The sequence below is a fragment of the Lycium barbarum genome, chromosome 2 (genome assembly GCF_019175385.1).
Source record: "Lycium barbarum isolate Lr01 chromosome 2, ASM1917538v2, whole genome shotgun sequence".
Lineage (NCBI taxonomy): Eukaryota > Viridiplantae > Streptophyta > Magnoliopsida > Solanales > Solanaceae > Lycium > Lycium barbarum.
In genome coordinates, this window is record NC_083338.1 from 91,699,696 (window position 1) to 91,843,874 (window position 144,179).

Consider the following 144,179-nt stretch of genomic DNA (forward strand, 5'->3'; position numbering starts at 1 on the left):
AAGGTTTCTCTTAATTATCATACGGAAGTAGGGCAAATAAAACAATACAAATAGGTCTCGTGGTGGTGGGCCCACCTTGGGTCAAGTCGAGGTGACATACGTCAGACTATAATTGTTTGGTCTTAACAGGTCATCCACAAAAGTTTCAAAGCGATTCTCTCACATTTGCGCAATTTATAGATGTTTGAATAGTTTCCAACAAAATGTAGCAATTGTGCTTCAATGCCATTGAATGAATAGTACCTAAAATCCAACTCGGATTTCTACGAGTAGAGTAACCCCCGAGGCTTCAAATCCAAACCTAACATACCTAGGACATGCCAAAAGAAGGAGGGGTACAGCTTTACATACCTTTCTTGCCTTGTACGCTCGCCAAATTCAATTCCCGTTTCGTCAAAAATCTGCAATTGGTCATCTTTGCCAAATGTTGACTATAGGGCTTTGGCATTCAATCTTGAATTAGTACTTGTCTACCGAAATTTTGGCAGCACCTCCCCCGTAAATACAACGCCCCGAGAATTTAACTCGGCTCAAAACAATCAACAACAACCCAACACAACATAAACAGTAACAACAACCACTATAAAACACAACATAACACAACTAGTCCCATTTTGTTTTCCAACATAATGTAGTAACTTCCATTCCGACTTCCCATTTCCAAACCAAACTCAATGTTTTCATATTCCTTACTAATCTAAATCATTGCAATACCATTTTGAAACATTTCATACCATTTACAAAATAGTCACAAAATATACAAAATGTACAAACTTTCCGCCAAAGCCATAATGCCTCCAAAACTTCTGATCTTTAACATTCATATTCATAGTATGTCTCCATATTCCAATTTCATCAACAACTACCAAAGTCCACATTTAAATTCTTATTTTCACAATTATACAAAAATCATATAAAAATCACATAAATTCCCCATAACGACATACGACTTATTTCAACCAAATTCCTTCACCTTTCACTTCCAATATAGATTTCACCATAGCCACAACTATATTACAACATAAAATTCAACTCATATTATCAATACAACTTTGCACCTACACGGCTCATGCACACATACATACCTACCATGCAAACTTCCATATTTTCATGAATTCTATCCATTTCTACACACCATAACATAAACAAAACCTTCACAACATATAAAAGGGAATGAAATCTTACCTTTCTTCACAACTTCTTCACTTAACTAGGGTTAGAATTTTGTTCCAAAGAGTAGTTCTCTCCCTCCATCAATCATACCATGTTGAAGACGGCCTTCAAAATAGTGGAATACTAGAAGAAAATAATTTTTTTGGATCAAATTTGGAGGCTCCAATTTTTTCTCTCCATGGCCGAAATTGGAGTGGTCTTTCTTTCTCTTCAAGGTTCTTGAAAATTCTAAGGATAGAGATGAAATATATAGTCCTCTTTATCATATTTGGCACATGGAAAATTAATTAAAATCCATGGGCTTGGGCCATTGCATGGCCGGCCACCCCTCTCTCTTTTGGGCCTCGTTTTTTTATATATTTTTTTTAGCCCAATTGGCTGCAAATCTTGTTTTGTAATTCCTAAAACAAATTTCCGAAATTCCAATTTTGTCCCTAGCCTTCCTCGGTATTTCCGCACCAATGTTATCATAGCCGGCACGTTCATACTAAGTAAGGTCTAAATATAGCCTCATTCATTACAAGTCAAGTTATCTCAAAACAAAAATTCGAATAGGCAAAAATGCCGGATGTAACATCCTCCCCCCTTTAGAACATTCGTCCTCGAATGTTCAATTGACATTAGGGGGTCTCATGACACTTCAGGGAGGTTCCTTTCTTTCCTTCAAAATTCTTTTCAATGTTACATTTGCCATCAACGTCATTCACCTCTCGTCGCACTTCTCGGTTCCTTACAACGTTATCATAATCCCACGTCATACCAAACAGATTCATAACTAGAGCCAGACACACAGAAGCATATCGGACAGATTCATAATCAGGGTCAGATGTATTGGACTATGGCGGACAGATTCGTAGTCAGAGTCAGACGTATGGAAGTATGTCAGACAGATCCGTGATCAGAATCAGGCGTACAGAGATGTATCAGACAGAAATGTAATCAGGGTTCGTCTATTCTTTTACAACTTTTGTATCCTAACCTCCGCTTCGTCCCATGCATTCCGTTTAATAAAACCTTTCGTCTATCGCAACATTAGTCGCTGGAACTCGGCTCTTGATCAATATGGTCACCAGAGGAGAATCATACACATACATATACGTTTACTACTATCTTACCTGTAAACGTATCCAACCACTTTTCAAATTCGCCAAATTCCCGAGCGGTATTGCACCTTTCTATTTTTTTTTCTTTTTGGCCATTTAGTTCGCCTTGGTCTGCGCGACTCCTGCAAGGGTACTAGCTGCCCCACACATTCTCTTTTCCTTTAAGTTACTCCAAATTTCTATTTATATGTAATACTTATACTCGTGAAAAATTTCGTATCCCTCCCAGGGGGGGGCACCCATCCTGAAATTGCTCCCAGCTTAGCACGCTTAACCGCGAAACGTTGGAGGAATTTGATGCCTTAATGCCGATATAAATGCGTCCTTTTTCTCATATGGCCTTTATTACATGACCCAGGGCGAGTCGAGGTTTCACAGATCCCGAGACATTGTCGGAGCACGTCCTTCCTTATACATTTACTATTTTGCCCTTTTTGTTTCCTAATGTGCACTTTTCACTTATGTATATAATTATTACCTGTTCTGGGCTTCTAGATTCCCGATGGTGGCGAACATACCTTCGTCGCCGTTACTTACGAATATTTCGGATATCGGCCCGTCCGGGCTCTTACTCACTATCCTTACATAACAATCTCCATTTACCATTCCTGCTATTCAGAATCTGCACATGGCAAATATCAACATTATCTCACAGAACATACAGTCATATATCACATTCCAACCATTCGGAACTTCCAATTTCCAGATAACGGGGCAAACATGGCTTTTCATACCATTTCCCCTCTTATGCCGTCGTATATAGGGCTCACATAAGGAATTCCATTTCCTATGACTTGGCCTTATCGCACGATCTGAGACAGAAAGAAGGTCAACAATCCCTAAATGCCCCGTAGCCTCCTGTTTATGAATGTGGCACGCTACACACCATAAGCAGGACTCTACCGGACACGACTTTGCAGACAACCCCTAGGACAAACCTGCTCTGATACTACTTTGTCACACCCTAATTCCGCTAGGGTGTGATGGGCACCCGACCCTTACTTAGGGTCGAGCGAACCCTCAGAGTCTTGCTGCACATAAAAGTCACGTCAAACTTTTTAAATCAAACAAGATAAAGTACGTAGTAAATTTTTTTTTCCAGAGATATTCTTTCTCGTAGCTTCCTAGCAGAACAAATCTACAGTCATACAAAATTCAATACATAACACAGGCTGGCATATCGGCTGACGGGGCCGCTGACAGACTGACAAACAATACCCACGACGCTGTCTGCAAAGTCTCTAACATAAGTCCAGAAGCATAACATACAAACTCTAACTCGGCGGCACTCCGGAAACAAAAGGAGCTTGCCATCTGCACTGGAATATCTTCTATATTGTGTTCAACTCAGCTGGGAGTACCTGCGCGGCATGAAACGCAGCCCCCGAAGAAAGGGGGTCAGTACGACATATGTACTGAGTATGTAAAGCGTAAATGTAACAAATATAATCATAAACTGAACCATAAGTATAGAGATATAGCGGACAGAATCAAACCCGAATCCGAATCAGAAAAATAAAATATAAATATATATATAGTGAGTACAGGATATGACAGACATAGTGGTAATCTGAATCAGAGGTATAGAGTATGACAGACCGAATTCATATCCGAATCAGACTTTCAGAAATGCAACAAACAGAGTCATGCATGCAGAGTCATAAGCATATACAGAAAGTAAGGGTATTAACCAAAGTACCAAAATACTTATTCTACAATTACAGATCGCATGTCCGAAGAGGTGCCGAAGATACAAAATACAGAACGGAGTACGGAACGTACAGAGGTGATGTCACACGCCAGACGAGGTACAGAACGTACAGAATACTCAGACGATGTCATATATCGGACGGAATGCAAAACGTACAGAATGCTCAGATGATGTCATGTATCGGACGAAATACAGAACGTACAGAATGCTCAGACGATGTCATATATCGGACGGAATGCAGAACGTACAGAATGCTCAGATGATGTCATGTATCGGACGGAATACAGAGCGTAGAGAATACCAGAATGCTTATTTTCCGGACAAAATTATACATATCAAAAACATATAATTTTTTTCACAGATGAAAGATCCCGGCCCTGTGATAAGGGACGTGGTAACAGAATCATCATATGTCAAAATCATATGTCAAAGTATACATATACAGATAGCAGATAACAGATCCCGGCCCTGTGATAAGGGACGCGGTAACAGAGCCCGGCCCTCTGGGAAGAGACGCGGTGAACAGAATCATATGCCATCCTGGCCGCCATCCCCATATCATCATATACAGATAACAGAACCCGGCTCTCCCACCGAGGGGCGCGGTGAACAATGCAGAGGAAACGCACGGTAACAGAACCTGGCCCGGGACGCAGTGAAAGAGGCATTAAGTCATGCATGAAGCAGAAGAAGGGCACGATAACAGAACCTGGCCCGGGACGCAGTGAAAGAGACATTAAGTCATGCACGAGTAGAGTCATGAGAAACCATATGCACATAAATCCAGACTCAATGAATAGGCACACTTGCCGACATTCGAAGACTCAGAAACGAGTTTCGGGCTCTTCCTAGTTAGTATCAGGAAGTTATGAGCATTTGGAATACAGAAACCTCTTCGGACTTTTAAGCGATCCGAGATCGTACATAATGAACGTTAAGGCTTACAGAGAATACTCATATCAGAATACTCGGACCAGAAAACTCATATCCAGATATTCATAGCCGAATACTTATATCGGAATACGTATATCGGAATACCCGTATCAGAACACTTATACCAGACACTCGTACCAGTATACCTAACTCAGAATACTTATATCAGAATATTCATATCGAATTATTTATATATATATATCGGGTACTTATATCAAAATACTTATATCTGAATATTTACATCAGAATGCTTATATCAAAATATTCGAATCGGATCGTTCGTATCGGGATGTTTATATCAAAATAGTCGAGTCAGAATACTTATAACTGAGTTACTAAATACTTATAACAACTCGGACCAATAGCCAAGGTTTCTCTTAATTATCGTACGGAAGTAGGGCAAATAAAACAATACAAATAGGTCTCGGGGTGGTGGGCCCACCTTGGGTCAAGTCGAGGTGACATACGTCAGACTATAATTGTTTGGTCTTAACAGGTCATCAACAAAAGTTTCAAAGCGATTCTCTCACATTTGCGCAATTTATAGATGTTTGAATAGTTTCCAACAAAATGTAGCAATTGTGCTTTAATGCCATTGAATGAATAGTACCTAAAATCCAACTCGGATTTCTACGAGTAGAGTAACCCCCGAGGCTTCAAATCCAAACCTAACATACCTAGGACATGCCAAAAGAAGGAGGGGTACAGCTTTACATACCTTTCTTGCCTTGTACGCTCGGCAAATTCAATTCCCGTTTCGTCAAAAATATGCAATTGGTCATCTTTGCCAATTGTTGACTATAGGGCTTTGGCATTCAATCTTGAATTAGTACTTGTCTACCGAAATTTAGGCAGCACCTCCCCTGTAAATACAACGCCCCGAGAATTTAACTCGGCTCAAAACAATCAACAACAACCCAACACAACATCAACAGTAACAACAACCACTATAAAACACAACATAACACAACTAGTCCCCTTTTTTTCCCAACATAATGTAGTAACTTCCATTCCGACTTCCCATTTCCAAACCAAACTCAATGTTTTCATATTCCTTACTAATCTAAATCATTGAAATACCATTTTGAAACATTTCATACCATTTCTACAAAATAGTCACAAAATATACAAAATGTACAAACTTTCCGCCAAAGCCATAATGCCTCCAAAACTTCTAATCTTTAACATTCATATTCATAGTATGTCTCCATCTTCCAATTTCATCAACAACTACCAAAGTCCACATTTAAATTCTTATTTTCACAATTATACAAAAATCATATAAAAATCACATAAATTCCCCATAACGACATACAACTTATTTCAACCAAATTCCTTCAACTTTCACTTCCAATATAGATTTCACCATAGCCACAACTATATTACAACATAAAATTCAACTCATATTATCAATACAACTTTGCACCTACACGGCTCATGCACACATACATACCTACCATGCAAACTTCCATATTTTCATGAATTCTATCCATTTCTACACACCATAACATAAACAAAACCTTCACAACATATAAAAGGGAATGAAATCTTACCTTTCTTCACAACTTCTTCACTTAACTAGGGTTAGAATTTTGTTCCAAAGAGTAGTTCTCTCCTTCCATCAATCATACCATGTGGAAGAGGGCCTTAAAATTAGTGGAATACTAAAAGAAAATAATTTTTTTGGATCAAATTTGGAGGCTCCATTTTTTTCTCTCCATGGCCGAAATTGGAGTGGTCTTTCTTTCTCTTCAAGGTTCTTGAAATTCTAAGGATAGAGATGAAATATATAGCCCTCTTTATCATATTTGGCACATTGAAAATTAATTAAAATCCATGGGCTTGGGCCATTGCATGGCCGGCCACCCCTCTCTCTTTTGGGCCTCATTTTCTTATATTTTGTTTGAGCCCAATTGGCTACAAATCTTATTTTGTAATTCCCAAAACAAATTTCCGAAATTCCAATTTTGTCTCTAGCCTTCCTCGGTATTTCCGTACCAATGTTATCATAGCCGGCACGTTCATACTAAGTAAGGTCTAAATATAGCCTCATTCATTACAAGTCAAGTTATCTCAAAAAAAAATTTCGAATATGCAAAAATGCCGGATGTAACACAGAAAGTCAAGCTGAGAAGATGGTGATTTACGACCTGAGTTTACGGACCGTATTTCAGTTTACGGTCCGTATTCCATCACGTATTTAGTCATTCAAGCGTCTGGCAGAAAGTCTGAGATTAGCAAAGTGAAAGACGACCAAGCAGTTTACGGACCGTAAACCACTTTACGGTCCGTATTTTGGAAGGTTAGTTGCACACAGCTGAGAAGACGACGTGGGCGTAAACCATTTTTACGGTCCGTAAAGTGATTTACGGACCGTATTTCATCATGACGGGACTGAAGTGCAAAATCTGTAACTTATGTAATTTCGAAACGTATAAATAGTCATTGTAGGGTTTTAATATTCATCATTCATTATATTTTTGTCTCTTGACTTAGAACAAAAACTTCTCTCTAGTTTTTGAAGATTCAAACATCAATTCAAGTATTACCAATTCCTTTTTTATTCCAAAGTAAGCATTTATGAATTCTTCAATTTCTTATTTCTTGTTCTTTGTCATGAGTAGCTAAATTCCCTTACTAGGGTTGTGAACCCAATGATGGGTGTTTTGTGATTGGGTGTTGTGATTGATATACACATAATGGATTATTAGGGTTTGATTATTCTTCATTCTTCATTCATAATTAATGGTTGCAAACATTGATTAAAGTCATAAACCTTAATTTATTTGGGAAAGTAATTAGGATTGGTAAGAATAATTAACAAGGACTCAAAGCTTTAACCTTTGTTTAATAAATTCACTTAGGAATAAGATGAATTTACTTGGCATGATTAATCGTTCTTCATGGTAACTTTCTTATATTTGGGAAAATAATAGAAAGACATAATCTTTATTTATTGGAAAATAGTAGAGATTCACATAGAGATTAAGTGCATTCATATAATAATCCATTAGAAGTATATCAAGATCAATACCCATGATCATGCACCCTATCTAACGGGGACATAACCTTAGTTTCTTTAACATAAATTTCCACCAAAACAATAGTTTAGAAATTAGTCATAGACAAAACCCAACTTTTACCAACATTATCGGATTAAGATATTAGACCTAGAACTTAGCATTAAGAATTTAGTAACCTTTTCACACCATATTCCCTGTGGGATTCGACCCCAACCTTGTTGGGTTACTATATTTGACAACGTCCGCGTTATACCAATAATAGGTGTAATTTGAGCGTATCAAATTTTGGCACCGTTGCCGGGGAATACGGTTTTGAAATTACTAAATAGTGTTTGCTTTGATTAAAGTCTTTTGCTTATTCCATCACACCTTGTTTGCTACTTTGTGTAAACCAGGTGATCATGAATCTAAATCAGCAAAACAATCGTGTTGGTAATCAGCAGAATCGTTTGAACAATCAAGCGAACGAATCTGATGATGAGAATATTTTTGCTGAACTTGCTCAAGAGGAAGACTATGCATCTGCTATTGTTCAACCTCGAGTTGGAGCTGCTACTGTGAAAATTGACTCATCTCTGTACCAGCTGCTGAAACTTGAGGGATACTTTCGGAACTCTACCGAGAATGACCCTCAACGTCATTTGCAGAATTTTGTGGATGTGTGTGCTAATCACATCCAGAATAATGTTCCACAAGATGCTATTCGGTTGAGGTTATTCAAATATTCCTTAGCTGGAGAGGCTAGAACATGGTTCGAGAAACTGCCCCGAAATTCAATTACTTCCTGGGCAGAGATGGTTGCGGATTTTCTGACAAAGTGGTACCCCCCTAGCAAGAAGGCTGAGATTCGCGACAAGATATATGAGTTTAAGCAGCGACCGGGGGAACAACTGTATGAAGCTTGGGATAGATTCAAGGAGTATTTGCAGAAGAGCCCGAATCATGGTTTTCCGGAAAATATCTTGATGGAGAAGTTCTACCGACGGTTGGATCCAGTGACACAGTCAGTAGTTAACAATGCAGCTTATGGGTGTTTTATGAACAAGACGTTCCGACGAGTGACCACGATACTTAACAAGATGACAACTCATAATCAGGTTTGGCACTCGAACAATGCTGATGTGGTCCCGTATGGTAGTGCTGTCACACCCCAATCCCGACAGGGTGTGATGGGCACCCGACCCCATATCTGGAGCCGAGCGAACCCACTGACTCTTATTACATACATAAACTCTTGAATCACTTAAGAATAAAATACATAGTAAGCTCTCCAATTTTTTTTCATAAGTAAAGTCTATCATCATATAAGACCCGTGACATGAACATAATAACATATTGACTGGCGAAGCCGTCTACAAAGCTGACACTCTATACCCACGACTCTGTCTGCAAAGTCTCTAACATCGAACAAAACATCATGGCTCATATACTATGACTCGGCAGCACTCCAGAACAAGTGGAGTCTACCGACCCCGCTGGAACGTCTTCTATGCTAGCTTCACTCGTCTGGGTGTACCTGCGCGGCATGAACGCAGCCCCCGAAGAAGAGGGGTCAGTACGAACAATGTACTGAGTATGTAAGGCAAGAGTAATAACATAAGATCATGGTAGAAGACATAGAGAATAGTATATAGTAAGAACATAACTTGTACCTCTGCTTGCCTCTTAGGGCAGATATCAAGTAAGCTAACTTTCCCTTTTTGCAACAACATATACACATTTACATGTAAACTGCCCAACCATATAGGTATGGGGTACTTCTGTCTGAGCATATCATGGAACAAAAGAGTAACCTGAACATATGAGTGCCCTGGGGGCGGATGCCATGCATGCTTTATCTGGTCATGTCATATCATGTCGTATCATATCATATCATGTCATGTCATGTTATATCATATCATGTCATATCATAGCGTGTCACATCATATCATGTCATATCATATCGTGTCATATCATGTCGGGTCATAGCATAGCACCGAACAATGTCGGCTCGCCCACATAGCACCGAAATACATCGGCTCGCCCATATATCCCGCGTCCGGGCATCCCGCGTCCGGGATGGTAAGCCAACTGACCAGGTGGCAATGAAACATGTTTCCCTTCCAATCCCCATGTATCCTTTCCCCCCACCCCATGTAAATATTCATATCTCATATACATATGTCATATAAGCATGCAGGAGAGCCCAAAGAAAATCATGTATCCATCGGAGTGACGTAAGGTCGGTGACCTCCGATTACATTATGGAATAACCGTGATCGCTTTGTCTCACCTGGAAGGAACGAGTATTTTAAGGCGAGACTATCAACGGAGAATGGCATTAGAAGAAAACATAGTATGAAATCATGGGCATCATACACATCAATTCATGTGCTTTGAAATCTTTAGAGAATAACGTCATGACCAAGGAATAGAATTAAAGATCATTAACTAGTTGGGCACTTTCATACTCACATTGAATTCTTGACTTAAGACACTTGGTCATGGAATCATTCTTGTCATACTTACCATGGACATATTCTCTTCCTTACATCATCATTATCATTATTATCATAGAAATATTCTCATTGGAATAGTTACAGTACTTGTCACTTGATAAACGGAACAATAAGGAAAATCCGGGAACAATGGGCCCTCCTCCGGTCAAATGAGGTGGCGTACCAAATTTACGTACATTACATTTCATGACGTCACTCGTGGGGGTTTTAAGGTAGTCAGGTCATATTTATGCAAGTTCTAGATGCTTCGGAGGTTTTTTCCAACATTTCGCACACTTTCTAATTCAATTCCATTGAATGAAATAGGAGAAACTTTAGGTGCGGATTCCGGAGAATAGAGTTGTCCCCGAGGCTCGTATCCAACCTAGTATGCCTAAGACATGCCAAGCAAGAAAGGATAAAACCTTACATACCTTTTTCCGCTCCTTATGCTACTCCAAATTCAAGTTGCAAATCCGCCAAAATCTACAAATTGGTCATATTTACCAAACCTTAATTAGCGCATCTAGAAGTTGAATCTTAAGGTAACATTTGTCTACCGAAATTTCGGCAGCACTTCCCCTATAAATACACCATCTCCAAAACTTCAACTTAGCTAATTTAATCAACAAAAATCCGGGAATTCAACCCGGCCAAATTATCAACAACAATGCCAACAATCATAATAACAATTTCAATTAACATACTACTTCATTCAAGACCTTCCAACTCCAACAAAATCAATAACAACCTTATAATTTATATTCCAACAACACCATACTAACAACCTTATATGCCATACATGCAAGAACATCATATTAAATCTTCATAAACTTCTAGAACAATTTTCCAACAATTACCACCTAAACTAAAATTATTAAGCTTCCATTTTCCATCATAGATTTCACTACAACAACAACCAACATACAAGATAAAATTTGCTCACTCTTCTAGCACCACACGACCACACATGCACACTACATATTTTCATGAGTTTCATTCACTTCAACATTACCACAACAATCATGATACTAAGTAAAATTAATTCATCATTTCTCCACAAATGCAACTAAATTCAGCCAACACCATACTCACACGGCCACACTTCAACATTCATGTTTTCATGTTTCTCATTCATTTACACATCCTACAATATACACAAGCATCCATAACATATAAAGAAGATTTGTTCTTACCTCTTTTTTCCTTCAACTTTCCTCTTGGTTAAGATGATGAATTTGTACAAATGGATGATTTTCTTGTTCCAACAACTCTTCCATGTTGTAGAGGGCCTTCCAATTGGTGGGATTGCTAGGAGAAAATATTTTTTTGTGATCAATTTCCATGGCATGAATTTTTGGGGTCTTGGCCGAAATGGCCCTTCCCCTTTCTTTCTTCTTTGTTCTTTAAAATTCTAGAAATTTCTAGGAAATGTTATGAAATAATGATGACTTAGTCATCTTTTAAGCTTATTCATTAAGCTTCTAATTGGGCCTAAGCCCACCCCCTTTGAATGGCCCAAATGGCCTCTTTAATTGCAAGCCCACCTTTTTTTTTTGTCCTACAATTTATGAAAAATTATTTTCCAAATTCCAAATTTGCCCTTCGTCTTCCTCCATATTTCCACGAGTCATATTGCGAATTTCCCTTCATGCCCTTGACCTTTCTTAATATTCCCACTTCAAAATTTTCATAAACAACTTGTACACCAAACAAGATCAAAATTATAGTCTTGTTCTTAATCTTCTGCAATTATCTTAAATTATCCGAATGCGCAAAAATGCGGGATATAACAAGTGCTATGCTCCAGAATATAGTGAAGGAGAATCAGGACACCCAACAGACATTGTCAGAGCTTGCAACAAATATTTCCTTGCTGACAAAGAAGTTTGATGAATCTCAAATCAAAAAGGTAAATGTTTGTGAGGATGATGCAATTCTGCCAAAAGGGATGTACCATGCTCAAGATGCTCCATTCCTTGATGGGCCACCTATGCAGGTTGAAGATGCTAATTATGTTAATAACTCTCAATGGGGTTATCAGAGACAGAATTACCAGGGTGGCTATCAGAATCAGAATCAGAACCAATGGAGACCTCAGCAAGGTCAAGGTGCTTACAACAACTCTGGGAACTACAACAATAATTATGGTGGTGCGAACCAAGGGAGCTACAACAACAACAACAATTTTGGGAACAAGAGTTCCAATCCTTATATACCACCAAAAGGGCAGTCGATAGAGCAGGGTAGTTCAAAAGTTAAAGCAATGCTTGAGAAGATTCTGGCTAATCAATCGAAGTCTGAAAGGACTTTATCTGGGCTGACAGAAACAGTGAGTTCTCATACAGCGGCTATTCAGAAGCTTGAGTCGCAGATGAGGGATATATCTAGAGAGCAGCACCCTCCTAAAAAGGGAGGACTTCCGAGTGACACTATTCTAAATCCCAAGAATGGGGGAGGCGGTATAGACCGCGCATTTTCCATCAGTACTAGAAGTGGCAAAATAATACAGGGGGCTGCTGAGGAGGTGACTGATCTTGAGCAGATAAATGAAGAGAATGAGGTGCAGTCTGAAACACCCATTATTGCTGATGAGAGGCCTACTGACAAGAAGGTTGCTGATATTCCAAAGATGGTGAGAGAAGCTGATGACACAAGTAAGCAGGCTGTAAAAGGGGCTCTCCGCCCTTTGACACAGCTTTTCAAAGCTAAACCTCCTTTTCCTCAGAGGTTGGTAAAGAAGAATGATGATGCGAAGTTTGAAAAGTTTTATGATCAGCTGAAGCAGTTATCTCTGAATTTTCCCTTCTTGGAAGTTGTCAAAGAGATGCCCGGTTTTGCGAAATATCTGAAGGAGTTGCTGACTAAGAAGAAGACGGTTCAACATGAAACCGTGAGTTTGACTCACACTGTGAGTTCTATTATCTCAACCACAACTGTTCAGAAAAAGGGAGATCCTGGGGCGTTCACCATTCCTTGTTCTTTTGGGTACCATGACTTTGCTCGCGCTTTGTGTGATAATGGGGCGAGTATTAATTTGATGCCCCATGCTATATATAAGCAATCAGGTTTAGGAATGCCACGGCCGACTACGATGAGGTTGCAGATGGATGATAGGTCTATCAAAAGACCTGTTGGGGTGGTTGATGATGTGATTGTGCGGGTTGGTGAGTTTTTGTTGCCCGCTGACTTCGTCATTCTTGACTGTGCTGTTGAGCAGGACATTTCTATCATTCTGGGGAGGCCTTTCCTTGCTACAGGGAGGGCTTTGATGTATTCTGAAAAAAATGAAATCCAATTTCGAGTCAACAATGAAGAAGTGACTTTTCAGGCTAGCAAAGGGATGAAGTTACCAAGTGCTTATGAGAGCATTTCGGTAATTGATTCATTTGATGTAGTTGATGATGCAGTGGAGTTCAAAATGGAAGAAGAGAGCTTGGGTGAGGCTTTGGCTGGCATTCTAATGAATTTCGATGCTGAAGACATGGAAGGCTATGAGGAGACAGTTAACTCACTTGTTGGGTTGGGCTCATACACATACCACCCAAAGAAGCTGAGTCTTGATCTGGGAAATAGAACAACTCCTCCAGCAAAGCCTTCGATCATTAAGCCACCTAAGTTGGAGCTTAAGTAGCTCCCGTCACACCTGAAATATGAGTTCCTTGGTCCCAACAGCACATTACCGGTGATTGTTTCAGCAACATTGACTGAGGAGCAGATTGTGCAGATTGTGCAGATTTTGGAGGTATTGAGGGAGTATAGGCGTGCTATTGGTTGGACCATAGCAGATATTCGAGGTATCCCATCTGGGATCTGTGAGCACAAAATTCAGTTGGAGGAGGGCAGCAAACCAAGTGTAGAGCATCAGAGGCGACTAAATGAGAATATGCAAGAGTTCGTCAAGAAAGAAATCATCAAATGGCTAGATGCAGGCGTGGTTTTCCCGATCGCTGATCGTGAATGGGTGAGCCCGGTCCAATGTGTTCCTAAGAAGGGCGGCATCACTGTTGTACCGAATGCTAAGAATGAGTTGATCCCGACCAGAACTGTCACCAGTTGGAGATTTGCATGGATTATCGCAAGCTCAACACAGCCACGAGCAAGGACCACTTCCCTATGCCCTTCATTGATCAGATGTTGGATAGACTAGCAGGGCGTTCTTATTATTGTTTCCTTGATGGTTATTCGGGTTACAATCAGATCGACATTGCTCTGGAAGATCAGGAGAAGACCACGTTCACTTGTCCTTATGGGACATTTGCATTTAGTCGGATGCCTTTTGGTTTGTGTAATGCACCAGCGACCTTTCAGAGGTGCATGATGTCAATCTTCTCCGACATGGTGGAGGATTTCTTGGATGTGTTCATGGATGATTTTTCCGTGGTGGGTGACTCATTTGATTATTGTCTTGGCCATCTGGGTCAAGTGCTAAAAAGGTGTGAAGAGACTAATCTGGTGCTGAACTGGGAGAAATGCCATTTTATGGTAAAGGAAGGAATCGTCCTCGGTCACAAAATCTCTGAAAAGGGAATCGAGGTCGATCAAGCAAAAATTGATGTGATCTCCAAACTTCCTCCACCTATCTCAGTCAAAGGTGTCCGAAGTTTCTTGGGGCATGCTGGGTTCTACAGGCGCTTCATCAAAGATTTCTCTAAAGTTGCCAATCCTTTGTGCAAGCTTCTTGAAAAGGAGGCTAAATTTGTGTTTGATGAGAATTGCCAGAAGGCGTTTGAGGAGTTAAAAGTGCGTCTCACTACTGCTCATATTATTGTTGCTCCTGACTGGTCCCTACCATTTGAACTGATGTGTGATGCTAGTGGTTTTGCGATTGGTGCTGTGCTTGGGCAGAGGCAAAATAAAATTATGCACCCGATCTATTATGCTAGTAGAACACTGAATGCTGCACAGATGAATCACACAGTGACAGAGCAAGAGCTGCCTGCCATTGTGTTTGCCATCGACCAATTTCGGGCCTACTTGTTGAGGTCCAAAGTTGTGGTTTATACGGATCATGCAGCCTTGAGATACCTCATGGCAAAGAAGGAAGCAAAGCCGCGACTGATCAGATGGGTGCTACTGCTGCAAGAGTTCGATTTTGAGGTAAAAGACCGAAAGGGCACTGAAAACCAGGTGGCTGACCATCTCTCTCGGCTTGAAGAAGCTGGGAGACCGTCTGATGAGCTTGATATAGATGATGCTTTTCCAGACGAGACGGTGTTGGCGGTGTCAAATGAGGTAGCACCATGGTATGCTGATTTTGCCATTTATTTGGTAACAGGTATAGTTCCCGATGACATCAAAACTTACCAAAAGAAGAAATTCTTGCGGGATGCTCGGTAGTACTATTGGGACGAGCCTTATTTGTTCCGCACATGCGCTGATAACATCATTCGGCGTTGTGTTCCGGAAAGTGAAGTGATGGCAATTCTAAAGGCATGTCATGACTCTCCTGTTGGGGGTCATCATAGCGGAAACCGGACTGCAGCCAAGGTACTTGAGTGCGGCTATTACTGGCTGACTATTTTTCATGATGCTAATCTTTTGGTGCGGTCCTGTGATCAATGTCAAAGGCAAGGGAATATCGGCAGAAGGCAAGAGATGCCTATGAATTTTGTTATGGAGGTGGAAGTGTTCGATGTCTGGGGATCAACTTTATGGGACCTTTTGTGAGTTCTGGTGGAATGAAATACATCTTGGTAACTTTGGATTATGTGTCAAAATGGGTTGAGGCGGTGGCTTTACCCAATAATGAGGCCAAGAGTGTTATGGGGTTCCTTAAGAAGAACATATTTACTCGTTTTGGTACTTCGAGGGCGATAATCAGCGATGGTGGATCCCACTTTTGCAATAAAGCGTTCGCGGGACTGATGGAAAAATATGGTGTAAAGCATAGGGTGGCAACGCCTTATCACTCTCAGACAAGTGGATAGGTTGAAGTGTCCAATAGGGAGATCAAAAGTATTCTAGCAAAGACAGTGAATGCCAATAGAACTGATTGGGCCCGCAAGCTCGATGACGCTCTATGGGCATACCGGACTGCTTTCAAGACTACAATTGGGACTTCACCCTTCAAGCTTGTATTCGGGAAAGCTTGTCACTTGCCAGTTGAACTTGAACACAAAGCTATGTTGGTGCTGAAGAAGCTGAACATGGATTGGGAGGAAGCAACAAAGCTGCAGTTGTTTCAATTAAATGAGATGGATGAATTTCGGTACAAGGCATATGAGAGTGCAGCCCTTTATAAAGAAAGGATGAAGCAATACCATGACAAGAAGATTCTGAAGCGAGAGTTCTACAAGGGCGACTCTGTATTACTGTTTAACTCTCGGCTGAAGTTGCTACCGGGTAAGCTTAAATCCAGGTGGTCGGGTCCGTTTGAGGTGTTAGGTGCTTCACCCCATGGCGCGGTTGAATTGAAGTCCGAAGATGGTACCCGGACATTTAAGGTGAATGGGCAGAGATTGAAGCACTATCACGGAATGGTGTCGGAGGATACGGTTGTCGATCGCTACAGGTTGAAACACCTCGGAACGAACAATGATCTGGTGTACCAAGACAAGGAGTGATTGGTCACCACCGTCGTGCCGCGACGTTAAATTAAGCGCTTCTTGGGAGGCAACCCAAGTGTAATGTTTATTTTTCTTTGTTGTTCTTCGTACATATAGGGTAATGGTTGTTTTGGTGCAGGAATATATGATAGGAAAAAAAAATTCTGTTGAAATGCAGGTAAGTTCAGTTGTCAAACACTGTTCCGCTACATTGAAAAAAGACGCCTGAAGTTTATGGACCGTATTTCACAATACGGCTCGTAAACCAGGGCGTATTTAACAATGCTGCAAAACAGTGAGCACTGTAATGTAACATGCTGGTTTACGACCACGTAGGACGGACCATATTTCACAATACGGTCCGTAAACCTGAACGTAAACTAACATGAGCCAATATAGTACACTGCCAACAATAACATCTCTAAATACGAGCCGTAAATCAATTTACGGACTGTATTTAGAATAATAAAAAAAAAAGAATAACACAGCGATTTAAATATAACGAGCAGTTTATATCAACGGCAGAAGAACTCAAACACCACCAACTTAATATCACCCCCACGATTTTCCCACCATTAATATTCTCCCTCCATTTTTTTCAACTGAAACGATCCCTCTTTAACTTCTCTTTCATCCCCACGACTTCCCACAATAAACCCATCACTTTCCATCTTCCTCACCACCATAAATACACCAACCCTACTTACCAACTGACCCAGCTCACCACAAATTCGTATCCCCTTCTGCCCTAGGTTTAAATTCGATTGTGATTCAAGTGTGTTCTCTCAAAATCTGTGCCTACAGTGGTCAGTTAGTTCTTCACCAAAAAGGTATGATTGGATTTCCTTATTCTTCTACATCTGTGAGTTTGAACTTGGTGGTAAGTGATTGTTTAGACTGGGTTTGTGAAGTTATGCATTTGATACCTTGGTTAATGATCTTGTGGGGGATAAATATGTTTAACTCTTTCAAATTCTTATGGGTAATTGTTAATTAAACCCAAATGGGTTGGAGGGCATTCCATACTTCAAATTCAAAATTTGATGTTTTGGTCTGCCCACCAATGGCTTGACTCTGCGGGAATTATGAAAATTGGTAGAAAATGGGTGAAGTCTGAGTAACCTAGGCCCCGAACACAATGTGAAACCACGATGTGCAATGAAATTTTGAAATAAAAAAAAGTTTGTCTGTCTGTGGTGCGTAATACGACTTCACTTTACGGACCGTATTTCACTTTACGGTCCGTATTTAAGCATGTATGATTGAGCAGATTGTTATCCAAAAAGGAATCCCAGTTTATGATCTCACTTTTATGGACTGTATGTAACTTTACGGTCCGTATTTAAGCTTATAGAATGGGATAGCATGTTATCCACTACAAAAGCTCAGTTTAAGGATGATAGATGAATCTTCCACTCCGGAAGGGGAACAATCAGGATCCGAGTACGCCGAGGTCATACCGCCACCAAAAGTCCGGGGGGCCCCCACCCAAGACACAATGGCAACCACATCAACCCAGCCCTCACCCATGACTCCATCAAAGTCTGCGTCGGAAGCCTCCCAGTCTGAAGAGGGGGATTCTGACGCGGAAGCATCAAGCAGGGGGGCTGCCACCCAGACTCCACCAAGGAGTGACTCAGTAGGGCCTAGTCAGTGCAGTGATCCGGTTGATGGTATGCCGCCTAAGGGTCGTAAGCTTGTCGTCAGGACCAAACATTTGGATGAAGAAAAGTTGCGGTTCTCGGTAAAGGGGTCAAAGGAGTTGTATGACCAATGGATGGCAGGGTCTGAGACTGGTGGGCAGCCGTCGAGGAAAATATTTGAAGAACGGCGGCTGATTTTCGATGGTATTTCAGCTTATCCACAGCTGGATGATACCATCAAAGGGTACAAGTTAGATGCATTCACTCATGGGCCGGGAGAGTATGCTCCACATATTGTGCGGGAGTTCTATGCATCATATGGGGCCGTCCTGAAGTCGATGAAGAAGCCGAGTCTTGCTTTGCATCAGATCCCCATGCTGGAAAATGTGACGGTCCGGAACTCCCTGGTTGATATTTCCTCCAAAGCCATCAACAGGGTCTTGTTTGGAGATGATTTTGTGCCTCCTACTGATCTGCGCTTGTTCCTAGAGAAACGAGACAGAAAGCACGACAAATCCGTCAGGAAATGGACCGCAGCAGCTATCACATCTGAGCCACATGAGCAAAAATGGGTTAATGATTGGATAGCAAAGATCACTAAAAGCTGTTTGTCCACAGATGCTAAATTCTGGTGGACGTTGCTGCGATACAGGATCACGCCAACCCAGGCAGATAATACTCTGTCCACCAGTCAGGCAGTGACCATTGTCTCCTTCATGTCACGGTACCCGATGGATGTTGGCGGGTTAATAGCTGAGGAGCTGCACATGCGGGCACACAAGCCCAGCCAAAACATGGTCTTTCCGTGCCTTATCACGGCATTGTGTCGGTGGGCAAGGATAATTCCGCTTCCAGATTGGGACGGTACCATTACAGCTGCACATATAGGGGATTGGCGTAAAAATAAGGTGATAAGCAAAAAGGACCGGGAGGCGGAGCAGTCTGGCGATGACGACGACACTCAGTTAGAGATGAGTCTGAGCCGTGCCTATAGGACTGATCTAGTAGGTTCCGAGTTTGGTGCTGCCACGACAGGCCCGGAGGCTCCCACGACAGGTGTCCCAGCTACGGTCGATACACAGGGTGATGCAGCCACACTAGCTATTTCGGAGGCAAGACCTCCACCACCACATCCGGGCACACAGGGTCCTCCTTCAGGGTCTGCCACTGCTGCTGCGACAGCCGAGCCTGCTGATCCAGAGGTGGGGTTGCTACACTTCAGCCCTGCTAACTACAGCCAAATCGCAATCAAAGCGGTGCGGACTGAATGGCAAGTAGACAAAATCTTGCAACAATTCAGGCCGAAGGTGGCGAGGATAGTGCAGCAACTGGTCACTGAGGCAACCACAGAGATCCGTTCGGAGTTTGAGAAAAAGCACGAGGTGTATCAGGCTCGACTAGACAGCTTTGAGGCGAGACTGGTGACTTGAGAGCAGACCGCACCCGGTGGGGAGTATAGTTCTTTGAGGAGTGAGTTGGAGAAGCTGAAAAAGGAGCTTGACACACTCAAGATGCACGGGATGGTAGCCGCACCAGCACCAGCACCACGGGCCATTTTGCCTAGTACGTTTAAGGTGCTGGATTTGCTTGATTCTGAGGAGGAGACGGAGGATGTGGAACCTTTTGTTCGCGGTACTGGAAAGAGGGTCAGTGAGTCATCTGAGGACCCGGAGGAGTTGGCCAGGAGATTAAAAAAGACTAAAAAGAAGGATCTGCAGCAGGCGATCTTTCAATCATTGGTTGAGCCGCAGCGCCAACCTGGAGAGTCCTCAAGTCAGCCGCCGGATGCGGCGGGCCAGCCATGAGATGTTCACAGCATTCAGGTATTTTCTCGCTCCCTTGTTCTTATATTTGAAGCACTGAGACAGTACTTGATTTTTGTTGGGGGTGGGACTTATTGATAGTAGGGTAGCGTAAATATGTGTTTAGGAACCCCCTCGGCTTTTCTTTGCCAGAATTATTTTCCTGAGGGGGGTTTATTTTGTTGAAACTGGCATGTTTAGGATGTTGCTTAGGTTGAGTAGAATAATTTTGACTTATTTGGTGTTACTTTGTAACTGATGGCATGTTTGTGGTTTGTTGAAAATTTTGGACCCCTCAGAAAATTTGAAAAATGCATACTTAGAACAGTTATTGTCTGACATGATTGATTCTTTATATGAAATTGTGATTATTGGGGTATTGTGTGTGATGAATGACTACTTAGGAGGCCACAAGTGTAAAAATGATTATCCTTATGCCGATGTGTATGTGAGTTGTTAGTTTTGTTCTGTTTACGCATGTATAATCTAGAACTTTCCCGGTTAGTCTTGTTTGAAATCCGAAAGTTAGTTTGGTTGTGAAATGATCTTAGGCTTTCTTTGTGTTAATAAAGTCACTTTGCCTAAATAAGCCTCACCAAAAGCTGAAAATATCACTAGTCTTCCCCTTTTGAGCCTTTTTGACCCTTTTCTTGGCTAGCCGAATGAAACCTCACCCGTTGTGAAAATTATCCATCTTCGCACCCGTTCCCTCCTTGATGCTACTAGATAGACGAGGCAAAACGCCTAAGTTGAGGGTACATTAAATGTGAAGTAGATGTGAGAACAAAGGTTGGGGGTGGTGAAATTTGCTAGTAGAGAGTCGATGTGGTAGTTGATACTATATAAAAAAATATATATAATAATAATAATAATAATAATATATTCAATCAGAAAATTGAAACACAAAAAGAATTGCTAGTTGAATAGGAATAAAACCACATCGAGGTCGAAAACGTTAAAGAAAAGAAAGGGGCTGGAAAGAAAAGAGGCGAATCAGGGTAAAGAGATGTTGTAGTGTCAAGGAGGGTGAGTCACAAAAAAAAAAAAGTATCCTACCCGTCCCTAAGCCTACATTACAAGCCGAAACAAGTCCTAATGTGATCACAACCGAACGAGCCTAGGCTGAGAACATGGAAAATAAGGGCAAGCCTATGGTATTTGCATATGTGAATATGAATTATTTGTGAGTGTTGAGTGTCTTTCTCTTCTCGTTCATCTTCGTCCCATTCTTGTCGTATATATGTGTGTTGGGACATTCTTTGGTCTATGTGAGGGCATAAGGATGAGAATTGATCAAACTAAAGTGACCGCCGAAAGTAGCGTTTGTGTGCATGATAATATGTTCGATAATGTAATCTCATGTATTGAAGCGTCATGGTTAGTCATAACATTCTTAAAGTGTGTAATATTGTTGTACAATAGACAGATGGGGTGGTCAGTTAAAGGAAAACATGCATGCTAGAAGTTCCGAGCCAAAACCGATGTAGACATTTTTATTCTGTGATATCTAGGTGTTAGATTGAGTCGTTGCGTGGTATGTCTTTCTTGAGGACAAGCAAATACTTTAAGTTGGGGGTGTTGATGTGGCGTGATTTTTACGCCACAATCGATACTTTTCGGCTATAAGTTTTACTTGTTGTTAAGAAAGTCGATGTGATTTTACGTGTTTCTTAGTGTTTTTCAAGTAGGAACAGATTTGGCACAATCACAGTTGAAGTGCAGAACCAGGTCGTAAATTGAGGTTTACGGCTCGTATTCTACAATACGGGCCATATTCCGTGGTCGTATTAAAGGATTTCAGAAACAGAAAGTCAAGCTGAGAAGATGGTGATTTACGAGCTGAGTTTACGGACCGTATTTCAGTTTACGGTCCGTATTCCATCACGTATTTAGTCATTGAAGCGTCTGGCAGAAAGTCTGAGATTAGCAAAGTGAAAGACGACCAAGCAGTTTACGGACCGTAAACCACTTTACGGTCCGTATTTTGGAAGGTTTGTTGCACACAGCTGAGAAGACGACGTGGGCGTAAACCATTTTTACGGTCCGTAAAGTGATTTACGGATCGTATTTCATCATGACGGGACTGAAGTGCAAAATCTGTAACTTATGTAATTTCGAAACGTATAAATAGTCATTGTAGGGTTTTAATATTCATTATTCATTATATTTTTGTCTCTTGACTTAGAACAAAAACTTCTCTCTAGTTTTTGAAGATTCAAACATCAATTCAAGTATTACCAATTCCTTTTTTATTCCAAATTAAGCATTTATGAATTCTTCAATTTCTTATTTCTTGTTCTTTGTCATGAGTAGCTAAATTCCCTTGCTAGGGTTGTGAACCCAATGATGGGTGTTTTGTGATTTGGTGTTGTGATTGATATACACATAATGGATTATTAGGGTTTGATTATTCTTCATTCTTCATTCATAATTAATGGTTGCAAACATTGATTAAAGCCATAAACCTTAATTTATTTGGGAAAGTAATTAGGGTTGGTAAGAATAATTAACAAGGACTCAAAGCTTTAACCTTTGTTTAATAAATTCACTTAGGAATAAGATGAATTTACTTGGCATGATTAATCGTTCTTCATGGTAACTTTCTTATATTTGGTAAAATCATAGAAAGACATAATCTTTATTTATTGGAAAATAGTAGAGATTCACATAGAGATTAAGTGCATTCATATAATGATCCATTAGAAGTATATCAAGATCAATACGCATGATCATGCACCCTATCTAACGGGGACACAACCTTAGTTTCTTTTTTACCATAAATTTCCACCAAAACAATAGTTTAGAAATTAGTCATAGACAAAACCCAACTTTTACCAACATTATCGGATTAAGATATTAGACCTATAACTTAGCATTTACGACTTTAGTAACCTTTTCACACCATATTCCCTGTGGGATTCGACCCCAACCTTGTTGGGTTACTATATTTGACAACGTCCGCGTTATACCAATAATAGGTGTAATTTGAGTGTATCAGAGGCTCGTAGATACGTATGTGTGGGTAGTATGGTCTCACGATTTCCCACGTGTATATATGTATTATTTTGATAGCCAAAGGGCTTATGTATATAAAGGTAAATATGTTTCAAATGAAAATGGTTTTCCTACGATTATGAGCATAAGAAATACGACTGTACGCAGAATGAGTAATAGGACGAGTGGTGCTTGGTGGTTAGCCCCGGTTGCCCGTCATGGCCCTAGCCGAGTCGTGACATTGATGTTGATACGAAGATAGTGTTCGGTATGACTTATGTAGTGTATCATTATATTGTTGGCGTACCCATGTTGGTACGTGTAATATTGATCTTATTATTGGTGTTGACATATACATTGCATGCACTCTCATCCTTCATGTTATACTGTTGATACACTGTTGGTACTTGATAAAACCTGTGATGAGCTTGGCTCGATTTTTAAATGCGAGTGATGTGAGAGTCCGATTTTTGATGTTAGTCCCGAAATCGTCAATTGAGTGAATGCATGGACTCCGCGGGTCCCCCAGGGTGGTGCCGGTGAGAACCCCAGTGGGAAAAGATCAGTGTCTCGTCTGTCTGTTGGGAAAAGATTTGGGACAAGTGGCACTTAGACTTAGCGATTCACCTTGGGTTGTGCTACCGAGACGTCGATACTTCCGTCCAGAGTACGTGTGTACACAGCATTGCATAGCATTTGCATTCATAAATCATTGGATTTCATTGCATTATGGCTTATATTGTGATGATCTATTGATTTACTTGTGTTGTTTAGGTTCAAATTGGATATATTGAGACTTGGCACACTTGGGTTTAAATTCCTCAACTTAGGTGATGACGTGTACTTGGTTTTGGCTTGTGTTTGACTTATTCTTGTTGATTTACCTGCTTATCTTGCTTTATTGTCTGAATTATGTTAGCTATACTTAGTCGGCCTATGATGTCTACCAGTATTGTGGTTTTGTACCGACCTGCACTTGCTGCATTATTTTATGAATGCAAAATTCCATGTTGGATCTACTTCTGCTTCTCGTGGTTGATAGTTACCCCGAGAGTTGCTTAGAGTCTACGGGGTGAGCACGAGACGTCCGCCACCTTAAAGATTCTTCTAATTTATGTCTTATTTCCTATTCCAAGACATATTCGGACTTGATGTATAATTAATATTCCCGACTTGTAGATTTTAGTTAGATGCTCTTCTATGACCAAACCAGATACTGGGGCGGATTTCATTTACTTCGCATTTTCTTATTTATATTATAATTGTGAGACTTTCGCTATTTTACTTTTTCCGTTATTTTCTGTTATTTGTGAATGTTGAGTTAAGGGTTCGCCTACCGAGGTGGGAAAGGTAGGTGTCCGCACGACTTAGAGAAATTGGGTCGTGACTACATACCTCAAGTCGTTCAAGTAATCCAACAAGAAGTTTATCATCACTAGAGCGCCAATCCTATAACACAAGAATACATATACAACTTAGATGGTGCTAGTATATCAAATATATTAATGATTACTTGATTCAAAAGTGAAATGTCCAACATTTCCCCTATTTCTTAATCATCACCACAAACTCCACAACCAACAATTAAAATAGCAACCTCATATGATCTTCTTTAAGCTCATATTAACAACATTTAAAGTTATACAATTGAGCAGCTCCGTATACACTTGTATACGACACTTCCTTCTTTCAAATACACCAAGTACAACAACCTCAACACACCCTCAACATTAACTATTATCCCCTATAACAATATTTTTCTCAAAACACACTATCAATCTTAGCTCAAGTTGGATTACAACTCAAAATAGCATCAAGTTCATGTTTGAACCCTTACTCCAATTTATTTCCCTCAAACCTTAGCATAACTACCATATAAACTCATAAACATGAAAATAAGATTAAATCTCACCTCATGGACTCAAGAACACTTCAATTCTAAGATCACTTAACCTTGAAGTATCCTCCAAAGCTTCTACAAGAAGAGGAGACAAGCTTCAACGAGACTTAGAAAACCCTAGGCACTTGATTCTCACTTTGATCTTTGATCTTTGATTCTCAATTTGATTTTTGCTTGGGGGAGTGAACTTGGGTTTGGGTTAAAGTGACTTAAGAATGAGGAGTTTGTAATATATAAAATCAGCAAAATCCACTGCCATAAAGATACGGTCTGTATATTCTGGACGTATAAAATTTATACGACCAACTTACTCGCCATATAATTTTATACGGACCGTATAATGGTCCGTATTTCACCACCTCACAAACTACCTTCTCGGTTAAATTTTCAAATTATTAAATACGGTCCATATCACAAAACAAGAAACCTTATCTTATAAATAAGGTCCATATTTAACATTTGCAAAACCAACTTTTGACAAAACCTTACGCATCGATTCATTTATTCTCTAATCCATCCATGGCTTACTAAACATGAACTTATACTCTTATAAACATAAGATAGGCATGTTGATCCTCGTATAACCTCGAAGATAACCCTCGGTGTCAACATGTAAAACAACGAGGTGTAACAATAACATCTTAGTATATCAACTCTATACCCTGAGTATAACAAAAGGGGCAAAGTCCAAAAGTAGAAATGCCAAGCAGAACACAAAACTAGTCATATACAGTACCATCTTTGCACCTCTAAACCCCATCTTCCTTATTTAACAAGCTATATTTATGCAATATACCTCCTTCCCTTTTAACTAGAAACATAGAGGATCTCATAGGAGTGTGATTCAACAGAGAGGAACCCTAGCTGCCTGGGATCAATAGTACTAACATGAGTAAACTTAACTCAAAGCCTTTTCTTTTCCTAGCCCTAGGTAAGTCACTCTTTTCATATCACACCCAAGTGACAACCTCTTAGGCCTATTTTACTTAGCATGATCACAAACAATCCATTTTTTATTTCTAGTGATTTTATTTGTTCCCACCATTTTCACATTAGGCTAAGTTTAGACAGGCAATCCAACATGAACAAATATATAGTTAACATGATTCATTCACAATCCTACAGTGTGACATCCTTTAGATCTAGTTAAGGGCAAAATGGGTATTTAAACTAGATGATTTATCCTCGGTAGTAGTTTTAACATAAGTAATGAGAGACAAAGTAAGTAAGGCTGCTCTATAATGAGGTAGCAAAGGTCTAACATTAATTTATGTTTTTTAAGGTCAGCAATGATCATTTCAGAGCAATATGCAAGTTTTTTCATGCTTAAACAAATAGAAACTCAGAGTATAGTATTATCACAGGATCCTCAGGGTATTTAAGGAAACACACAAGCTATCAAATAGAAAAGATGGATAAGTGCATAGCAAAGGTAGCATCAGACACATGCATTAGTTATTTTAAGCTTAAACAGTCAACAAGAAGATCTCAGGAAAGCATCTACACTTATTCAAACATACACATTATCACTGACAGTCCCAACCAATATATGTGTATAGACATGGAATATAAGAGGATGCCAAAGACCATACAAGCTATCCAGGACTGAGGCTAGAATCTAAACATGCATTAAGACAATATTGAGGCTATGTCAAACTGTAATTTTCGAAAGTAAATATTGGACAGGCATGAATGACCCTATCAGACTCATAACATTAAGACACATACCCAAACAAAGCAATCTAGTTCAAATTTAACCGACATCAATCTCAGGTAAAATACATATATGCTTGAATAAAGCTAGGCTAAATAGATATGAGGCATGCTGATAACCTAGGACTAACTTGAACGAACACATAGTTAAAGTAGGAATTTGAGGTCAACATAGCATACTTGTAATCATTTAAATATACATACCATTGACTATAAATTAAACAAAATTAAAACTAATAGATATTAATCACACACAAGTTTAATTAGTACAGAAACCATAGGCATGATAACCAAATTGATCTAACAACCAACTAGACTAAAATATATAAACAATTACTGCTACCTAAACAAAGATCAAGATTAAACTAAGCTAAAACTAAAACTAATCTACACTAGACATACAATACAAACTTTGAGTAACATATAAACACAAACAAACTAACTAAATACGCAAATGCTAAGGACATCAAAATAAATGAAATGAAAGGGATTTGTCTTTTTTGTGTGTAGCCTTTGATTGAGAATGGACTTCAAAAACCTCGTTCCTCCACTCTAACGCTCAGACACAAAAAAGAAAGGAAAAATTTAGACTAAACTAACTTGATTAAGTAAAGTTTTCAGCAATTAAATGCTAAACCCTAAGTAAATCAAGTTTTTGTGCTAAAAAATGAGACTTGTGTGTGTATTTCGTTGAATAATGGATGTGTTGAAGTGAGATATGGGGTTCCTTATATAGAACCCCAAATCTGAAAATCTAAACCCTAATTTTCGATGTGGGACTAAGAGATTTCGGGGGGAATTCCATTTCAAACCGATACTAACCAATGAAAATAGAGGATTCAAATTGAAGTACAAACAACAACAATTAAGGAATTCATTCTCTTGACCATGTATTGCAGAAAAAGCAAATTAAAATTCAAAGATATACCTTGTTTGGGTTGAATCTTAGTGGACAGAGGAGCTAAGTATTAATTGCTTGCCTCAAATGGTGGTACATCCTCTATCAAATGCATTGGTACACTGAGATATTGTCGTCTACGGCAAAGATGATGCATTAGGAGTGAGAAGGGAGCGGCGACGCTAGGGTTTTCTCCGAGAAAACAATTGTCTCATAGAAATGAGTCTTGAAAGGGTCGTTTGGTTTGTGTTTCGTAGACTTAAGGGGTCAGCTCAGGTTTGGGCCAGGTCTGTCCATTTGGGCTGGACTCGGTCTAAACTTAAAAGAAAACAAAGGGGCTCGATATTCCTATATATGCATGGTGTACATGTATATACACGTATATTTGTGTATATTCATCGATACATGTGCATATATGGAGCGATAAAGTATGTCAATTTAACACATAGAGAAAATTAAAAGCTTGACAATTAATAACATTTCGATTATGACCAAATTAAAACTAACTAACCAATTAAACCCTTTTTAAAACACGGCCATATACATAGAGTGACTAGTTCTGCAATTATAAACTAATTGAATCAAATCATTCAATTGGCTATTTCAAATATAGCCATAACTACCACATAGCAAATTAATTTGATTGTTTTAATTGTAACCACAATTAATATATTACTAATTGTAGTTAATTTTGAATAAAAGCAAATCTAGTCGTGCACGTTGTCAAATTGAGATGTAATTGATTATTTTATTTAATTAATCAATTTCTTGAATTAATAGAGTAAAATAATCGTCAATTTGGCATTTAATAATTTAAATAATTAATTTAATTGTTTTGAACTATTTTGAATTAATTTTGACAAACACTTTAATATTAATGGTAAAACATGCAAAATACTTTTAAATGACTTACAATATGTATATTTGAATTTATTTTTCCAAATGAAATGGAAAAATGTTATCAAAATAATATTTGTAAAGAAAATCATTTTTATGTATAAAATACATATTTCACTATGTTAGAGATCCAAGAATTTCAGATAATTAAATAAAAATTATTGGAGGGCCAAAATTAGGTTTCAATAGTAATATCATAAAATAGGATTGATTTAGAAGCACTCCATCAAAGACAAAACCCTAGTAGTTTGTTGTATAATACCCTCCAACCAGTCATATTTCAATGGTGTTTCCCGCTAATTTAACAATTAGATCGAGCCAAAATTTTAACTGAGTGGTCACAACATATAGTTCTTAAATATGAATGGTGGAGATCTTATTTGGAGGCCCCGAGCAGTACGTGTCAAGCTATGAACAGTAGCTTCGAATTTGCTGAATACCTATTGCTTATTGATCATACAAACTTCAATTTGATGTGGAGTGATTCTTTGAAGCGTGGAGCTTACATTTGGAATAATTTATTTGTATTTGAGGCATGTCTATGTTTTTGAAATATTCTTTTGAAGTATCTCTATTTTTTGAAAAATCCTCTATATATATATATATATTGCTACACCTCAAAAATTTCACGTCGTTTGCGTCGTGAGTAAATTAACGTAAGCTTGGAGAGGTTATGGAACCCTTATAAAGTTAAGAAATACTCTTAACAAGTGCTAAGCAAGTGTCTAAAGGTTCTGGGATCAAGCAAATCGAAGAAAGTAAGTTGTAAAAAATTTAGGCAAAATTAGGCAGAATTTTGGACAGAAATTTTTTGTCAACTTCAGATAGGTATATATCCTAGGATATCAAAAGTTTTGAGGTGTTTCAAGAGCCTAAAATGAAGTTCGTCGAGTGTAGTTTCCAACACAATAAACTGTTCATCAATACGACATCAGAGTAGGGAGGTATGGGCATTTTAAAATGGACTGTCAGAAGCCTGCGAACCAATGCGAAAATTCTAGAACTACTTAAAAGGCCCACCAATTTCAGCCCATCAGCTCAACCCGATTTGGACTACTATATATACCCCCTTAAGTAACCTAAATCACTTAATTTTTCACCATTTCTGATCTCCACACCTCTCTAGAACCTCCCACAACATTCATCCAATATCCTTACACCAAATCATAGCAAATTTAGGAGTTTCAACATTAAATTAGGCTCAGGTTTGTAAGATTAACAACGAATCTCGACGAATCAAAGAAGGGCCACGACTTTGGGGCTCATATTTTCACCAAAACCGAACCTTAAAGACCCTATGAGCTCTGTCCAACACTCCAAACCATTCCAAATCAAATCAAGAGAAGATCGAGCCGTACAATTCTTAACTAGTTTATGGAAGGAGCTTGTTCGTTCTTCTAATTGAAGTTGTGGTGGATACGTTTTAAGGGGAATTGTGTGAGGTAAAGTTATTCAAGTTATAAGGTATGTTTTTCATCTTGACTTTGATATTAAGTTGTTTCTTTTTAGGATTTTAATGGTTTAAAGTAAAGGAAAACATTGCATAAAGGTCGTAGATAGATATGTTGATGTTGTTGGCTTATGGACTTAATTTCGAAGGAAGTTTCAGACGAATTTGTATATGGTTGTCATGTAGTAGCTTGATTACGTTATGGTTGATGTTGTTAATGATGTTTGGAAGTTGTTCTGGAATATGGAGGAAGTAGATAATATAGGGGAAATGCTATCTGATTTTCGTTGACTCAATTATTAGTCTAGTTTGATCTTATGAGAGTTTCAATGGCTTGACCTTGGTAAGAATTATATTGAATGTAGATTTGCGAGTTCAAAAGGATAAGCGTTATGTAGTTAAGGAAATGACAAAGTATGCTAAGGCTAGTCTGTTTCTTTCTAAAGGCATGATCCTTTTCTTATGAACCCATACATGCTTTCCATAACATTCTTATTCCCAAAAAGCTAGAGGTTCATGATTCTCAAAGTTCTTATGATGCAAAAGATAGATGTTTTCTATGATGATATTGGTGATCCCATTCTAGATATTCTAAGCTTACGGATTTGATGTTATTATTAGATTATTGAGCTTATTTCATGATTTTCTTGATTTTATTCATTGTTGTTGATATCACCTAAGGATAGTTGTCCCTTCAAGGTGAGATATAGCGATGATGATTGTTCCATAATATAAATCGGAGGTTACTGACCTTACGCCACTCTGATAAAATGGTAACTTTTAATTGGGCTCTCATGCATGCTATTTATATTATATATGTATATATGATATAAGAAAAGATGGTGGCGTTATATACGCATATATTATATGTATATGGGGTATGGGAAAAGGGTGACGACATTATATACGCACAACCATCTGATCAGTTGGTATACTAGATATCTTCCCGGACGCGGGATGCCCGAACGCGGGATATATGGGTATATAATGATATATAATATATTTATGGATCGGGCAGCACGTTCCGCAGCACTATTATGTTATATATGTATGAGAAATGTTTTTGTGAAAAGGCTAAGCATGCATGGTATCTGCCTAAGAGGCACTTAGGGGCACTGGTTATCTCTTTATTTCATGTTATGTTCCCTGTTGCTATTCATGCCTTACATACTCAGTACACTATTCATATTGACGTCCTTTCTTGTGGACACTACGTTCATGCCCACAGGTAGATAGGTAGACGGATCTGACCCCTAGGAACTTCATCAGCGAAGTTTAAAAAATGCTCCAGTTGCTTCGGAGCTGCACTTTATTGGTACTACTCTTATGTGTGTGTATATATATATATATATATATACTATGGCATGGGGGAGTCATGCCCCGTCTTGATGGATTCCTGTATTCTATATAGAGGCTTGTAGATAGATGTGTGTAGCCAGAAGTCCCATATCATTATCAGTTCATATTGTTGTATTATATTTTGGCAGCCTTGTTGGCTTATGTTTATGGGCTTAGTTATTGATGATTATATAGCGATGTGCCATTATCCTGTGATATATGCCCTTACAGAGTATGATACCCATGAGCTAGTTTTGTGGCCCACCAAGAATTAAGTATGAGATATATGTTCAGTGGTGCTCGGTAGGTTAGCTCCGGGCACCCGTCATGGCCCTCCGGTTGGAGTCGTGACAAAAGTAGTATCGGAACAGTTCATCATAGGGTATGTCTACGAGGCATGTCCAGTAGAGTCCTGTTTATGGGTGTGAAGCATGCCACACTTATAATCAGGAGGCTGCGAGGCATTTAGGAATGATTTACCTTACTTTCTCATATTAGATCATGTGATAGAGCTATATTATCACGATTCCCTTTTTCCTAATCATGTGTTATGATTTCAGCGATGCCTATGAAGAGAAAAGCAACCGCGGCCCAAACGGGCAAGACAGTGGCCGGAAGGTAGACTGAGCGGGAGTCGCTGGTAGATATAGAGGAGGGTGAGTCTCAGAATGAGGTTCCATTCCGGACCTCTCATACTCCACCCGTTTCAGAGCAGCATGAAGGGGCTTAAGCTCCAGCTCCAATACCCCCAGTTCCTCCACCAGATGCCTCTGGTCAGGAGATGAGAGAAGCTATCCAATTGCTGACCCAATTAGTTACCGCTCAGGCCCAGCGACAGGGTACGGGCCAGGGTGATAGAGTAGTCAGTGTAAGAGCCCATGCTTTTATTAGTCTGAAACCTCCAGAATTCTATGGGTAAAAACTGGATGAAGACCCACAGAGTTTCATAAATGGGATGCGAAGGACGTTTCGGATAATACATGCTTCTGATATTGAGTCAGTAGAATTGGCTTCCTATAGATTACGGGATGTGGCCATCCATTAGTACAACACTTGGATGACTCGAGAGGGGTAAATGAACCTCCCTGGTATGGCAAGAGTTTACGGATAGCTTCCTCCGGTATTATTTGCCGCCTGAGGTTCGACGGGCTAGAGACGACAAGTTTTTGAATCTTAGGCAAAGGAATATGAGTGCTCGAGAATGCAATCTTCGTTTTAATTCCTTAGCATGGTATGCTCCAGTCATGGTAGCCGATATGGGGGACTGCGTACACCGATTCGTGAGTGGTTTGGGGCCACATTTGATTAAGGCGTGCTTGATGGACTCACTCCAGGAAGGAATGGATATCGTTCGTATTCAGGCCCACACTCAGAATTTGGAGGAACAGCAACAACTGCAAAGGGGTGAGCGTGATTCTGATAAAAGGCATAGTAAGAGGGCCAAAACTTCCGGTGCTGCTAGTGAGTTCAGAGGGGGTCAAAGGCAGCAGTATTCCGGGCATTCAGGCCAATCAGTGGCCAGTGCATCTCCTAGATTTACGGGCAAGAGATTTGATCGCCCTATTTATTCTGGACCGAGCCAGAGCTCTAGGATTTCTGGTTCCCAGTATAGGGGTGATTCCAGCAAGGCGAGACCATATTCAGCGCGATTTACTTAGTGCGATAAGTTGCATGTAGGACAGCGTCGCTTGGGTTTAAATGTTTGATATACTTGTGGGTGGCCAGGCCACGTTATGAGAAATTGTCCTTTGACAGTAGGTGGAGGTGTGGCTCAACTGACGGGGTCTGCAGTTGGTTCTTCATCATCTGTGCGACCTCCTGGGCAGACCTCTCACACTCCAATAGGCCGTGGCAGAGGCATAGGGGGAGCATCCAGCTTGAACAGTCCCCAGAATCGTATTTAAGCATTGACTAGTCGACATAACTTGAAGTCTTCACCCGATATGGTTGCAGGTACATTGTTCGTAGTTTTTTTCATGATGTGTATGCATTAGTTGATCAGGTTCTATATTGTTATTGCCACGACCCAACCCCGTAGGCCGTGACTAGTGCCCGAGTTGGACACTCATATTATCTGTTAACTGTAGTCATTTGCAATTAGCATGTCATGATCTCATTTGTACATAAAACGGGTAGGCCATTATTTTAAAGCTGTCAAGTTTTGTATGGCTTAGACACCTGTCTTCTGAGGAGTTGCACTTTTGAAACAACAACATATATATATATATATATTCCTACGCAAGCCGACAAGGCTGCCACGATATACAAAATAATAAACATACATATATATATGCAAGCCGACAAGGCTGCCATTACGAATGGGTACGCCCCAAACATAAGTCATAGACATAAAACGCATCAACAACTACAAACAGACCCACACCGATGTCCACAGACCTCTAAGAGTAATTACCGTATCATATGGCGGGACAGGGCCCCACCGTACCCAAACAAACACATATGAATACAACATAAGGGAGTTATACCACAGGCTAGGCTCCGGAACAAGGTAGCAGTCCAAAATAGCTGAATAGGTATCCTAAGCTGGCGGATCTCCGAAACGAGCGCCTGTACCTGCGGGCATGAACGCAGCTCCTCGAAGAAAGGGGGTCAGTACGGAATATGTACTGAGCATGTAAAGCTTGAAACATAGTAATAGACTTATGTTGAGACAAGGTATGTAGGACTCAATGCAACAACCAGAATTTCATAAGACTTGCCTTTGAACATATTTCATCTGTGTTATTCTCATATCAGTGTCATTATAGCGTTTCGTAATCAAAGCTGCATAATTATTCTGTATATAACATATATAACGTGTCCCAGCCCTTTAATGAGGGGCTCGGTATTTATAATCATAGCATCATAAAACATAAACATGTACGTGTCCCGGCCCTTTAATGAGGGACTCGGTAATAAGGAATATATATATATATGCCCTCCTGGCCACCATCTCCATATCATCATATCATCATATCATCATGTCATTATATCATCATATCATCATATCATTATCATATATATATAACGTGTCCCGGCCCTCTAGTGAGGGACTCGGTGAATAATATAATAAATATGCGCACGAAAACGTGTCCTGGCCCGGGACTCAGTGAAGGATATAGTGATAAGCACGAGCAGAATAATAAGCAACCACATATAAGCCATTCATCTTTTGAGACTCAATAGATAAGCAACTAACCAGCTCTAAAGTATTGGGAAAAAAATCATATTCAATTCTTTTCAACTCTCATTACAAGCCATAGCAAGGAACGTTTTAGCTTTCATGTACATGTATCAATTTCCATGATGTAGTTTTTGGAAGTCAAGTATGCTTCTATTCATGCCAATCTTATAAGAGTAGGAACTTCTATACATCATTCATTAGTCAATCATATGGTAGGCTCGTGACAATAGCATTAAGGAAATATAGAATCATAAGTCATGCATGGAACTAGAGAATAGAATTTACCCCAAGGTTCATATCATTTCATACTTACGTCTAGGACATGCCAAAAGAAGGAAGGAATAGGTTTTACATACCTTTAGCGTTTAGTTGTATTCTAACTTGTACTTGCTGCCCAAAAATACTTATCCTATATCAAGATATGAAGAACTACAATTAGTCTACAAGGGAATTCAATACGTATTTTGACGCTCACAATTCCTTTCTAACATTTAAACGACGTTTCGTTCGCACTCAAACAACTAGCGTTACAAGCTAACATTGCTAATCGTTCTTTCATATATTAATCAAAACTTGTTTAAACATGACTTAGGGAGCTTGGGCAGTCCATACACCATTCAAAATTGTTTCATACACACGGCTAAACAACACACATAGCATTTCCATTCTCACTTAGCAATTTTCCAGTTTTAACATGCAACAACAACAACACGTTTAATGACATTATTTTCATGATTCTTGGAACTGTTTTAACATCATTTTCATTCTTACAACAGCCCACCATCATTTCAGTTTCAACTTGAATCAATGCACTTTACTTTCACTAAACGTTTGCAACAAGAATCAACATTCAACACCCACAAATTCACTTCTAACATCAAAACTGTCCACGGTTTTGGACTGCCTATACACTTCAACATATTTCATTTCTTTAACACCTCAATTCACATATTCAACATGCATACAATATACCACAATGTCCATAACAATAACAATCCAAATGTGACACAAAACAGTCCCTAAATCACCCCTAAAACAGTCCCTTTTTCACGGCTACAACCCCCTTCCCACGATTTCATGATTTTTATCCGTTTATCCAACTACAATACATTCAATCCATTTCCAATACATGTTCAAGAAGATAAAGCATGACTTCATTAAAACCTTCAACACACGGCTCATTTTCATTTCAACAAAAACAGTCCAATATCCAACATGCAACATCACAACCAAACTTCTACAATCTTTGTTCATTTACCCATGTTGGTACATATTCAATTCATCAACAATACATGCAAAATGAATTCAATCATGACTTCACCTCACTCACGGCTCACTCTCTACTTCAACTACAACAGCAATCCAACAACAACATGCATGAACTACACATTCAAATCATCATACAATACAAGAACACTAAGCATTCTTACCTTACAATCTTGCTCTTCACTTTGGCCGAATTTTCCACTCTATTGAGGTGCTACACCTTCTTGTTTCTTTTCAACAACCAATACACATTCTTGTACACTAGAGGAGGAGTAAAATTTGGTGGAGAAAACCGAAATTTGGAGCAAGTTTTTGACCCCTCTCTCTCGGCTAGCTCTAGCCGAGAGACTCTCCCTCTCTATCACTATATCTCGCTCTTGAAGTGTTGAAATGATTTTGTTAAGGTGGAGTGAATCAGATTTTTTTGTATATGTATTCACTCCATACTTTGGACAAGTGTGCCACACTAACTTGGGTCAATAATTCTTTGACTATCCCACTATAGTGCACGGCCAAACATGGCTTAAAAGTGGACTGATTTTTGTCTTTCCAATCCCACTTATTAATCCAATTATGGTTAGTTTAATCCCAATTTTTCCATTAATACTTCCATGCCAAACGAAATTGTAGGTAAATTGTGACTTGAAACTAAACCGGAAGTTAAAATCTCTACTTCGTATCTTAAGATAGTCTTGTCTTTAACTTGTCGCATTTATTTTAATACGTCTCAATGTATGAAAATATGGGATATAACATCCTCCCCCCCTTTAGAACATTCGTCCTCGAATGTTGATTTTTATCCCGTTGGGTTCTATAAGAGTTTTGGGGAGGGTTTTCCTTATCGCTAACATATAAATTGAGCAGACGATTAACACAATCAAGCAAGGGAGTTTAAATTACCTGTAGATGTGGAAAACAAGTGAGGATATTTCTTTTCCATCTCCTATTCATCCTCCCAAGTTATCTCCTCCCTATTATTGTTCCGCCACAACACTTTAACCGACGCCACATCTTTTGTTCGTAACCTCCTGATTTGTCGATCAAGTATTGCAATAGGTTGTTCTTCGTATGATAGCTCCTCAGTTACCTGAATATCATCTGTAGGGAACACCCTGGAAGGATCGCCTATATACTTCCGAAGCATTGACACATGGAAGACCGGATGTACTGCTTCTAAATCTGCTGGTAGATCTAACTCGTAGGCAACTTGGCCTACCTTACGGATAACCTGGTAAGGTCCAATGTATCTCGGGCTCAACTTCCCTTTCTTGCCGAATCTCATAACACCCTTCATGGGTGACACTTTCAAGAACACCCAATCGCCAACCTGAAATTCCAAGTGTCGACGTCGATTATCTGCATATCCCTTCTGCCGACTCTGTGCTGCCAGTAATCTTTCCTGAATAAGTTTCACCTTATCAACAGCCTGCTGAACCATATATGGTCCTATCAGCTTAGTCTCGCCAACATCAAACCAGCCTATAGGGGATCTGCATTTCCTGCCATACAGGGCTTCGTACGGTGCCATCTGAATGCTAGAGTGGTAACTGTTATTATAAGAAAACTCGATAAGTGGCAAGTGATCATCCCAGCTGCCCCTAAAATCAATGACACAGGCCCGTAACATATCCTGTAGCGTCTGGATGGTACGCTCGGCCTGCCCGTCAGTCTGAGGATGAAATACGGTGCTGAGACTCACCTGCGTCACCAATCCCTCCTGGAAGGATCTCCAGAAGTTAGCTGTAAACTGGGCCCCTCTATCCGAGATAATCGCTGTGGGAACTCCATGAAGTCTCACTATCTCCTTAAGATACAATCGGGCATAATCCTCAGCTGAGTACGTAGTCCTGACTGGAAGAAAGTGGGATGATTTTGTCAATCTATCAACAATAACCCAGATAGAGTCATACTTCCGCGGGGTGCGAGGGAAACCTGTGACGAAATCCATATTAATTACCTCCCATTTCCAGGTTGGAATTTCCATCTCCTGCAATAGCCCTCCAGGTTTCTGGTGCTCTATCTTGACCTGCTGGCAATTCGGACACTGAGCCACGAATTCTGCTATGTCCTTTTTTATACCATCCCACCAGTACAAACACCTAAGATCATGATACATTTTTGTCGATCCCGGGTGAATAGAATAACGAGCACAGTGTGCTTCCCTCATTACCTGCTGCCGTAACCCTGCAACTTCAGGTACACATAATCTGTCTCTGTATCGTAGTACTCCATCGGCTGACATCTTAAATGGGGTCTCCTCCTTCTGAAGTGTTGTATCTCTATAATGTACCAGAACAGGGTCCTCATATTGACGCTTCTTTACCTATTCTACAATAGAGGGCTCAGCAACACCTCGCACCAAAACGCTACCATTATCAGAATCAGCCAAACGAACTCCAAGACTAGCTAGCTGATGAATCTCACAGACTACCCCTTTCATTCCTGGCTGTATGCTTGCTAAACTAGCCATAGATTTACGGCTGAGTGCATCTGCTACAACATTAGCCTTCCCTGGGTGATACTGAATATCGACATCATAATCTTTCAGCAACTCCAGCCATCTCCTTTGCCGCAAATTCAGCTCCTTCTGCTTAAAGATATACTGGAGACTTTTATGATCTGTATAAATATCAACATGCACGCCATATAGGTAATGTCTCCATATCTTCAAGGCATGTATCACTGCTGCCAACTCCAGGTCATGTGTAGGATAATTTCTTTCATGTTTCCTGAGTTGTCAGAAAGCATAGGCTATAACTCTGTCGTGCTGCATCAACACGCAACCCAACCCAACACCGGAAGCATCACAATAAACAACATAGCCATTTGGCCCTTCAGGAAGAGTTAGGACTGGAGCTGTAGTCAACTTATCTTTCAATAATTGGAAACTCTGTTCACAAGCATCGGTCCACTGGAATTTAGCTGCTTTCTGTGTTAGCCTTGTTAAAGGCGCTGAAATAGAAGCAAACTTTTCTACAAATCTCCTGTAATACCCTGCCAGCCCCAGAAAGCTACGTACCTTAGTAGGCGTCGTCGGTCTAGGCCAAGTTTTGACCGCCTCAATTTTCTGCGAGTCTACCCGAATACCATCTGCTCCAACAATATGCCCCAAAAATGCTACTGAAGTCAACCAGAATTCACATTTACAAAACTTAGCATATAATTTCTGGTGATGGAGTATCCTGAGTACTGTCCTCAAGTGATCTGCATGCTCTTCCTCCGATCGTGAATAGACCAGAATATCATCAATGAATACAATCACGAACAAGTCAAGGAATGGCTTAAACACCCTGTTCATCAAGTCCATAAATACTGCTGGAGCATTGGTCAGTCCAAAGGACATCACTTTAAACACGTAATGCCCGTATCGGGTCCTGAATGCAGTCTTCGGAATATCTGTTTCCCTTACCCGCACCTGGTGATAACCTGACCGCAAGTCTATCTTTGAAAAACATTTAGCACCCTGCAACTGGTCAAATAAATTATCAATCCTGGGGAGGGGATATCTGTTCTTTATGGTGACTTTGTTCAGCTGCCTATAATCAATGCACATCCGCAGCGACCCATCCTTCTTTCGTACAAATAATACCAGTGCGCCCCATGGTGACGTACTGGGCCTAATAAAGCCTTTTTCTAGCAAGTCTCTCAGTTGCTCCTTCAATTCTTTTAATTCTGCGGGTGCCATTCGGTAAGGAGGAATATATATGGGCCGAGTGTCTGGCAATACATCTATAGTGAACTCTATCTCACGTTCAGGAGGAAGGCCTGGAAGTTCATCTGGGAATACACCTGGAAATTCATTACTACTGGGACAGATTGAAGAGTCGATGCTTCTACTTTTAAGTCATGCACACGAACCAGATGATAAATATAGCCCTTCCTAACCATTTTTCTTGCCTTGAGGTATGAAATAAACTTACCCCTCGGCGATGATGTATTCCCTCTCCATTCTATAATTGGTTCCCCTGGGAACTGAAACCGAACTACCTTGCCTCTGCAATCAACGTTAGCATAGCAGGAAGCCAACCAATCCATCCCCATAATAGCATCAAACTCAGTCATATCTAGCTCTATCAAATCTGCTTTGGTACAACGATTACATATGACTACCGAACAATCTTTATATACTAGCTTTGCTAAGACAAAATCCCCTACTGGTGTAGCCACTTCAAATGGTTCTATAGATTCAGATTTTATCCCAATTTTATCTGTGACCACATTTGGCGACGCTTCCTGATCCTGCCTGCTGGATAAAGCATATAGGCGATTTGAAGGACCTCCAGAACTGGAAGCCCCTCGACGGCCTCTGCCACGGCCTGCTGGTGTCGGAATACGTTGCCCCATAGGGCGCATAGCAACTGAAGAAGAAGAAGAAGAAGAACCCGCAATAGACCCCGTAGGCTGAGCTGGGCCACCTGCACCACTTCCAAATCGACACTCCCTCATAGTATGGCCCTGACGGCCACAAGTGAAACAAGCACCAGTCATGAAACGGCATTCCCCTGGATGGCGTCTGCCACATCGAGGACACGGGGGTATAGGTGGTCTCATCTGGCCTGAATTCCTGTGCATCTGGAACCCTGAAGTCATGGAGCTTTGATCGGCTCCCGAATACCCCGTGCTATCAAACCTCCTACCAGTAAATCGTGAAGGTGCACTCCGTGCCGGCTGGGAAGGATATCTACTATACTGCTGTTGGGGCTGTCTGCCCCGAAAGTCGCCAGAAGAGTACCCCGTTGATCTATCCCTCTTATGTTGACCCCTTTCATGCTCCCTATCAAATCGGCGCCCTCTCTGTCGATCCTCAACCCCCTGTGCATATGCCTGCACTCGGGCGATATCTATACCGGGCTGGGAAGCCATTGCCATACAACTATCAATCAAGTAATTATCCAGCCCCATTACGTAATGATGTACCCTATCTGCCATGTCAGCTACCATAGCGGGCGCGCACATAGCCAGTGAATCAAACTCAAGGCTATAATCTCGAACACTTCTATCATTCTGCTTCAGGTGTATAAATTTGTCAACTCTGGCTCGCCTCATCTCTGGAGGTAGGAAATGACCCAGGAAAGCCTCTACGAACTCGTCCCATACTGCTGGTGGAGCATCCTCACCCCTGGCCAACTCCCAGGACTCATACCAATTTACTGCTATATCACGCAACTGATATGAAGCCAATTCAACCGACTCAGTTTCGGAAGCCTTGGTCACCCGCAACGTACGCAGCATCTGTCGAATAAACTCCTGTGGATCCTCGGCGGGCTTTGACCCATAGAACTCTGGGGTTTACAAGTCAGAAAATCACGGACCCTCAAACTGTCGTGTCTATCCGCATAACCACCTTCTAACCCGCGTCTGCGAGCCTGTCCCGATACCAACCTGGTCAATAACTGTACTGCGTCACGCATAGCCCTATCTTCCGTCCCTTGCCGGGGCGCTGGAGGCTCGGGTGCTGGAGCCTCAGGAGCTGGAGGTAATTTTGTTTCCTAATCCGCAGTTGCTGCTGCCCTAGGATCCTCTGATAATGATGGTGTAGCGGAGCTCGCTGACTGAAGCCTAATCTCAGACACATATTGGAAATAAGCTTTAGTGACCCTCCGGGTCCCACTGGTCTCTCCAACTACCGCCTTGCCCTTCTGGGCGGCCGTCGCCTTCTTTGGAGGCATCGCTGTAAACATAACAATTTGTTAGGGAAAGATTTATCCTGATAATACAGCTCTATCGCACGATCTAGAATGAGAAGGAAAGATGACATCCTAAATGTCCTGTAGCTTCCTGTTTATAAATGTGGTGCACAACACATCGATAAACAAGACTCTACTCGACACAGTCTGTAGACACTCCGAGGACTGAACCGCTCTGATACCACTTTTGTCACGACCCAACCCCGTAGGCCGTGACTAGTGCCCGAGTTGGACACTTATATTATCTGTTAACTGTAGTCATTTGCAATTAGCATGTCATGATCTCATTTGTCCATAAAACGGGTAGGACATTATTTTAAAGCTGTCAAGTTTTGTATGGCTTAGACACCTGTCTTCTGAGGAGTTGCACTTTTGAAACAACAACATATATATATATATATATATATATATATATATATATATATATATATATATATATATATATATATTCCTACGCAAGCCGACAAGGCTGCCACGATATACAAAATAATAAACATACATATATATGCAAGCCGACAAGGCTGCCATTACGAATGGGTACGCCCCAAACGTAAGTCATAGACATAAAACGCATCAACAACTACAAACAGACCCACACCGATGTCTACAGACCTCTAAGAGTAATGACCGTATCATATGGCGGGACAGGGCCCCGCCGTACCCAAACAAACACATATGAATACAACATAAGGGAGTTATACCACAGGCTAGGCTCCGGAACAAGGGAGCAGTCCAAAATAGCTGAATAGGTATCCTAAGCTGGCAGATCTCCGAAACGAGCGCCTGTACCTGCGGGCATGAACGCAGCCCCCCGAAGAAAGGGGGTCAGTACGGAATATGTACTGAGCATGTAAAGCTTGAAACATAGTAATAGACTTATGTTGAGACAAGGTATGTAGGACTCAATGCAACAACCAGAATTTCATAAGACTTGCCTTTGAACATATTTCATCTGTGTCATTCTCATATCAGTGTCATTATAGCATTTCGTAATCAAAGCTGCATAATTATTCTGTATATAACATATATAACGTGTCCCGGCCCTTTAATGAGGGGCTCGGTATTTATAATCATAGCATCATAAAACATAAACATGTACGTGTCCCGGCCCTTTAATGAGGGACTCGGTAATAAGGAATATATATATATATGCCCTCCTGGCCACCATCTCCATATCATCATATCATCATATCATCATGTCATCATATCATCATATCATCATATCATTATCATATATATAATGTGTCCCGGCCCTCTAGTGAGGGACTCGGTGAATAATATAATAAACATGCGCACGAAAACGTGTCCTGGCCCGGGACTCAGTGAAGGATATAGTGATAAGCACGAGCAGAATAATAAGCAACCACATATAAGCCATTCATCTTTTGAGACTCAATAGATAAGCAACTAACCAGCTCTAAAGTATTGGGATATAAATCATATTCAATTCTTTTCAACTCTCATTACAAGCCATAGCAAGGAACGTTTCAGCTTTCATGTACATGTATCAATTTCCATGATGTAGTTTTTGGAAGTCAAGTATGCTTCTATTCATGCCAATCTTATAAGAGTAGGAACTTCTATACATCATTCATTAGTCAATCATATGGTAGGCTCGTGACAATAGCATTAAGGAAATATAGAATCATAAGTCATGCATGGAACTAGAGAATAGAATTTACCCCAAGGTTCATATCATTTCATACTTACGTCTAGGACATGCCAAAAGAAGGAAGGAATAGGCTTTACATACCTTTAGCGTTTAGTTGTATTCTAACTTGTACTTTCTGCCCAAAAATACTTATCCTATATCAAGATATGAAGAACTACAATTAGTCTACAAGGGAATTCAATACGTATTTTGACGCTCACAATTCCTTTCTAACATTTAAACGACGTTTCGTTCGCACTCAAACCAACTAGCGTTACAAGCTAACATTGCTAATCGTTCTTTCATATATTAATCAAAACTTGTTTAAACATGACTTAGGGAGCTTGGGCAGTCCATACACCATTCAAAATTGTTTCATACACACGGCTAAAAAACACACATAGCATTTCCATTCTCACTTAGCAATTTTTCCAGTTTTAACATGCAACAACAACAACACGTTTAATGACATTACTTTCATGATTCTTGGAACTGTTTTAACATCATTTTCATTCTTACAACAGCCCACCATCATTTCAGTTTCAACTTGAATCAATGCACTTTACTTTCACTAAACGTTTGCAACAAGAATCAACATTCAACACCCACAAATTCACTTCTAACATCAAACCTGTCCACGGTTTTGGACTGCCTATACACTTCAACATATTTCATTTCTTTAATACCTCAATTCACATATTCAACATCCATACAATACACCACAATGTCCATAACAACAACAATTCAAATGTGACACAAAACAGTCCCTAAATCTCCCCTAAAACAGTCCCTTTTTCACGGCTACAACCCCCTTCCCACGATTTCATGATTTTTATCCGTTTATGCAACTACAATACATTCAATCCATTTCCAATACATGTTCAAGAAGATAAAGCATGACTTCATTAAAACCTTCAACACACGGCTCATTTTCATTTCAACAAAAACAGTCCAATATCCAACATGCAACATCACAACCAAACTTCTACAATCTTTGTTCATTTACCCATGTTGGTACATATTCAATTCATCAACAATACATGCAAAATGAATTCAATCATGAATTCACCTCACTCACGGCTCACTCTCTACTTCAACTACAACAGCAATCCATCAACAACATGCATGAACTACACATTCAAATCATCATACAATACAAGAACACTAAGCATTCTTACCTTACAATCTTGCTCTTCACTTTGGCCGACTTTTCCACTCTATTGAGGTGCTACACCTTCTTGTTTCTTTTCAACAACCAATACACATTCTTGTACACTAGATGAGGAGTAAAATTTGGTGGAGAAAACCGAAATTTGGAGCAAGTTTTTGACCCCTCTCTCTCGGCTAGCTCTAGCCGAGAGACTCTCCCTCTCTATCACTATATCTCTCTCTCTTGAAGTGTTGAAATGATTTTGTTAAGGTGGAGTGAATCAGATTTTTTTTGTATATGTATTCACTCCATGCTTTGGAAAAGTGTACCACACTAACTTGGGTCAATAATTCTTTGATTATCCCACTATAGTGCACGGCCAAACATGGCTTAAAAGTGGACTGATTTTTGTCTTTCCAATCCCACTTATTAATCCAATTATGGTTAGTTTAATCCCAATTTTTCCATTAATACTTCCATGCCAAACGAAATTGTAGGTAAATTGTGACTTGAAACGAAACCGGAAGTTAAAATCTCTACTTCGTATCTTAAGATAGTCTTGTCTTTAACTTGTCGCGTTTATTTTAATACGTCTCAATGTATGAAAATATGGGATATAATAGTTATATGTTATTCCTTATATTGCTGGTCGAATTGGGGCAAAAATTGAGTCTATTAAACCTTTCAAAGTGTTTCATTAATGAGATGTCAGTATGATTAAATGGGGGTTGCAACCTTTTCTTGAAGCAAGAAATGGAAGGGATAAGTATATGCTTAAATATAACCCTTGAATATAAATATACTGATTATTTATGAGTACAAAGGGGTAGAATAGGTAAGAGAACGATGTACGTTACTAATAGAGCCAGATATCAATAAGAGCTTTTCTATCGTATAAAGTATATTAGCAAGGATGTTGTACGGAGGTACGAGTATAAGGATATGTCGATATAAGACAAATTTAGGACTAAGGTACAGAAAGATGCTTTTTTAGAAGTCCTCTTGTCACAAGATTATCGAGTTAGTAATGCAAGGCTGAATAGCTAAATGAGGATGTGAAAGATGCTTTGAAGGAGTTAGTTATATGATGGTAGATGAATGAGTTGGAAGTCGCGAGTTTATATAAGTTGTGCCCTTCATTAAGGTGATGAATTTGTAGTTTAAAAGAGGCTTGTCTAAAGACTTAGTGTTTATGCGGCAAAGAGAAGGAGGAACAATAACAATCAGGGCAGATTTTTAGAATAAAATTGGCGCTAGATACCATCACTGTGATGAAATGGGAAAGCGAATAATAGGAGAAAGGTGATCTTGGGAGAACAGTAAAGAAACTATAAAGATCCTTTTGATGAAAGCTTAGGCCCATCCAGGATCAGTACGTCTACGAGAATATGTGACTTGTTACAAATATGTGCAACCAACCGGATAAATTTAGATGACGAATATTCATGACTAAGATTAGTTACGGATTTGGTGAGAGCATGTTCTTGCAAGGAAAAAGAGAACTAATGGGATGTTATGTATAGAATAATGGGCTAACACCTTAAAGGGGGAAGATGAGACAAACAAGTATTGGATCAGGAGTATGCTTTGTTAGAAGTTTGAAAGATAGCAACCAAAAAGGATCAGAACTACCACAAAAGGGATAAGGTTGGGAGATAAAATTCCAAGGAGAGTCTTACCTCTCACACCCTAATCTTACTAGGGTGTGATGGGCACCCGACCCTTACCTAGGGCCGAGCGAACCCGCTGACTCTTACTACACACATAACCGCTTTGGGCTCTTTAAATCAAATAAGAATGAAATACATAATAAGGGCTTGCAGAATCATTTTTTTCCATTGTTCTCAAGGCAAGTAAATCTGTAATCATAAAGAATCTGTAACATAATACATAATGACACATCGGCTGGTGGAGCCGCTTACAAGACTGACATTCTATACCCATGACTCTGTCTGTAAAGTCTCTAACATCGACCAAGATACCATAGCATGAATACTCTGACTCGGCAACACTCCAGGAGCAAATGGAGCTTGCCAATTCCACTAGAACATCTTCTATAATGGCTTCTACTCATCTGGGTGTACCTGCGCGGCATGAAACACAGCCCCCGAAGAAAGGGGGTCAGTACGGAATATGTACTGAGCATGTAAGGCATGAAATACAGTAAAGAGGATCATAACTGAAATGGAGATTTACCAGAAACCAGTATGACTTTTAAAAACATCAATGCACTGCCTTTTTGAATGAAAGTCATGTATGTCATCATCATATATCATATATATGTATAACGTGCCCCGGTACTCTAGTGAGGGACGCGGTGTATAAAATCATGTATGTCAATATCATGTATCATATATGCATGTAACATGCCCCGGCCCTCTAGTGAGGGACGCGGTGAATAGAATCATCATATGCCATCCTGGCCGCCACCCCGTCATCATATCATCATGTCATCATATCATATACATATATATATATAACGTGCCCCGACCCTCTAGTGAACAATGCAGCGGAATACGCACGAGAACGTGTCCTGGCCCGGGACTCAGTGAAAGATGCATTGAGGCATGCACGAGCAGAGTAGTGAAAAACTATATGCACATAAATAATTTTTTAACACTCGATGGAGGAGTACACAAAACGACACTTGAAATATCACAAACACATTTCGGGTCAATCCGAGTTAGTATAAGAAAGTTATGAATATTTTAGTACAGAAACCTCTACGAACGTTTCAGAAGCTATCTTTGGAAAATCAAATTAATAGTCATACCAAGTACCTTTCAAATATCGCTGTGGATCAAATCAAAATAGAACTTTTGGAACTACACAAATGTATCAAGGCATAGCAAAACAGTTTTCGGAAGTCAAGCACATTAGCCATCCTAGTGGCTCTAAGAATAGGAGTTTCTTTGAAATCAGACATATATTTTGTCTGTTTATTTCACAAGGATCATGCAAAAAGAAAGAAAGGGTAATCCTTACATACCTGGAAGATGATTCTCGACTTTTAACTTACTTCCCGTCTTGCAACTCGCGTAAGAATTATTCGTAGCCTCGTACTCTACATATGGAATCATTCATAATATCATTAGGATCATCGTCGTACGTTCGTCTCGAAACTTTAATTAAAACCCTTTTAAATTCTGCCGAAATTCGGGCAGCATTTCCCCTGTTTATATGCCTAGCCCGAAATTCTAATTCAACAACCAACAACATCAACAACAATACCAATAGTATTAACATCATTTCCAATACCGACGTATGCCATAAAAAAGCCCGCACACTGTTTTCTAAATTTCTCAACCAACCAAATTTGCGATATAACTATTTAATAATTTTATTTCCATAAAGAAGCTGAAATTAACACTAACAACATCAATAACCACATCCTCCACATTTTACAAGTTAAATACATTTATTTTCATCCAAAGTTTTCTTCAAATCTCGTTCCATAATTTACAGCACCAACAAACGAATTTATCAGGCTATTCTCTCCGTTCTAATCCGTTAAAACTCTAAATAAACTCGTTAACAATGAAAAGGAACATTATTCATACCTTAAACATGCAGCCACCACATTATCACTCTTCTCCTTGGTTGATTTTTTAGCTCAAATTGAAGACAACGCAGCATACAACACTTTTCTCTTCATGGGCTTCGGGATTCGGGGCACAGATTTTGGTCAAAATTGGTTTTTCTTCTCTCCAAGGCTCTTCTCTCCCTCATTCCAGAATTTTTTGGTGTTCTTGGTCTGAAAACTGAGGAGAAAGGGCTGAAATGTTGTCACACCCCGATCTTACTAGGGTGTGATGGGCACCCGACCTCATATTCGTAGCCGAGCGAACCCGCTGACTCTTAATACATACATAATCCTTTGGACTTTTTAAATCAAATAAGGATGAAATGCATAGTAAAATTTTCAGAAATATTCTTTTTCGTTACTTTCAAATCAAACAAAATCTGTGATCATAAGAAACATAGATCATAATACGAATGACGCATCGGCTGATGGAGCCGCTTACTGAACTGACAACCACTACCCACAACTCTGTTTGCAAAGTCTCTATCTTCGAACAAAACTTCATAGCACATATACTCTGACTCGGCAGCACTCCAGGTACAAGTAGAGCCTACCAACTTCGCTGGAACATCTTCTATACTAGCTTCAACTCATCCGGGTGTACCTGCGCGGCATGAAACGCAGTCCCCAAAGAAAAGGGGTCCGTACGAGTAATGTACTGAGTATGTAAGGCATGAATAGTAACATAGTAAGGGATATAAATATGAATAATAACAGAACGGAGATATAGGGCATATCATGAGATAAAAGAGTAATATGTACATCTGAGTGCCTCTTAGGGCGGATGCCATGCATGCTTAGCTTTCTTTGAAAACACTTCTTTCTAAAAATACATAAATATCTGCAAATAAACTGCCCGACCGTATAGGTACGGTGTAATGTTGCCCGGCCATTTAGGCACGGTGTGATCATCATTAGCCCGCGTCCAGGCCTCCCGCGTCCGGGGTATAAGCTACCTACTGCAGTGGTGTGTCTGCCCGGCCGCCTATTGGACGGCGTGGTGTTTTACTGCCCGGCCATGTAGGCACGGTGTTATTATAAAAAAAAACATACATATTTATAAAGCATGCATGAGAGCCCAAGTGAAATCTACAACTCTATCGGAGTGACGTAAGGTCGGTAACCTCTGATTTATATTATGGAATAATCATCATCGATATATCTCACCTCGAAAGAACAATTTATGAGATGAGACCAACAACAATGAGCAATTCAAGGAAATCATGAAATAAACTCGATAATCTTGTAATAGCATTAAAATCATAAGCTTTGGAACTTCTAGAATCAAAATCATTGTCATCATGCGCATCATAGAAAATATCTCATCATAGAAAACATCTCATCTTCTTTATCCATATAAAGCTCACTCATCCTTAGTGTCATAAGGAATTCTTGAACTCATGAAACTTTAACTTTTGAGGGTAAAACATTATGGGAAAATATCTCATCTTTAACATCATAGGAAGAAGAATCATAAGTTTCTAACTCTTGGAAATAGGAAGGTTATGGAAACATATGTGGAATCACAACATAAGAATCGTACCTTGAAATCATAAACATCTAACTTTTGACAATAAGGAAAATGTGGAAGCAATTATGAAATCATAGCATCAGAGTCATGCCTTGGAAGAATGGGATAAGCCTTAACATACATGTTTCGCGCCCTATTAGCTACGCTTAATTGTCCAAGCTCTCTATCGCTAGTCTACATTCAAGAAGATTGACACTCGTTAGATTCATCGACATATACTTGTCTTAATCCTTCAAATAAATTCACTTATGATCTGCCGAAATTTCGGCAGCATCTCCCCTGCAAATATACTATCCCCGAGAATCTAACTCGGTTAAATCATCAACAACAAACCCGAGAATGGAACTCGGCCACATTATCAACAACAATACCAACAATTATTCTAACAATACTACAATATTCATAATGGTCCAATGCTACCCGAATCCTCCAACTTCAACAAAAGTATTAACCACACAGTTTTCTCATTCTAGATTCATAAACCATGTCAACAATCATGCATTAACAACATCATTCATACAATGTAAGAATCCAAGCTAGTGTCGCATTAACTTTCTTCAACAATCCTATAACGATTACAACTTCATTTCCAAGTCATTAAACCTTCATTTTCTTATGGATTCCACAACAAGAACAACTAATATATCACATAGAATCAATTCACCATAACTTGCCAAACAAACCCCTATTCGGCCACAATAACATCATACATGTTTTCATGCATTTTTGTCCATTTCTATATATTACAACAACAACCAAAAGACTAAGTAAAATTAATTCATTCTTTCTACACAACACCATTCCATTCGGTTACAACACCAACACACATATATGCCATGAATTCCATCCATTTCTATATACTTCAACATACATAAATCATCTATAACATATGTAAAAGAGAATTGAACACATACCTTCCTTTCAACTCATCTTCTTTTCGGCTAGACTTGTAATTGCAAGAATGAATGATTTTCTTGCTTCAACAACTACAACACGTTATAGAGGACCTTCAAATTAGTGGGATACTTGGAGAAAATATTTTTTGAATCAAAGTTGAAGGCTCTATTTTTTTCTTGCCTTGGCCGAATATGGCCCTTTCTCTCCTCTTTTTTTTTTTCTACAAGCTTCTTGATTTAAAATGATGAATTAGTCATCTTTCTCCATATATATACTTGCCCCCCTTTTAAATATGAAATGGCCACATGCCCCCCTTCCTTATTTTTCTAGAGTTTTCTTCCTTTTTCTTGAAATTTTCTTAAATAGTCAAAGAAGACTAATTGTCTTATAATAACCAAATGTGGCCACTTGTCTTATTATATACACTTTGGTCCATATCCACATTAAATAAAATGTGGACATATACCTATATGTCACACGGCCAACATGGCCTCTTTCAAGAACCTACTTGAATTTTGTGAAATTCCCATTTTGCCCCTAGACTTTCGCAATATTACCATGAGCCATTTTGTGAATTTCCCTTTTTACCCTTAACCTTTCTCAATATTTCCATACTAATAATATTCATAAATAATATTCATGACAACTTGTACATTAAAATAATTCTTGAAAATGGTCTTGTCCTTAATTTGTCACGAATATCTCGAAATATTCGAATGTATAAAATACGGGATATAACAAATGTCACTTAAATAGGCATGGGTCATGGGCCTAACCCGGTTGGACTCGGATTGGGCCTAGCCGACTGACCTTTCTGCCTTAAAATGGTCATATCTCCTTATTTCGATGTCACCTGTGAACCCAGAACCTATGGTTGGAAAGCTAATTCAATTATATACAACTTATATTTCTTGGTATTTTTCCAAATTCCAAACTTATAATACCGTTTTTGCCCCTCGAATTTAGATCACCCGAAAACGTTACTTAAAAATACTTGTTTGGAGGACTTCCACTTTGATTCAGCTCAAGGGTCCTTCTTGAGTTGTGTTCAACTTCACATATGTGCTTCATATAACTTGTCATGTGTCCTAAAAAAATCTCGACATGTGGGCCCCACCTCACCTTATGAATAATCCGACGTACAAAAGTCCGGAATACAAAATTATCAACGTGAGTTTAAATTATGTGGCAACAACATGATTGTCAATTTTTAGGAAGCGCGTGTCATGCTCATGCTCTGAAAATGCGGGGTATAACATTACCTAAGGTTCCAAGACAAAGATGCTACGAAAGGTCAAGTAATGAAGAAACAAAGAAGGATTGGGTATGACAACATGGGAGCAAAAGCTTATAAATGATATGAGAATCTTAGGTACAGAAGATCCAAGAGGTAAAGGAAATTAAAGTCATGTTGCAAGTAAGGTGGAACCAGATAGATTTACATGAGGAATTAAAGGCTGGTAGTGGAAATAGAGAAGGATAACGACGAGTAACTTCGCGTAAAATGGCTTGGTTGTACTAAGAAGAATAAGGATAAATCTACCGCTAAGATTGATATGTTCATTCTGGGAAGTAATAGAACGGTATAGAATTATGTATCCCAAAGATGATACAAATATATGACAAGCTTGTCAAGATTATTATACGGCTTCAAATGGTGAAGCGCAGCGTAGTCGAGGATAGCAATGAAAAATAATATGATATAAGTCAAAAAACTTGAGTAAAGATATAGTATTCTAGATATGGCATATCTCTAAAAATCGAAGCTTGAAAGGGTAGTTAGGAAAGAGTATCTCAGTAAGATGGATTCATAAGATATAAACGTTGAACCTACATCAAATGTAGCAAAGGTAGATGATCTATTCAGAGGCAACAAAGATGTATCATGACCTTGATGGATTAAAAGAAGAAATATTGTAGAGTTCATAGTCTGCCAATAAATAAACAGGAAACCTGAAAGACCGAGGAACATATAGATATGTCGTTGAGAAATGAAGGAATGATCAGTATGGATATTATAAATATCAGGAAGTCGGGATAAACAGTTAGTGTTTTCAGGTCACCATTCAAATATTCAGATGGCCCCGTATGAAGCTCTATATGGAAGGAAATGTAGATCGCCAATTGGATGGTTCGATGTAGGGGAAAAAACTTTAGTGGGGCCAAACTTGATCTATCAAGCGGCGGAGAAAATCAAGGTTATTCAAGATCAGTTATTAATAGCTCAAAGCCGCCAGAAATCCTATGCAGAAAACCATCGATGAGACTTGAAATTCAAAGTTGATGATTGGGCGTTCTTGAAAGTGTCGCCGAGGAAAGGTGTGATGAGATTTGGCAAGAAGGGCAAGCTTAGTCCCCGGTATATTGGGCCTTACAAGATTGTGCGCAAGGTAGGCCAAGTAGCTTATGAGTTAGATCTGCCTTCAGATTTGGAGTTAGTCTACCCAGTCTTTCATGTGTCAATGCTTTGTAAGTGCGTTGGAGATCCTTCCAGAATTGTTAGATGATGTCCAAGTTACAAAGAAATTGTCTTATGAAGAAGTACCCATTGCCATTCTAGATAGGCAAGTTCGGAGACTCAGAACCAAAGACGTAGCCTCAGTTAAAGTCCTATGGAGAAATAATAGCAGAGAGGAGATGACCTGAGAAGTTAAGAATGATATGAGATCCAAGTATCCGCATTTGTCTCCATTACTAAAGGAGATCTAGATTGAGACACTATAACCTTCAGGTTCGTAGTACTATAGCTACAGAGGAAACTTTACCGAAACATCCATAAGATCTCTGAGAGTTTAACATTTGAGGACGAATGTTTTTTAGGGGGGGTGGGGGGAGGGGAAGAATGTTACACCTTGAAAATTTTCGCGTCGTTTGCATAGTGATTAAGCTAACGTAAGCTTGGAGAGGTCATGGAACAATTATAAGGTTAATAAATACTCTTAAAAAGGTTAAGCAAGTGTCTAAAAGTTCTGGGATCAAGCAAATCAAAGAAAATAAGTTGTCAAACATTTGGGAAAAATTTGGCAGAATTTTGGACAGAAGTTTTGGGTCAAATTCATAGAGGTATATCTCATAGGATATCAAGAGTTTTGAGGTGTTTCAAGAGCCTAAAATGAATTTCTTCGAGTGTAGTTTCCAACACAACAAACTGTTCATCAATGCGACATCGGAGTAAGGGGTTATAGGTATTTTAAAATGGACTGTCAAAAGCCTGCGAACCTACCCAGAAAATCTAGAAACTACTTAAAAGGCCCACCAATTTCGGCCCATCAACCCAACCCCATTTGGACTACTATATATACCCCCTTAAGTCACCTAAATCACTTAATTCTTCACCATTTCTCATCTCCACACCTCTCAAGAACCTCCCACAACATTTATCCAATATCCTTACACCAAAAAATAGCAAATTTAGGAGTTTCTACATTAAATAAGGCTCGGGTTTGTAAGATTAACAACGAATCTCGACGAATCAAAGAAGGGGTACGACTTTGGGGCTCATATTTTCACCAAAAACGAACCTTATAGACCTGATGAGCTCTCTCCAACACTCCAAACCATTGCAAATCAAATCAAGAGAAGATCAAGCCATAAAATTCTTAACTAGTTTATGGAAGGAGCTTGTTTGTACTTCTAATTGAAGTTGTGGTGGATAGGTTTTAGGGGGAATTGTGTGAGGTGAAGTTCCTCAAGTTATAAGGTATGTTTTTCATCTTGACTTTGATATTAAGTCGTTTCTTTTGAGAATTTTAATGGTTTAAAGTAAAGGAAAACATGGCATAAAGGTCGTAGATAGATATGTTGATGTTTTTGGCTTATGGACTGATTTTCTAAGGAAGTTTCAGATGAATATTTATATGTTTGTCATGTCGTATCTTGATTACGTTATGGTTGATGTTGTTAATGGGGTTTTGGAGTTGTTCTGGAATATAGAGGAAGTAGATAATATAGGAAAAATGTTGTCCGATTTTCGTTGACTCAATTATTAGTCTACTTTGATCTTATGAGAGTTTCAATGGCTTGACCATGGTATGAATTATCTTGAATGTTGATTTTCGAGTTCGGAAGGATAAGGTTTAAGTAGTTAAGGAAACGACAAGGTATGTTAAGGTTAGTCTCTTTCTTTCTAAAGGCATGACTCTTTTCTTATGAACCCATCATGTTTTGCATAACATTCTTATTCCCAAAAAGCTAGTGGTTCATGATTCTCAAAGTTCTTATGATGCCAAAGATATATGTTTTCTATGATGATAATGATGATGATGATGATCCCATTCTAGAGATTCCAAGCTTATGGATTTGATGCTTTTATGAGATTATTGAGCTTATTTCATGATTTTCTTTATTTTATTCATTGTTATTGATCTCACCTTATGATAGTTGTCTATTCAAGGAGAGATGGAGTGATGATGATTGTTCCATAATATAAGTCAGAGGTTACCGACCTTATGTAACTCCAATAAAATAGTAACTTTTAATTTGGCTTCCATGCATGTTATGTATATTATATATGTATATATGATATGATAAAAGATGATGGCATTATATACGCACATCTTATATGTATATGTGGTATGGCAAAAGGGTGATGGCATTATATACGCATAACCATCTGATCAGTTGGTATACTATGATATCGTCCCGGACGTGGGATGCCTGGACGCGGGATATATTGGTATATAATTATGATATAATGTATTTATAGATCGGGATGCACGTTCCGCAGCACTATTATGTTATATATGTATGAGAAATGTTTTTGCGAAAACGCTAAGTATGCATGGTATCCGCCTAAGAGGCACTCAGATGTACAAGTTATCTCTTTATTTCATTTTATTTTCCCTATATCTTGTTATGTTATCATTCATGCCTTACATACTTAGTACACTGTTCGTACTGACATCCTTTCTTATGGACGTTATGTTCATGCCTGCAGGTCGACTGGTAGACGGATCAGACCCCTAGGAGCTTTATCACTGGAGTTTAAAAAACGCTCCAGTTGCTTCGGAGCTAAAGTTTATTGGTACTACTTTTGTGTGTATACATATATATATATATATATATATATATATATACTTGGGTATAGCTAGAAGTCCTATATTGTTATTAGTTCATATTGTTGTATTATATTTTGGCAGCCCTGTGGGCTTATGTTTATGGGCATAGTTATTGATGATTATATAGCGATGTGCCATTATCCTATGATATATGCCCTTGCAGAGTATTACGCCCATGGGCTAGCTTTTTTGCCCACCTAGAAATAAGTATGAGATGTATGTTCAGTTGTGCTCGGTAGGTTAGCTCTGGGTATCCGTCATGGCCCACCGGTTGTGGTTTTGACATATTTAGTTTGAAACGAAATCCAACAAAGAACGACCACCAAACAAGGGTTTAACTTGTACAAACAATCAAAGAAAGTTATCATAACAAATCATGTTTTTAAGACATTCTTAAGAGTATATATATTTCAGACGAAATATATATATTTATATATATATTCCGGGTATCCATCATGGCCCACCGGTTGTGGTCATGACATATTTAGTTTGGAACGAAATCCAACAAAGAACGACCACCAAACAAGAGTTTAACTTGTACAAACAATCAAAGAAAGTTATCATAACAAATCATGCTTTTAAGACATTCTTAAGAGTATTACTCTTAAGAATGTTTTAAAAGCATGATTTGTTATGATAACTTTCTTTGATTGTTTGTACAAGTTAAACCCTTTTTTGGTGGTTATTCTTTGTTGGATTTCGTTTCAAACTAAATATGATATTTGAACTAGGTCATTTTCGCGTGTAGGGTCGAGCCCGCATTGAACCTTTAAACGATTATACAACTGTTAACATTTGTATTGTCTATTATGTAAGATTGTACTTGTTCTTAAAAGGTTGAAACTTTACACATATTTTTGCTCATTAAATGGGTTTTCTTAAACTTGAATCTAAACACTTGAATTGCATATGTTGTATATCGATTGATTTGGAATACTGCTATTTTGAGATGATGGTGTGATTGATGATTCTTCTAATTTGCCTTGATTTTTGATTTGTTGTGTTTGGCCTAGTTATTCGGGAGGATGAATAACCACCGTGGGTCGCTCTCCGGTGTGTGAGACACATTTATGCGCTAGCCTAGTTATTTGGGAGGATGAGTAATCCGTGAGTTATACTCCGATGTAAGCCGCACTTTTGGAAAATCACTAGTTATTCGGAGGACGAATAACTGTGGCGAGTCACTTTCCGGTGCGTGAGCCGCATTCGTGCGCACGCCTAGTTATTCGGGAGGATGAGTAATGTCTGTGAGTTGTACTATGGTGTGAAAGCCGCATTCATGTGTAAGCCTGCTTATTCGGGAGGATGAGTAATGTCCGTGAGTTGTACTATGGTGCGTATGCCGCATTCATGTGCAAGCCTGCTTATTCGGGAGGATGAGTAACCACCTTGTGTTGTACTCTAGTGCGTAAGACGCATTTATGCGCAGACCCTAATTATCATTGTGTGAATCCTACATTTTTTGCCTATGAGTTATACTTCAGTTGCCTGTGTGTGGCTTGTTGATGATCTTGAGTTCCTGATTGAACGACTTAATATGATAAATGGTTTGATTGATTGCAATTGTTATATTTCCTTCTTATTTGGTTGTCCACAGAAAGTCCTACGAAGGTTGATGATTTTGCTCTATCTCTTACTTTTGAACAGTTTTACTACTACTGATTCATATGTTTTTTTATAACTATCTTATTTGAATTATTAACTATTGCCCCTTAGACACTCTCTGAGTACCCAGTACTCAGGCATACCATTGTTGTTTTTTATTGTATGTTAGGTATTGAAGAAGAGCAGGGTCGTGATAATCGTATAGAGTATGCTAATTTGTTGCTCTCCAGACTTATTAGTGAGCCAACATGCTTGTTCGTGGGGCACCTCTCTATCTTTACTTGTTGCTTTTAATTTCTGATTTGCATCCTAAAGTTAGATTATCATTATTTCTCTTAGAAGCTACATAGATAGTTGTCAGAATTGTGGGTAAATATTAATGTCTCGTATGACTTGTTACGCATTTGGCCAGTCTTATTATTATTTAACTAGTTATAGACTTCCACTGATTTGTTATAAGTATGGGCATGTTTTGATTAGGCCTTAGTAGCTTTCTAATTAATGTTAAATGACCTCATAATGAATGTATAGGCGTTTATTGACTTTATAAAGTTCTTCTGATGTGACTCCCGAGTATCAGATACCTGTTGGGACCAGGGTGTATTGGGGCATGACATTGTCCCTACAACCGCATTTGACCTATGGCCTTTCTAGCAAAATGAGGAAAGAGCACAACCCAAATCTATCTGGTGTGGACCAAATGCTCTAACTCAAACTTAAATTCTTTATATTCTTCGATGTCGTAGATAGAAACTACTAAATGGAAAAGGCAAATTTCCTTTTTCTTATGCTCTTTTAGCGAAAATGTCACGACCCGGCTAGGGGCCGTGACGGGTACCCAGGGCTAACCACCGAGCACCACTCATTCTACTACTCATCATGCTCATTAAACATTCTTTTATCAAAATCATACTCAAATTATAAGAAAAACATCTTTCTTTCGGAAACATAAATACTTTTATATGCACAAGCCTTTTGGTCATTAAAATAATATATATATACATAGTAGCAACCACGTGAGACCATATAACCCACACTGCGTATCTACAAGCCTCTACTAGAGTACTAGACATATGGACGGGACAGGACCCCGTCGTGCCCAAAATATACCTGTACACAAAAGGATAATCATAAGCACCTCCGAAACAATGGAGTGGTTTCAAATCAGATGATAGCTACTATGAGTCGGGATCAAGTTCACCTCCCTGTCTACCTGTGGGCATGAACACAGCGTCCAAAGAAAACGGATGTCAGTACGAACATTGTACTGAGTATGAGAGGCATAAACAATAATATTACGTCAATGAAATAAAGGAAGCATCAATAAGGAACATCTGTATCTGACTGTCAAATATAAAGGAAATGATGCATGTTGGCTTACTCATAATCATCATCACATCATATATGAATAAATGTATAAACTTCCCGTCCATATTGGATAGGTATGATAATCATTAGCCTGCGTCCAGGCCTCCCGCATCCGGGGTATCATCTCATGCTGCCCACTAGTAGTGTCTGCCCATGCCATCTGGCCATGGTGTATACGCTGCCTGCCTTAGCGGTGACTGCCCGGCCAAATAGGCGCAGTGTTATATCATTATCATAATATGCTCATCATAGTGTATGCATAAAAACTCCAGGACGACTATGATTTATCGGGGTGACGTAAGGTTATGATCCCCCGATTTCATTATGGAGCACTCATTAACATTCTGCCTCACCTTGAAGGGAATAGTATATGAGGTGAGTGTAAGCAATAAGTGACATCATTAATGTTTAGGAACATCATATCATGAACATCTAGAATCTCTACACTTTAACTCTTACCTTGTGTAGGTATTTATGAACATCGGCTCATAGTTTTCCGGAATTTAAGAGATTCATGGAGAGAAAAGAAAGTCATACTATAGGATTCATGCCATAGAAAGAAAGGACTAGCCTCACATACCTTTGTCGTTTAACTATTTTATCACTTGATCATCCTCCTTCGTTGCTCACGTTTCTACCTTCAAGAAGATTCGCATTAACATTAGTTACTAGGCTATAAGAATATTTTACTAATTCTAGGGAAAATTGGGCAGCATTTCCTTTGTTTCTACTACTTTTCCACATTCTATATCAAATCCCAAACCTTCATGACAATATTCGCAATATCGCAACAACAATCATCATATATCTACGTTTACAACAATTCACCATTTCCCTTCAATTTCTCCACAATTATAGTTATAGCTTACTATCGCGTTTTCTCATATATAATACTTATTCCATGGTGTAAATGTCTTTTATAACATATTTACAATCACAACATATCGATAATCATGACTCAATCCAACCTTTACCCAACAATGTCACTATTCCCATATTTATGACCCATTTTCTACCTCCTTCTACAATCCAAGTGTTTCAACTTTGAACACCTTAAATAACATGTAAATACCACAAAAATGACCTTGGATGGTGGATGAGCAACCCTCGAGTGGAACTTCTCTTCTTGCACCAAAACCCTAACTCTCTTCTCTTGAGTTTTCTTGGTGTAGATTAACTTTTAATGGGTCTCACACACTTGATTTCATGGATTTGGTGTAGTTGATTATGGATTTCCTTTGATTTCTAGTGGAGAATGATGGAGAAGGTTCTAGAGGTTTCTTGATGTGTGGAGGAGTGAGATGAAAATGAGATAAAATGAAGGAGGGGTCCTTATATCAATTCATGAAATCAGTCCTCACCGAGATATACGGTACGCTCGACGGAGCGTAGATCGGATCGACGGGGCGTCGATCTGATCGTCGAAGTCGTTAAATTTCCAGTGAGCAATCTGTCATTTCCTTTCATTCTACGGTGAGAAGGACGGTCCGTCGAACTGATCGACGGAGCGTCGATATGGTCGTCGAATGGTCTTCGTTCTAGTTCAATTCAACGGCACAATCGACGAAGCTTCGACTTGTCCGACGGTACAAAGAACAACCGTCGAACCCCCCTTTCGCAGAACTGCGGTGGAGTTTCATTTAACGAACTTTTCTCCCTTGCCTCTATTTTTTTTGGAACCTTAATTAGAATTATTAAGTATCTCTTGTTACTTGTAGAGACATCATGTACACCTTAACTTACGTTAGTCCCTTCACCGCTCTGCAACCCAAAGTTCCGAGGTGTAACATTCTTCCCCCCTTTTGGAACATTCGTCCTCAAATGTTAAGTACTCAGGAATTCTACAAAAATTTCGCTAGAGTTTCCCCTGTAATATGGCACTACCATCCTGTCACAACATCCCATAATAACATTGCCTCACAGGGCCACAACATAATAGCAATAAAAATTGGCCGCACACGACCAAAAGCATAAAAGAAAGCATACATACCTTATAATGTTTGTACTTCATCTTGAATCTCTCTTGGGGGTTGGAATAAATGCGGGTACTTGAACTTCATACTCTCTTATGCTTCCCAAGTCATTTCTTCTCGATTGTTGTTTTGCCACATGACTTTGGCTGAGGCTACTTCTTTATTTCGAAGTCTTCGTGCCTACCTGTCTAAAATGGCAATGGGCACTTCTTCATATGCTAGTTTTTCTGTCACTTGCACTTCATCTATTGGGACTATTTTCATGGGATCTCCAACACACTTGCGGAGCATTGAAACATGAAAAACTGGGTGAACTGATTCAAGCTCTGAAGGCAAGTTTAATTCATAGGCTACTTGGCCCACCTTACAGATGATTTTATAGGGTCCAAAGTAGCGGGGACTCAATTTCCCTTTCTTGCCAAATATCATCACTCCATTCATTGGCGATACCTTCAAAAATACCCAATCATCAACCTGAAATTCCAAGTCTCGCCGGCGGTTATCCGCGTAAGATTTTTGGCGACTTTGGGCTGTTACCAATCTATCTCGGATCACTTTGACTTTTTCTACCGCTTGCTGAACTAATTCAGGGCCTATTAACTGTACTTCCCCTATTTCAAACCGTCCAATTGGGGACCTACACTTTCTTCCATATAAAGCTTCATACTGTTACACCTCGGAAATTTCTCCGTGAACGTACAATGAATAGACCAACGAAGAGTATGAGTGTACGATGTTTTACTAAGAAGGGGATGACCACTTATGAGTTTTGAAAATGTGAAAGTTGCAGATTTGCACTTTGGCCCAGTTGGTCGTAAAATAGAATACGGCCCGTAAAGTGGTTTACGGACCGTAAACTACTATCATCTTTCAACATTCTAAAACTTCAACTTTCTGCCAAATGTCTACATGGTTAAATACGACTCAGAATACGGACCATAAATCGACATACGGCCCGGAAACTGTGACCGTAAACCACCATGACTCCAGCAAACCTATCTGGTTCTGTTATGCTTAAATATAGTCATGAAGGATAGACCGTAAACCAAAATACGGCCCGTAAACTGGGTTTACGGCCACTGTGCACATCGACTACTATTCATAAAAATAAAATTTTAAGTTAAGTATAAGGGACCCTCTTTCATTCCGTTCATTTCATTTTCACTCCACACTTCAAGAAACATCTAGAATACTCTAATATTAATCCACAAGAGAATCAAGGGAAAATCAAGATCAACAACACCAAATCTATGAAATCAAGAGTGTGACCCTCATCAAAGTTCATCTACACCAAGAAATTGCAAAGGAAGTGAAGTAGGTTTTTGGTATAGAAGAGTATTGCTACTCAAGGCTCGATCCTACCACATCTAAGGTAAGTTTTATTACTTTCTCATGATGATTGAAGTATTTATACGTTGAAACACTTGGATTATAGAAGAGTGTAGTAAATGGGTCATAAAATGTGAATAGTGCCTTAGTTGAATGATAGTTGGATTAAATTATGAATGTTGATGAGTTGGGAGTATAAATATGCTATAAATGACGTGTATACCACGAAATAGGGGTGATGTATGAGAAAATGTGATGATGAGCTTAAACCCATAAATGTGGATAAATTGGAGAAAAATGGGGGAATGTGGTAAATGTAGATAAATGACGATTGTTGATACGATATTGTGAGTGTTGTTGTGAATGTTTGGTAGTTGAAATGAAACATGGGAAAAGTAGTAGAAACAAAGGAAATGTTGCCCAATTTTCCCTAGAAATAGTAGCGTGTTCTTCTCGTCGATTGACTAACAATGGTACGAATTCTCTCTTGAAGGTAGAGATGTGATATCAAAGGAAATCAACCAGAAGATAGCATAGTTAAACGAAAAAGGTATGTGAGGCTTATCTTTTCTTTCAAAAGGCATGAATCCTTCAAGTCTTGTATAATCCTTCTACAAAACGAAGCCTATGAGTCCTTAAATATATTGAATTACATATGAATATGATGGTGATGATAATGAGCTAGAGTATAGCGATTCAAGAAATTGTGGCATGATGTTCCTATAACGCTAATGATGCTATCTTTGTTAACACTCGCCTTATGTTCCATTTCTTTCAAGGCGAGGCACGATACTCATAAACGTTCATAATATAATCGGGGGTTCACGACCTTACGTCACCCTGACGTAGTGTGGTTGCCCTTAAGGATTAACGTATGCTCTTAATGCTAATATACGATATGTTTATAAGATGATTGATAATTCTAGTTTGTAATATGATGATGATATGTATAAGATACCAAGAAATAATACGATGATGCTATGTTATGAGATGTGTAATAGTGATGTGTTATTATTGATTTTGTGATGATAATATTCCACCGTGCCTATTTGGCCGGGCATGTCACCGCGAATGCGGGCTGCGTATGATTCCACCCCACCTATATGGCCGGGCATGTCACCGTTAATGCGGGCTGCTATGTTTACACTGAGCCTAGAGGGCCGGGCATGATCACCACTATTGGGCGGCATATGAGGATTACCCGGACGCGGGTAATGATGCGGAGTATGATGTGATGATGTACGTGATGAAGTATGTGATGATGTATGTGATGATGAATGTGATGATATATGGGATATGACAAAACATATATGTTATATCCCGTGTTTTCACACGTTTGGAAAAAATTGAAATATCTTGGATTTTTGAGAAATGAGGTCAAATTTGATTTTATTTGACATAGGAGTTGTGCATGAAAGAATATTGTTGTGAAAGTGTGGGACAAGGCTAAGGGCAATGTTGGAATTTTGGAAATTAGTTTCGGGAATTACAAAACGTGGATTATAAATCATTGGGCTAAAAAAAAAAATGAAATGAATTGAGGCCCAAACCATAGACCATGGCCGGCCACTATGGCCTTGGCCCAAGTCCTATTACATGGTCATGTGCTTGACCATGTGACCAATAATTATAAGAAGACCAAGTCTTCATAGTATATCCATTAGAGAGCAAGAAAACCAAAGCAAAAAATAAGAGCAAGAAGAGAGAAGGGTTTCGGGATTGGCTTGGAAATTTGACTCCCAAAAATATTGCTCCTAAAATTTTTATTTTGTGGTTTTCCTACTAAATTGAGTAGCCTCTTCAACTTGGTGTAGTTGTCTTGGAGGGAGAAGCACTTGATTCATCAAAGTGATCACAAGTTCAAGTGAAGAAGACTAGAGAATAAGGTAAGAATTATCCCTTATCCTTGTGTTATGAAGTCTTGTTTGTGTTGTAGTATGTAGAAATGTGTTGATTGTATGAAGAAATGGAAGTTTGCAAAGTGGGTGTGTGGTATATATGTGTAGCCGTGTGCATGTGTATATTGTATAGCCATAATGTGTTGAATTCATGTTATATTCTAGTTGTGGTGGTAGTGAAATGCATATTGGGAATGAAAGTTGAATGAATTGAGTTGAAGTTGATAAAAAGAGTATATGGTCGTGTGGTGTGGAGTGTGTGGAATGGAAATGGATTAAGTTTGTTTAGTGTGTTAGTTGTGTTATTGTGATTCTTGCAATGTAAATGGAAGTAAAATGATATGAGTTTGCTTTGAAATGGAATGTAGAAACTTATGTCGCCTTAAGTATGATTTTTCGACATTATGAAAATGAAGTTATTAGGTTGCAAATTATGATGGATATTGATGAATTTGGAAGATGGAATCATGTTATGAATATGTAAGTCAAGGATTAGAAGTCTCGAATGCATTATGACTTTGGCGGAAAGTTTGTATATTATGTATACCGTGTGTATAATTTGAGGAAACGATATGAAATGCTTCTAAACTATGTTATGATGATCTAGATTGATAATGAATGTGAAACCCTTGAGATTGGTTTGGAAATTGAAGTTGAAATGAAGGTTATGGCGTTATGTCGGCAAGTAGAACTAGTGGTGTCATATTGTGTTTCTAATGTTTGTAGTTGATGTTGATGTTGTTGTTTGGGTTGTTGATGAGTTTGAGCCGAGTTGAATACTCGGGGTGCTATATGTATAGGGGAAGTGCTGCCGAAATTTCGGTAGACAAATACGAGTTGAATTGAATTCGTAGCATCAATAACTTACAATTGGTAAATGTGACACCATTTGCAGATTTTCGACGAAAAGGGGAGTGAGCTTGGATAGGCTTAAAAAGCTCAAAAGGTATGTAAAGCTACCCCGATTCTTCTCTTGGCATGCCCTAAGTGTATTAGGATCGGATTCGGGCCTCGAAAGACTTTCTGCCCCTCGGAATCCGCAAGTGAAAATATCACTTTTTCTTTCAGTAAGATTGAACTCTTTTGGTATGTTTTCTTGGAAATTATGCAAACTTTCTCTAAACTCCTTAGAAAGCTATAGAACGTCCGTAGAACCTTTGTAGGTGACCCTATAAGCTTAAAATATGTAATTTGAGCCCACCGCCTTGCTTGTCCCGAGGTGGGTCCACTATTCCCGGTTTTGCCCTTATTGTACTTGAGTCTTATTTTTGAGCGGTCTTTGAAAGAAATGTTTTGACTACCATTCTAATTACCTAACAAACATTGTTTTAAATATTCCATTAAGTCTGATAAATTGTTTTGACACTCAAAACGACTTCAGAAAGGTTATACTCTGTAATTCATTATGATATCCAAAACACATTTACTATGATCCCTTCCGACTTCATTGGATCGGTTTGTCTTTGATATGCTTCATCGAGTCTATGGAAACATTTATGATATTTTAATTGCATTAGTCTCTCACTACTCCACTCGTGGATGCCCCAATGTTTCCCACACTGATCCCGGGCCAGGATATGTTGTCAAGCGTGATCCTCTGCATTGTTCGCCATGCCTCGATGTGAGGGGGCAGGTATACGCGTACATGGGTCTGTGGAGTATGATGTGCCATGTCCGCTTGTTCTGATATGATTTGCTATGGCCATTTGATATGACATATTATGTTCGGGGTTATGCCCCTATTCTGATTCTTCTGTGTTGTGGCACCAGCGTCGGGAGGGTGGCCACGTTCTGTCTGCCGAGTCCCTTGGCAGGGGCCGGATTTGATATGACATATGTTTCTGTACACACTCTGCATGTTTTGAAAATATGTATCTAATACTTTGGATTTTCTGTTTACTTTCTGTACGTTCTGTACCAGTTATGATGTTGTCTCTGTAATTCAGGCTTTACATATTAAGTACATATTTCGTACTGACCCCCTTTCTTCGGGGGCTGCGTTTTCATGTCGCGCAGGTACCGACGACAGGTTTGCAAATCCGCCCGCTTAGGATCTTATTCTGTTATTTTGGGGCGCTCTTTTATTCAGAGCCTATCTTTTGGTACAGTTTGTCATTACTGTATATGTATATTCCCGTTCATGGGTATGGCGGGGCCCAGTCCCGTCATATGATTCTGTCGGTCTGTTTAGAGGTCTGTGGACATGTTTGTGGGTTGGGGTCTTTCTGTACAGATGTTTGTATATGTTATGTTTGGGCGATCCCATTCGCCGCGGCGGCCGGTCCGCATATATTTAAATGTTTCTTTGTTGGCCCTGTGTGGCCTTTGTTGGTATTTTCTGCGTGCAGGGTATATGGGATAGTTCCTAAAACAAAGGAAACTCTGCCGAAATTTTCCTTGAAATTATCTAAATTTGAAATAAAGCCTTGTCGGCTTCTGCTATATACTTGAATGTGTTGGATAAAAATTGAAATAGCATTTGATAAATGTGTTTGGGTGCCCAGATCGGGCACTAGTCACGGCCTACGGGGTTGGGTCGTGACAATATACTATGATGATGTAAAATATGATATATGTAAAAAGTATGTTGCTTATAACACTCAAGCAGGTTATATCTTTTCTTATGATTCATGATGCTTCTATGACATTGTTCATTTCATTCCTGCCTTACATACTCAGTACAATGTTCGTACTGACGTCCGTTTTCTTTGGACGCTGTGTTCATGCCCACAGGTAGACAGGGAGGAGATCTTGCTCCGGACTCTTAGAAGCTGTTAGCTGACTGAAAGCACTCCCTTGTTCTGGAGGTGCTTATGATGAATGTTTTGTGTACAGTTGTATGTGTAATCTAGTAGAGGCTCGTAGATAATCAATGTGGGTTATGTGGTTTCACGACATGGGTATTGTGTAAATATATTGATAAATGTTATTGTATAAAGGTATTATATTTTGTAATGAAAAGCAGTATCTTTTGTAAAATGAGTATGATATCTATAAATGATTGTTGAATGAGTCTAAGAAGTAATAGTACGAGCGGTGCTCGGTGGTTAGCCCCGGGTACCCGTCGCGGCCCCTAGTTGGGTCATGACAAAAGTGGTATCAGAACAGTTCGTCCTAGGAAGTGTGTACGAACCGTGTCTAGTAGAGTCTTGTTTATGGTGTGTTGCGCGCCACATCAATAAACAAAAGGCTACGGGGCATTTAGGAAAAATAACCATCCTTCTTCTTATGAGATCGTGCGATAGAGCCGTGTATAAGATTTAATCCTCCCTAATAGTGCGTTATGATTTTAGAATGCCGCCAAAGTGAAAGACTATAACCGCCCAGAAGGGCAAGACTACGACAAAGGGGCGGGTAGAAAGAGAGCCTCCGATGAATATAGAGGAAGGCGAATCGCATAATGAGGCCTTGTCTAATACTTCCTCTACCCCGCCTAATGTGGAAGAGCAAGGAGGAGCTCCAGCTCCAATTCCTCCGCCGGTTGCTTCGGGTCAACAAATGACCGAGGCTATTCAGTTATTGACACAGTTGGTTGCCGCCCAGGCACAGCGGCAAAATACGGGCCCAAGTGATCGATCAGCTAGTACTAGAGCCCGTGACTTCATGACTTTAAATCCTCCGGAGTTCTTTGGGTCAATGTCGGATGAGGATCCGCAAGGCTTTATCGATGAGATGTTGAGGACTTTAAAGATTATTCATGCCTCCGAGACTGAATCCGTGGAGTTGGCCTCTTATAGACTCCGGGATGTGGCAGTCTTATGGTATAATAATTGGGTATTATTAAGAGGAGAGAATGCGCCTCTACCCGTATGACAGGAATTTGTGGATGCTTTTATTCATCACTATTTACCACCCGAGATTCACCGAGCTAGGGCGGATAGATTTCTAAATTTGAAGCAAGGAAGTATGAGTTTCGGGGAGTATAGTATGCAATTTAATTCTTTGGCCAGGTATGCCCCGGCTATGGTGGCTGACATGGGAGATCGTGTTCACAGATTTGTGAGTATTTTGGGACCACATTTGTTCAAGGATTGTTTGACGGCTTCATTGCAAGATAGGATGGACATTTCCCGTATACAGGCCCATGCCCATAACTTAGAGGGGCGACAGCAACAATCGAGGAGTGATCCTGATATGGACAGGAGGCAATGCAAGAGGGCTAGATCTATGGGAGCGAGTAGCGAGTACAGAGGGGGATCGAGGAAGAATTATTCTATGCAGTCAGGCCAGATGGCGACTAGCGCTCCTCCCAGATTTCCAGATAGAAGATTTGACCGCTCCTTTCGCTCGGGACAGGGTCAGAGCTCGAGGGCTTCAGGTTCCCAGTTTGAGGGTGATTACAGTAAAGGGAGACCCCCAGTTCCACGATGTAGTCGGTGCCGCAAATTACACTCAGGGCCATGTCGCCAGGACACTGATGCCTGTTATGTTTGTGGGCAGACTGGGCAAATGATGCGAGATTGTCCCTCACGGTATGGTAGAGGTGGGGTTCATCCCACAGGCTCAGCAGCTGGTTCCTCGTCAGGGCGCCCGGTAGGGCAGGCTCCCCAGATGTCAGCAGGCCGAGGTAGAGGCAGAGGGGCAGCATCTACTTCAGGTGCTACCCAGCCCCGCGCATATGCTTTAGCCGGACGACAGGATCTCAAGTCCTCCGCGGATGTGGTTACAGGTATATTTTCTACATTCTTCCGTGATGTGTATGCATTGATAGATCCCGGTTCTACATTCTCTTATATTACTCCATATGTTGCTGGTTGTATTGGGGTGAAACCCGAGTCAATTAAACCTTTTGAGGTACTCACTCTGGTTGGTGATCCCGTGATAGCAAGGAAAGTGTACAAAAATTGTGTCATTGCCATATGTGATCGTCAGACTAAAGCTGATTTGATTGAGCTGAAAATGATAAATTTCGATGTAATCATAGATATGGATTGGTTGGCCTCGTGTTATGAAAATGTTGATTGCCGCACAAAAGCGGTTCAATTTCAATTCCCGGGAGAGCCCGTACCTGAATGGAAGGGTAACACGGCATCCCCAAAAGGTTGGTTTATTTCCTACCTTAAGGCGAGGAAGATGATAGCGAAAGGCTATATTTATCATCTAGTTCGGGTGCATGACACAGAAGCAAAGTCGCCAACATTTCAATCTGTTCCGGTGGTGAATGAATTTCCAGATGTATTTCCAGAGGAACTCCCAGGTCTTCCCCCAAAAAGAGAAATTGATTTCGTCATTGTTGTGTTACCGGACACCGAGCGCATTTCTATTCCACCTTATCGAATGGCTCTGGCAGAATTGAAAGAGCTAAAGGCACATCTGAAAGACTTGCTTGACAAGGGGTTTATTAGACCCAGTTCGTCGCCGTGGGGAGCAACAGTCTTGTTCGTGAGAAAGAAGGACGGTTCCCTACGAATGTGCATTGATTACAAACAGCTGAACAAGGTGACGATGAAGAACAAATATCCTCTTCCGAGGATTGATGACTTGTTTGATTAGCTGCAGGGTGCCAAGTGGTTTTCTAAAATCGATTTGAGGTCGGGTTACCATCAAGTGAGAATTAGAGAAGCGGATATTCCCAAAACAGCTTTCAGAATGAGATATAGCCATTATGAATTCCGGGTGATGTCATTTGGATTGACTAATGCTCCGGCCGTGTTTATGAACTTGATGAACAATGTATTCAGGCCTCTCTTGGATTTATTTGTAATAGTATTTATTGATGATATTCTGGTATATTCTCGCACGGAATCAGAACATGCAGATCATTTGCGAATTGTTCTTGGCATTCTTCGAGCCCGGGAATTATATGCGAAATTTTCAAAGTGTGAGTTCTGGCTGAATTTTGTAACATTTCTGGGCCATGTCATTTCAAATGATGGTATTCGAGTCGATACTTAGAAAATTGAGGCTGTGAAGACTTGGCCAAGGCCTACGACACCTACAGAAGTTCATAGTTTTCTGGGGTTGGCAGGTTATTACAGAAGGTTCGTAGAGGGTTTCTCGTCTATTTAAGCCCCATTGACGAAGCTAACCCAGAAGTTAGCAAAATTTCAGTGGAACGATGCTTGTGAGCGTGGTTTCCAAGAGTTGAAAGACCGATTGACCACAGCTCCAGTTTTAACACTTCCAGAAGATCCGGATGGCTATGTTGTGTATTGTGATGCTTCCGGAGTGGGATTAGGATGCATATTGATGCAACATGATAGAGTTATTGCATATGCTTCGAGACAACTGCGGAAGCATGAAAAGAATTATCCAACTCATGATCTCGAATTGGCTGCGGTTATTCACGCCTTAAAAAGATGGAGGCATTATTTGTATGGGGTATATGTTGATATTTATACAGATCACAAAAGTCTTCAGTACATTTTCAAGCAGAAGGAGTTGAACATGCGGCAGAGGCGGTGGTTGGAATTATTGAAAGATTATGATGTGAACATTTTGTACCACCCCGGAAAAGCGAAAGTAGTAGCCGACGCGCTTAGCCACCGATCCATGGGTAGTCTATGTGAAGTTCCTTCAGAAAGGAAAGAAATGATTCGTGGGATCCATCAATTAGCTAATCTTGGAGTACGTGTAGTCGATTCAAGTAGTGCGAGGGTCAGCATTAACGATCTTGCAGTTTCATCTTTGAATGTAGAAGTGAAGGAGCGACAATATGAAGACTCCCAATTGTGCCATTATAGAGACCAATCTCATGAAAAGGAGAAGTCTCCATTTGAAGTTTCTATTGATGGAATTCTTAGGTACCGAGGCAGACCATGTGTGCCAAATGTAGCAGAATTGCGCCGACGAATTCTTGAAGAAGCACATTGTTCTCGGTATTCTATTCATCCAGGTGCAACTAAAATGTATCATCATCTCAAGATGATGTATTGGTGGGATGGCATGAAGAGAGACATAGCCGAATTTGTAACACAGTGTCCAAATTGCCAATAAGTAAAAGTTAAACATCAAAAGCCAGGAGGCTTATTGCAAGCAATGGAAATCCCTACTTGGAAATAGGAAGTGATCAATATGGATTTTATTGTGGGATTACCCTGTTCACGAGGGAAATATAATTCTATATGGGTGATCGTGGACAGACTCACAAAAGGAGCTCCTTTTCTTCCAGTCAGAACCACGTATTCAGCGGAATATTATGCTAGGTTGTACTTAAAAGAAATTGTGCGACTTCATGGAATTCCATTATCTATTATCACAGACAGAGGAGTACAGTTTATAACTAAGTTCTGGAAGTCCTTTCAAGAAGGTCTTGGCACTCAAGTCAAGCTTAGCACGGCGTTCCATCCGCAGACCGATGGACAAGTCGAACGTACTATTTAGACCTTGGAGGATATGCTACGAGTGTGTGTGCTAGATTTTGGTGGTAGTTGGGATGAGCATCTACCCCTTATTGAATTTGCATACAATAATAGTTATCATTCCAGCAATCAAATGGCTCTGTATGAAGCCTTGTATGGAAGGAAGTGCAGGTCTCCAATTGGGTGGTTTGAAACAGGAGAAGCACAATTAATAGGCCCCGAATTGATTTAACAAGTAGTCGAAAAATTCAAGGTGATCCGAGACCGATTGTTAACAGCCCAAAGTCGTCAAAAGTCTTATGCGGACAATCGCCGACGAGACTTGGATTTCCAGGTTAATGATTGGGTATTTTTGAAAGTATCGCCAATGAAAGGGGTGATGAGATTTGGCAAGAAAGGGAAGTTAAGTCCAAGGTACGTTGGACCCTATAAAATTATCCGTAAGGTGGGTCGTGTGGCTTATGAATTGGACTTGCCTTCGGAACTTGAATCAGTCCATCTAGTCTTCCACGTTTCGATGCTCCGCAAGTGTGTTGGAGATCCCACAAAGATTGTCCCGATAGATGATGTGCAAGTGACAGGAAATCTAACCTATGAAGAGATGCCTATTGCTATTTTAGACAGGCAAGTGCGAAGACTCCGAAATAAAGAGGTAGTTTCAGTTAAAGTCTTGTGGCGAAACAATAACCGGGAAGAAATGACTTGGGAAGCAGAAGAGAGTATGAAGTCTAAGTATCCGCATTTATTTCGACCCCCAGCGGAGATTCAAGATGAAACGCCAACGATATGAGGTACGTATGCTTATTTTTCATGCTTTTGCTCGTGTGTGGCTATAGATATGTGGAAGTTGTGATGTAGCCCTGTGAGGCGATGATATTATGGGTTGTGGTGACAGGTTGGTGGTGCCAAATTACAGGGGAAACCCTGGCAGAATTTTCGTAGAATCCCGAGTGTTTAACATTCGAGGACGAATGTTCCAAAAGGGGGGAAGAGTGTTATACCTCAGAAATTTCTCCGTGAACGTACAATGAATAGACCAATGAAGAGTATGAGTGTACGATGTTTTACTAAGAAGGGGATGACTACTTATGAGTTTTGAAAATGTGAAAGTTGCAGATTTGCACTTCGGCCCAGTTGGTGGTAAAATAGAATACGACCTGTAAAGTGGTTTGCGAATCGTAAACTGCTATCGTCTTTCAATATTCCAAAACTTCAACTTTCTGCCAAATGTCTACATGGTTAAATACGACTCAGAATATGGACCGTAAATCGAAATACGGCCCGTAAATTGTGACCGTAAACCAGCATGACTCCAGCAAACCTTTCTGGTTCTGTTATGCTTAAATACAGTCATGAAGGACGTACCGTAAACCAAAATACGGCCCGTAAATTGGGTTTACGGCAACTGTGCACGTCGACTACTGTTCATAAAAATCAAATTTTAAGTTAAGTATAAGGGACCCTCTTTCATTCCATTCATTTCATTTTCACTCCACACTTCAAGAAACATCTATAATACTCTCTAATATTCATCCACAAGAGAATCAAGGGAAAATCAAGATCAACAACACCAAATCCATGAAATCAAGAGTGTGACACTCATCAAAGTTCATCTACACCAAGAAATTGCAAAGGAAGTGAAGTAGGGTTTTTGGTATAGAAGAGTATTGCTACTCAAGGCTCGTTCTTACAACATCTAAAGTAAGTTTTATGACTTTCTCATGATGATTGAAGTATTTATACGTTGAAACACTTGGATTATAAAAGAGTGTAGTAAATGGGTCATAAAATGTGAATAGTGCCTTAGTTGAATGATAGTTGGATTAAATTATGAATGTTGATGAGTTGGGAGTATAAATATGCTATAAATGACGTGTAGACCACGAAATAGGGGTGATGTATGAGAAAATGTGATGATGAGCTAAAACCCATAAATGTGGAGAAATTGGAGAAAAATGGGGAAATGTGGTAAATGTAGATAAATGACGATTGTTGATACGATATTGTGAGTGTTGTTGTGAATGTTTGGTAGTTGAAATGAAACATGGGAAAAGTAGTAGAAACTAGAAATGTTGCCCAATTTTCACTAGAAATAGTAGCGCGTTCTTCTCGTCGATTGACTAACAATGGTACAAATTCACTCTTGAAGGTAGAGATGTGATATCAAAGGAAATCAAGCAGACGATAGCATAGTTAAACGACAAAGGTATGTGAGGCTTATCTTTTCTTTCAAAAGGCATGAATCCTTCAAGTCTTGTATAATCCTTCTACAAAACGAAGCCTATGAGTCCTTCAATATATTGAATTACATTTGAATATGATGGTGATGATAATGAGCTAGAGTGTAGCAATTCAAGAAATTGTGGCATGATGTTCCTATAACGCTAATGATGTTATCTTTGTTAACACTCGCCTTATGTTCTATTTCCTTCAAGGCCAGGCACGATACTCGTAAACGTTCATATAATCGGGGGTTCACGACCTTACGTCACCCTGACGTAGTGTGGTTGCCCTTAAGGATTAACGTATGCTCTTAATGCTAATATACGATATGTCTATAAGATGATTGATAATGCTAGTTTGTAATATGATGATGATATGTACAAGATACCAAGAAATAATACGATGATGCTATGTTATGAGATGTGTAATAGTGATGTGTTATGATTGATTTTGTGATGATAAGATTCCACCGTGCCTACTTGGCCGGGCATGTCACCGGGAATGCGGGCTGCGTATGATTCCACCTCGCCTATATGGCCGGGCATGTCACCGCTAATGCGGGCTGCTATGTTTACACCGAGCCTAGAGGGCCTGGCATGATCACCACTAGTGGGCAGCATGTACGTGATGAAGTCTGTGATGATGTATGTGATGATGAATGTGATGATATATGGGATATGACAAACATATACTATGATGATGTAAAATATGATATATGTAAAAAGTATATTGCTTATAACAATCAAGCAGGTTATATCTTTTCTTATGATTCATGATGCTTCTGTGACATTGTTCATTTCATTCCTGCCTTACATACTCAGTACAATGTTCGTACTGACGTCCGTTTTCTTTGGACGCTGTGTTCATGCCCACAGGTAGACAGGGAGGAGATCTTGCTCCGGACTTTTAGAAGCTGTTAGCTGACTGAAAGCACTCCCTTGTTCCGGAGGTGCTTATGATGAATGTTTTGTGTACAGTTGTATGTGTAATCTAGTAGAGGCTCATAGATACTGAATGTGGGTTATGTGGTTTAACGACGTGGGTATTGTGTAAATATATTGATATATGTTATTGTATAAAGGTATTATATTTTGTAATGAAAATAAGTATCTTTTGTAAAATGAGTATGAAATCGATAAATGATTGTTGAATGATTCTAAGCAGTAATAGTACGAGCGGTGCTCGGTGGTTAGCCCCGGGTACCCGTCGCGGCCCCTAGTTGGGTCGTGACACATACGGGGCCATTTGGATACTTAAATGGTAGCTATTGTTATATGCAAACTCAATAAGGGGTAGGTGATTATCCCAACTACCACCGAAATCCAGCACACATGCTCGGAGCATATCCTCCAAGGTCTGAATTGTACGCTCGGCTTGCCCATCAATTTGCGGATGAAATGTTGTACTAACCTTCAACTCGGTACCTAGACCTTCTTGAAAGGACTTCCAGAACATGCCTGTAAACTGTGCTCCTCTATCTGTAATAATGGATAGTGGAACACTATGAAGTCGCACAATTTCCTTGAGATACAACCTCGCATAATCTTCTACTGAGTATGTGGTCCTGACTGGAAGAAAATGAGATGCCTTTGTTAATCTGTCCACAATTACCCATATAGAATTATGCTTACCTCGAGAACGAGGTTACCCCACCATAAAATCCATATGGATCACTTCCCACTTCCAAGTAGGGATTTCCGTTGCTTTCTATAATCCTCCTGGCTTTTGATGTTCGATCTTTACTTGTTGGCAATTTGGACATTGGGCTACAAATTATTCTATGTCTCTCTTCATGCCATCCCACCAATATATCAATTTGAGATCTTGATACATCTTTGTTGCACCTGGGTGAATAGAATACCGAGAAAAGTGGGCTTCTTCCTGAATTCGTCGGCGCAATTCTGCAACATTCGGAACACATAGCCTGCTTTGGTATCTAAGAATCTCATCCGTCGAAGTTTTAAATGGAGATCTCTCGTTTTCATGACGTGTGTCTCTATACTGGCTCAACTGAGGATCTTCATATTGACGCTCTTTCACTTCCACATTCAGGGACGAAACCGTGGGATCATTAATACCAATCCCTGCACTACCTGAATCAATTACACGTACTCCAAGATTAGCTAATTGATGGAGCTCATGAACCATCTCTTTCTTTTCCGGAGGAACATCACATAAACTGCCCATTGATGGGCGGCTAAGCGCATCGGCTACTACATTTGCTTTTCCAGGATGGTACAAAATATTCACATCATAATCTTTCAATAACTCTAACCACCGCCTCTGCCGCAGATTTAACTCCTTCTGCTTGAAAATGTATTGAAGACTCTTGTGGTCTGTATAGATATCAACATGTACGCCATACACGTAATGTCTCCATATCTTTAATGCATGAATAACCGCAACCAATTCAATATCATGGGTTGGATAATTCTTTTCATGTTTTTGCAGCTGTCTCGAAGCATAAGCAATGACTCTACCATGCTGCATTATCACACATCCTAACCCAACACCGGAAGCATCATAGTATACCACATAGCCATCTGACCCTTCTGGAAGTGTTAAGACTGGAGCTGAGGTTAATCTGTCCATCAACTCTCGGAAGCTACGTTCATAAGCATCATTCCATTGAAATTTAGATGTCTTCTAGGTTAGCTTCGTCAATTGAGCTGAAATAGATGCGAAGCCCTCTACGAATCTTCTATAATAACCTGCCAATCCTAGAAAACTATGAACTTCTGTAGGCGTCGTAGGCCTTGGCCAATTCTTCACAGCTTCAATTTTCTGAGTATCAACTCGAATACCGTCATCTGAAATAACATGGCCCAGAAATGTTACAGAATTCAACCAAAACTCGCACTTTGAAAATTTTGCATATAATTCTCGAGCTCGAAGAATTCCAAGTACGATACGTAAATGATTTGCATGCTCTGATTCTGTGCGAGAATACACCAGAATATCATCAATAAATACTATCACAAATAGATCCAAGAGAGGCCTGAATACATTATTCATCAAATTTATAAACACGACCGGAGCATTAGTCAACCCAAACGACATCACCCGAAACTCATAATGGCCATATCTCGTTCTGAAGGCTATTTTAGGAATATCTTCTTCTTTAACCCTCACTTGATGATAGCCCGACCTCAGGTCTATTTTAGAAAACCACTTGGCACCCTGTAGTTGATCAAATAAATCATCAATCCTTGGGAGAGGATATCTGTTCTTTATCGTCACCTTGTTCAACTGCCTATAATCGATGCATATTCCTAGGGAACCATCTTTCTTTCTCATGAACAAGAATGGGGCTCCCCACGACGATGAACTGGGTCTAATGAACCCCTTCTCAAGCAAATCTTTCAACTGCGCCTTTAGCTCTTTCAATGTTGCCGGAGCCATTCGATAAGGAGGAATAGAAATAGGCTTAGTGTCCGGCAACACATCAATGGCGAAATAAATTTCTCTTTCTGGAGGAAGACTTGGAAGTTCATCTGGAAATACATCCGGAAATTCATTCACTACCGGAACGGATTGGAAAGTGGGTGACGTTGCTTCGGTGTAATGTACTCGGACTAGATGATAAATATAGCCTTTAGCTATCATCTTGTCACGACCCAGCCCCATGGGCCATGACTAGTGCCCGAGCTGGACACTCGTATACATACCTGTTAGACATAGTCAAACTAAATCTAAGAACAATATGGAAACTTGCAAAAGAACTCCAAAGGTTCATAACGTCATCATATATGTATATATCCAGATAACCTGTCTCCTGAGGAGTCACAACTAATCAAAACATAATATGGTACGCAAGCCGACAAGGTTGCCACTACATATCAATACCATAGGCAAGCCGACAAGGCTGCCATAACAGACTAACATGTCCATAGCACTTCGTATAGACACAGCTAAACAAAACTTATACACAACCCACACATATGCCTACAGACCTCTAAGAGTATCGATAGTGAAATATGACGGGACTGGTCCCCGCCGTACCCCTGGATAAACATATATATACATATACATCAAACGATCTGTACCAAAAGTCTAGGCTCCGGAACAATGGAGCTCTCCAAGACAGCCGAGTGGAAACCCTAAGCTGGAGGACCACCAAATCGAGTATCTGTACCTGCGGGCACGAAACGCAGCCCCCCGAAGAAATGGGGTCCGTACGAGATATGTACTGAGTATATAAAGCATGAAATACAATAAAGAGGGGATAAGTATGACATTAAAAATACCAATACACTTGCCTTAATAAAAATGTAAATCATGCATATCAATATCATATACCATACCCGGTCCATTATGGGACTCGGTGAATAAAGTCATCACATACCATCCTTGGCGCCATAATCACATCATCATATCATCATATCATCATATCATCATCATATATATATATACCGTACCCGACCCTCTAGTGAGGGACTCGGTGAAAAATGCAGCGAAACTGTGCACGAAAACATACCCGGCCCGGGACTCGGTGAAAGATATATTGACGAATGCACGAGCAGAGTAGTTAGCAACCAGATGCAAACTAAGTCATATCTGAGACTCGATAGAATAATCAAAATGAAATATCATTTGAAAATCAAGACAATAATCATATCAAGTACTCTTCGAATGTCACAATGGATTATATCAAAATAGGACTTCTGGAATCATAGACACGTATCAAGACATAATAAGATAAGTTCTGGGAATCAAGAACATTAGCCATCCCAGTGTCTCTAAGAATAGGAGCTTCTTTGGAGTCATATATACGTCGTCTGTTTGTTTCATAAAGATCATGCCAAAAAGAAGGAAGGGATAACTTCACATACCTGTTATAGATTAAATGTAGCCAAGTTGCTTCGTCGCCTCTTTAGCCTATTTAATATGAAAGTAACACTATTGTCAGTAACCTACAATTTCCTAGCTTATAAATCTACAACCAATCACTTATAGGAATCATTTCTTAGTTCACACTTCTCGATTAGTATTTTGATTAGTTAAGAACTTAACGGGAATCGGGCAACATTTTCTCTATATAACTCGCCTAAGACGAACTTCCAATTAATCTCCGATTATCATCACAACACCAACAACAACAATACCAATATTTTCATATCAAACTAAAATTAAATCCATTCTTAAATTACCTCCACAACAGCCCAATATATATTCCTATACCGATACTTGTATACACTCTTTTATTTTCGTATATATATAGTATGACAACAAGCACAACCATAACGACAGACAATCCCACGATATTCCAGCACACCAAACAATTTATAATAACCACCAAACAGTCCACATGATACCAATAACAATTTATCCGATTTCCAATATAGTTTTCATAATTCTTTCATCTAGCAACGTAGATACGACCCAGATAACTCAAATACATCTAGGGGAGAGGATTTCTTACCTTATATCTCAAGATTTAATCTTCTTCCACCTTACTTCATTACGAAGAAAACCCGGGTTAAACAGCGCGACAAAATGGAACAATGAGATCGAAGTAGTGAGCAAAATCCGTTTGTTGTTCTCGACGAGAATTGTACTTTGTCCTCATGAAATTTTCATGTTGCTGCCTAAAAGGAAAACCATGTTGCTTGATAAAAAGGGAAAGTCACTTTAGTACCAGTAATATTCGTTGCCTATGTAAATTCCTAAAGAACAAGATTGCTACATTTGTGTGCCTTTCCCTTGGAGAAAAATAAAACGTTACTGTATGTACATAAATTCCTTGTAAAACCTTTACATTATATTGATCCATCCCTTCTTTTAGTGGGTGTGGAGCCCACTTACACGTAATGATCCCATGATAATTATCTTCCACCAAATGGTGACACCGAATCCATGCAAATTCATATTCATTAGTTTCTTGCCTCCTACTGCCACGTGGAAGGGTGCTTTCACATCAATAGCTATCCACATTATTTCATATCCAAAAATACACTAATTAATTTCTAGTCTCCCACTTTATTCTAACATTTAACCAATTATCCACATGATTAATTTCTTGATCTCAATTCACTTTAATAATAATTATTTTTAATACACTTCATATACTCATTGTCATGAATATGTGACATAGCACTAGTCCATAGTCCCTTTTGGTACACACAAAATATTATTCTCAATCACCGTGGTCACACTTCTTAAGTCCTAAATTATTTTGGGACTTCATTCCTTGTATACACCGAGCTCTTGATTTTCATCCTTGGATATGATCAAATTCTCCGGGCTCGGGTAAATTTGCTCATGTTGGACGATTAAATGTTCTAGTCCAAAAATACGGGGCATTATAGCTTGGACCATATTTCACTCAAATAAATGTTGAAACTCGACAAAACTTATTTTCTTCGATTGGTTTAACTTCAAATCCTTACGATACATGTGTACCATCGCTTCAACCACCTATAAGCTTGGGGGATAATGTTAGACCCCGTATCTTATACGTCGAGTTATTCGCGAAAGAATCGACGTGAGATAGAAACCTCGGATTTTAATTTCTAAACTAAAACTAATCGGTTATAAATTTTACTTAGTATAAGAATGTTGTTGGAAATTAGGAACTACATAATTGTGGTGTTAAGTAAAAATTAGTGGCAACAATGAGCCAATATGAACATTAACATGCCATGTCCAAAAGATGACTCAAAGTCATCTAAAACAAGGCTATTATGGAAGACATACAAATATGCATTTAATGTTGATTCATCCACTACACTTTCATTATATCATGGACAACCAAATGGAAAGAAAAAGGGATGTAAAATTCGGCCAAGATGGCTGAAAATAAGAGGACAAAAAGTTGAGGCATGCATTTGAATATTGAAAGTATCCATTATTTTATGAAGGCATGCATTATTTTATGAAGGTATTACAAGTTGGATGAGTCATTTCACATTTAAATATTGACCATTCATCTTTGTATGATTGCAATGGACAAGGTTAGTGTATGAATCATCCACTACACATGCAATTGTCTTGTAAACAATTAAATGGAAAGAAGAAGAAAGGAAACAAAGAGGGAGGTTCAGCCGAAAGTTTAGAGAAAAGAATTGAATTTTAGTGTAAAGTTAATTGAGTGTTCAATGTCATGAGTGGAGCATGTGTTGTGTCCAACTTGTAGTCATATTAGTTTAATCAAATGGATGACTAAGAGAGCTCATCTTCTCATTTCAACTTCACAACACAAAAATAAAAAGACTAGAGAAGGAGAGAAAAACTCTCGGCCAAGTGGCTGAATTTGGAGCTCTTTATGTGTTGATCAAAAAAATATTTCTTCAAGAATTTCAACCCTTTAGAAGGTCCCTAGAAACGTGAAGATAGTCATTTGAGCAACAAGAACCATTATCATTTCAATTCACAAACTATAGCCAAGTTGAGAAGTCAGATTGTCAAGGTAAGCCAATTTCCTTTTACATGTGTTAAGGGTGATGTAGATGTGTGAATATAAGTTTCATACATTAAATGATGTGTGTTGATGTTGGAACATGATAGTAGACATGAAATTATATATGTTGATGTTGAAGTATGGTTGTAATTTGATGAACATGAATTGCATGCATAAGATCATGAATGTTGGTGTTGGAATGTTAATGTGGCCGTAGGGACTGTTTTAGTGGCCATGGTGGACTGATTTTCTTTAGTAATTATGGATGATGCTATCATAGGTTGCATGGTAAAAAGAATGAAAATAATTGGAAGGTTAAAGGTGAAGTTGTGTTAGTATGAACATAAATTGAATCCATGAAATCTTGTGTGTGATGTTGAAGCATGTTGAAACCGTGTAGGGACTGTTTTGTGTGGAAGATAATGAACTGATTTTACTTGATATTTTGATTGTTGTTGTCATGAATTTTATGATGTAAATGAAGGTGTTTAATGGTTGGAGTTGGAACTAAAATCGTTTGTGGGTTGTTGTAAGGATTATAGTGATGACAAGGTAGCTTAGTTGCATAAGAAGTGATGATGTACATGTCGTGTGGTTGCTGGCCGTAACTTACTGAAATTATATGAAAAGAAGACATGAAATAAGGTGTAAGAATCGTATGTAGTTCGCTTAATATGTTCGTAAACGTTTGCAAGAATTCCGAGCATCTTTATGTTGTTGGTTAAGGATTGTTTTGGACGTGTTGTTGTTTTTGTTAAGTTGGAAAAACTAATTATAATTAAGAGTATAGATCATGTTGTCATAGTAATTGGGCTGTTATAGAATCATTATGATGAAGCATTACGCCTATAAACTAATGAGAATAAAATAGAGGTGTCATAACCGCATGTAAACTATTATCGAATGTTGTAAGGTATGGATTGATTTGAAATCACATACGGACTGTTTTGACACGTTGTTGTTGTTCTTATTGAACTTGGAAGGTTAATGATAATTAATATTATACATTGTGTTGTATGTTGGATGGGCTGTTATAAAGTTGTTACATGCAAACGTTAAGGCTACAAACTATTACGAATAACTTGAGAATGTAGTAGCCGTATGTGAATCGCTATTGAATGTTGTGAATGCGGACTGTTTGGAGTGTTGTGTGGGATGTCCGGATTGGTATTGAATGTATAATTATTGATGTGGGATTGGTTATATGTAGTTGGTTTGGCTACAAGAGAAAACGTCGTCTAAACATCTAGAAAGGAGTTACTAACGTTAGAATACATTTTGAATCTCCCCGTAGCTTAACCGTAGTTGTTGGCGTCTTAATATAGGTTGAAGTATTATTGGGCAGCATATACATATTGTGTGACGAATAAGCGCTAAAGGTATGTGAAGCTAACCCTTCTTTTGTTTTGGCATGATCGTTGTGAAATGAATATACGATATATATATGATTCCAAAGGAATTCCTATTCCTAGAGCCACTAGGATTGCTAATGATCTTGATTCTCATAACTTACATTTTATATATATATATTTTGATATGTACGAATGATTTCAAAGTTCCATTTTGATATAATCCACAGGGACATCCGAAAGGTAAATGATATGACTATTATTTGAATTTGCGAACGATGGTTCGTGTTGACTATTCTATTGAGTCCTTAAAAACATTTTGAATTGCATATAGATTCTCATTACTCTGCTCGTGGATACCTCAATATGTCTTTCACCGAGTCCCGGGCCGGGTATGTTATCGTGCACACTTCCACTGCATTGTTCACCGAGTCCCTCACTAGAGGGCCGGGTACGGTATATATATGTATTTGGTGTTATGCTGTGTTATGGTGTTATGGTGTTATGGTGTTATGCTGTGTTACGGAGTTATGCTGTGTTACGGAGTTATACGGTGTTACGGAGTTATTATATTCTGGAGTATGATGTGTTATGGCGCCAGAGACGGGGTGGCGACCATGTTCACCGAGTTCCATAATGGGGCCGGATATGATATATGATATTGATGTGCATGAGTTATGTTTCAAAAGCAAGTATTTGGTATTCTGGTTATAGTACTTGTTTCCTATACTTCTTATTTCAGTTATGATCCTATTTACTGTATTTCAGGCTTTACATGCTCAGTACATATCCCGTACTGTCCCCCTTTCTTCGGGGGGCTGCGTTTCATACCCGCAGGTGCAGATACTCGCTTTGGTGATCCGCCTGCTTAGGATTACCCTTCTGCTATCTTGGAGAGTTCCATTGTTCCGGAGCCCAGACTTTGGTATAGATCCTGTTTGATATAAATATATGCATATGTTGTTTAAGGGTACGACGGGGCCCTGTCCCGTTATATGTTACGTTACTGTTGATACTCTTAGAGGTCTGTGGACATATGTGTGGGTTGTGTATGGGTTCTGTTCAGCTGTGTCTATATGATGTGCTATGGTATGATGTTAGTCTATATTGGCAGCCTTGTCGGCTTGCATATGGTATTCATATGTGATGGCAGCCTTGTCGGCTTGCTTTTATATGTATATTTATGTGACAGTTCTGAGACCATGGTTTGGTCGTTATGAGTTCCATATGGTGTTGTTTGTCACGACCCAACCCCGTAGGCCGCGACTCGTGTCCGAGCAGGACACCTTACGTACCCAATAACCCCAAACCAACATATAAATTAGATACGCATATATAAAAGCAAAACGGAGTCGCAAGCTATCGGACATAAGCAAATGTAGCGCACGAAAGCCGATAAGGCCGTCGCAAAATACATATTCTCAGAACATATATACACAACCCACGTATGTGTCTACAGACCTCTACAAACAATACTAACAGAGACATAAGACGGGACAGGGCCCCGTCATACCCCTGAATAAACATATACATATGTGATAGAAAAGTCTATACCAAAATATGGCTCCGGACAAAGGAGCACTCCAAAACATCAGAGCAGATATCGTAAGCGGGCGGATCTCTGAAGTGGGTATCTGTACCTGCGCGGCATGGAAACGCAGCCCCCGAAGAAAGGGGGTCAGTACGGAATATGTACTGAGTATGTAAAGCATGAAGTACAGTAAACAAAATCATAACCGGAACAGAAAGTACAGAAAATGAGTGCAAAGTCCAGAATATCAAAATTCATACTTACAAAACATAAATAGTGTATGCAGAAACATATGCCAAATCCGGCCCCAATACGGAACTCGGTGAACAGAATGTGGCGCCACCCCGTCACTGGCGCCACAACACATCATACTTCAGAGTAGGGAATAGCTCCGTAACATATCATAACGTATCAGATGGCCATATCATATCATATCACCAACATCAGAACATAGATGTACATGGCACATCATACTCCGGACCCACGTACATGTCATACCTGCCCCCTCATATCGAGGCACGGGGAACAATGCAGTGGAATACGCTTGATAACAAATACTGGCCCGGGCTCAGTGCAAGAAGCATTGAGGCATCCACGAGCAGAGTAGTGAGAAACCAAATGCAGGGTAAAGTATAAAAACATTAGAAAGACGTCAGACGATAATCGTAGTACATACCTTTCGGATGTCACGGTGGATTATGTCAGAACAGAACTTCCGGATTTGTGGTACACATCAAAACATTTCATAGGACTTAATGGAATATTTCAAACAGTTGTCGTTTAGGAATTAGAAGAGCAGCCAAGCGTTTGCTTTAGATATCGTTCGGAAACAATTCAATAGCACAATAGAAGTGGATTCGGAAATAGTGGGCCCGCCTCGGGTCAACCGAGGTGGCGGGCACAAATTATGTGTAATAAACTTTATGGAGTCGCTTATGAGGGTTTTAAGGTAATCGGATTTTATTTACACAAGTTCTTGGTATTTAGACAACTTTTCTAACCATTTGCAACAGAATTAGTTCAATTCCACTGAATGGAACAAGGACAAGTTTAGACGCAGGTTCCGAAGAGTAGAGTAGTCCCCGAGGTCCAAATTCAAACCTAATACACGTAGGACATGCCAAGAGAAGGAAAGGTTGAGCTTTACATACCTTTCTTGCCTTGACGGCCGCACGCAAAGCAGGCACCTGGAGCTCTGGCCTATCCCTGAATGCCCTAGGCTATCAAACCTCCTGCCTGAAAACTGTAGAGGTGTACTCGGTGCCGACTGGGAAGGATGTCTGCTGAACTGCTGCTGCTGCTGAGGTTGCATACTCCGAAACTCTCCAGAATACCCAGTCGATCTGGCCCTCTTGGGCCGGCTCTCATCCTGACTCCTATCGGGCTGACGCCCTTTATGCCGGTCCTCTATGCCCTGGGCGTGCGCCTGTATACGGGCAATATCCATCCCGGAGTGAGCGGCCATCACTAAACAACTATCGATCAAATAATCATCCAGCCCCATTATATACCGGTGCATCCTATCAGTCATAGTAGCTACCACAGCAGGTGCAAACCTAGCCGATGAGTCAAACTCCAGGCTATACTCCCGGACACTCCTACCATTCTGTCTCAATAGCAAAAATCAGTCAGCCCTAGCCCGCCGTAGCTCCGGAGACAGAAAATGGCCAAGAAAGGCCTCAATAAACTCGTCCCATACTGCTGGGGGAGCGCCGTCACCCCTGGACAACTCCCAGGACTCATACCAGTTAGCTGCTACATCGTATAACCGATATGAGGCCAACTCAACAGACTCGGTCGCAGAAGCCTTAATCAACCGTAGCGTACGCTGCATTTTTCTGATGAACTCCTGCGGATCCTCCTCGGGCTTCCTTCCGAAGAACTCTGGAGGATTACATGTCAAGAACTCACGGGCCCTCGAACTCTCATATCGGTCTGCACGATCACCCCCAAATCCATGCCTATGAACCTGCTCCGCCATCAGTCTGGTCAACAACTGGACCGCATCTCTCATAGCCCGATCCTCAGCTCCTGGCTGTGGAGCTGGAGGCTCGGGTACCGGAGCTCTGGGGGCTGGCGGTGGAGCCGCCCTCTGATCTGTAACTGGTGCTGCTCTAATCCCATCTGATACTGGCGGCGTAGCAGAACTGGCTGTCGGGGGCACAACCTCCGACTCAAGCTGAGTACGGGCCCTGGTAACTCTCCGGGCCTGGCTAGTCTCTCCTGCCTCTGCCACCGCTTTGCCCTTCTGGGCAGCCGTCGCCTTCTTCGGAGGCATCACTGTAAACATAACAATCGGTCAGAAAGAGGTCACCCTAATAGCACAGCTCTATCGCACGATCTAGGATAAGAAAGAAGGGTAACATCCTAAATGCCCTGTAGCCTCCTGTTTATAGGTGTGGTGCACAACACACCGATAAACAAGACTCTACTAGACACGGTCTGTTGACACTCCGAGGACGGACCGCTCTTATACCACTTCTGTCATGACCCAACCCCGTAGGCCACGACTCGTGTCCGAGCAGGACACCTTACATACCCAATAACCCCAAACCAACATATAAATTAGATACGCATATATAAAAGCGAAACGGAGTCGCATGCTATTGTACATAAGCAGATGTAGCGTACGAAAGCCGATAAGGCCGTCGCAAAATACATATTCTCAGAACATATATACACAACCCACGTATGTGTCTACAGACCTCTAAAAACAATACTAACAGAAACATAAGACGGGACAGGGCCCCGTCATACCCTGAATAAACATATACATATGTGATAGAAAAGTCTATACCAAAATATGGCTCCGGACAAAGGAGCACTCCAAAACAGCAGAGCAGATATCCTAAGCGGACAGATCTCTGAAGTGGGTATCTGTACCTGCGCGGCATGAAAACGCAGCCCCCGAAGAAAGGGGGTCAGTACGGAATATGTACTGAGTATGTAAAGCATGAAGTACAGTAAACAAAATCATAACCGGAACAGAAAGTACAGAAAATGAGTGCAAAGTCCAGAATATCAAAATTCATACTTACAAAACATAAATAGTGTATGCATAAACATATGCCAAATCCGGCCCCAATACGGGACTCGGTGAACAGAGCGTAGCGCCACCCCGTCACTGGCGCCACAACACATCATCCTTCAGAGTAGGGAATAGCTCCGTAACATATCATAACGTATCAGATGGCCATATCATATCATATCATATCATATCATATCACCAACATCAGAACATAGATGTACATGGCACATCATACTCCGGACCCATGTACATGTCATACCTGCCCCCTCATATCGAGGCACGGGGAACAATGCAGTGGAATACGCTTGATGACAAATACTGGCCCGGGCTCAGTGAAAGAAGCATTGAGGCATCCACGAGCAGAGTAGTGAGAAACCAAATGCAGGGTAAAGTATAAAAACATTTACACAGACTCAATCGAAGAACCCAAACAACAGATCATTAGAAAGACGTCAGACGATAATCGTAGTACATACCTTTCGGATGTCACGGTGGATTATGTCAGAACAGAATTTCCGGATTTGTGGTACATATCAAAACATTTCATAGGACTTAATGGAATATTTCAAACAGTTGTCGTTTAGGAATTAGAAGAGCAGCCAAGCGTTTGCTTTAGATATCGTTCGGAAACAATTCAATAGCACAATAGAAGTGGATTCGGAAATAGTGGGCCCTCCTCGGGTCAACCGTGGTGGCGGGCACAAATTATATGTAATAAACTTTATGGAGTCGCTTATGAGGGTTTTAAGGTAACCGGATTGTATTTACACAAGTTCTAGGTGTTTAGACAACTTTTCTAACCATTTGCAACAGAATTAGTTCAATTCCACTGAATGGAACAAGGACAAGTTTAGACGCAGGTTCCGAAGAGTAGAGTAGTCCCCGAGGTCCAAATTCAAACCTAATACATCTAGGACATGCGAAGAGAAGGAAAGGTGGAGCTTTACATACCTTTATTGCCTTTTACGCTCGCCAAACCTCAAATCCCGTTTCGTCCGAAACCTACAAATGGTCATATCTACCAAATGTTACTATAAGGCTTTTGGCATCCAATCTTGAATTAGTACTTGTCTACCGAAATTTCGGCAGCACCTCCCCTATAAATACGACACCCCGAGAATTCAACTCGGCCAAAATAATTCAACAACAACCCAACAACCACACCACCAACAACAACAATCACTACAAATCACAATATGTCACAATTAGACTTCTTTCCAACATAATGTAATAGCTTTCATTCCGACTTCGCATTTTCAAATCAATACCAACATGCTCATATTCATTACTAATAAAGGTCACTACAATATAATTCGGAAACATTTCATATCATTTCTACAATATATTCACAAGATATACAAAATATACAAACTTTCCACCAAAGCCATAATTCATCCAGAACTTCTAATCTTTAACATACTAATTCATAACATGTTTCCATCTTCTAATTTCATCAACAATCGTCACAATTGCACCTTAACAACTTCATTTCCATAATATCATAGAATCATACTAAGATGACATATTCTTCTCCATTCCATTTTAATGCCAACTTAAACCATTTTGCCTTCATTTACAATGCAAGGATCATAACAACACAACTAACATATTAAACAACATTAATTCATTTTCATTCCAACTTCCACATAGTACACAGCCACATTCCATGTTTCCAACTCCCATCAAATTCATTCAACTTTCATTTCCAATATAAATTCACTCATAGCCTCAACTAGAATACCACACAAAATTTAACACATCTTAACTACACAACCATGCACATACACGACCACATATATACATACACACCCACTTTACAAACTTCCATACTTCCATAGTTTCTACTCATTTCTACCTACTACAACATAAACAAACCATCATAACATGATAAAAGGGAATTAATTCTTACCTTTTTCTCCAAACTTCTTCACCTGGCTAAGGTGTCAAATTGATGAAACAAGCCCTCTATCTTCCAAAACAACTCCACCAAGTTGTAGAGGACCCTTGAATTAGTAGGAACATCACAGGGAAATAATTTTTGGGGACAAATTTCAAGGGGTGAAATTTGGATGGGTTGGCCGAATATGGCCCCTTTTCTTGCTCTCCTTGTTTTGTTTTATTTCTCTCAATTGTTCTTGAAATTTCTAAGTGATAAAGACCCCTTAAATAATTTTATCACATGGAATTTTTATGAGGCATGGGCTTGGGCCATAGTGGCCGGCCACCCCCTCTCTTTTGGGCCTCATTTTTCTTTCCATTTCTTTTGAGCCCAATTGGTTAAAATTCTTGTTTTGTAATTCCCGAAACTAATTTCCAAAATTTCAATTTTTGCCCTTGGCCTTCCTCCATATTTCCACACCAATATTTTTCATGAAGAACACACATATATAAATTCAAATCAACATACGACCTTATTTCTTACAAATCATAACTATTTCGAATTTTCCGAATATGAGAAAGTACGGGGCATAACATTGTTATGGAATGAACATGTAAATAACGGGAGTGTATACGAGTGCCCAGTTTGGGTACATAGTCACGGCCTACGGGGTTGGGTCGTGACAGATAACCTCTTGTCCGTTACTATATCATTTAACTCGCACACTTTCCAACGCATGAGAACACGGGATGTAACACATCTTCCTTGCCTTAAGGTAGGAAATAAACCTACCTCTTGGAGAGGTTGTATTACCCTTCCATTCAAGCACGGGCTCTCCCGGAAATTGGAATCGGACTATCTTCATTCGGCAATCAACATTGGCATAGCATGAGGCCAACCAGTCCATACCCATAATCGCATCGAAATCTAGCATTTCCAGCTCAATTAAATCAACTTTGGTCTGGCGGTTGCATATCACAAGTACACAATTTTTATACACTTGTCTAGCTATCACGGGATCACCAACCGGAGTAGTTACCTCAAAAGGTTTGATTGGCTCAGGTTTCACCCCAATACGACCAGCAACATATGGAGTAATATAGGAGAAAGTAGAACCCGGATCTATCAAGGCATATACATCATGGGAAAATATGCATAGTGTACTTGTAACCACATCTGGGGAGGACTCGAGATCCTATCGTCCGGCTAAAGCATACACACGGGGCTGAATGGCACCTGAAGTAGAGCTCCCCCTCTGCCTCTACCTCGACCTGCTGATATCTGGGGAGTCTGCCCTATCGGGCGCACTAAAGATGAACCAGCTGCTGATCCTATGGGCTGAACCCTAACTCTACCGCTCGTCGATGGGCAATCTCGCATCATATGCCCAACCTGGCCACAGGCATAGCAAGCATCCGAACCTTGGCGACATTTTACGGAATGTAGTCTACCGCACTGGCTGCATCGCGGTACTGAGGGTCTCCTATGGCTATAATCTTCCCTGAACTGAGAATCTGAGGCCCTCGAACTCTGACCCGGTCCCGAACGAAAGGAGTGATCAAATATCCTACCCGTAAATCGAGGAGGTGCACTAGTCACCGACTGGCCTGAATATTTTGAATAAGTCTGCTTCAATCCCCCTCTATAAGCACTGCCTGCCCCCATAGATCTGGCCCTCTTGCTTTGCCTTCTATCAACATCACGATCACCTCTTGGTGGTGGTTGTCGTCCCTCCACGTTCTGGGCATGGGCTTGTATTTGGGAAATATCCATCCCTTCTTGCAACGAGGCCGTTAAACAATCCTTGAACAAATGTGGCCCCAAGCCACTCCCAAACCTGTGCACCCTATCCCCCATATCAGCCACCATAGTCGGGGCATATCTAACCAAGGAATTAAATTGCAGGCTATACTCCCGATCACTCATATTTCCTTGCTTTAAATTTAGAAATCTATCTGCTCTAGCTCGGCGGACCTCGGGTGGCAAGTAATGGAGAATGAAAGCATCTACGAATTCTTGCCACACGGGAGGAGGCGCATTTTCTCTCGTTGATGCTATCCAATTATTATACCACAATACTGCCACATCTCGGAGTCTATAAGATGCCAACTCCATGGATTCAGTCTCAGAGGCATGAATGATTCTCAATGTTCTCAACATCTCATCGATGAAACCTTACGTGTCTTCATCCGGCTTTTACCCGAAAAACTTCAGAGGATTTAAACTCATAAAATCATGGGCTCGGGTACTAGCTGACCGATCACTTGTGCCCGCATTCTGCCGCTGTGCCTGGGTGGCAACCAACTGTGTCAATAGATGAATGGCCTCGGTCACTTGTTGACCCGGAGCGACCGGTAGTGGAACTGGAGCTCAAGCTCCTCCTGGTTCTTCTACATTGGGCAGGGTGGAGGAAGTGTTAGATAGGGCCTCGTTATGTGACTCGCCCTCTTCTACATTCATTGGCGGCACTTTTTCTACCTGCCCTTTTGTCGTAGTCTTGCCTTTCTGGGTGGCTGTAGCTTTTCCCTTTGGCGGCATTTCTGAAATCATAACACACTATTAGGTAGGATAAAATCTTATACACGGCTCTATCGCACGATCTCATAAGAACAAAGATGGTCATTTTTCCTAAATGCCCTATAGCCTCCTGTTTATTGATGTGGCGCCCAACACACCATGAATAAGACTCTACTAGACATGGCTCGTAGACACTTCCTAGGACTGAACTTCTCTGATACCACTTTTGTCACGAACCGGCTAGGGGCCATGACGGGTACCCGGGGCTAACCACCGAGCACCACTCGTTCTACTACTCATCATGCTCCTTAAACGTTCTTTTATCAAAATCATACTCAAATTATAAGAAAATCATCTTTCATTCGGAAACATAAATACTTTTATATGCACAAGCCTTTTGGTCATTAAAATAAAATATATATATATATATATATATATATATATATATATATATATATATATATATACATACATACATAGTAGCAACCTCGTGAGACCATATAACCCACACTGCGTATCTACGAGCCTCTACTAGAGTACTAGACATATGGACGGACAGGACCCCGTCGTGCCCAAAATATATATGTACACAAAAGGATAATCATAAGCACATTCGGAACAATGGAGTGCTCTCAAATCAGCAGACAGCTACTATGAGTCGGGATCAAGCTTACCTCCCTGTCTACCTGTGGGCATGAACACATCATCCAAAGAAAACGGACGTCAGCACGAACATTGTACTGAGTATGAGAGGTATAAACAATAATATTACGTCAATGAAATAAAAGAAGCATCAATAAGGAACATCTGTATCTGACTGTCAAATATAAAGGAAATGATGCATGCTGGCTTATAATCATCATCATATCATATATGCATAAATGTATAAACTGCCCAACCATATCGGATCGGTGTGATAAATATTAGCCTGCGTCCAGGCCTCCCGCGTCCGGGGTATCATCTCATGCCGCTCACTAGTGGTGTCTGCCCTTGCCATCTAGCCATGGTGTATACGCTGCCCGCCTTAGCGGTGACTGCCCGGCCAAATAGGCGCGGTGTTATATCATTATCATAATATGCTCATCATAGTGCATGCATAAAGACTCCAGGACGACTATGATTTATCGGGGTGACGTAAGGTCGTGATGCCCCGATTTCATTATGGAGCACTCATTAACATTCTGCCTCACCTTGAAGGGAATAGTATACGAGGTGAGTGTAAGCAATAAGTGACATCATTAATGTTTAGGAACATCATATCATGAACATCTAGAATCTCTACACTTTAACTCTTACCTTGTGTAGCTATTTATGAACATCGGCTCATAGTTTTCCGGATTTTAAGAGATTCATGGAGAGGAAGGAAAGTCATACTATAGGATTCATGCCATAGAAAGAAAGGACTAGCCTTACATACCTTTTTCGTTTAACTATTCTATCGCTTGATCTTCCTCATTCGTGCTCGCGTTTCTACCTTCAAGAAGATTCGCATTAATATTAGTTACTAGGCTATAAGAACATTTTACTAATTCCAGGGAAACTTGGATAGCATTTCCTTTGTTTCTACTACTTTTCCACATTCAATATCAACTCCCAAACGTTCATGATAATATTTGCAATATCGCAACAGCAATCATCATTTATCTACGTTTACCACAATTCACCATTTCCCTTCAATTTCTCCACAATTATAGTTATAGCTCACTATTGCGTTTTCTCATATATAATACTTATTCCATGGTGTAAATGTCTTTTATAACATATTTACAATCACAACATATCGATAATCATGACTCAATCCAACCTTTACCCAATAATGTCACTATTCCCATATTTATGACCCATTTTCTACCTCCTTCTACAATCCAAGTGTTTCAACTTTCAACACCTTAAATAACATGTAAATACCACAAAACTCACCTTGGATGGTGGATGAGCAACCCTCGAGTGGAACTTCTCTTCTTGCACCAAAACCCTAACTCTCTTCTCTTGAGTTTTCTTGGTGTAGATGAACTTTTAATGGGTCTCACACACTTGATTTCATGGATTTGGTGTAGTTGATTATGGATTTCCTTTGATTTCTAGTGGAGAATGATGGAGAAGGTTCTAGAGGTTTCTTGATGTGTGGAGGAGTGAGATGAAAATGAGATAAAATGAAGGAGGGGTCCTTATATCAATTCATGAAATCAGTCCTCACCGAGATATACGGTACGCTCGACGGAGCGTCGATCGGATCGACGGGGCATCGATCTGATCGTCGAAGTCGTTAAATTTGTAGTGAGCAATCTGTCGTTTCCTTTCATTCTACGGTGAGAAGGACGGTCCGTCGAACTGATCGATGGAGCGTCGATGTAGTCATCGAATGGTCTTCGCTCTAGTTCAATTCAACGGCACAATCGACGAAGCGTCGACTCGTCCGACGGTACAATGAACGACCGTCGAACCCCCCTTTCGCAGAACTGCGGTGGAGTTTCATTTAACGAACTTTTCTCCCTGGCCTCTAACTTCTTTGGAATCTTAATTAGAATTATTAAGTATCCCTTCTTACTTGTAGGGACATCATGTACACCTTAACTAACGTTAGTCCTTTCACCGCTCAGCAACCCAAAGTTCCGAGGTGTAACAGAAAACTCCATTGTCGTTTTGATGGGGCGAATCAATCTTCTACTCACCAATTTTTGAACTATGCAGGCATACGAGTGTTAAAGACTGTGAAATCGTATCTCTAGACTTGAGTATCCAAGGTGACGCCTTTATTAGATTAGACTAGATCGCGTACAATCAAAGAGTGCGGGCCCCCAAGGTATCAAATTTTCTCGTTATTAATCAACTAATGATCCTCTTTCTTAGGGCCAAGCAATTGTCTGTAGTATGGCTCGTTTGGCCATTTTTGTATGAGCACCTTTTGTAGACGTGGATTAGATTGCATGGCGGGAGCCTCTCCCGTATCGGATGCATGACCCCCTTTGATTGAAGGGTTTCAATGGTTAGTGAGCAACACACATTTTCTAAGGTGATACGAAAGGGACAAGCAAAGGCCTTGAGGTCAACCGCCCACCATGTTGGTGATGCCATGTTAGTTGGCACTTTTGGTATCCCCGTTCTCATACTCAGACCTTTCTTTAATTGTTATTTAAGAGAGGATTAAAGCTTTCCTCTTTGGTTATCTACTATGACTAGCTACTGAAACCTCTTGGCTCGGCTCGTCTTCTTCCAACTTCTTTGACTCTCCATTCATTAGAAAAGCATGATTTCCCTAGATATTCATTCTGTTATGTGATGTATCATGTATATACATTGGTGTGACATTATATGATCTGAAGGATGAAGATTTGAATGCAAATAACAGATTCTAGGGCCAAGTTGTCGGTTGAAGGGTGTTTTGGACTCATGTGGACGGTTGCATGGTATTTTGGCCTCTTAAGGTCGGTTGCATGTTTTTTTGCCTCTTAAGGCCAGGAGTATGGCATTTTGACTTTTATGGTTTGTTACCCGATGTAATCGAGAGGATCTGGTATTCTTGGAGGTATATGGACTTAGTGGTCCCCATGGGTCACATCTGTCGTACAGTCCCGTGGAGTTGTGTTTGTGTACGAAGCATATTATATTGCATTGCATGTTACTCATTCCTTAATTGGTTACTTGATTGGTTGTTTTCCAAAATCTAGGACTATCTGACATCTGATTATTTCAGTACGTGTCTTTTTTGTTACATTAACATTATGTACTTGGTTAATGGGACGATGTGGCACAGAAAGGGAAAAGCAATTAATGCTTTGCCCGAAAAAGGATGAACATTGATTAATAAAAGTAGCTTGGCATATGTTTTTCCATTTCTGACAACCATGATGAGAGAGGGACAAAGCAGTGACGATTAGAGTTTTGAGAACCACATTTTGCGAAAGTGAAAGAATGAAAAGGAGTTAGGGGTTTTTGGGATTAAAAGGGTGAGTGAGCCAGGTTGTAGTCCATTTGGACTGGGCATGGGCGAATTAATTTGTCTTTCAGCTAATTTCGCTAGGATTAATAGAGTTAGATGAAAATTTCCAATTTTACAAAATGTGGCTAAAAGTTGTATTTAAAAGATAGCCTAAATTATTCCAATTGCAACCAGTTTCGCGTTAGAATCAATTAAAACATTTCAAGTAACCACTTTTGAAATCAATTGAAATTATAATCAAATTAAAAAAGAAATTGAGATGCAATTGATTATCTATTTAATAAGTTTGATTTCTTGATTTAACGAAGTAAAATATTTATTAATTGACTTGGATCAGTCTAAACATTTGTTTTCATTGGTTTGTCTTTAAATTTTGATAAATATGTATTAATATTCCCATTTATATAGTGAATACTCAAATTATATACAACGATACTTTATGATATTTTTCCAAATGAAACAGAAAATGTCACCAAAGTAATTTTGTAAAATCCTTTTGACTTTTAAAATACATGTTCCCCTCCCTTTGTAAAGACCGGTTTGGTCGTTATTGCATTCTCGACACTTTTGATCCCTTTCCGAGCTTTATTAGCTCATATTTGACCAGCGGAGACTGTTGGCAGGCTTCTCGAGGTCCAAGGTCACCGGACTTGATTATGGTATGTTTTGAGAAATTTGTTTTTTAATTGAAAACCATTTACTCATAATTGACTTTTGGGTAACGAACCTTTTTTGGGAATCCGTCAATTTCGAGAGGTCCGAGGGTCTTTTGGAACTTGTGTGTATATTCGGTTCGGTTCCTATGTACTCGGGTGTATTTTGGGACATGGGTTAGGAAGTTGTTTTGAGGTATAGGGGCTGACTCGATCAACGAGACCTCCGTTGAGAATACCGAGGCCACGAGTGCGTTCGTCGCATATTTTTGTGCATATCTGCATATTTGGTATGTGAGCAAATGGCCTCGAGAGATAGTCAAAAATTCAGGTAGAGAATGTGCAATCTTGGGATTTCTGGTGTCACGACCTGACTAGGGGTCATGACGAGTACCCGGGGCTAACCACCGAGCACCACTCATTCTAGTACTTATCGTACACATTATCGATTCTTCATTATTCTTGTGCTCTTAATCGTAGGAAAACCATTTTTCATTTAGAAACATAATTACTTTTATATACATAAGCCCTTCGGCTATCAAAACAATAATATAGATACATAGTAACGTCGTGAGACCATACCACTCACACATGCGTATCTACGACCCTCTACTAGAGTACTAGACATATGGACGGGATAGGACCCCATCGTGCCCAAAATACGTATACGTACACAAAAGAATAAACCAAATAGCACCTCCGGAATAATGGAGTGCTCCTGTAGATCTGCTGATGACTTCTACAAGTTTGGATCACCTCCCTGTCTACCTGTGCGCATGCACACAGCGTCCAAAGAAAATGGACGTCAGTACGAACATTGTACTGATTATGTAAGGCATCAACAATAACAATATATTAATGAAATAAAGAAGCATCAAGGAAGGAGCAACCTGTAACTGACTATTAATTATAAAAGAAATAATGCATGCTGGCTTATTCCATAATCATCGTCATATCATGTATGTATATATGTATAAGCTGCCCGACCATATAAGTACAGTGTGATAATCATTAGCCTGCGTCCAGCCCTCCCGCGTCCGGGGTACCAACTGATACTGCCCACTAGTGGTGTCTGCCCATGCCATCTAGACATGGTGTATACGCTGCCCGCCTTAGCGGTGTCTGCCCGGCCATGTAGGCATGGTGTAATATCATCATCACATACTTATCAAGAATCATGCATAAGATTCAAGACAAACTGTACTTCTATCGAGGTGACATAAGGTCGTGAACCCCCGATTACATTATGGAGTATTCATAAGCATTCTGCCTCACCTTGAAGGAATTAGCATATAAGGTGAGTGTATACAATGAACAACATCAATGGATCATAATAAGAATCACTAGCTTTGTAGAAACATAATATCATGGGCCTTAGACTCTTTGGACTTGGACTCATCATCATCATTATCATGCTCGTAACATATCTTTTATCTTATCTCATATGAAGCTCTTTACTAACATTGACTCATGATTTTCGGGATGTAGGAAAGTCATGAAGAGATAGGGAATATCATGTCATAAGAATCATGCCTTAGAAAGAAGGGACTAGCCTTACATACCTCTTTCGTTTAGTTATTCTATCGTTTGATCGTTCTTCTTCGTTGCTCGCGTTTCTACCTTCAAGAAAGTGCATACTCGTATTAGATAATCGATAACATAAGCGCCTTTGAATTAAGCTAGAGAAAATTGAGCAACATCTCCTTTGTTTCTACTACTTTCTCCATATCACATATCAACTCCCAACCGTCAATAATAACATTCATAAAATCATTATCAATGACTTTAGTCAAATTCACCATTATCCAATCCCCACAATTTCCAATCAAGGTCATCCATAATTATAATCATAATACAATGTTTCTCTCATACTCTTAACATCATTCATAACGTAATTACAATCACAATCATATCAATATTCATGATTCATATTAATCTACTATTCACAATTACCACAAATTCCATATTTTGTAACCTTTTTTTCCATCTTCTCCCCTAATCCAAGTGTTTCAACTTCCCAACACCTTAAACAATATAGAATTATCATAAAACTCACCTTTGAATGTGTAGGAATGGGTTTTGGTTGGCAATACTTCACTTGGAAAAAACCCTTGCTTCAATTCCAAAGGAAATTTCTAACTTCCATAACCCTAGCAAGCTTCCATATGCTTGATTTCCCTTTAATATTGGTGTTTGATCTTTTGTTTCCCTTGATTTTATGCTGAAGATGTGTATAGAATATTCTAGAAGCTTGGAGAGAAGTGGAGAAGTGGAAAGAATGAGAAAATAAAATGGGAACATGTATTTATAGTTGCAATTTAATCAGTCCGTCGGGCATTATACGAACCACTTATACGGTCCGTATAACATTATACTGTCCGTATAAGTGTCTGTGGTTCACCATCATGGAAAACATTGTTGCTGTTGGGTTATACGGACCATTGAACGGTCCGTATAAAGTTCCACGGTCCGTATAATGTGGTCGTGTAACTCACAGTTTTTCCCGAAGTTGTCCTCGTCGTGTCGTTTGATCTCCAATCCTTATACAACCTTCTTAACACTTGTTTAGTACTTCATTAATGATCTAAACATCCCTATAACTCGCCTTCAAGGCCTTACCAAACATTTCTTAACGCAATAATTTACGAAACCTTTCCTAAACCCCACTTATACTCCACTCGTCCTTACCAACCCTAATTTTTGTCAATTCCTGTGACTTTAAAATCTTAACGTATGCATTCTAAGACCACTAAATATCGATCTTCTAGTCTTAGGAACTACATGTTTCCCTTAATCTCGCATAGGTTCATTCACTACGCGACGACATGAAATTTTCAAGGTGTAACACTCTCCCCCCTTTTGGAACATTCGTTCTCGAATGTAAGCACTCGGGAATTCTATGAAAATTTTGCCATAGTTTTCCCTATAATATGGCACTACCATCCTGTTACAATAGACCATAATAATATTGCCTCACAGGGCCACAATACAATATCAATATATTTGTGGCCACACACGGCCCATATGCATAAAAAGAAAATATACATACCTCATAATCTTGGTGTTTCATCTTGGATCCCTTCTGGGGGTTGGAATAAGTACGGGTACTTGGACTTCATACTCTCTTCTGCTTCCCAAGTCATTTCCTCTCGGCTATCATTCCGCTATAAGACTTTAACTGAGGCTACTTCCTTATTTTGAAGTCTTCGCACTTGCCTGTCTAATACGGCAATGGGTACTTCTTCATAGACTAGCTTGTCACACCCTCATCTTGATAGGGCATGATGGGCACCCGACTCTCATCAGAGTCGAGCGAACCCTTAAACGTTCGCTTTACCAAAACATGTCATTTCAAAAACATTTAAAAACATGAAACTTTTCCAACCAGAGATTATCATCTTTATAATAATTATGAAAACTTTCAATCAAATATGTACTTTCTACCAACTGAAACATCTGAAATACATACTCTTTTAACATCTATAAATGATTCGTACTTCTCGATGCCCTATCCACAGGACACTTTCTGCAAAGTCTCTAACATATACAAAATACCATGACATAAGTACTTTGACCTGGCAACACTCCGAACTGAGATGGAGCTCACCAATCCCGCTGAAACACCTTTAGCAAAGTCTTCTACACATCTGGGTGTACCTGCGTGGCATGAAACGCAGCCCCCGAAGAAAAGGGGGTCAATACGGAATATGTACTGAATATGTAAAGCATCACTAAATCATAAATAAGGAGAGGCGTAATAGTAAACCAGTTTGGAGGCAACCCGGGAGCAACCTGGAACAGCATTTAGAACCGTGCCATGTAGTGCCTTACACCACTTCCAGCATACACAATATAATACAACATACACAAATTCTAGAATACTCAATCTAAATTTAGTATCACAATAGTCCCATCGGACGGCCGCTTCCGGCATAGTAACAAAGAAGGCCCTTTCGGGCATGCCACCGGCATAATACTACCCTGGCCCCTTCGGGCATGCCGGTTCGACATAATAATAATGATGGCCCCTTCGGGCATGCCGGTTCCGACATAATACTACCCTGGCCCCTTCGGGCATGCCGGTCCCGACATAATAATAATGATGATGGCCCCTTAGGGCATGCCGCGTCCGGCGTTATAATAATGATGGCCCCTTCGGGCATGCCGCTTGCAACATAATAATACTAGTCCTGGCCCCTTCGGCCTTGCTGATTGTGACATTAACAATAATGATGGCCCCTTCGGGCATGCCGGTCCCGACATAATACTACCCTGTCCCTTCGAGCATGCCGGTCCCGACATAATAATAATGATGCCATGCAATGTAAACATGAGTCGTATATGGAATGAAATAGTACAACCTCGCACCCCCTTCGGAGTGGTCTTGAAAATCTAAATAGTAAAATCTCGCACCCCCTTCGCAGTGGTTTTGGAAGGTCTAAATAATGAAATCTCGCACCCCCCTCGGAGTGGTTTTGAAAATCAACTTTATGTTTCCTTTAGTACAAAACTAATTTTTTTGAAATCATTAGTAAATCAGAAACACGTTTCAAGTTAATCCGAGTTAGTATAAGGAAGTTAACAACCATATGCACGAGCAGAGTAGTGCGGAACCATATGCACACAAATCAATTCTAAGACTCGATAGACTAGTATACTTACCGACGTTTGAAGACTCAGAAACAAGCTTCGGGTCAATCCGACTTAGTATAAGAAAGTTATGAGCGTTTGAAGTACAGAACCTTCTACAAACGTTTCAGAAGCTATTTTTGGAAAATTAAAGCGACAATCATACCAAGTACCTTTCAAATAGCGTCATGGACATTCATTATAGAACTCCCCATGAACGTTTCTAAAACAATCTGGGTTCGCTTAGGAGACTTATGAACGTTATTCATTATAGAACCCTCTACGAGCATTTCCAAAACAATCCGAGTTAGCACATAAAAGTTACGAACGTTATTCATTATAGGAACCTCTACGAACATTTCCAAAACAATCCGAGTCCGTCTACGAAAGTCAGGGACATTATTACTTACAGAACTCTTTAGACTTTTCTTGTTATTCAATCATACAACAAGATCGGCCATACTAAGTATACTCACATCAAGAAGTGAATAAGAATCATTAACAAGCGCGGAATCAAGAATAGAGTTACCCCGAGATAAGTATCATAGCTTACTTAGCTCTAGGACATGCCAAAAGAAAGAAAAGGTAAGCTTTACATACCTGTCCGCTTCCTTAGCTAATCCAACTTAGGTCTTGGCCTTTCCAAAATCTATAATAATGTTAGTGAATAACAAACATTAGCTATAGATATCCAAGAATCTCATTCTTAACTAACACTTTGTCTACAGAAATTTCGGCAGCATTTCCCCTGTAAATACTTCCATCCCCGAGAATCCAACTCGGCTATATCATCAACAACAATTCCGAGAATTTAACTCGGCCAAATTATCCACAACAATACCAACAGTTACTCTAACAATATCCACAATCAATTCAAAAAGCATACTAACATTAACAACTTCTTCCTACAAACTTTGACGGCTTTCAATTTACGTTCAATTCATAATTGCTTACATATTCAAGTACTAATCCGCAACCATTTAAACAATGTTCAAGAATACTTCGAACAATCTATACAATATTCACAATAATCCAACTAATATGCCATCAACCCGAAACCTTCCATATGCAACAACGACAATAACAACACGTTTCCTTCCTTCAAATTCATGAAATGGTTTTTGACATCACATTAGCTTTTAAACAACTCTCCAACACTTATAACTTCAACTAGAATCATCAAACTTTCATTTCCATCATAGATTCTATTACAACAATAACCAAAATACTTAAGAAAAATTGATTCATTCTCTTCCATATCATACCATAACCATACAGCCACAACACATATATCCATATTTTCATGAATTTCACCCATTCCTACATACTACAACATACACAACCATCCATAACATATAAAAGAAGATTAATTCTTACCTTTTTCCCTTAACTTCCCACTTGGCTATGATTATGAACTTGCAACAAAGAGGGGACTACTTGATCCAACAATTATACCACGTTAAAGAGGACCTTCAAATTGGTAGAAAAGCTAGAAGAAAATATTTTTTTGGATCAAAATTGAAGACTCCAATTTTTGCTTGGTTTGGCCGAATATGGCCCCTTGTCTTTCCTCTCCAAGTTTCTTGAAATTTCTTATGGATGAAGATGAAAAATATGGTGAATTAATCACCTTTTGTCTTCTTTAATAAGCTTCCATGTGGGCCATAGCCCACACCACATCACATGGCCACTTGTCCCATTTATTTCATGAATTACAAGTTTCTAAAAAAATTCACTTTTAACCCCAAACTTTCCTTAATATTTCCATGGACCATCTTGTGAATTTACCTTTTTGCCCCTAGCCTTTCTTAATATTTCCACTTCAAAAATTTTCATAAACAACTCGTGTATTGAACAAGATCAAAATATGGCCTTGTCCTTAACTTCTTGCAATTGTCTTGAATTATCCGAGTGTACAAAATACGGGATATAACATAGCTTTTCTGTCACTTGAACATCATCTATTGGGACAATCCTCGTAGGATCTCCAACACACTTGCGGAGCATGGAGACATGGAAAACTGGTTGAACTGATTCAAGTTCTGGAGGCAAGTCCAATTCATAAGGTACTTGACCCACCTTGCGGATAATTTTATAGGGTCCAATGTATCGAGGACTTAACTTCCCTTTCCTACCAAATCTCATCACAACATTCATTGGTGACACTTTTAAGAATACCCAATCATTAACTTGAAATTCTAAGTCTCGCCGGCGGTTGTCCGCATAAGATTTTTGGCGACTTTGGGCTGTCAATAATCGATCTCGGATCACTTTGACTTTTTCTACGGCTTGCTGAATCAACTCAGGGCCTATTAGCTGTACTTCTCCTGTTTCAAACCATCCAATTGGGGATCTACACTCCCTTCCATATAAAGCTTCATGCAGAGCCATTTGGATACTGGAATGGTAGCTATTGTTGTATGCAAACTCGATTAAAGGTAAGTGGTCATCCCAACTACCACCAAAGTCTAGTACACATGCTCTTAGCATATCCTCCAAGGTCTGAATGGTACATTCGGCTTGCCCATCAGTTTGCGGATGGAATGCCGTGCTGAACTTCACTTGATTACCTAGACCTTCTTGGAAATATTTCCAGAACTTGGCTGTAAATTGTGCTCCTCTATCTGTGATAATGGACATCGGAATACCGTGGAGTCGCACAATTTCTTTAAGATACAACCTTGCATAATCTTCTGCCGAGTATGTGGTTCTGACTGGAAGAAAATGAGCCACTTTCGTGAGTCTTTCCACGATCACCCATATGGAATCATACTTGCCTCGGGAATGAGGTAACCCCATAATATATCCATGTTGATCATTTCCTATTTCCAAGTAGAGATTTCCATTGCTTGCAATAATCCTCCTGGCTTTTGATGTTCGATTTTCACCTGCTGGCAATTTGGACATTGAGCTACAAATTCTGCTATGTCTCTCTTCATGCCATCCCACCAACATATCAGCTTGAGATCATGATACATATTAGTTGCACCAGGGTGAATAGAATACCGAGAATAATGAGCTATTTCTAGAATTCTTTGGTGAAATTCTGCAACATTCGGAACACATAGCCTGCCATGGTATCTAAGAATTCCATCCATATAAGTTTCAAATGGAGACTTCTCTTTTCCATGAAGTGCGTCTCTATAATGGCCCAACTGGGATCATTAATACCAATTCCAGCACTGCCTAAATCAATTAGACGTACTCCAAGATTAGCTAGTTGATAGAGCTCATGAATTAATTCTTTCTTTTCTAGAGGGACTTCGCATAGGCTACCCATTGATCGGCGGCTAAGTGCATCAGCTACTACATTTGCCTTTTCGGGGTGGTATAAAATGCTCACATCATAATCTTTCAATAATTCCAACCACCGCCTCTGCCGTAGATTCAACTCCTTCTGTTTGAAAATGCATTGAAGGCTCTTGTGATCTGTATAGATATCAACATGCACACCGTACAAGTAATGTCTCCACATTTTTAATGCATGAACAACTGCAGCCAATTCGAGATCATGAGTTGGGTAGTTCTTTTCATGTTTCCGCAGCTGTCTCGAAGCATAAGCGATGACTTTACCATGCTGCATTAACACACATCCTGACCCAAAACCGGAAGCATCACAATATGCAACATAGCCATCTGGCCCTTTTGGGAGTGTCAAGACTAGGGCTGAGGTTAATCTGTCCTTCAACTCTTGGAAACTACGTTCACAAGCATCATTCCATTGAAACTTAGCTGACTTTTGGGTTAGCTTCGTCAATGTGGCTGAAATAGAGGAAAATCCTTCTACGAACCTTCTATAGTACCCTACCAATCCCAGAAAACTACAGACTTCTGTAGGCGTCGTAGACCTTGGCCAAGTCTTCACAGCTTCAATTTTCTGAGTATCAACTATAATGCCATCATCTGAAATAACATAACCCAAAAATGTCACAAATTCAGCCAAAACTTGTACTTTGAAAATTTTGCATACAATTCTCGAGCTCGAAGAATTCCAAGAACAATCCGTAAATGATCTGCATGTTCTGATTTTGTGCGAGAGTATACCAGAATATCATCAATGAACACTATTATGAATAAATCCAAGAGAGGCCTGGATACATTATTCATCAAATTCATGAACACTGCCGGAGCATTAGTTAACCCAAACGACATCACCCGGAATTCATAATAGCCATACCTCATTCTGAAATCTATTTTGGGAATATCTTCTTCCTTAAATCTCACTTGGTGATAACCTGACCTCAAGTCTATTTTGGAAAACCACTTGGCACCCTGTAGTTGATTAAACAAATCATCTATCCTCGGGAGAGGATATTTATTCTTTATCGTCACCTTATTCAACTGTCTATAATCGATGCGCATTCGTAGGGAACCATATTTCTTTCTCACGAATAGGACTGGTGCTCCCCACGGTGATGAACTGGGTCTAATAAACCCATTCTCAAGCAAATTTTTGAACTGTGCCTTTAGATCTTTCAATTCTGCCGGAGCCACTCGGTAAGGAGGAATAGAAATAGGCTTGGTTTCCGAAAACACATCAATAGCGAAATCAATCTCTCTTTCCGGTGGAAGACCTGGAAGTTCATCTGGAAATACAACCGGAAATTCATTCACTACCGGAACAGATTGAAAAGTTGGCGACTTTGCTTCGGTGTCATGAACTCGGACTAAGTGATAAATATACCCCTTAGCTATCATCTTTCTTGCCTTAAGGTAGGAAATAAACCTACCTCTTGGAGATGCTGTATTACCCTTCCATTCAAGCATGGGCTCTGCCGGAAATTGAAATCGAACTACTTTCATTCGGCAATCAACATTAGCATAACATGAGTTCAACCAATCCATACCCATAATCACATCGAAATCTAACATTTCTAGCTCAACTAAATCAGCTTTAGTCTGGCAGTCGCATATCACAATTACACAATTTTTATACACTTGTCTAGCTATCACGGGATCACCAGCCGAAGTAGATACCTCAAAAGGTTTAATCGGCTCGGATTTCACCCCAATACGACCAGTAACATATGGAGTAATATTAAATAGGGTAGAACCCGGATCTATCAATGCATACACATCATGGGAAACTACGGATAATGTACCTGTAACCACATCCGGGGAGGACTCAAGATCCTGTCGCCCAGCTAAAGCATACATACGGGGCTGAGTGGCACTTGAAGTAGATGCTCCCTATCTGTCTCTACTTCGACGTGCTGAAATCTGGGGAGTCTGCCCTACCGGGCGCACTGAAGAAGAACCAGCCGCTGATCCTGTGGGCTGGACCCCAACTCTACCACTCATCGACGCGCAATCTCGCATTATGTGCCCAACCTGGCCACAAGCATAACAAGCATCTGAACCTTGGCGACACTGTCTGGAATGTAGTCTACCACACTGGACGCATCGCGGTACTGGGGGTCTCCTCTAACTATAATCTCCCCCAAACTGAGAATCTGAGGCCCTCGAACTCTGACCCTGTCTTGAACGAAAGGATCAATCAAATCTCCTACCTGCAAATTGTTGAGGAGTACTAGTCGCCGATTGTCCTGAATGTCTGGGATATGTCTGCCTTGATCCCCCTCTATAATCACTTCCTTCTCTCATAGATCTGGCCCTCTTACTTTTCCCTCTATCAATATCACGATCACCCCATGGCGGATGTTGTTGTCCTTTTAAATTCGGGCATGAGCTTGAATTCGGGAAATATTCATCCCATGTTGCAACGAAGCCGTCAAACAATCCTTGAACAAATGTGGCCCTAAGCCACTCACAAATCAATGCACTCTATCTCCCATATTGGCCACTATAGTCGGGGCATATCTAGCCAAGGAATTAAACTAAAGGCTATACTCCCGGGCACTCATATTTTCTTGTTTCTAATTTAAGAACCTATCCGCTCTAGCTCGGCGGACCTCGGGTGGCAAATAGTGGTGCATGAAGGCATCCACAAATTCTTGCCAAACGGGAGGAGGTGCATTCTCTTTTCTTAACGATATCCAATTATTGTCCCATAATACCGCCACATCTCGGAGTCAATAAGATGCCAACTCCACAGATTCAATTTCGGAGGCATGTATAATATTCAATGTCCTCAACATTTCATTAATAAAGCCTTGCGGATAATTGTCACGACCCGACTAGGGGGCCGCGACGAGCACCCGGTGCTAGCCCACCTGGGCACCCCCTTTTCTTACACTTATGCTTACATTTAGGTGAGCCACATAATTAGACATACATTTCCGTTCATTCGTCAAGCTAGTCCCATTTGGACAACAACACCTTTATATGATCATAGGCATTTATGCCACATCAATGTACATGGGCCGACAAGGAGAACAAAATGATATACAAAACATAGGCCGACAGGGCCAGACATATCTAACCATATACACGTGACCACGAGCCTCTAAGAAGAGTGTGACATAACACATGAGCGGGACAGGACCCCGCTATGCCCATAATTATATACACAAAAGAATAAGTACCCAAAAGCTATGGCTCCGAAGGAAATGGAGCTTTCCTATGTAGTTTCTGAGTAAGCAGCTACGGATCAAGTCTGTCTCCTTGTGCACCTGCGGGCATGACGCAGCGTCCACAGATAAAAGGACGTCATTACGAAGAATGTACTGAGTATGTAAAGCATGATCAACATCCATATATAAGCATAATGAACAACATATGAAATAGCATAGGAGGGGGAGACAATAATATCATCATCATGACACTTACTTTCCTTTCATAGGAACTTTCCATTTCTCATACGTATTTGTATACATACATCCTCATCCGTGTTCCATAATGGTACTCGTATTCGTATACATAACCTTATTCGTATTCATATACGTAGTGTTATCACATTCATATTCATATTATATACATAGCACATACCCATATATACATACATAGCGTACCCGACCATAAGGTTCGGTGTTCAATACATACTTGGCCAACCAAGGCTCAAGGTTATATCTACCTGGCCCTACCAAGGCTTCAGGGTTATCCGTACCATCTGCAGATGTGTAAGCGCGTTACGTTATCATATACACACATATATATATATATATATATATATAAACATATGCTCTACCCGGCACCATAGGCTCGGGGTTTCATTATAGCCCTTCATAGGCACACATACATCTAATAGCCCGTAGGCACCTTTAACATCATTATTATTATCATCATCATTACTATCATCGTCATTATCGTTACGTCTATATTATAGGATTACTCATCATATAAGGAACGTAGTACAATCGTAGTACATATCAAGGATCGTGAGCTTACGAGCTCGAAAGACAGATCATTTGAAGATAACATACTCGTATAGAGGATTAAGAAACTTGGCCAAAGAACCATGCCTTATGAAAGAAAGGTTAGCCTTACATACCTTTTCGTCGCACTATTCTACACTTGCATGTACTCCTCCGATGCTCACGTTTCTACCTTCATTAAGGTCATACTATCATTAGCATCGATAATTAGCACGCATGGCTAAGGCTAGGGAAAATCGGACAACTATTCCTTCACATCGTCATTCAACTCCCAAACGTCAACAATACATTCATAATATCATAACAATGGCCACTAGTCATTCACATTAACCATATACCTCAATTCACTTTCATTTCTTCATATCTATGGCTATAACACATGATTTCGTCCTTTCATATACAATGTCTAATTCATGGTCGTTCAACGTCATTTATAACCCATTCGTTTCACAATGTAACAATAATCATGATTCAATTCAAACTATTTCTCAAAATGTCACTATTCATCATTCATGACCCACTTTATCATATTTTCTATAATCCATTTATTTCAACTCTCCAATACCTTAAACATCATATAAATATCATGATCCTTACCTTAGATGTTGTAGAAACAATCTTTAGTGGATAACACTCCACCTTGAGCAAAACCCTAGTTTATCTCCATTTGGATTTCTTAACCTTGGATGATCTTTGATGGTTTTTCTTACTCTTTGATTCATTTGTTTAATGTTGTTGATCACTAGATATCTTTGAACTCTTATGAAATAAATGTAGAAAGATGTTTTAGAGAGAAGGGGTGTGATGTAGAAGTGAAATGAAATAAGCCTTGGTCCCCTTATTTAATGACTTTAAAATCTGTGTTGAAGTGCACAGTGGTCGTAAACATGGTTTACGACCTGTCCTCCAGTTTACGGACTATCCTTCGTGGTCGTCTTTAACCATTTTTAGGACCAGAAACTTAGACTACTGCATGGTGATTTACGACCATGGTTTACGGGCCATAAATCACTTTACTGTCCGTATTCCAGGTCAAATTTTACCATTTGCTCGACTGGCAGAAAGTTGAAGCTTTGCATGCCAACTTACGACCTGCCAGTTTACGGACCGTATACCATTTTACGGTTCGTACTACATTTTACGACCACTGGCCAAGTTGCAATTCTGCAACTTTTCTCATTTCTTAGACTTTTTATTCTAATCACCCACACCCATTTACATGCATTGTTCATCGCATACCTTGCCTTATCTTAGCCGACTTTCTCATCTTACATCGGATACCTTTGAAATCTCGCCTAAGGTCATCAAACGTCATTTCTTACTCATGGAACATCATACACTCGTACTCACCACTATTTCATTCGCTTGCGTACCAACGAAAAAATTTCCGAGGTGTAACAATATTCATCTGGCTTTGACCTGAAAAACTCTGGAGGATTCATACTCATGAAATCACGAGCTCTGGTACTAGCTACTCGATCACTTGGACCCACATTCTGTCGTTGTGCCTGGGCGGTAACTAACTGCGTCAATAAATGAATAGCCTCGGTCATTTGTTGACTTGAAGCAGCCGGTGGAGGAACCGGAGCTGAAGCCCCTTCTTGTTCTTCTACATTGGGCGGGGTGGAGGAAGTATTAGATGGGGCCTCATTATGTGACTCGCCCTCTTCTACATTCATTGATGGCTCTCTTTCTACCCGCTTTTTCATCGTAGTCTTGCCCTTCTGGGCCGCTGTAGCGTTTCCCTTTGGCGGAATTTCTGAAATCATAGCACACTATTAAGAGGAGAAAATCTTATAAAACAGCTCTATCGCACGATCTCATAAGATGAAAGATGGTCATTTTTCCTAAATGCCCTGTAGCCTCCTGTTTATTAGTGTGGCGCGCAACACACCATAAACAAGACTCTACTAGACATGGCTTATAGACACTTTCTAGGATTGAACCACTCTGATACCACTTTTGTCACGACCCGACTAAGGGTCATGACGGGTACCCGGGGCTAACCACCGAGCACCACTCATTCTATTACTTATCGTACTCATTATCGATTCTTCATTATTCTTGTGCTCATAATCATAGGAAAACCATTATTCATTTAGAAACATAATTACTTTTATATACATAAGCCCTTCGGCTATTAAAATAAAAATGTAGATACAATAGTAACATCGTGAGACCATACAACTCACACATGCGTATCCACGAGCCTCTACTAGAGTACTAAACATATGGACGGGACAGGACCCAGTCGTGCCCAAAATACGTATATGTACACAAACGAATAAACCAAATAGCACCTCCGAAAATATGGAGTGCTCTTGTAGATCTGCTGATGACTTCTACGAGTCTGGATAGCCTCCCTGTCTACCTGTGGGCATGAAGACAGCGTCCAAAGAAAATGGACGTCAGTACCAACATTGTACGGAGTACTTAAGGCATCAACAATAACAATATATCAATGAAATAAGGAAGTATCAAGGAGGAGCAACCTGTAACTGACTATTAATTATAAAAGAAATAATGCATGCTGACTTACTCTATAATCATCATCATATCATGTATGTATATATGTATAAGCTGCCCGACCACATAGGTATGGTGTGATAATCATTAGCCTGCGTCCAGGCCTCCCGCGTATGGGGTACCAACTCATGCTGCCCACTAATGGTGTTTGCCCATTCCATCTAGACATGGTGTATACGCTGCCCGCCTTAGCGGTGTCTGCCCGGCCATATAGGCACGGTGTAATATCATCATCAAATACTTATCAAGAATCATGCATAAGACTCAAGACATACTGTACTTCTATCGAGGTGACATAAGGTCGTGAACCCACGATTTCATTATGGAGTATTCATAAGCATTCTGCCTCACCTTGAAGGAATTAGCATATAAGGTGAGTGTATACAATGAACAACATCAATTGATCATAATAAGAATCACTAGCTTTGAAGAAACATAATATCATGGGCCATAGACTCTTTGGACTTGGACTCATCATCATGATTATCATGCTCGTAACATATCTTTTATCTTATCTCATATGAAGCTCTTTACTAAGATTGACTCATAATTTTCGGGATGTAGGAAAGTCATGAAGAGATAGGGAATATCATGTCATAAGAATCATGCCTTAGAAAGAAGGGACTAGCCTTACATACCTCTTTCGTTTAGCTATTCTATCGTTTGATCGTTCTTCTTCGTTGCTCGTGTTTCCACTTTCAAGAAAGTCCATACTCGTATTACATAATCGATAACATAAGCGCGTTTGAACTAAGCTAGAGAAAATTGAGCAACATCTCCTTTGTTTCTACTACTTTCTCCATATCACATATCAACTCCCAACCGTCAATAATAACATTCATATTATCATCATCAATGACTTTAGTCAAATTCACCATTATCCAATCCCCACAATTTCCTCTCAAGGTCATCCATAATTATAATCATAATAAAACGTTACATTCATTCTCATCTAATGTTTCTCTCATACTCTTAACATCATTCATAACGTAATGACAATCACAATCATATCAATATTCATGATTCATATTAATCTACTATTCACAATAACCACAAATTTCATATTTTGTAACCCCTATTTCCATCTTCTCCCCTAATCCAAGTTTTTCAACTTTCCAACACCTTAAAAAATATGGAATAATAATAAAACTCACCTTTGAATGTGTAGGAACGGGTTTTGGTTGGCAGTACTTCACTTGGAGAAAACCCTTGATTCAATTCCAAAGGAAATTTCTAACTTCCATAACCCTAGCAAGCTTCCGTATACTTGATTTCCCTTGAATATTGGTGTTTGATCTTTGGTTTCGCTTGATTTATGTTGAAGAGTGTATAGAATATTCTAGAAGCTTGGAGAGAAGTAGAGAAGTGGAAAGAATGAGAAAATAAAGTGGGAACATGTATTTATAGTTGCAACTTAATCAGTCCGTCGGGCATTATACGGACCACTTATACGGTCCGTATAACATTATATGTTCCGTATAAGTTTCCGTGGTTCACCACCATGGAAAACATTGTTGTTGTTGGGTTATACGGACCATTGTATGGTCCGTATAAAGTTCCACGGTCTGTATAATGTGGTCGTGTAACTCACAGTTTTTCCCGAAGTTGTCCTCGTCGTTTCGTTTGATCTGCAATCCTTATACAACCTTCTTAACACTTTTTTAGTACATCATTAATGATATAAACATCCCTATAACTCGCCTTCAAGGCCTTACCAAACAATTCTTAACGCAATAATTTACGAAACCTTTCCTAAACCCCACTTATACTCCACTCGTCCTTACCAATCCTTATTTTTGTCAATTCCTGTGACTTCAAAATCTTAACGTATGCATTCTAAGACCACTAATGTTATCCCCCGTATTTTATACGTCGAGTTATTCATAAAAGAATCGACGCGAGTTAAAGACAGAACCCTTCCCGGACACGGAATAGAAAATCCTTAATTTTTCAAATTTTATTAGAACATAATTTTTTTTATAAATTTTACTTAGAGTAAACATATTAATGGAGATTAGGGATTAATTAACCATGATTGGATTATTAAGTGGGGATTATGATTTAAATATTCACTGTGGGCCCCACTAACACATGACAAAATCAGATTTTTAGCCCATGCTTGAGTTGGGGGACATGTAAGACCCTCTTGGGCAGCAAAATGGTCTCCTTGTTGACCAAAGTTGCAACCACAACTCACTTCCGAACCCCACAAAGTGAACATAGAGAGAGAAGCTCTCATTTTCACCAAGTGAAGAAGAGAGAGAGAGACACGGCTGCCATGGCAGCTCCACCACCAAACACGACCAGCCCTTCCATTTCTTTCTAACCATTAAACCCCTAAAGTGTTCTACACATTCACCATTATGTTTCAAGTGAAGAAGAAACCATAAACATGCCATGCATGCTCTTAAAGCTCACGGCCAGAACATGGCTCTCCAAGTTGATTCAAAAAAATTATTTTCTTCAAGTGTTTCAACCCTAAGGAAGGTGCATAGCAACGTGGAGTAGCCATTGGAGCAACAAGAACAAGTATTAGTTCAAGTCATCAAATTCTAGCCAAGTTGAGAAGTTAGATTGTTAAGGTATGGTTTAACATTCTTTTGCATGTATTAAGGGTGGTTCAAAACGTGTGGTAGATGTGTAAATATAAGTTGCATGTATGAAATTATGAATGTTGGTGTTGGAATGTTGTTGAAGCCGTAGGGGCTGTTTTAAGGGTGATTTGGATGTGTTATGAATGTGTAAATGTGAATTGCATGTATGAAATTGTGTGTGTTGATGTTGAGACATTGTGGTAGCCGTAGGGGGCTGTTTGGTGTGGAATAAGGGACTGATTTTATTTAGTAATTATGGTTGTTGCTATGATAAATTGCATGGTAAAAATAATGAAAATAATTGGAAGGTAAAAGGTGAAGTTGTGTTGATATGAACATGTTGTTATTTTGTTGAATTGAGGCCGTGTAGTGGACTGTTTTGTGTGGAAGGTAGTTGTTACACCTCGAATTTTTTTTCCGTTGGTACGCAAGTGAATGAACTAGTGATGAGTATGAGTGTAGGATGTTCCATGAGTAAGGAATGACGTTTGATGACCTTAGGCGAGATTTCAAAGGTATCCGACGTAAGACGAGAAGGTTGGCTAAGATAAGGCAAGGTGGGGTGAGCAATGCATGTGCATGGATGTGGATGATTAGAATGAGAAGTCTAAGAAATGTGAAAAGTTGCAGGTTTGCAACTGACCAGGTGGTCGTAAAGTGTTATACGGACCCTAAAATGGTATACTGTCCGTAAACTGACAGGTCGTAAACTGGCATGCAAAACTTCAACTTTCTGCCAGTCGAGGAAATTGTAGAATACGACCTGGTTTACGGACCGTAAAGTGATTTACGCCCGTAAACCATGGTCGTAAATCACCATGGTTGCAGCCTGAGTTTTTGGTCACTGAAATGGTTAAAGACGACCGTGAAGGACGGTCCGTAAAATGGAATACGGGTCGTAAACCAGGTTTACGACCACTGTGCACTTTAACACAGATTTTCAATTCATTAAATAAGGGGACCAAGGATTATTTCATTTCATTTCTACATCACACCCCTTCTCTCTAAAACCTCTCTCTACATTTATTATACAAGTTTTCAAGGATATTTGAGGATCAACAACATAAAACAAATTAATCAAGAGTAAGAGAAATCATCAAAGATCATCCAAGGTCAAGAAATCCAAATGGAGATAAACTAGGGTTTTGCTCAAAGAGGAGTATTATCAACTAAAGCTTGTTCCTACAACTTCTAAGGTAAGATTCATGATATTTATATGATGTTTAAGGTATTGGAGAGTTGAAATACATGGATTGTAGAAAATATGGTAAAATGGGTCATGAATGATGAATAGTGACATTTTGAGAAATAGTTTGAATTGAATTATGATTGTTGTCGAGTTGTGATATGAATGTGTTATAAACGGCGTTAAGATCATGGAATAAAACATTGTATATAAATGGACGAGGTCGAAGGATATAACCATGAATATTGGTGAACTAGGAGTAAATTAAGGAATGTGGATAATGCGAATGACTAATGGCCATTGTTATGATATTAATGAAGGTAAAACGCTAACATGGGAAGGGAACGTGCAAGTGTAAAATAGTGCGACGAAAGGGTATGTAAGGCTAACCCTTCTTTCATAAGGCATGGTTCTTTGGCCAAATTCCTAATTCCTCTCTATGAGTATGTTGTCTCCAAATGATTGATATTCCGAGCTCATAAGCTCACGATCCTTGATATGTACTACGATTGTACTACGCACCTCATGTGACGAGTAAGCCTATGATATAGAAGTAATGATAATGATGATAATAGTAATGATGATGATAATAATAATGATGTTAAAGGTGCCTATGTGCCTATGAAGGGCTATAATGAAACCCCGAGGTTAAAACGCCAGGTAGAATATATATATATGTATAGAGTATGTATACGATTATAAAACGCGCGCACACCTCTGCAGATGGTACGGATAACCCTGAAACCTTGGTAGGGCCAGGTATGAGTAACCTTGAGCCTTGGTTCGCCAAGTATGTATGAAACACCGATCCTACGAGGTCGGGTATGTTATGTAAATGCTATGTATATGATATGACTATGTATATAATATGAATATGAATGTGATAAGACTTTGTAAATGAATGTAAATAAAGGCATGTATACGAATACGAGCACAAATGTGTTACTGTTACTATTATGGAATACGGATGACGATGTATGTATACAAGTGCGTATGAGAAATGGAAAGTACCTATGAAATGCAAGTAAGTGCCATGATGGTGTTATTATTGTCTCCCCTCCTATGCTATTTCATATGTGGTTCATTATGCTAATATATCGATGCTGATCATGCTTTACCTACTCAGTACATTCTTTGTACTGATGTCCTTTTGTTTGTGGACGCTGCATCATGCCCGCAGGTGCACAGGGAGACAGACTTGACCCATAGCTGCCAATTCAGAGATTCATAGCAGAGCTCCATTTCCTTCTGAGCCATAGCTTTTGGGTACTTATTCTTTTGTGTATATAATTATGGGCATAGCGGGGTCCTGTCCCGCTCATGTGTTATGTCATACTCTCTTTAGAGGCTCGTAGTCACGTGTATATGGTTAGATATGTCTGGCCTTGTCGGCCTATGTTTTGTATATCATTTTGTTGGCCTCGTCGGCCCATGTACATTGATGTGGCATAGATGCCTATGATGATTAAAGATGTTTTCGTCCAATGGGACTAGTGTGATTGATGAATAGAAATGTATGTTTATTTATGTGGCTCACCTAGATGTAAGCATAAGTGTAAGTTAAGGGGGTGCTCGGGTGGGCTAGCACCGGGTGCTCGTCGCGGCCCCCTAGTCGGGTCGTGACAGTAGTGAACTGATTTTACTTGGTATTGTGATTGTTGTTGTCATGAATTTTATGATGGAAATGAAGGTATTTAATGGTTAGAGTTGGAGCTAAAATTGTTTGTGGGTTGTTGTAAGGATTGTAGTGATAATAATGTAGCTTATTGGCGTATGAATTGATGATGTAGTTGTCGTGTGACTGCTGGTCGTAAATTACTGAAATTATATGAAAAGAAGATATGAAATAATGTGTAAGAATCATATTTGGTTTGCTTGGTATGTTCGTAAACGTTTGCAAGAATTCCGGGCATCCTTTGTGTGTAAGTTAGGGGCCGTTTTGGATATGTTGTTGTTAATCTTGTTACGCTTGGAAGATTAATGATAATTAAGATTATGCATTGTATTGTATGTTGGTTGGGCTGTTATAAAGTTGTTTACATGAAAACGTTAAGGCTACGGACTATTAGGAATAACTTGAAGACGTAGTAGTCGTATGTGGATCGTTATTGAATGTTGTGAATGTGGGTTGTTTGGAATATTGCGTAGACTGTTTGGAATGTTGTGCGGATTGTTCGGAGTGATTCTTGCATCTTGTCTTGAGTAGCCTCGATATAGTACTTAAACGTATAATTATTGGCGTTAGCTTGACTAGTATGTAATTAGTTTGGGATGTAAGGAAACCGTCGTCTAAATTGTCTAGAAAGGAGTTGCTAACGTGGGGAAACGTTTTGAATCTCCCTGTAGCTTAACCATAATTCTTGACGTCTTAATATAGGTTGAAACTTTGGGCAGCGTATACGTGTTGTGTTACGAATAAACGCCAAAGGTATGTAAAGTTAACACTTTTTTTTTTTTTGGCATGATCCTTACAAAACGAATAGACGATATGTATATGGTTCCAAAGAAGTTCCTATTCTTAGAGCCACTAGGATGGCTAATGTTCTTGATTCTCAGAATTTGATTTATCATTGTTTTGATATGTACATATGATTTTAAAGTTCCGTTTTGATATAATCCACAGGGACATCCGAAGGTACTTGATATGATTATTATGTGAATTTGCAAATGATTGTTCGTTTTGATTATTCCATTGAGTCTTTGATAATGTTTAAAATTGCATATGGTTTCTCACTACTCTGCTCGTGCATGCCTCAATATATCTTTCACCGAGTCCCGGGCCGGGTATGTTATCATGCACAGTTTCACTGCATTGTTCACCGAGTCCCTCACTAGAGGGCCGGGTACGGTATATATATATATATGATGATATGATGATATGATGACATGTTATGGTGGCCAGGAGGGCATATGATGACTTTAGTCACCGAGTCCCTCACTAGAGGGCCGGCTACGGTATATATGTATATGATATATGATATCGACATGCATGATTTATGTTTCAAAGGCAAGTGTTTTGGTATTCTGAACATTGTACTTGTTCCTGTACTCCTTATTTCAGTTATGATCCCTTTACTGCATTCAATGCTTTACATGCTCAGTACATATTCCGTACTGACCTCCTTTCTTCGGGGGGCTGCGTTTCATGCCCGCAGGTGCAGATACTCGCTTTTGTGATCCACCAGCTTAGGATTCTCTTTCTGCTGTCTTGGAGAGCTCCGTCGTTCCGGAGCCTAGATTTTAGTACAGACTTCCTGATATGTATATATATGTATATATGTTTTGTCCAGGGGTACGACGGGGCCCTATCCCGTCATATGTTACTGTTGGTACTCTTAGAGGTCTGTAGACATATATGTTGGTTGTGTATGGGTTCTGTTCAGCTGTGTCTATACGATGTGCTGTGGTACGATGTTCGTCTATAGTGACAGCCTTGTCGGCCTGCATAAGATATTGATATGTGATGGCAGCCTTGTCGGCTTGCGTATTATTTCTTGATATGATCAGTTTTGATAACAACACGGTTAGCGGAAGACTTTAGAATTGAAAATTAGAAAGGGGGAAGGATTGATTCTTGAGAAAGAAGAACACAAGTTCAAGTATTTGATACTTAAGACGTTTTTTATTAGTGAAAGAAGGAGTTGAGTCAATTAAGAAGAAGAAGAAATGGAGGGAGGGAACTCAAACAAGGAATCTAACCATCGACGAATCCGAGTTGCGGTTCAAAGTAGAACAAAAAGGGCATAACCCAAAAGAGAACCTCAAAGGTCTCCACAAGCACAAGGCTAATATTATTAATATTCAAACTTAGTTACAATGAAAAAGAAAATACCCCTTTATATAGGAGAAATGGTGGCTGCCACCCTAAATAAAATAAAGAACATTCTAGACTTCAAAGTTGGTCAAACTAAATTAACTAAGGTGCAATTTCCAAGCTGCATAGAAGACCACCAATTCTTTGTTCCAAATTGCATAGAAGACCACCAACATTTGTTCCAATGTGAATAGAAAACCACCAAACATTTGTTCCAATGTGCATAGAAGACCACAAACTCTTTGTTGAATAAAAACATTAAATGTAGTCAAAATAGCATTAAATAATCTTCTAGAAACACAAGTATGGGCTGCTGAACTTGTTCCTTCTTTGGGCATGTTTTGGGCCATAATCCAACTCATCTTGGTCTTCAATTTGGGCCTCCAATTAGTATTAAGACTTTCCCCAAAGATCTCCTTTGGGCTGGAGCTATTCCTCCATTACAAGACATGTCATTACCAAATGAAGCCCATTAAAGCATCTTGATATTTTTTAGTCTTCAACGAAAATTAAGTTTCCTTGGTTGCTATCATTCTCCCCCTCTTATAGAAGATTCGTCCCGAATCTTGGTGGTGACCTTTTTTTGCTCCTTAATGCATTTGAGCCTCCATGGTTGCTATCATTCTCCCCCTCTTAAAGAAGATTCGTCCTCGAATCTTGACATTGACCTGAAACCAACATGATAATCACAATAAGTAGGGAGCAAACAAAGGAAACAAAACAAGCATTTGGTAAAAACAACACAAGGTAGTGACCATGCAACCACTTAACCCACTTAGTTCTTTTATGCACAAACACCCCTTTTAAATATCCAAGCATTACATCATCTAATAGAACTATGTAATTTCCAACACAAGAACTAAAAGCACAACTAATTAGCTCTTTAAACAGTAGAGGATCATTAGCCAGACCAAAAGCATATGAATACCAAGAAAACATACCATATTTGCTCTATCTAAACAACTTAGCCTCACCATTCAATATACCATGGTCATGATATGGATCAAAAGTTATTTTAAGTGGCTTGGAATGAACCTCCAAATAAGGATCTAGAAAACAAGATAAAGATATTGTGAAGTTGAAAACATGTGAGCACTTGTCCTTTTCCACACTTGAGCTACTACATTCTGCACCTAGCTCAACTTTCTCAATATCTACGGCACCAAAAGCTTCATGTGTCTCAATGTCTTCATTGGAAACATCATCACCTTTGCTTCCTTCTGTTATATCCCGTATTTTTGAACGTCAGATTATTTGCTGAGGTGGGACCCACACATCGAGATTTTTTTTGGGACATCTGAAAACTCATATGAATCGCATATGAGAAGTTAAACACAACTCAAGAAGGACCCTTGGGCCAAATCAAAGTGGAAGTCCTCCAAACGAATATTTTAAGAAAACGTTTTCGGGTGATCTGACTTCAAGGGGCAAAAACGGTATTGTAAGTTTGGAATTTGGAAAGGTACCAAGAACTAGAAGTTGTAGATGATTGAATTATCTTTCCAACCATAGGTCGTGGGTGCCCAGGTGACGTTGGTACAAGGAGATATGAACGTTTTAAGTTCGAAAGGTCAGTGGGCTAGGCCCAACTCGGGACCAAACCGAGATGGCCCAAAAAAATCAAACAAAATAATAAGGCCCAAATTTGTGAGGCCCAACCGGCCATGGTTATGGCCCAAGCCCATATTAAATAAAATTTGGTCAATAAATAAGATGACTAAGTCATCTTATTCCACATAATGTTCTAGAAATTTCAAGAAAAGCAAGAACAAGAGAGAGGAGAAAAACTTAAGGCCATTTCGGCCAAGAGCAATTTTAACAAGGAAAATTTGCAAAAATTCTCCAAAAATCATTTTCTACCAAGTAAAGGGTGATTAACAAGGTGGAGTTGTTGTTGGAGCAAGAAAAATTCAAAATCATACAAGTTGTCAAGTTGTAGTCAAGTGAGAAGTTGAAGAAGAAAGGTGAGTTTTGATCTTGTTTTATGTGTTATATATGGTTTATATGTGTTGTAGTATGCTAAAATGGATGAAATTCATGAAGGAGAGAAATATAGTATATGGCCGTGTATATATATATGTATGTGGGAGTCATGCTTCAATTATTTTAATTAGTGTTTAGTTGTTATTGTTGTGAATGATATGTGGAAAATGGAAGTTGAATGAGTTTGGAGATATTGTAGTGGTGTATACATGTTGGAGCCGTGTGAGTGTGCATGGTATATGTGGCCGTGTATACTTGATGTATAGTCGTGTATATTGGTGAGTTGTGAAAGAATAATGAGCGAGTTGTAATTAATATCTTAATCGTTGTGTTGTAGATGTTATATCGCAAATAAAGACTTGACAAGTTTGGTGAAGTATTGGCAATTGGAAGTTTGTGTAAATTGAAAATAATGTTTTTGTATGGAAGACATGTAATGGTATTACTATGATGTTGTTCGAATATATGTATTATAAGGTTATTGTTGTTTCATTGGAATTGGAGAGTATTGAAGGAGGTAGAATGTTAATTGAAGTGTTGGAATGCACCTTGAATGGAATATGTGAATTTTTAGTGTGATTGTTGAATTCTGTTAATAGTTTGGCCGGGTTTGAATTCCCGGATTGTGATTGATGAGAATTTGGCTATGTTGAATGTTGAGGATGGTATATTTACAGAGGAAGTGCTGCCGAAATTTCGGTAGCCAAGTGGTTCCTTAAGATTCTAACTCTAAGTACCCTAATGAAAGTTTGGGTAAATGTGACCAATTTGCAAATTTTGACGAGATTGCAACGTGAATTCGGAATAGCAAAAGAAGCGGAAAGAGGTATGTAAGGCTTCACCCTTCTTTCTATGGCATGTCTTAGTTGAAATAAGTTGGGTACGAGCCTCGGGGACAACTCGGTTCCCCGGAATCTGCACCTAAAGTTTTCCACTTTTTGTTCAATAGAATTGAACTAGAAAGTGTGCCAATTGTTGGAAAAACCTCCTACACCCTTAGAACTTGTATAAATGGGACCCGATTACCCTAAGACCCTCACAAGTAACGCTATGACACGTAACATACGTAAATCGTATACGCTACCTCATCCGGCCCGAGGTGGGCCCGCTACTCTCGGATTTTTCTTTACAGTCTTGCTTAACTTACTTGAAGTGAATCCAAAGGGAACCTTTGATCCCGATTTCGATACCAAATGATAAATACTATGACTCCTCTAACGAGGGCACTTCCATGACGATAATGATAACAATGATGTTAGATAAGAGAATATGCCTATGATACGTACTACCGGAACGACTCTATGACTAAGATGACTAAGCTAAGTATCTTATGTAAACATGAAAATGATAAACTAATTTTTGAATCTTATTTATATTTCCTAGCTATGACTTTATTTTCTAAAAGATTTCAAAGTCTATGAACCGTCATCTATGATGCCCCGATTTCATTCTACGTTTACTTTAATATTATTCCCCGTTGGTAGTCTCACCTTAAAATACTCGTTCCTTCAAGGTGAGACAAAGCGATCACGAGTATTCTATAATATAATTGGAGGTCACCGACCTTACGTCACTCCGATGACTACATGATTCTTCTTTGGGCTTTCCTGCGTGCCTTTGAGACATATGTATATAGGATACGTAAATGCATATAAGACATGTAAATGTATGTAAGATATGTGCATATATTTTTTTAAAACATGCACATGACGAAAGAGTTAGAGCGCTATAGACGCTGATGTACCAACACGACACACGTATATGTATATGCTAAAAGAGCTAGAGCGCTATAGACGCTGATATATGTACATGATATATGCATGTGTATACGGGGAAAATGGAGGTAAGGGCAGAGCGTTATGAACGCATATCCACCTGATCAGTTGGCATTACATGATATGATATCGTCCCGGACGCGGGATGCCCGGACGCGGGATGTGTATATTTATGGTTAAATGGATCGGCTGCCGACGCCTCGGCAATATGAGATGCCCTATTTTATATGTATATGTATATGAACAAGGAAAGATTCTTAAAGGAAAGCTAAGTACGCATAGCACCTGCCAAAGGTATATATATATACAGGTTATGTTTCTATCCCAGGACATGTGTTGTAACTCTCTTATGTCATTATACATGATTCATATTTTCTGTATATTACTATTCATGCCTTACATACTCGGTACACTATTCGTACTGACGTCCCTTCTTGTGGACGCTGCGTTTCATGCCGCGCAGGTCAGCAGACAGGCGGATTTGATCCTTAGAAGCTCTACCAGCAGTGTTGACAGTGCTCCAGTTATTCCGGAGCCTCACTTCCTTGGTACTATTTTGTGTATATATATTCGGGCATGGCAGTACTCAGCCCTTTCTATGTATAAGTGTACTACGTCTAGAGGCTCGTAGACAGTTATGTACAGTCAGTTAAGTACAGTTAGATATATGGTGTTTTGGCAGGTTAATGTTGATGTATAAGTGATAACGAAGTTTATTAGTCTATGTTCAGAATGACGCCGCTAATGTTAATGTTCAAAAAAAAAATGGCTCTGTTTACATGGCTTGCTAAGAGGTAAAGGTAAAACGATAGACAAGGGGTGCTCGGTACAAGTATCGGGTACTCGTCACGGCCCCTAGACGGGTCGTGATAGAAGTGGTATCAGAGCAGTTCGGTCCTAGGAGTTTGTCTACGAGCCGTGTCCAGTAGAGTCTTGTTTATGGGTGTGTTGCGCGCCACACTTATAAACAGGAGGCTACAGGGCATTTAGGAAGTGTGACCTTCTTTGCATTCTGAAATCGTGCGATAGAGCTAAGTTGCCAGGCTTCCATATTCCTTTTCCTAAACCTGTGTTATGGTTTCAGTAATGCCGCCGAAGAAAAAGGCTACGATGGCTGAGAAAGCCAAGGGGGTGGCGGCCAGCAGAGTTGAACGGGAGCTAGAAGAAGAAGAATCTCATAATGAGGCTCCCCCTCAGACTGTTCCTACTCCCCCTGCACCAGCAGAGCAGGAAAGAGTTCCAGCTCCAGCCCCCGCACCTCTAGTTCCACCGCCAGCAATTCCGGGCCAGCAGATGGCAGAGGCCATCCAGTTATTAACCCAGCTCGTTGCCGCACAGGCTCAGCGGCAAGATGTAGACCTGGGAGGCAGAGCGATAAGTGCAAGGGCCCGCGACTTTATCACCCTGAAGCCTCCAGAGTTTTATGGATCAAAACCAGAGGAGGACCCGCAGAGTTTTATAGATGAGATGCTGAGGACTCTGGGGATCATACATGCTTCGGATACGGAGTCCGTAGAGTTGGCTTCATAAAGGCTGCGGGATGTGGCAGTTCTGTGGTACAGTAGCTGGATATCATCGAGGGGAGCAAATGCACCCCCTCCGGTTTGGCAGGAGTTCACTGAGGCGTTCCTGCGACATTTCCTACCGCCAGAGGTTCGACGGGCTCGAGCCGATATGTTCTTGAACCTGAGACCGGGAAATATGAGCGTTCGAGAATACAGCTTCCGTTTTAATTCATTAGCCAGGTATGCCCCAGCCATGATAGCGGATAAGGGAGATCATGTACACCGATTTGTGAGTGGGCTAGGGCCACATTTGGTTAAGGAATGTTTGACAGCTTCACTCCAGGACGGGATGACTATTACTCGAATCCAGGCCCACGCCCAAAATCTGGAGGAACAATATCAGCCACGGCGAGAGGAGTGTTACCCAGATAGGGGTTCCAGAAAAAGGGGCAGGTTTTCCAGGACTAGAAGCGAGTACAGAGGGGGACAGGCACAAGAGCTATTCAGGCATTCAGAACAACCGGCGGCCAGTGCACCGCCTCGATTTACGGATAGGGGACTTGACCGTTCTACTCACTCACGACCAGATCAGGGTACTAAGGCGTCAGGATCCCAGTATAGAGCTGATTCTAGCAGGATGATGCCACCCCCGCCACGGTGTGCGCGATGTGGTAGACCACATTCTGGAGAGTGTCGCGCAGGTACAGGTGCATGTTATACTTGTGGGCGGGTTGGCCATTTGATGCGTGATTGCCCACTGAGGTATGAGGGAGACCAAGCCCAGCCCGTCGGGTCCGCGGTTGGTTCATCGTCGACCGTACGCCCTATTGGACAGACCTCCCAAGCTCCAGCAGGCCGCGACCGAGGTAGAGGAGGGACACCTAGTTCAGCTGGTCCTCCGCACCGCCTATATGCATTGACAGGATGACAGGACCCTGAACCTTCCGCAGACGCGGCCACAGGTACTTTTTCGGCACCTTCTATGATGTGTATGTTAATTGATTCGGATTCTATCCTATCCTACGTTGCCTTTATATTGCTGATCATATTAAGAATTCAGAAATTAGGACGAAAGGTAGCCATACGCACAGGTAAAAAGACGAATACTAGAGATTGCGGAGGTTAGAACCGTAAATAAAAGAAGAGATGTGTTACGCGGCGTTTCGAAAACTGCTAAGACCCCAACTCGTTCCATAAAATGTGATATAAGTAGTGCAAGGGAGTGCGGGCGAAAATACTGACGCTAAGACGCTGAAATGCACTAAAGTTTCAAGGTTAAGCGTGCTAGGGTGAGAGTAATTTCATGATGGGTGACCCCCTGGGAAATATGCTGAAATTTTCACAAATGTGGGAACAAGAGACGAATGTGAAGCTAGGTAGTCCAATGTAAATTAGAGTGTGTGGAGTGGTTACAAACCCTATAAAAGTCATGTAGGCTGAGACGGACAAGACTAACGGAAGAGGAGAAAGCGTGACAGAAAGGGGACTTATTAACGTAGGGCCAACGTTCGGAGCTTACTCAATGGACTTACGACATAAAAGCGACCTAAGCGACATGTGAGATGTCTACGAAGGAGACCTCCCCGAAGTATTATGATACAATATGAGGCCAATTTAACATTCGAGGACGAATGTTCTAAAGGGGGGGGGGGGAGAATGTTATATCCCGTATTTTTTAACGTCAGATTATTTACTGAGGTGGGACCCACACATCGAGATTTTTTTTGGGACATTTGAAAACTCATATGAATCGCATATGAGAAGTTAAACACAACTCAAGAAGGACCCTTGGGCCAAATCAAAGTGGAAGTCCGCCAAATAAATATTTTAAGAAAACGTTTTCGGGTGATCTGACTTCAAGGGGCAACAACGGTATTGTAAGTTTGGAATTTGGAAAAGTACCAAGAACTAGAAGTTGTAGATAATTAAATTAGCTTTCCAACCATAGGTCGTGGGTGCCCAGGTGACGTCGGTACTAGGAGATATGAACGTTTTAAGGTCGAAAGGTCAGTGGGCTAGGCCCAACTCGGGACCAAACCGAGATGGCCCAAAAAAATCAAAAAAAATAATAAGGCCCAAATTTGTGAGGCCCAACCAACCATGGTTATGGCCCAAGCCCATATTAAATAAAATTTGGTCAATAAATAAGATGACTAAGTCATCTTATTCCACATAATGTTCTAGAAATTTCAAGAAAAGCAAGAACAAGAGAGAGAGGAGAAAAACTTAAGGCCATATCGGCCAAGAGCAATTTTCACAAGAAAAATTTGCGAAAATTCTCCAAAAATCATTTTCTACCAAGTAAAGGGTGATTAACAAGGTGGAGTTGTTGTTGGAGCAAGAAAAATTCAAAATCATACAAGTTGTCAAGTTGTAGTCAAGTGAGAAGTTGAAGAAGAAAGGTGAGTTTTGATCTTGTTTTATGTGTTATATATGGTTTATATGTGTTGTAGTATGCTAAAATGGATGAAATTCATGAAGGAGAGAAATATAGTATATGGCCGTGTATATATATATATGTGTGGGAGTCATGCTTCAATTATTTTAATTAGTGTTTAGTTGTTATTGTTGTGAATGATATGTGGAAAATGGAAGTTGAATGAGTTTGGAGAGATTGTAGTGGTGTATACATGTTGGAGCCGTGTGAGTGTGCATGGTATATGTGGCCGTGTATACTTGATGTATAGTCGTATATATTGGTGAGTTGTGAAAGAATAATGAGCGAGTTGTAATTAATATCTTAATCATTGTGTTGTAGATGTTATATCGCAAATAAAGACTTGACAAGTTTGGTGAAGTATTGGCAATTGGAAGTTTGTGTAAATTGAAAATAATGTTTTTGTATGGAAGACATGTAATGGTATTACTATGATGTTGTTCGAATATATGTATTATAAGGTTATTGTTGTTTCATTGGAATTGGAGAGTATTGAAGGAGGTAGAATGTTAATTGAAGTGTTGGAATGCACCTTGAATGGAATATGAGAATTTTTAGTGTGATTGCTGAATTATGTTAATAGTTTGGCCGGGTTTGAATTCCCGGATTGTGATTGATGAGAATTTGGCTATGTTGAATGTTGAGGATGGTATATTTACAGAGGAAGTGCTGCCGACATTTCGGTAGCCAAGTGGTTCCTTAAGATTCTAACTCTAAGTACCCTAATGAAAGTTTGGGTAAATGTGACCAATTTGCAGATTTTGACGAGATTGCAACGTGAATTCGGAATAGCAAAAGAAGCGGAAAGAGGTATGTAAGGCTTCACCCTTCTTTCTATGGCATGTCTTAGTTGAAATAAGTTGGGTACGAGCCTCGGGGACAACTCGGTTCCCCGGAATCCGCACCTAAAGTTTTCCACTTTTTGTTCAATAGAATTGAACTAGAAAGTGTGCCAATTGTTGGAAAAACCTCCTACACCCTTAGAACTTGTATAAATGGGACCCGATTACCCTAAGACCCTCACAAGTAACGCTATGACACGTAACATACGTAAATCGTATACGCTACCTCATCCGGCCCGAGGTGGGCCCGCTACTCTCGGATTTTTCCTTACAGTCTTGCTTGACTTACTTGAAGTGAATCCAAAGGGAACCTTTGATCCCGATTTCGATACCAAATGATAAATACTATGACTCCTCTAACGAGGGCACTTCCATGACGATAATGATAACAATGATGTTAGATAAGAGAATATGCCTATGATACGTACTACCGGAACGACTCTATGACTAAGATGACTAAGCTAAGTATCTTATGTAAACATGAAAATGATAAACTAATTTTTGAATCTTATTTATATTTCCTAGCTATGACTTTATTTTCTAAAAGATTTCAAAGTCTATGAACCGTCATCTATGATGCCCCGATTTCATTCTACGTTTACTTTAATATTATTCCCCGTTGGTAGTCTCACCTTAAAATACTCGTTCCTTCAAGGTGAGACAAAGCGATCACGAGTATTCTATAATATAATTGGAGGTCACCGACCTTACGTCACTCCGATGACTACATGATTCTTCTTTGGGCTTTCCTGCGTGCCTATGAGACATATGTATATAGGATACGTAAATGCATATAAGACATGTAAATGTATGTAAGATATGTGCATATATTTTTTTAAAACATGCACATGACGAAAGAGCTAGAGCGCTATAGACGCTGATGTACCTACACGACACACGTATATGTATATGATAAAAGAGCTAGAGCGCTATAGACGCTGATATATGTACATGATATATGCATGTGTATACGGGGAAAATTGAGGTAAGGGTAGAGCGTTATGAACGCATATCCACCTGATCAGTTGGCATTACATGATATGATATCGTCCCGGACGCGGGATATGTATATTTATGGTTAAATGGATCGGCTGCCGACGCCTCGGCAATATGAGATGCCCTATTTTATATGTATATGTATATGAACAAGGAAAGATTCTTAAAGGAAATCTAAGTACGCATAGCACCTGCCAAAGGTATATATATATATACAGGTTATGTTTCTATCCCAGGACATGTGTTGTAACTCTCTTATGTCATTATACATGATTCATATTTTCTGTATATTACTATTCATGCCTTACATACTCGGTACACTATTCGTACTGACGTCCCTTCTTGTGGACGCTGCGTTTCATGCCGCGCAGGTCAGCAGACAGGCGGATTTGATCCTTAGAAGCTCTACCAGCAGTGTTGACAGTGCTCCAGTTATTCCGGAGCCTCACTTCCTTGGTACTATTTTGTGTATATATATTCGGGCATGGCAGTACTCAGCCCTTTCTATGTATAAGTGTACTACGTCTAGAGGCTCGTAGACAGTTATGTACAGTCAGTTAAGTACAGTTAGATATATGGTGTTTTGGCATGTTAATGTTGATGTATAAGTGATAACGAAGTTTATTAGTCTATGTTCAGAATGACGCCGCTAATGTTAATGTTCAAAAAAAAAATGGCTCTGTTTACATGGCTTGCTAAGAGGTAAAGGTAAAACGATAGACAAGGGGTGCTCGGTACAAGTATCGGGTACTCGTCACGGCCCCTAGACGGGTCGTGACACCTTCATTGGAATCCCAAAGTGGACAAGAATGCACAGTAAACTCATGTTTAGTATCATCCCACAATGGGTTATCCCACACTTTAAAACCTTGACACGTGAGATTGTCTTCTTCAAGTGAGCTGTCATCATCCTTTACACAAAGTTCATCCTCAATTTTCTGCATGAAAGGAGATAAAAGACTAAAACAAGAAAGTGTTAGTTGCTTAGCATATGAACAAGATTCATGCTCTCTCAAATTTTCTTGGATTTGTTCACTCAACTTATCTCGTCCCCCACTTTCACCACATTGTGGCAGACTTCTCACGTGAGAAGAACAACAAAAAAGTTAGGTTCACTCTCAATTTGAGATAAATCTTCACTTAAAACTCTTGATTCAACAAATTGTGTTACAAGTTCAGTTTTATTTGTATCTACAAATAGATCATAAATAAGGTCATACCACATAAGATCATCAAGCTCAACTTTGTCTTCTACTTGGAATTGTTTCCACGAATCATCAGCCTTTGCTCCTTCCAAATCCCATTTGAAGCTAGATTCTTCCTTCAATTGTTGTTCCAACACATCAATGGGTTCTTCTTCAATAACCTGCACATTTGGAGCACAAACACTACAAAAAGAATGAGTTAATTGGTTAAAACTTGAACAAGAATCTTTCACACTTATGCACTCAATTCTTTTAATCTCTTCTTTTTCCTCATCTCTCAAGTGCACTTGTTCACTCTCTATTTTACCTCTTGAGCTCACTTCACTCAATTCTTTCCACTTATTTTTGCTTCTTAACAACTCACTCTTTTCACTCATCACTTCCTCTCTTGAGTTGTCAAGTTGCTCACCCTCACTTCTCTCTTTCTTTTGTCTCTCATCCTCACTTTTGTTTGGGGTAGAGAAGGTTGTCAATGCGGCATCATCCCTTTCTATCCCCGGGCAAGGTATGCTGCAATAAGTATCACAAGTTCCCATATACTTGCCTAGAATCCCTCTTTTATCCCTTGGAGGACTTCTAACATCAACTCTAATTTTAGGCTTCCCAATCCCACTATTGTTTCCCCTCTTGCAGACCTTTTCCTTTTCAAACACCTCTATTGATCTCCTTACCTTTAATTGATCTTCTTGAATCTCTGTAGGTGACAAAGATACAAGGGTAGTTCTTTTTCCATCATCTTTTACCAAGGAATACCTATTCTTTTCTAGATCATATGAAACTTTCTTATAGAGATACCATGGCTTTCCGAATAAGACATGACATGTGAATAAGGAAATTACGTCACACCAAACCTCATCCTTGTATCTCCCAAGAGTTAATGACACCAACACCCTCTTCTCTACCTTCACTCCTTTTAAGGTGTAGGGTGAAGCATGCTTAACACAAGATAAACCTACTTTTTCAACAAAGTAAGCACTAACTAAGTTATGACAAACATTCTTGTCAATCTTAGTAGCACACACCTTAGACAGTACCTCCATTCTAGTTTGAAAAACTTTGTTAACTCTAGTAAGCTCATGGCCTCTTCTAAGACTCTTTCCCAAACTAGATCTTACCGGAGTAGGTTTAATAGGATTCAAACTCCCAACTTCAACATAATCAGCACATTCATCACCATAACTAATGTCATCATAATCAAAAGATTCATCACTACTATAATCCTCACAAATGTTATTACCTTCACTCGAATCACAAATCTGATGTGACTCATCATAGGTTTGGCTATTTGACTCATCGTAGCCACCATACTCTTCACAAGAATCATTGTATGCCCTTCTATCATCTTCTGCATCTGATTCCCACTCTTGTTCACTAGAATAATCCATCCCTTCACTCCAAATGCTTTCAAAATCTGTAGAAAACATGCTTTAAAAAAAGAGAAAACAGTTAGTAGTAAAATGATCTCACATACACTCCCTTACGTGTATCACTCAAGTGGTGGCTCTCAACACTCGTATTTCACACTATTAGGCTTTTACCCTCAAATAATCTCACCACTCTTGCCTTTTACCACTCAAGGGCTGCGCCTCGATGTTCTTCAATAAACCAACAACTCAAACACTTCAAAGTAAGTTCAAAAGCTTGATTCAAGAATGGAGTTTATGACAAACAAAGAAAGGACAACAAAAACTTAAACAGACAGGAAACAAGAAATACATAATGAAAATAGAGAGAGAAAAAAAAAACACGGAACAAATTGGCACGAAACAAAGAAATAGACACAAAATTATTAGACAACTCTAAGTATGGACAAATACTTCAAGTATCTAGTAAGAGAACATAAAGAAAACTAAATGCAAGAAATAAACACTTTCAAGAAAAGATTTAGAACATATCAATGAGTTTGGATACAAATGTATTGCAATGACCTTTGCATTCCTCAAAGTGACTCTTGAGTTCCTTGATGAGCAAAAGTCAAAGAATCTTTAAAACTAAGGGAATTTTCAAGAGATAACAACCACAATGGATTCCCAATAATTTAAAGTCACCAAATCACAAGATAAAGCTTTGAACAAACCGAGAACAAGTGAAGATAACAAGAAGTACTGTTCACGTCACTGTTCACTCGCACAGATTTCTATATTTTTTTAATAATTTTGATACTGTTCACGCTACAGTACTTTTTCAGTGTTTTTTTTTTTTTGCTCTTTTTTTTTCAAGAAATCCCAAAGATTATCAAGAACGGAATCTTGATATAACCGCTCTGATACCACTTGATAACAACACGGTTAGCGGAAGACTTTAGAATTGAAAATTAGAAAGGGGGAAGGATTGATTCTTGAGAAAAAAGAACACAAGTTCAAGTATTTGATAAGTAAGATGTTGTTTAATAGTGAAAGAATGAGTTGAATCAATTAAGAAGAAGAATAAATGGAGGGAGGGAACTCCAACAAGGAATCTTACCATCGAAGAATCCGAGTTGTGGTTCAAAGTAGAACAAAAAGGGCATAACCCAAAAGAGAACCTCAAAGGTCTCCACAAGCACAAGGCTAATATTATTAATATTCAAACTTAGTTACAATGAAAAAGAAAACACCCCTTTATATAGGAGAAATGGTGGCTGCCACCCTAAATAAAATAAAGAACATTCTAGACTTCAAAGTTGGTCAAACTAAATTAACTAAGGTGCAATTTCCAAGCTGCATAGAAGACCACCAATTCTTTGTTCCAAAGTGCATAGAAGACCACCAACATTTGTTCCAATGTGCATAGAAGACCACCAAACATTTGTTCCAATGTGCATAGAATACCACCAACACTTTGTTGAATAAAAACATTAAATGTAGTCAACATAACATTAAATGATCTTCTAGAAACACAAGTATGGGCTGCTGAACTTGTTCCTTCTTTGGGCATGTTTTGGGCCATAATCCAACTCATCTTGGTCTTCAATTTGGGCCTCCAATTAGTATTAAGACTTTCCCCAAAGATCTCCTTTGGGCTGGAGCTATTCCTCCATTACAAGACATGTCATTACCAAATGAAGCCCATTAAAGCATCGTGATATTTTTTAGTCTTCAACGAAAATTAAGCTTCCTTGGTTGCTATCATTCTCCCCCTCTTATAGAAGATTCGTCCCGAATCTTGGTGATGACCTTTTTTTGCTTCTTAATGCATTTGAGCCTCCATGGTTGCTATCATTAATGATAGCAACCAAGGAAGCTTAATTTTCGTTGAAGACTAAAAAATATCAAGATGCTTTAATGGGCTTCATTTGGTAATGACATGTCTTGTAATGGAGGAATAGCTCCAGCCCATAGGAGATCTTTGGGGAAAGTCTAATTACTAATTGGAGGCCAAAATTGAAGACCAAGATGAGTTGGATTATAGCCCAAAACATGCCCAAAGAAGGAACAAGTTCAGCAGCCCATACTTGTGTTTCTAGAAGATCATTTAATGCTATGTTGACTACATTTAATGTTTTTATTGAACAAAGTGTTGGTGGTCTTCTATGCACATTGGAACAAATGTTTGGTGGTCTTATATGCACATTGGAACAAATGTTGGTGGTCTTCTATGCACTTTTGAACAAAGAATTGGTGGTCTTCTAAGCAGCTTGGAAATTGCACCTTAGTTAATTTAGTTTGACCAACTTTGAAGTCTAGAATGTTCTTTATTTTATTTAAGGTGGCAGCAACCATTTCTCCTATATAAAGGGGTGTTTCTTTTTCATTGCAACTAAGTTTGAATATTAATAATATTAGCCTTGTGCTTGTGGAGACCTTTGAGGTTCTCTTTTGGGTTATGCCCTTTTTGTTCTACTTTGAACCGCAACTCGGATTCTTCGATGGTAAGATTCCTTGTTTGAGTTCCCTCCCTCCATTTCTTCTTCTTCTTAATTGATTCAACTCTTTCTTTCACTATTAAACAATGTTTTAAGTATCAAATACTTGAACTTGTGTTCTTCTTTCTCAAGAATCAATCCTTCCCCCTTTCTAATTTTCAATTCTAAAGTCTTCCGCTAACCGTGTTGTTATCAAGTTGTGACTCCTCAGGAGACAGTGTATCTGAACATACATATATGATGACGCTATGAACCTTCAGAGTTCTTTTGTAAAGTTCCCTATTGTTCGTAGTTTCAGTTTGACTATATCTGATGGGTGTGTATACGGGTGTCCAAGTAAGGCACCAGTCACGGCCTATGGGGTTGGGTCGTGACAAAAGAGGTATCAGAGCGGTTCATCCTCGGAATATCTACAGACTGTGTCTAGTAGAGTCTTGTTTATCGGTGTGTTGTACACCACATCTATAAACAGGAAGCTACAGGACATTTAAGATGTTACGTTTCTTTCATATCTGAGATAGTGTGATAGAGCCCAATCCGTAGGAAATGGAATTCCTTATACTAACCCTTGATTTCAGTTGAAGAACGGCATCGATAGAAGAAAGTGACTGATGATACTGGAAGTTACAAAGTACGCAGGTAAGCAAAGGTACGAAAGATATATGTCGAGTAAGGTATGGAAGTACGATTGAAAGGTAAAGTTGAAGATTGAAAGAGAATGTAAACAGGAAAGTATAACAGGTGCAGTTTGAGTTGGGCATACGAGGTATGTTCATCATTTTCATATTGCTTTTGATATTGGGAGCCCTGTGTGGCTATGATACGATATGATATATACGTATAAATGTTGGTCCTGTGAGGCATTGTTGGTAATTCTTGCGTGCAGGTTTTGGGATAGTAAGAAGTACAGAGGAAACTCTACCCAAATTTTCCCAGAAATAGAAAAAAAAAAGGAGAATGAGATATAGGTTTGTAATATGTTTTAAAAGGTTGTGTCAATAGTAAGGATAGGATTTGACTAAGTTGCCAATACGGCTGACCTCGAGAAATAAGTCGACTGCCGAATCGATGGTAATAATAATTAGGAAGTCGATATCGATATGGTAAAAAAAAGAATTTGGAAAGGGTTTATGATACTAAAAGATGATTTGGAAAAGGCTGGCAAATCTTGGTAAAGTGTTATAGTAAGGTACCGACTGAATTGATAAGCAGGGGTAAATTATGACGAGTTTATAGTAAAAGAAGTAGTAGTATGATTAAGATGAGAGTACAGAGGAAAATGAATTGTGACGGATGCGAATGTATTGGTAAGACATGTTGTGAGGTAGTGAAGGATAAGATTGACGAGGAAGGGTAAAAGGTTAAATATGCTTACTCCACAGGGTGTAATTAACCCATAATAAGAACCGTGAATAAGATTAAAAAGTGTTGCGCTATGGGATCGAATACGAACAGGATATAATGAAAATAAGGAGGATTGTTATGAAAATAAGTAAAGCCTAGAGAGGAAGTGGCCAAAGACATGACGTGATCCGTGTGACTAGAATATAAAGGTAAGTGTAAAACGGAAAAGCGAGTTGTAGTACAAATAAGAAAGACTTATCAAGTTCTGTAGGGAAAGTTTAAAATAAAGGGTACACGATAACGGAAATGATAACGAGTACGAGAAAAGACAGAGTAATAGAAAGGGAGGAAGTAAAAAAAAACGAGATGACAGTGTAGCAATAGGTTATGACATGTACAGCCGAGAACACGAGTATTATAAGTGACGGAACTGTGAAAGGCCAAGTTATAGAAAGAGGAGTAACGGGGCAGAATGAGTGCTATAAAATGATTGATATGATAAGAATAGACGTGGATGAACAAAATACGCTCTGAAAATGAGAAAAAGATTATGCGGAAGTAATGTGTTCAAAAGGATACAGAGGTAGCATAAGATTCCTCGTGTACAAAATAAAAGATAGACATAAACGGGAGAAATGATAAGGGGATTCTAAAGGAAGCATCCAAGATAGACGTAATTAATTGAGTACGAGCAGGGAACGAAAGGGGAATATATAGTTATGAACATAAAGGTGTAGTACGACGACAAAGTGATAAGATAAGGCTATCATTAAAATGAATTTGATATGATTTTAAGTAAGTTGGAAGTCGGTACTGAGCACACGACAAGGAAAAAAAAAAGGGGGCATAAGGCATAAAGGGGTACTGCTTGTACACGACTTCACCTCTAAAATAGCGGAAATCCGTAAGGGACAAAGACGGTAGGCTTGAATAACAAATGGTGTATTATAAATTCATCAAAGGAAACAGATGATATAGGTTGGAATAAAGATAATATTTCAAGAAAACTTTGGACACTTATCGTCGGAACATAAGTCCTACCTAATTGAGAATTTGGAACGACTATAAGTACTAATTAATTACTGATTGGAGTAAGTTGAATGTTGCCTTGGATGAGTTGCTACATGGGTTGCATTACTCGAGTACAGATGGTCAGATAAAATTTTGTACTAGAGATAGAAAGGTTCTCGTCGCTTCGTGATTTTGTTAAGGTTCCGTACCCGGGTAATCAAAGTTATAAATTATAAAGAAAAGACATAGATATTGTACAGTATACCAAGCGAATTGAAAAAAAGGGAGATCATATGAATTTGAGTTTGGAAATGGGGACATAGAATAGAATGTAAAAGATAACGGTATAAGTACACCCTTAAGGGGGAAGCGGGTGAGAGAGATGCAAGTATGAGATGGGAGCAATTGATCCTGCAATATATTTGGTATGGATGCTTAAATTTCAAGTGAGATCCCTTGCTGAAACAGGTTAGTAAGATTTGAAAGCCAGCGATAAACGGATAGAAGTCGGGATGGTGTTTGAGACAGTGCTGAGAATTGTTGGTAAAGATCTTGGATAAAATGACATCAGAAGGTGGATGCATATAAAAAGGAAGAATACGACAAGAGAATGGTAACGAGTAACTTAAGAGATATTATAAAGGATAGCAATGTTATACTGAATTAAAGGTTAAGACGTTGGCTATAGAGTTGTTCGCTAATGACGTTGCGACTTATATGTAACAAAGGAGAAGGAATAGAAAATCTCCTATGGTAGGAAATGAGAAAACCAACAAGTGAATAAAGGAAGGGAAAGTAATATGACAAAATAGGACGAACGAGTGTTAGTATGAATGAGATATGTAAAGCAGAATGAACCAGGAGACGGAGAAACTATGTCTAAGATTGAATATACCTTATACAAATTGTACAAGAATAGTTATGCAACCTACGAATATTTGTATGTTAAGCGTAAGACCAAGTGAGTGAGTACTTGATAGGAGGAGTAAGGATTCAGTAATAACAATGCAGTTGTGGTATGTTGGGTACGTTACAGAAAGATGTAAAGATGATTTAAGCTAAATTACCGAAATACAATGTCACACCCTGATCCTACTAGGGTGTGATGGGCACCCGACCCCATACTCGGAGCCGAGCGAACCCGCTGACTCTTGTTACATACATAACCTCTTTAAACTCTTACATCAATAAGAAGTGGAAAACATAGTAAAGCTTTCAGAATTTTTCTTTTCTTTGTACTCAATTCAAACAAAATTTGTGGCCATGTGGAATCTGTAACATAAAAAATAAAGACACATCGGCTGGTGAAGCCGCTTTCAAGACTGACATACTACACCCACGACTCTGTCTGCCAAGTCTCTAACTTCGAACAAGACATCATAGCATAGTACTCTGACCCGCCAACACTCCAGAGCAAATGGAGCTTGCCAACTCCGCTGGAACATCTTCTATAATGGCTTCTACTCATCTGGGTGTACCTGCGCGGCATGAAACGCAGCCCCCGAAGAAAGAGGGATCAGTACGAGCAATGTACTGAGTATGTAAGGCATGAATAGTAACATAGTAAGGGATATGAATAATAACATAATGGAAACATAGAGCGTATCATGAGATAAAAGAGTAACCTGTACATCTGGATGCCTCTTAGGGCGGATGCCATGCATGCTTAGCTTTCTTTTGAAAAACATTTCTTGTTCACATATATAGAAAATAGAACATGTCATAGCACCGAACAACGTCGGCTCCCCCACATATATCCCGAGTCCGGGATGATATTACGCCAACTGATCAGGTGGGAATGCGTCTTATAGCGCACGCAACATATCTCCCTTCTTCCCCCCCCCCCCCCCCCCCATATACATATACATATCTCCCTTCCCCCCCCCCCCCCCCCCCCATACATATACATATAAGCAGCATGCAGGAGAGCCCAAAGAAAGTCATGTATCCATCGGAGTGACGTAAGGTTGGTAACCTCCGATTACATTATGGAATAACCATCATGGCCTTGTCTCACCTTGAAGGAACGATAATTATAAGATGAGACTAGCAACGAATAACAACGTACATAAACCGACACCTGAAGACTCAGAAACAAGTTTCGGGTCGTTCAGTATAAGAAAGTTATGAGCGTTTGAAGTACAGAACCTTTTTCGAACATTTCAGAAGCCATTTTTGGAAAAACATTCTTATCATAGTCATCATAGAATATTCTCATCTTTGACATCATCATTGTCACCGTGAAACATATCCATCGTTATTGCCATAAGAGCTTATGAAATCATAAACCTTTGTTTTGGAAAAATATGAACATTTTGGAAAAACGTTGACGGGTTATCAGAAAAGAATCATGCCTTGAAATCATAAACATCTAACTTTCGAAAACAAGGAGAATATGGAAGCACTTATGAAATCATAACATCGGAATCATGCCTTTGAAAGAAAGGGACGAGCCTTAACATACCTGTTCCACGTCCTATTAGCTACGCTTAATTGTCCAAGCTCGTTATCGCTAGTCTACATTCAAGAAGATTGACGCAATCATTAGATTCATCACCATATACTTATCTTAATCCTTCAAATGAATTCATTTATAATCTGCCGAAATTTCGGCAGCATCTCCCCTGTAAACACACCATCCCCGAGAATCTAACTAGGCCCAAATCATCAATCAACAATCCGAGAATTCAACTCGGCCAAACTTATCAACAACAATACCAACAATCATACCAACAACACCAACAATCAATTCAAGACGCATTCTAACATTAACATTCTTAGTCATGCAATTCAAGGACAGTTCATTTATATTCAATTCAATTCACATAACATTCAAAACGACTCAATCAACATACTACTTCACCCAACACCTTCCAAATTCAACAAGAACAATAACAACTTACTTCCTTCTTTCAAATTCAATCACAACAACCCAACTTACAATCTTCCAACACATGTCTCATTTCCAAATTCATGAATTATATTTACAACCCATACATTATCAAATTTATGCCTACCAATATAAGAACCCATACTAATGTCACACTAACTTCTTCCACAATCCACAAACAATCACAACTTCATTTCTAACCCTTAAATCCTCATTTTCGTTATGGACTCCACAACAACAACAATCAAAATACTAAATAAAATCAATTCATTTTATCTTAACAACATACCACCTATTCGGCCATACCTTATATATTCATATTTCATGAATTTCATGAATTTCTACATACTACAACACTTCACAAATCATCTATAACACATGAAAGGGAGGATTAAACCTTACCTTTATCCTTGATTCCTCCATTCGGCTAGGGCCTCCTATCTTGCACCATGAATGCTTTGCTTGTTCCAACAACCACTCCATGTTAATTAGGACCTTCAAATTAGTGGGAATGCTAGGAAAAAATAATTTTTCTTCATGAATTTCCATGGCCTCAAATTTGACCATGGTGGCCGAAACCCCCCCTCTCTTCTTCTCCAAGCTTCTTGATTTAAAGAATGAATATGTATTATTTTGCCCCCACTTATATATATATACTTAGCTCCCTCTAATACTAAGTGGACACATGTCCCTTCTCCATTTTTCTTGAATTTTCTTGAACATTAAAATAAAAGATGAATAATTAAGTCTTGCTATGCAAGCTTTAATCCATATATATAATCACATGGCCATAAAAGAGTGGGACCCACACATACACACACACACATCACACGGCCAACATGGCCCCTCCAATAAATTTCTCGAATATTTTGTGAAATTCCCATTTTGCCCCTAGTCTTCCACAATATTTCCATGAACCACTTTGTGAATTTCCCTTTTTACTCTTAACCTTTCTCAATTTTTCCATACTAATAAACAACTTGTATATTGAAATAATGTTGGAACATAGCCTTGCCCTTAACCTACCACGACCACCTTGAAATATCCGAATGTATAAAATGCGGGATATAACATAGAATTAGTGCTGAGGGCAAATGGGACATCTGTCACGACCCAACTAGGGGCCGCGACGGGTACCCGGAGCTAGCTATCGAGCACCGCTTACCTACTACTCATTTAATGCTCTTTCATCAACTTTTCATACAAATTGTAGGAAAATCATATTTAAATAAAAATAAAAATACTTATATGCATTTGCCTTTCGGCCATCAAAATAATATATATATGGTAATAGCGTTTTGTGAGACCATCTAACCCACACTGCGTATCTACGAGCTTCTACTGACATACTGTATAAACAGACGGAACAAGACTCCGCCATGCCCAAAATATGCATATATGAATGTACATCAAAAGAATAGCCATAAGCACCTCCGAACAATGGAGTGCTATCTATCTGCTGACAGCTACTGAGGAACTGGGCCAAGCTCTCCTCCCTGTCTACCTGTGGGAGGAATACATAATGAAAGGAAACATCAATAATATGAGGATAACATCAGCATGAGACATCTGGATCTGACTGATAATCATAAATGAAGTAATGCATGCTATCTTACTCATAATCATCATTATGACATGTATGCATCATATGCAAGCTGCCCGTCCATGTCGGAACGGTGTGATAATCAATAATATTAGCCCGCGTCCGGGGTACCATCTCATGCCGCCCACTAGTGGTGTCTTCCCACGCCCGTAGGTCGTGGTGTATCCGTATCGCCTCCCGCCGAAGCGGTGTCTGCCCGGCCAACTAGGCCCGGTGTGAATGCAATCATGACATGCTTAACGTAAATACTCATAGTAATATGCTTATCAGAAAATACTTATCTTATCATAATGCGTATATAAGACTCATGATCAACTTTACTCTATCGGGGTGACGTAAGGTCGTGATCCCCCGATTACATTATGGAACCATCATGGACATTCTGCCTCACCTTGAAAGGACTAGTACATAAGGTGAGTGTAGGCAAGGAATAACATCATCATCATTGTAGTGTCATCATATCGTATAACTTATCTCATATAGACATTCATAAGTATGAGCTTTTAACTTCTTAGAATGTAAGAACTCATAAAAGGAATAGGGATTCAAGTTAAAAGATTCATGCCATTAGAAAGAAGGACTAGTCTCACATACCTTGGTCGTTTAGCTAAGATATCGTTCACTTGTTCTCCGTCGATATCACGTCGTTACCTTCATAAGAGAATCCGTATCAACATTAGTAAACTAACTACAAGAACGCATCGCTAATTCTAGGAAATGTCGGACAGCGCTTCCTTCGCTCATACCATTTTTCTCATGTTTTATATCAACTCCCAACATTCATAATATTACTCGCAATATCATCATCGACAATCGTCATTTACGTACATTTGGCAAAATCCACCATTTTCCTCCAATTTTCCCTTATTTCTACTTCTCGCTCATCCTTGCGTTTTCATGCACTTAATGCTTGTTTCATGATATAAACATCATTTATAACGTATTAGTACTCACAACACTTCAATATTCATAGTTCAATTCCACTATCATTCACTTATGTCACTATTCACTCAATAATGACCCATTTCTATGTTCTTCTACATTTCAAGTGGCTAAGCTTTCCAATACTTCAAACAACATGGAATAGTCATATGACTATACCTTGGATGATGGTTGAACAATCCTTAAGTGGAAATACTTCAATTAGCCAAAACCCTAGTCCCACCTTCTTTTGAATTTCTTGACTTGGAAGATCCTTTGATGTGTTCTTACACTTGATTCCATGAAATTAGTGTTGTTGGTCTTGATATTCCCTTTAATTCTCTTGAATTCTTGTGGAGGAATTATTTGGAATGTTCTAGAGGTCTCTTGAGTTGTTGGATGAATAATGAAATAATATGAAGTCTAAGTCCCCTTTTTAAAATCACAAAATCTGGTCTTTAATGAATTCTTGTCGGGCTGAACAGTGGTCATAAACCACCATATACGGACCGTATTTTTATTTACGGTCCGTCCTCCATGGCCGTATTTAACCATTTCAAAGACAGAAAGTTTTGGCCGATTGACATGGCAGTTTACGACTGAGGTTTACCGGCCGTCCTCCAAGTCGTTTTTAACCATTTTCACAATTTACAGAAAGTTGGGATTTTTTACAAGCTGGAGGACGACTGCACTATACGGTCCGTAAATCACTTTACGGGCCGTATAGTGCCATATACGACCACTGGGCTGAAATTTTTTCCGCGACTTTCTTATTTCCAGATATTCTTAATTAGCCATTCCCGACTTAATAAAACATCATTCACTCAAACTCTTCATCATTCCACTCATCATACAAGTACGGAGAAATTTCCGAGGTGTAACAACATCGCCATGGTTGAGCCAAAGAATTATCCCGACATCGATTGTAAGCTAAGAGAGAAGAAGGCAAGGTAAAGCACAAAGACTGGTGAGACGACGCTAAGGTATTTCTTGGGCTAATTTTAGTACCTATGCCTATTCGTGTAAAGATTACAATAAGGCGCGTGAGAGGAGAACCAAGAGCAAAAATCTAAGTAAAGAGGCAGTAGAAGAAGTATGAATTAAAGATAAAGGAGTGACACGAGATAATGTGCCTTGAGTGTTACAAGTTGGATTAAGGGAATTATAAGATGATTTAAGCAAGACGATCAAAACTAGCTGATTACTAAAAGATGGTGAATTCATATGTCAAATTCTTTCAGAATTATACCAGTTAATGATAGACAGAGCACAGAGCGGCTATGTAAGTTATTATATGAGGGAACTCCAGTGCTACTCGGTAGCCAACTCTAAGGATTGAGATTAAAAGCCAAAAGGTAGAGTACCAGTTAAAAGCTTTTTAAAGATAATACATGAGGTTGAAGATTCCAGAATGTAGACTTCATTACAGGCTTACCTCGCACTTCATGGGAGTATAACTCTATATGGATTATTGTGGATAGGCTGACAAAATCAGCCCACTTTCCTCCAGGCAGGACTACCCATTCAGTTGAGAACTATACGAAGTTATATATCAAGGAGATAGTGAGACATCACGGGGTTCCCACAGCTATTATCTCCGATAGAGGAGCCCAGCTTACAGCTAACTTCAGGAGATCCTTCCAGGAGGGATTGGGGACACAAGTTAGTCTCATCACAGCATTTCACCCTCAGACTGACGGACAGGCCGAAAGTACCATTCAGACACTACAAGATATGTTACAAGCCGGCGTTATTGATTTCAGGGGTAGCTGGGATGATCATTTACCACATATTGAGTTCGCCTATAATAACAGCTACCATTCGAGTATTCAGATGGCACCGTATAAGGCCTTGTATGGCAGGAAGTACAGGTCACCTATTGTTTGGGTCGACGTTGGTGAAACTAAGTTAATTAGCCAGATACGATTCAGTAAGTTGTTGATAAAGTAAAGCTTATTCAGGAAAGGTTATTAGTAGCCCAGAGTCGACATAAATCATATGCAGATAATCGACGTCGACACTTGGAATTTCAGGTTGGCGACTGTGTGTTCCTGAAGATGTCGCCCATGAAGGGTGTTATGAGATTTGGCAGGAAAGGGAAGCTAAGCCCGAGATACATTGGGCCTTATCAGGTTGTCCGTAGAGTGGGCCAGGTTGCCTACGCGTTAGACCTACCAGCTGAATTGGAAGCAGTGCATCCAGTCTTCCACGTGTCAATGCTTCACAAATGTATAAGCAATCCTTCTAGAGTATTTCCCATAGATGATGTCCAGGTGACAGAGGAGTTATCCTACGAGGAGCATCCTATAGCCATACTTGATCGACAGGTTAGGAGGTTGCGAACTAAGGACGTGGCTTCCGTCAAAGTATTATGGCGAAATAACAATAGGGAAGAGATGAAGAACAAGTATACTTACTTGTTCCCTACGCCTACAGGTAACTTAAACTCCTCACTTGATTATATTGATTGTCTGATAAGACTATATGTTATGACGATAAGGGAAACCTTTCCAAAAATTCTTATAGAACCTTACGGGACCAATTCAACATTCGAGGACGAATGTTCTAAAGGGGGGAAGAATGTTATACCCCATATTTTATATGTTTAGTTATTCATAAAAGAATCGACGCGAGTTACAGACGGAACCCTTCCCGGGCACAGAATAGAAATCCTTAATTTTTCAAATTTTATTAGAACATAAATTTGTCTATAAATTTTACTTAGAGTAAACATATTAAAGGAGATTAGGGATTAATTAACCATGATTGGATTATTAAGTGGGGATTAAGACTTAAATATCCACAAATGTTGCACTAGTGGCCGTGTGGGCCCCACTAACACATGATAAAATCAGATTTTTAGCCCATGCTTGAGTTGGGGGACTTGTAAGACCCTCTTGGGTTGCAAAATGGTCTCCTTGTTGACCAAAGTTGCAGCCACAACTCACTTCCCAACCCCACAAAGTGAACATACAGAGAGAAGCTCTCATTTTCACCAAGTGAAGAAGAGAGAGAGAGAGACACGGCTGCCATGGCAGCTCCACCACCAAACACGGCCAGCCCTTCCATTTATTTCTCACCATTAAACCCCTAAAGTGTTCTACACATTCACCATTATGTTTCAAGTGAAGAAGAAACCATAAACATGCCATGCATGCTCTTGAAGCTCACGGCCAGAACTTGGCTCTCCAAGTTGATTTAAAAAAAATATTTTTTTCAAGTGTTTCAACCCTTAGGAAGGTGCATAGCAACGTGGAGTAGCCATTGGAGCAACAAGAACAAGTATTAGTTCAAGTCATCAAATTCTAGCCAAGTTGAGAAGTTAGATTGTTAAGGTAAGGTTTAACTTTCTTTTGCATGTATTAAGGGTGGTTCAAAACGTGTGGTAGATGTGTAAATATAAGTTGCATGTATGAAATTATGAATGTTGGTGTTGGAATGTTGTTGAAGCCGTAGGGGCTGTTTTAAGGGTGATTTGGATGTGTTATGAATGTGTAAATGTGAATCGCATGTATGAAATTGTGTGTGTTGATGTTGAGACATTGTGGTAGCCGTAGGGGGCTGTTTGGTGTGGAATAAGGGACTGATTTTATTTAGTAATTATGGTTTTTGCTATCATAAATTGCATGGTAAAAAGAATGAAAAGAATTGGAAGGTAAAAGGTGAAGTTGTATTGATATGAACATGTTGTTATTTTGTTGAATTGAGGCCGTGTAGTGGACTGTTTTGTGTGGAAGGTAGTGAACTGATTTTACTTGGTATTTTGATTGTTGTTGTCATGAATTTTATGATGGAAATGAAGGTATTTAATGGTTAGAGTTGGAGCTAAAATTGTTTGTGGGTTGTTGTAAGGATTGTAGTGATAAATAATGTAGCTTATTGGCGTATGAATTGATGATGTAGTTGTCGTGTGACTGCTGGTCGTAACTTACTGAAATTATATGAAAAGAAGATATGAAATAATGTGTAAGAATCGTATGTGGTTTTCTTGGTATGTTCGTAAACGTTTGCAAGAATTCCGGGCATCCTTTGTGTGAAAGTTAGGGACTGTTTTCGATATGTTGTTGTTGATCTTGTTGCGCTTGGAAGATTAATGATAATTAAGATTATGCATTGTATTGTATGTTGGTTGGGCTGTTATAAAGTTGTTTACATGAAAACGTTCAGGCTACAAACTATTAGGAATAACTTGAAGACG

At 39.6% G+C, this 144,179-nt stretch overlaps 1 non-coding gene across 1 annotated transcript; it reads right to left on the reverse strand.

Annotated features, from left to right (window-relative positions):
- Nucleotides 1-8,786: 8,786 nt before the first annotated feature.
- LOC132629566 (small nucleolar RNA R71) lies at nt 8,787-8,892 on the reverse strand. Its single transcript, XR_009578335.1, has one exon. It is a non-coding gene; the product is annotated as a small nucleolar RNA R71 (small nucleolar RNA).
- Nucleotides 8,893-144,179: the final 135,287 nt, after the last annotated feature.